Source organism: Leptosomus discolor, chromosome 10 (assembly GCF_034619465.1).
Source record: "Leptosomus discolor isolate bLepDis1 chromosome 10, bLepDis1.hap2, whole genome shotgun sequence".
Taxonomy (NCBI): domain Eukaryota; kingdom Metazoa; phylum Chordata; class Aves; order Leptosomiformes; family Leptosomidae; genus Leptosomus; species Leptosomus discolor.
The window spans coordinates 11,420,455-11,542,350 of NC_141400.1; the positions used below are offsets into that span (position 1 = coordinate 11,420,455).

The 121,896-nt window shown below is 43.9% G+C and overlaps 4 protein-coding genes across 9 annotated transcripts; 2 read left to right on the forward strand and 2 right to left on the reverse strand.

The window, feature by feature from the left end:
* Window positions 1-49,939: 49,939 nt before the first annotated feature.
* DRD1 (dopamine receptor D1) lies at window positions 49,940-51,295 on the reverse strand. Its single transcript, XM_009953620.2, has one exon. The coding sequence runs from the start codon at window positions 51,293-51,295 to the stop codon at window positions 49,940-49,942; it is 1,356 nt and encodes a 451-aa protein (XP_009951922.1).
* Window positions 51,296-66,564: 15,269 nt separating this feature from the next.
* On the forward strand, window positions 66,565-95,544 carry SFXN1 (sideroflexin 1). 3 transcript variants are annotated; one of them, XM_086470722.1, is made up of 11 exons: window positions 66,565-66,590; window positions 79,875-80,049; window positions 80,688-80,858; window positions 83,562-83,660; window positions 84,712-84,787; window positions 85,896-85,981; window positions 87,248-87,375; window positions 87,919-87,968; window positions 93,151-93,200; window positions 93,837-93,884; window positions 95,328-95,544. In XM_086470722.1, exons 2-11 carry the CDS (start codon window positions 79,886-79,888, stop codon window positions 95,422-95,424), a joined length of 969 nt encoding a protein of 322 aa, XP_086326848.1. In that variant the 5' UTR covers window positions 66,565-66,590; window positions 79,875-79,885; the 3' UTR covers window positions 95,425-95,544. The 3 variants fall into 3 exon arrangements, with proteins under 3 accessions (XP_086326848.1, XP_086326850.1, XP_086326849.1); XM_086470723.1 differs by lacking the exon at window positions 66,565-66,590 and adding an exon at window positions 69,258-69,289; XM_086470724.1 differs by lacking the exons at window positions 93,151-93,200; window positions 93,837-93,884; window positions 95,328-95,544 and adding an exon at window positions 89,597-89,670.
* A 236-nt stretch (window positions 95,545-95,780) lies between these two features.
* Window positions 95,781-104,266, reverse strand: KIF20A (kinesin family member 20A). Its single transcript, XM_009956235.2, has 18 exons — window positions 104,108-104,266; window positions 103,550-103,639; window positions 103,310-103,429; window positions 102,732-102,870; window positions 102,452-102,639; window positions 102,220-102,364; window positions 101,312-101,512; window positions 100,949-101,060; window positions 100,778-100,849; window positions 100,043-100,186; window positions 99,796-99,961; window positions 99,377-99,541; window positions 98,562-98,701; window positions 98,363-98,465; window positions 97,490-97,697; window positions 97,008-97,099; window positions 96,578-96,715; window positions 95,781-96,053 (listed from the first exon to the last, which is right to left on the reverse strand). Exons 1-18 carry the CDS (start codon window positions 104,264-104,266, stop codon window positions 95,781-95,783), a joined length of 2,655 nt encoding a protein of 884 aa, XP_009954537.1.
* Window positions 104,267-105,792: 1,526 nt separating this feature from the next.
* Window positions 105,793-121,582, forward strand: BRD8 (bromodomain containing 8). Of its 4 annotated transcripts, XM_086470730.1 has the most exons (22): window positions 105,793-105,812; window positions 106,064-106,160; window positions 106,632-106,701; window positions 107,715-107,764; window positions 108,881-109,003; window positions 109,148-109,228; window positions 109,674-109,738; window positions 110,333-110,469; window positions 110,908-111,123; window positions 112,400-112,544; window positions 113,736-113,945; window positions 114,356-114,636; window positions 115,145-115,600; window positions 115,940-116,033; window positions 116,244-116,290; window positions 116,659-116,873; window positions 117,146-117,238; window positions 117,442-117,510; window positions 118,221-118,398; window positions 119,039-119,143; window positions 119,987-120,031; window positions 121,177-121,582. In XM_086470730.1, exons 1-22 carry the CDS (start codon window positions 105,794-105,796, stop codon window positions 121,234-121,236), a joined length of 2,856 nt encoding a protein of 951 aa, XP_086326856.1. In that variant the 5' UTR covers window position 105,793; the 3' UTR covers window positions 121,237-121,582. The 4 variants fall into 4 exon arrangements, with proteins under 4 accessions (XP_086326856.1, XP_086326857.1, XP_086326858.1 ...); XM_086470731.1 differs by lacking the exon at window positions 119,987-120,031; XM_086470732.1 differs by lacking the exon at window positions 113,736-113,945.
* Window positions 121,583-121,896: the final 314 nt, after the last annotated feature.

The following is a 121,896-nucleotide window of genomic DNA, read 5'->3' on the forward strand; positions in this document are numbered from 1 at the left end:
ATCATGAGGACATTGTGCAGCAGGAGCCACAACAGTATTGTTCTGCAGCTATGCAAAAGTTGATCATGCTCATGTCTTTGAGTACTGTGGATGTCCCAGTCTCCACACCTCAAGAAAGTAGTTGTGGAGGCAGAGAAGAGAAAAAGGGCAGCTAAAATGATCAAGGGGAAGAAGTTTTTTTATAAGATACTAAATAAAATGTCTTCACTTTGGAGAGAAGGAGGCTGAGGCAGACAAAATTCATGAAGAGGGTGAATAAGGTGAATACAGAGCTTCAGTACTAAATAAAAGTCATTACACAGCCATGAACAAGTGGAACTGGCTGCGGCAGGCATTTGTGGACACTAATAGAATTAGCAGGATGACAAAAGGATAAGACAAATTCCTGCACAGCAGGTGTCTGAATGGATACTTGGAGGACTAGGCAGGGACATGGCCCCAGACATCCTAAATACAGCAGCCGGGAGTGCCAGGGATACAGGGGGAATGGACTGGAGGATGTGACCATTTTTCTGTGTTCTTCCTAAATAGCAGCTCCTGCTCTCTCTGATGGATAGAGAATACTGGGCTATTAGTTTCATCCAGTAGGACATTTCCTACACTTTCTTACACTATTGCTCATATTTGGAAATGGGACATTAAGAACAATATAGACACCAAAAATTTAAAATCATTAAGTGACTGGCTGCATTTTCCAGTTCTTCAGACAAGTAATGGTACCAGAAGGAAACTGCTTCAGTTAATGATTTGTTTATTCTTTGATCACTTATGTACATCTGGCCAGTATTGTGACAACTTTCAGTTCTATATTTCAGTTTCCATCTTATTCTTGATTGATTTATTCATCCTTGCCAGTATATAAAGAATGGATTTGCAAAGCTGCTCATTTTTTCCGGTTTGTCAGGTGTCAGTCCAGCACTAACAGTCTGATTCAAAGCACAGTGCAGTCAATTGGCATTAGACCCTAATTAATACTTAGCAGAGAAGCTGAAAATATGAATTGCTGCTCTCAGCTTCTCTGTTCCACCCTAGAAACACCATTAAGAGCAACACTTTGAAAAAAGACTTTGCTTCCAAACTCCTTGCTCTGATCTTTTCCAGTATGATTTTTTGTTGATTAATCTGAACAAAAACTCACAGTCTTACCAGCAAACTGGTGCCTCTGACTACACCTGGAGTCCAGTGCTCAGAGTGCAAAGTCAGGGACTATAAACAGGTTTTAGGTAAGCAGCTACCTGCTTATCCACAAAACCACATCAGGAGACAGTGCCTTCCACGGGGTAAAACACTGGTGATGAACAGCTGCCAAGTCACTCTTCCCACTGCCTCTGAGTCAAGATGGGCATTGGGGATGCAGCTGGCTGATAAACCAGAGCCCCACATGTATGGCCAGGCAGCTGATCTCCTGGCCGTGTGGCCAGCTGCTTTTAGCCCACAGTGCAGTCCTTTCAGAAGCTCAGCAGGAGGCCTTTGGCACCATCTCACCTAGAAGAAATAGTCCAGCTCTCTTGCAGAAGGCCAGCAAGATGCAGGAATTGCTGTCTGCCTGCAGTGCTGTGCGAGCAGGAGCCCGTCACTCAGCTGGTCAGTGGGATCTCACTCCTTTGCAAAGCTCCCAGCTCACCCTGGGTTCAGAGCCCTACCACCAGTTAACCACCCGTTTTAAGTACTGTTTGATTGTAATATTTTTCTAATTTCACCTTTTCTTTGCATTAGTGCATGTACTCTCTGTAGTGGCTTACCTGAAAGCAGTGCAAACATTCCGTCTCGAGCAACAGCAAGTTTCTAGGGCTATACATGAAGAACGTGGGCACCGGTTTTGGTTGGCATGAATGAACAACAGCATTTTAGATTGTATTTTCACATTAAGATTCATCAAGGCTTGAGTCAAAGATCTCTTTCTCCAGCCCTTTTATGCTGATTTTTGATGCATCACAGACCTCACAATTTCTTCAGAGCTGTTCTCTGTCCATTGACCCTTCAGTGTGGCTTTCTCTAAGCAAGAAAAACCTGTGTATTTTTCCAGGGATTTGTGTAGGTTTTAATGGATTTTCTAAACAGTCAAAAGTCGTCGCTCCAGGAATGTGATTCGCCATTAATTTCTACCAAGATTCCTACAGCTGTATATTTACTACTGGTTATGAGCTGTTATAATGGAGTTATACCTCAAGCTCAGCTCTGGCAAAATTGCCTCAAGCACAGTGTTTGCAGTCTAATTTTCTGGGATAAGAATGGGAGAACCATTGTATTTTCTATCCCATAGGAGATGAGAGCCTGATGGTCCTGAGGCTTCATGTCTGAGAGCCCAGAGAGCAGATGAGAAATGCTGTCACCTCTGCATTGTCACAGTTCCTTTTGAAAAACAAAGGCAAGACCAAAGCCCCAGTACACCCAGAAGAAATACATGTACCCATTATGTGCCCAGAATGCCATTTCTCCTGTAACACGAAATCCAGTTTGAGAGCTTTCTGATAACTGCTCAAGCCATTTTCCCAGCCTTACCCTACCTTGTGCTGTCCTAGTGTCAGCAGAATGGTATGAAAGAACTTTGATTTTTCTTTGTGGGCTGTTGGAGTTTGATAGTAGGTCACTGAATTTGTGTTACAAGACACTCACATTTGTCACACATTTGTTGTTGTACAGTCACAGGCACTGTTCAGCAACTCCTTTCTACTTCTTGGCTTCCAGACAGCAAAAGTCTACCACCTGAAAGAAGAAAGGTCCTAAAAGTAAGTCCTCATTAGAGGTGAGGACAGTATGGACTGTGACACACAACCAAGCAGTTCTGACTCCACCCATGCATCAAATTCATTGGTGTATTTGAAGAGTAGCTGAAATGAATCATTGATATTTCTGCTTCTCACAGACTTCTGTCATGTTTTTTCCCATGTTTTAAAAAAATGATGTGGCAGATGTAGCCTGTCTGAGATTTGATGGCTTTTGAATGTAAATGTATTCACAAATCTACAGACAGGATTGCACTGAAGAGCTGCCTCAGGAAACTGTCCTCTTAGTCTGTAATGAATCTACTTCCAGTAATCCTCAGATTGTTTTGAATTAATACTCTATAAATGATGCTGTTTCAAGGTAAATGACAAGCCATCTTCCTGGCAAGGCAAACTAGAGGGCTGTGATGTGCAGATGAGTTCCCATCACACTCCAGAGAGGAACGATCAGACAACCAGTGGTAATTCAGCAGCCTCCAAGCTTGGGACAGATTACTGACAGGTCTACTGCAAAGTCACTGTCATGAGCTTTGCCTGACCGTAAGATCAGTTGTAAATGCCAGTACAGAAATAGCCTGAAAGATAACTTTGACACACAAAGAAAGAAAACTGGTTTTTGGAATTCCCGTGTTCACCAGCCAGACCGTCCTTGCTTTCTCACTTTCTCTTGCTTGTCCATTCTTTGTTTCTGACTCCATAAGGTTCTTGTGAAGGAACGTGTCCAATATCAAACTGGAAGTACTTTCTAAGAAACACACTCTTTAACTCCATGGTGCAGTTCCCCCTATCCACTGCACAAAGCCTCCTGTCTGTCATTTCAGTTCCTGGGCAAAATACAGTGGAGTGTATGGAGCTGTACAATGCAAGAGCCCAAACTCCCACCATTTGCAAAAGCTCTTGGAAATAGGACATTCAGATGGGTGCAAAATCTGGCTAAACCTTGCACTGCAAAATAAACTGTGACTCAAAAAAAATTCAGCTAAATCCAGAAAGATGAAATTGATTCTTGCTCTGGGATTTATTACCAGGCTACATGCTGCTATATGCAATGAATTCTTTGGAAAGGCAGGAGTCAGCAGCAAGATACTCCATGATCTATCCCATTCGCCATATATGTTTTTTCCCATTTCATATTTCTATCATTCTTGTAATGTGCATCTGCACAGCAAGGCCCCTCTCTTTCCAGATGGCATCTTGCCTTCTTCACTCTGGCTTCCATCTGGAAGAATTGCTTTGCATCTGCCCCCAAAACTACAGCCAGCTCTGCTCCAGTTATCGGTCAGTAACACGAAGCAGTGAGATAGTTCATGCTCTTTTAGGTGAAGATCTTTGCTATCATCTCCCCGCTTTCAAAAGGATTAGCTTTCAAACCAAAAGCTCTGCTGTCTCCTTTCAACAGAGCTGCTTGGAGCACACCACTGGCCTCACTTTGCTGATATTCATGGACCAGATCTAGATGGAACCAAGGCAAGAAAAAGATATTAAATGGATCTGTGACATTAAGGATTGGACTACTGGTTTTTAGTTCCAGACATCTGAAGCTAAATCCTGACAGAGTTATGGTGGAAACAATGGACAATATTGAAAAGTGCTTCTACACCAAAGACTTCCTCTCACCTAAGCTTGAAAGGAGAGTGTTTAATCAAAACTAGTCATATAGTCAGAGGAGAGAGACAGAAAATTCATCTGACTCATCTTATCTTAGGGTGGGGTGCATCACTGACAGTCATGCTAAAGTAGCTGTCAAGCCTGGCTAAAATCAGATTATATGAATCCCAGCCCAAGATAGATCTTGGTCACAATTCAAAGTAGGCTGAAGAAGTTAAAAACTGATTTTCTAGACCTGAGAGTCCTTCTGTGACAGTGCTGGAGATGACAGATGTCATCAAGATGTGTTCACACCAAGTATCCATTTTAGCTGAAGTATTACAATAGTTTCAAATGCTAGTGCTCAACTATTTGTTAATGAGTTGCAGAGAAGATATCTTCCATGGGACATATGAAAATGACTGTGTTAACCTTATCCTTGGAATACCACAGGGAAAAGTCTCTCTTTGCAGTCATTTGTAGCCATCTCCTTAAAGCTGCCCTCCCACTCTTCTGACATGGATGATGGCATATCTAGAAATCTTCTTGCTGACATGTGTGGGCCTGCTGTCTGCTAAACACACTGGTTGTGTTCAGTGTAAGGATAAACTTTGACTAATTAAGGCTTATAAACTATCAGCCACAGATGGTACCAGTTTTAAGGTCTCCTTGCATGACTCTGCGTATGGCTAGGAGAGCAGGAGCCAAACAGCACCAGTAAACTTTCATTAGCAATTATCCAGGACCTAAAGCAGGTATTTTGAAAAGGTTGGGGTTTATTCACATTTTCTGAAGACCCCATGAATTTAAAAGCATGCATCTCCTGTAACTTTTGGGGTTTTGGCATTTCTTTCCTGTGTGTTTGTCACTTCTGAATAATCCCATAGCAAAACTATATTAACACACAGGTTGGAAGTTAAATTTAGCCAGGCTATTCCCCTTTGATTTTGACCTAATTGTGTGCAAATACAGATAGTAAATGACTCCCATTGATGTTCAATTCTGGGTAAGTGTTTATCTTCTGCTTATTATTTGAAAAGTCTCTCTGTGTTCTTTATTTTTGTTTTCACAAATGGAAAAATATTATTTAATGTAGTCCTCAGGGCTTATCTCAGTGGGAGCTTCTAGTGTTCACCTTCCAGTATTATGGTTTTGAGTTGACATACAGGCAGATGTTCAAGGCTAGGTTAGATGAGGCCTTGAGCAACCTAGTCTAGTTGAGAGGTGCCCCTGCCCATGGGGAGATTGGATTAGATGATCTCTTGGGTCCCTTCCAACCTAAGCCATTCTATGATTTTATGATTAAGTTAATAAAGTGAAGGCAGTCTGGTTTGCAGTGTGACCATGGCACAAAAAGTTTATGGCACACCTCACCCAGCAGAATCACTTAATCTTTCTGCACAGCCTTTTCCCCTGGCATAAAATGGAAGGACCATACCTTCCACAGGCAGGACAGAGAGGCTCAGTTTAAGTGAAGAAGAAATATATGTATATGAAATGAGACCAAAAAGTGAGATCACAAGTAATAGCTTTAGCAAATGGAAACCTTCAGGGTCAGAAGTAACCTTTTTTCCCTCTGCAGTGGACTATTATCACTGTCCTGCAGTCTATGTAGTCTATTTGATCACGTACTAAGTATTTTACAATCAAAAGGCTAACAAACAAAATAGTGAAATAGAAAAGAATGACAAAGTAAGGAATGTTCTTTGTCCTTTCCTCAAAAGTTCATCCCAATGCATTCAATGCAGTTGCGGCTGCTAACATTCGTATTATGCTGGACTTTTATCTGGATACCGATGTCACCAGCGAAACCTTTCCAACAGATTACAGACATTATTTCTTAGCTCTCAATTTATTTGTGAAGCTATTTTTGGTATCAGCATCTTACCTGACGATGCACTTTATTCTTTCTGCAAGATGCAAGTTGCCTTTAGCACTTATGAAAAATATTTGTACTGGATTAACCCTCAGGAACCAAAAAATGAGAAACTGGGCCAAATTCTGCTAGGCTGCAAATGCACATGCACAGCAAAAACACTGATTGTTTAAAAAATGGCCAGGGAAGACTCTTGCAAACTCGCCTTAACAAAATCTGTAAAGGGAAATTGCAAAATATGCATCTGTCCGTAGTCCCGTATTTATACTCATCCACTCTTTAACACAGTGATGCCTCAGTGATATCTGTGTATTGGATTCCTGCCTCTGGTAGAGATAAAGCATGGAACTGAGATATAGATAGGACTTATCTCCTCCAGGCAGCTGGAGTGGAATAAAAAAGCTTTTTCAGTTCTGTGCATGTCTGTACAGAAAATAGCCATATTTGAAATGACAGCGTGATTGTATTTTAATGGGACAAATTCAGGATTAACCAGCACTGAACAGGTGTCAACCCCAAAGTGCACCATGGTTGTCACAGCCTCTAAGCATTAATGTGAACTGAGCATTTTTTCTATTGCTGCAAGAATCTGGTCCATCAAAGCTGTCAGTCCTGAGCAAACTTTACCCAATAAAACCAATGCTGTTACTCAGCAGCTGAGTTATCCACACTTGTGGGCAAGGGTAAATTTAGGAACACACCAAAAGGACTGTGTCCACATATTAGCACAATGCAACATGTCCTATGCTACAGCTCATACAAGAAGGAAATGTCTGTGCAACTCTGCAGATGCCCTCCTCCACCACCTGACACCAGCAAGGTGTTCAGAGCCTTGCCCTAAACCAAAGACAAAAGGCATGCCTAAAAACTCAGCCCTCTATTTTTCAGACAGCCTCTGGTACAACTTGGCAGCATGCAGGAAAGCCACATAGCGCTGTCTCTGTAGTGCACAGCCACCTGCTGTAGCTCAGCACCACTGAGCACAGAACTGTACTCAAGCCCTTTGCACAGTAAATGTGGTACGGGAACACTTGCAAGAGTCCCCCATGGAGAAGTGAGGACCTAAAGGGTAGCTGTTGTGGTTGGCCAGATGGTGTGAGGAGACCATTTAAAGAGATGAATGGAAAAAACACCCATAAGATGCGAGGCTCATAATGTCACTTCACTCGACTTCTTTTCAATGATTCAATGTACTGAAAACATGTCTGCCTTCAACTTTAGGGAATTTTATCATCTGTATGTTTTTTTCATCTGAAATGAATAAAATATAACATCTCTATTAATAACTGAACAACTTCAGCTTGTCTTTTTCAAAAACTTTTAGAGCATCAGTAATAGGGTAATAGCAGTGGCTGGTAATAGGCCTGCTCCACCCACTCCTCCTAAATAATGGAGTAGTGTTTCCAGTACAGCCTTTGAAAGCTGGATTTGCCAACAGAGATTGTTTATCATCACGTGCTATGGTTAGGATAGTGCAGCTTTGCATTTTCCTCTGCAGTTCCAGTCCTGAAGCCCAGCGGTAGGGAAGCTGCTGTATTAGCTGTTCTAACTGTGCCAGGGAAATGGTTGTGACAGTGGTCACTGCAAGTAGTGCAGCAATCGGATGTAACCGGACATGAAGGAACGCTTGAAGCGTGTCACAGCTTATTTTTAACTCGCTACCCTGCCCTACTTATTCATTATTTTTGAAGCAAAGTACTTTTAATTCCATGTGAATAAATGAACACAACAAAGCATGAGGCACAGCGTGTCCCTGAGTGCAGCTTGAGACCGACAGGCACAGCCTCTGCAGAGGGGGATGCTCTACGCATGTGGAAACAGGGGCTCCCAGAGCCCCCAGAGAAAGGCTGCCTGAGCCAATGGAGCGTATTCACTGAAAGCAAGAAATGGGGCTGGACATCAAGAACCCACATAGTACTTTTGAAGGGATATAAAGAAGCTGAAGAGTTTACAGGCAGCGGTAAATGACGGGTCAAATTTCTGTTGATCCAGAAATCAGTACAGTGATGACTGTATTGAACAACATAACACAAAAATAGATCTAGGCCCAAAATGGCAGGGAAATAAAGGTGTAGGAATGAGAAGTGATAGAACCAAAGGAATAACATGGATTATCTGAATAACAGGGTGAATTCTGGAAATGCTACCACCAAGCATAGCGTTCCTCAAGCAGAGATAACCAAAAGCAGAACTATGCAAAAGACAGCAATATCCAGATTACGCTCCAGAAAGGAGCCTTCCAGTCTCAGTATGCTCCTCATCACAATGTTATTTGCTTAATGAGAGATTAGTGGTTCCCAGCAGCCAGAATTTCCCATTGCTTTATCTCTGAGTGAAGCACATGCATGTTTGAAAACGGTTGCTCAGTTGTCCCTAGGCTCAAATCCTCACTGCAGGGAGGCTTCAGGGCAGATCTGCTTTTCCAATTCTGGACTGGTGTTTCCCCATCCACATTACAGCTTTTCTATTAGGATTAGATGTATAGTACCTTGATGCACTGCATGACACTTGGTATCTGTAACTGGTGAGCTGGAGGGACCTTGTTTCCATTACAGAAACAAAACATATCAGGAACCTAAAAATTTATTCAATTACAAATTATACACACTTTTCTTTAACTTTACTAAAATTGTCGATTCTTTCTTACATTGGATTGCTTTTTTCAACTGCAAATCATTCATTTCATCATGTCATTCCATCACAGAGACCCCTCAGACCTCGTGGCGTGCTGAATCCTTCACTACTGAAATCCCATACAGGTTTGGTGGTTCCAACATCACCAAATCCAAAATTATAAGTTTATAAATATGACTTTGCATTATTAGAGGGCAGAACTAGCATATATTTCTGAAACGATAGGTCTTCTTCCTCTTCCTGTTATTTATTGTATTTAATATAGATATTAAAGTATTCTAAAAATATTTAAATACTTATTCAAAGAGAAACAAAGAGTACAATCCAATTCGTCAAGTAAACAGTTGTTCTGGAGGTGTTTTTAGCACACAGTAGTCTGGCCATACACATGCTTTTTAAATTGATCTCTGCTCTGTTTCCACTTTGATTATTTAGGCAGAGAAGCTTTCCTGGATTTTCCTTTCCATGTTTTAAATTTTCGCTGCATGAACTAAATTTACTGTGCCTTCACCAGTTCATTGAATCTGTGCAGATTCATACATATACTGATAAATGAATTGAGTTCATTCATCCCATATATATTCTCTGACCTCTCAGGTCTTTAATTAAAGCATTTCCTTCCAGCCTGCATGTACAATACAAATAAATATTTTTATGCTCGGGTCTAGCGAGCCATTCCTTTCTTATTAAAATGGCAAAGCTATTGGCTCAACCAGGCGGTGAACAAGCTTAGGGAACTGGAAAAGACCTATAACAAGGGAGCAAAAAAGGAAGGCACGTTAGCAGAACATCAAATCTACTCAATCATTAAATAGTTGTTAGCAGCTCGCGGGTGAAAGGTCCACCAAGGTCAGGAGCGGTGCAACATCTCCCACAGTTTGGCTCACCAGCCCACTGAAATTCAAACTGCTGTTGGAAAAGTGTTGATTAAACCTCTCCAATAAAAGCTGAGCACAAAGAGGGTTCACGCACATCCAGTGTGGGACTGTTCGACACCAGCCAGTGCTCAAGCTCCCCGGACCAACCAGTGAGGATATGAGCACCTCTTCTCCGTGCCAGGTCCCGCCTGGTGCACAAGCCCCTCCACCATTAGGGCACTGGGTGCTCCCTCTGTGCCATGTTAAGCTTTCAGTCCAGTTCAGGGTCAGCTGGCAGCAAGGCAGTGACATTTCCACCTCTGATATGGTTATGACCGTGCCCTCAGTCTCAGCTGCTTGAGATCATACTTTATAGCGATGCACATTCTCTGTCACAACAACATGAAGAAGAACAGAAATGTACAGGAAGGTGATTTAATATCCTGAAATCCAGCACTCTGCCTCAGTGACAGCCCTGGTCAGGGATATATCAATCACAGGAATTAGCTGCTACTCATCAGGCTGAGGGGGCTGATTTACTTCATGTCACTACAACCATGAAAGGCCACCAAGGCTGTGAGGAAAGAAGAGGAAAAGGAAGGAAAACTATGACTGGCATGTTTTCAGCTTGAATGAGATTGCTTTAGCAGAATACCTTAGTGCCCGCACATCACACAGTCACTGCACAGAGCAATTCAAGGGCATAGTGTTACCACTTTTGGAAAGTTTTGCGCTCTCCAGTATAAACTCAATATAAACTTCAATATTTATAGAAAGGGAATGGCCCATAAGGCAGGTTACTGGTGTGTGAAAGTTTGCTACCTAATGCAAGTCTACTTTAAATTCAATATGGATGGAGATTGAGGGAGGGATTGACTTAAAAAAAAATCCTGCTGACTTCCTTGAATTCAAGCTTTTTAATACATTCTAAAACTACCCAAATCAAAAAGTTTGAAACTGAGATGAATTTACAGAAGGTTTAGGAAAAAAAAACAGCTAATATGCCAAATAAAACAAATAATATTTCAGTTAATTTCCCTTTTTTTAGAAAATATATCCTTTATGTTGAAAATACAGCCATCTTTGTAAGTGAAAAATATATGTAAAATTAGAAAAGAGAGAACAAAATGAAAGGTAAAAGTAATGCCAAACCAAAAAAGTCAGTTTGCCAGCTTCTAGTATGGTTATTCAGATTATTCACATGGAGAGTCTGAAATGTCTCATTTGATTCTTCCACTAATCATCCACAAAAGAGGGATTTACTGATGAAAACCACTGAGTTTCATCTAGTACACTGTAATCCAGTCCTTCCTAGATGTCTTAGTCCTGATTTACACCCCACCGCAACGAAGACCAACACAGAAGATCTGCAGAATAAATCAACCAAGATCAGGCCATTGTTAAAAACTATGCCACTAACCTCAAGCCACAAAAGAAGCAGAAACCTTAAAATGAATTATCTTGGACTCATAGCTGCCATGCTTCATTTAGGGTCTTGGTGAAGATACACACGAGAAGACAGAGTCAGCGAAGCCACTAGCAGAGAAGACCACCATCAGTTCCACAGATTATTTTTTTGTTGTCTTGTATTCAAACTCATTTGCTCTGTTCCCAACCTCTGTCCAAGAAAAAGTAGTAATTCCAACCTGCACATCTTCTTCATTCCCACTCCCTTCAGGAATCTCAATGCAGTTACTACAGTCTAGAAAGCCAGAGCACCGGGATACAAACTTTACTGCCAATGCTTCAAGTCCAAGATCCCTCCAAGGCTAATCTTGTTACAAGTCCTCCAAACCTGAAGTTTACCCGCTCACCTAGAACAGCCATCAGTGGGTATGCCAGCAACTACCATTAGGCTTAAACCCAAATGTTTGTCTAGTCTCCTCCTTACCAACATCGCATTTTTGCAGGTCCCACTCCTACAGTATGACATCTAATCACTTCCTGCAGTGTCTTTGCCTCTCAACTTCAAGGCTAATTCAGAATATCAGTGGTTTGGACCATTTTTTCTCCAGATGAGCCCCAGCTCAACTAAGCTTCTAAAATGGAAGAGGTGTCAGGATCTGAACATGTTGTACTGTGAACTTCTTTCCCTTCTTCATCCAGCAAATCAGCTGAAGTTTGTTCAGCCCTTGTGGTTGCTACCTTCAAATCACAAAACAAATAATTTATTTGTAGTGAATCTATCCCTAATTTTGAGATCTCCCACTGAAGTATATCTGTCTGATAAAATACCAGTCTAAATAAATATCATAAATTTTTAAAATCTCAAAATATCTGGGCACAAACACTTCTTCTAGTGATTCTCTAACAAACCTCTCTAATAAACATTCTCAAAACATCTATGCTACGTAAAAATGGTTCTACCTACTCTGTTAAAACAACCCAGGTTTCTGGGAACACTCAGCATGTGCAAACTCCGCAACTGGTTGGAGAATGTTTAAAACAGTTTTGATAAAACATGATTAAAGGCCGTTTTCACATGAATTCTGTAGTGGGAACATGTGCTTTCCATGAAAATGCTCATTTAATAGAAACAGAAAAAAACGAAAGACTTTTCAATTAAAAAAAAAAAAAAAAAAAAAAAAACAGAATTGTAGTGAGCAACTCGTAAATGTACATTTCCTAGGCATGAAAATCAGATCTGTGCATGGTTTCTAGGAGGGGGATGAGCTTTTCCTGAAGATCAGAAGTGCTGTATTCATAATTACTGATAAACTGACTGATTAATTAAGTACTAGAGAGACATATTAATTCATCTAGTGCCTGATCCAATTCTCATTTAGAACTCCCATTAGTAACATTAATGTGAATTGCAATAGGTATCTCATCCATTTCAGTCTCTCCACCCATTATGCTTTAGGGAGAGCTGATTGAATGCTGCAAAGAGAGTGAGTGCATCTTGGCAAATACTAATTTGCACTTTGAAATGAATTTACTGTGACTGTTCTAGTTTGCCAGCTGGAACACCCATCAGAGCAGGGAATTTTAAGCAGAGATTGGACATCATTCAACAGAAGTAAAATTAGGATGGTATGATATTCCCCAGGAAAGCTTTTCTGCATATTTATAAATCCATTCAAATAAGAAAAAGATACTATAATGCTATAATGTACAATAAAAGGAGGCAAGTTTTGCCACTTGATACCATACATCAGTTAAGAATTACGAACTCCTTGTAGCGTGTCACAAACCAAGCACTATTCACAGAAATCATCTGATTAATGTAGGCAAAGAATAAAAACCCACAGATCTGGGGTGATCTTCTGGCTGGCAATTTGCAGCCAGAAAAAGACAAAATTCACCTTTATGTCAAAGCCTCCTTAGATAACCTGAAAAGCCCAGAGGAGACCCCCAGTATTCAGCATAAGGTAGAAAACAAGCTGCACATCAGTTGTCATGTTGGAGAAAGGTGGAGCAATCTCTGAATCAATTCGCCAGCCCCATTTTCACCCTGTAACAGCCTCAAAGCTGACCTATCATGTCAAAATTCCTGTATCTTCTCTGTGAACCCAGGCTCACTGAAAAAGCGGGAATAAACTTCTAAGAGAAAATTCCTTCTGTGTTCAACGGTTGGAGAACAGGAGGAAAAATTCCAAAACATCATGACATATCAGTTGATACCTGTCAACTGAAACATCTATGGGACTTTCCCATGACAAAGCAATTCACATGTCAGTCTGCACACTCTTCTTGCTTAGCTCACTGTTCCCTGGTTTATCTCATCCTAAAACACAAGGGCTAGTCTACTCCATGTCTTTGTTTCACTCTTCTGAGCATGTGTAAGTAGTTTCACCTCCTCAGCATTATTTAACAATTGCAATGTATGAATGAGATCCCCAGTAGACTGGAAGTAAAATTAATCCTATTTCAATATTTCTCTAAGCCAGGACCAAAAATTAAGCATCCTTAGGGGCACTGTATTCTTAACTCGGTTTCCCAGTGAGCGTAGGCAAAGTGTGTGTGTGCGCACAGCGGGGTATCCTTAAGGATAAAAGAAAATCTTTCAGAGATGATAAAAGGATGGATTTTCATCTCCATTTTTGGAAACTTGGAAAATAGGCTTCTGAGAGAGACCTCTAATAAGTCTGGCAACTCTTTGCTGCTCTGCCTGCAGGCACACACAGTACTACTGCCTGGCTCTCCCTTACTCTACAGAGGCTTTTCACTTCAATTTTTTTTAACCAAAAATATGTGAATCAAATGCTAAGCGTGGCTGAGGTCTCTTGCATCCCCTCTAAGGCATCCCTGTGGGAACAGCAGTTTTGCTGCAGCAATGCCATGACTGGCAGCCGTGGGGGGGCAGGCAGGGAGAGGACTTTACAGCATCTGAACTGCTACATGGACAGATGAAAAAGGGACATCAATTAGTTTTCATCTTCATGTCCTGCAGTGCCCCATTCCTCTTCTCTTAAAACACAGTGAAATAAACATTTTGAAAGAGTATTTCAGCAAATCTTGCAGCTCAGTCCTCAGCTGGGTGGCGTAACCCAGTGTGCTGAGGGCCAGGACCAGTAATTAACTGATCAGTTGGCAAACATTGGGAAATGAGAGAGCTGCCTGTTACAAGGATGATGCTCACTCTGGAGATCAGAAAGTAAAAGTGCTCAGACAACAAACACAGCTCAACTTATTGACATACGAACAACGGGCAAAGCTTAAAAAAATGACAATATAAAACCAAATCCATGGTATTTAAAGACTCAGAACACTGCACTTTTAAATGCTTTTTATACAGAGAAGCTAGCTAGCAAATAGCTTAATGTTTCTTTTAAAGTCTTCTATTTTCTGCTTCTCAAATTTTGGACACCTCCAGACTCACGAGAACAAAAATGGAATTTACATGAAAATTAAAAAGCATTTTACATGTTCGATTCATGTCACTTTTTAGAAGTTACTTTCATGAGGGTGGAGGATTTTAGATTGATAGCTCTGGAGAGTGGCATCTCTATTTCTAGACAAGGAGCAGGGGAAAAACAGGACAGGAGCAGGGCAGGTGCCTGCCCAGATGCCCTCTTGTTTCCTCCCTTTGCTGCCTCCTGTCTGTCTTGCCCGTGTCTCTCAGGGAGCAGCAGATGTTCGCTCTCCTGCTGTCCCTGCAGAGATGCCCACAGAAGAGGCGATGACCACTGCCAGCCACGGGCCAAGCTGGGGCAGACGCCGTCATCCTGCGTGTTTGGGTGCTCGTAGCCCAGGGGTGATCAACCAACATGCAGTCAACAATATGAAGAGACTGAGAAATGTAATAGAGAAGCTTGGGATTATTTTTCAAGCATAATGCCCATCAAAACAGTCTGGGTTGGGCTGTTTCGAGGCTTGAGGCAGAAAGGTGCAGGTTAATACAATGTAATGCAGAGGACTGGAGAGTGAGGATGCAAGAGCGGGACAAGTAATGATAAAGGAATTAGCATGGGGCAGGAGGGGTGTTTAGCACAGAGTGACAAGTTGATTATGAATTCACCTGAAGCCAGGGATCAAGGGGAAATGTTCACGTAAGACTAAAAAAGTTTTCCAAGCCTGAACCAGCACAGCCTACACAGACCAATGATTTCATTTCTACAGCCACATTTTTGGGAAGAAAACTCTGCGTGCTTGCAAGACCGTCAACAGTTGATTCAATTGTCAGCTCTGTTTGAATATCTTAATGTCTGATTTTGGAGAGGCTCTTGCTTTATTTTTAAACTCTTCTTACATTTTCAATAACATCTCAAATATAGACAAAGCTGTCCTTGCTTTTTATTTACAAATTGAAGCAAGGTAATAAACTTAAAAGGTCTGGGGCAGTGGCTAACATAAATTGGTTAAAGACCAAACAATGGTCATTAGATCAGACATTACTCATGCAAGAGATCTGAAGGATAGTGAAAAGAACTTAATGATGATGTTGATAAAAACGCTGAAACTGGAAACTGTACCCAAGACCTGGAGCCTGCTTTTGAAGGGCGGACCTTGATTACAGGAATTTTTAACTGATGAGTTTGACTTAGTTTACAAGAAAATTGATTGAAAATATAAAAAAATATAACATAATAAAACTACTAGAAGATCACGATGAGTTACAAAAGAAACAGAATAGCTATTTATAAGAGAACACTGCTTGTTCAATCCAGTAATGTTACCTGGTTAATGAATGAAAGGAAAAAATAGGTGATACAGTCCATCTAGGGTTTCCTTGAGGAAGGTCCATCCAAAAACACTATTAATAAAACAAAGTATTTCTAGATGCAAGGTGATAGTGTCGTCATGGTTGAAAACTGTTGAAGAACCCAGTTCAAAAACCACTGAAGCAAAAGAAGTTACCTCAGCAAACCTGGAATCTTCTCTGAAGATTTGAAAGGGAGGCTTTTAAAGCTGTGCTGACTCTACCACTTGGTGAGTAAGAAGTGTAATGTTAGTGTGAAAACTGAAGCCAAAGAGGGGAACAGGAAAGAGAAAGCGAATGAGTCAGAACAGTGATTGCGGGGGCGTATCAATATTTATAGCAAAAATCCCCAGGCTTCAACTGACTCTAGTGGCACAAAATAGATTTATTTTTTTTTAACACCAATGAGGAAATCTGTTAGACAACAATGAGGACCTGTTGATTCAAACCTTGTGCTCTACAGAGCTACACCAAGCTCTGCAGATTATTTCCTGATAACTCTGCTATTGCCTTTCTATTCCAAAATAGAAGTGTTTCCTAACAGCTTTCTTAAAGGGCAAATCACTTTGCTTTTTCAGCCTACGATGACTGCTTGTACTGTTTTTTGCCTAATCTGCTATCCTGCACTTAAGGGAAAAGAAATAATGAGATTAGCTAGATTAATATATCATTTGTTTTCCAGATCCCAGTAGTTCTTTCAGTTTCATAGCTGAAACAATCAGCTTGATGAATCTGTTGCTAAGCAATTGAAGCCATAAAAGTTTGAATCTTGAATTATTATCTTTTATTGCCTGAAAATATGATGCAAGCGAATGGCTCAAAATGTGAGCTGATATGTTCACCTCCCAAGGGCTTCTCCCAGTCAAATTTCACCATGATCCATGTGGCATAAGAGTAAACTCATTTTTACAAGAGCCAAATTTTCTCCATGTTAAGCTATCCCTTTCAAAATAACATTTGCCAAAGAGCCTTTTGAGGGCATGGAAGCAACTTTGAATTATGAAATGTATAAATGTATCATCGAGCATGTTAAACACTTATAACAGCACTTAGCTTTCGGGGAGGCCTTTTAAAGAGTGGAGCAAACAGCACTTAATGGAACAGACAGCTTCTCACGTCCAACCATTATCTTGTCCCACAAGTGAATGTCTTTTACTTACAACAGCTAATGATATAGTATGCTCTGGTTGCATTCAGAGTTCTGCTTTGTTTCCCAAATACTTATAATTCTGTTTATTACCCACAGACATTTAATCACCCCTGGCTTAACTTTCAAAGCACATCATCATCACTCGTTCACTTAATCGCTTGCTTCAGACTGGGTTTTCAGCAGGAAATTGTCCTCGGGCAGTGTAAGTTTGGATAGCTGCTGATGGAAGCCAGCTTGGGAATTATTGATTGCTGATATTTTCATACTGTGCATATTTTTATTTCAGGTTGGTAGGGATGTGGGATTTTGTGCTGTCTCACGTGGTCTGAAAAGATTTATACCAATAAATAGCATTAACAGCACTCCATATCATATTTCTGCTTTGTTCTAGCTTCTTAGTGGCTTTTAAAATGTAAGTCTTAATTGTAAAGATACTTCTGGAAAATAAAATCAGAGTGGATTTTGGTTTCCTTTTAATGCTTTCAGTGATTTCAGATAGGTATATAAGAATCTTTAATGTCACATATGAAAAATACACAGCATGAGATACACAGTTCTTTGTTCTTGCACGATCTTGTAATTTTATAGAATAATTGTTCAGGGGAAGATATACCTACAGTATAAGGTATAGAATGTATCCTGGAAAATATTCATGGCAACCTTTGAGTTTTTAAAATGGGGTGAACCTAAGTGTACAGATACCCTGGGACAGCTGCAGGAAGCTGATATTTCTTTTTAAGTGAAACCATGCTGGAAAAGGCTGAGAATTTGGCCTTGCATGAATTCACATTCTCAGGCTTTTGTAGATATATCAGACCAAAAGAACATTAAAAACTGTCCCATTGATCAATTATGAATGTCATGCGCAGTAATGGTAGTTTTTTAGGGCTTTCAAGGAAGTAATCTGATGCAAATGAAACTTCTCTACTCGCTACATTTTCCGTCTGTTCATCAACAGATAGGGACACCGAACTCCTCTTCCTATATAAGTCTTCTCTTTTAAAGTTAGGACAAAAAAGCAATATGACATCCTCTTCTTCCTCCTTTCTGTCCCTTCACTGGCAATGCATGAGGACCCCCAGACCCTTTGGAATGGCAAAAGATGATATTAACACAGGTTCAGAAGTTAGTCTCTTCTCACCCATAGATCAAGGGAATTTATGTGTACTGCTCATGTGCAAAATGTAAAGAATTGAGCAACTCATAAAATACCCTGGCTGGGAGAGCGGTATTTCCTTCCAGCCCTATGCTGGGCACATCCATGTGTGAAGGCCAAGATAAGCATCTCTAGCAGAACGTTTCAGAGAGCTATTGCTTCCCTTCACCTTCTGACAAGGCTCCTCTCTGGCTCCCTGACAGGCTTTAGCCCTTCCACCCTGACCCACATGATGCGCAGTGGTACCTGCATGGGACTACACATGCTGCTGGCAGTCCCTCCCACTCCTATCCACCCGTCAGGAGAGGGAAATGTGCTGATGTGGCTTGTGGGTATTAGAACTGGCTCTGGTCCTTGTTGAATTGACCGAAAGTACAGTGAGAGTCACCCAAATGCAGATACAATTAAATATTTTCAAAGAAATTGACTGTTCAGTGTGAGAGTATTGCTGGGCTGAATCCAGCTGCTCAGATGCATCAATTGATAGCAATGCTGCCTGCCAGAACGACGAGGCACCGCTCTAATTACCATCACTGTGTAGGTATAGGCTGCCCACCTACTCACTGCAATACTTTTCTCAACAGGACCCTACGTTTTTTAAAAAAAGGTTAAAATTGAGGCTTTTCTGTGGAGGCTTTCTCATACGTTCCTATAATAATAGTATACATAATACATGTGCCCTGTTGCTTCATTTTCTTTCCTTTTGATAAGGTAGATTTACTAAAATCTGAAATTTAAATATTTATACTGTAGGCTTTTTGATTAGCATATTTTGAAGTTAATCATAATAGGGCTTAGCTCACTTAGTAGATGTGTCAGTAAAGTGAATAATTAATTCAGTGACAGGGATGAAAAAGAAATAATTTGAAATTGTGAAAAGGATAATGCCTGTTACATGGGGACAGACTTGCAGAAGGGTAATGGGAGACTGCTCCTGCTCCCTTTTTAATTAAGAAACAGTTTTTTAGAGAATGCACTTTTTAAATATTAAATATCTTAATCTAAACTTTAAAACTTCCACTAAATTAGTTTTCAAAGCTTCCCTAACTTTAATGGTTTGAATATATGGTACAAAGCTGATCACCAAAAGTATTTAAAGACTGGTTTGAAAGTTTATGAATGGACACACTTGTTAGGATTTCGAATACCAGCCTGCTGCAAGTCCAAAACAGAAGATAAATAGAATTGTTCTGTTATCCTCTATACATATACATTTTATATATATATATATATGATCCTGATCTTGTGGAGATCTTGTTTGTTTATTCTTTGCAGCCACAAAGGTCAGAGGATTATCAGGAAGACAAAACTGATATATTCGCATGACTGAAAGTACTGAGCTTTGAAAGAAATGCCTGGCGTCATGTAACTTGTCACAGAATGATGAGAACAAGCAAAACAGAAGTCAACTAAACAGCAGAGAGGGATTTATTTTGTCTCTTATTTGACAACTATTACATATGCCATTTTGACTCAGCTAGTCAGCCCAGACAAAGAGCATCTTTAGAGCACCATCTACCCAGTCTCTTGGAGAGGTCAGCTTTCGATGAGGGGACTGCTGCTTGGTATTGCCTCTTCTTTGCCATCAACCATTTCATTGATTATTTTTTTTCCTAGCCCTGCCACCCCAGAGGCAGTTCATATATTCAAATAATTTTTTTACACAGCAGCTGTGACATAAGACCCTCACGATGGTGAGTCAGTTCTGCTCTTCCTCTCCCACAGTGCTGTGTGCCAGAAAAAGTCTGAGCACACCTGTCCTGGTACAGACAAATAAACCTTTAGAGTTTGGTTTCTTAGTGAAGTGTCTTTTTTATTAAAAATATTGAAGTAGTTCTTGTTTTTCCTCAACTTACTGCTTCATTTATTTGCGGTCCAAATGAAGTTTGAAATTCTGCTAGCACAAATCCAAAGTCCTTTATGCTTCTTAGATGGGGTTACAACCAAAATGCAAATACTTTCCAAATTACCTCAAAACTTACTGATGTTCTTTAGCGAAAATTACATGTGTGAACTTGGAAGGTGAAACTAATGAACTTATGATTAATTGCCTAATCCATCAGATGAAGACCATGTTGTGCAAGATTCGCCACTCAGCATTACAGCAAGTCAAAGAAAAAATCCATTTACGTCAACTGAAACCATTCACAAGCATGAAAGGCAAATTCAGTGACTTGGTTTGGCTAAGGAAGCCAGAGACAGAAATTTCAAAACAGAAAAAAAAAAAATGGTTCTGACATTTTTCTAATGAAAAGCCTGAGGGTTTTTTTCTGTGAAAAACATTGCAATTAGATATTAACTTGAATGTACTTTTGAAGGAAGATCTCATCCCTAAATGAAACAGATTCGTTAATGCATTGTTAAAGGGTCAAATGGGATGTGATTTTTCAATCCAAACCTAATTTTTCTGTGTTTTTTCTTCCGTCCAAATCATATTTGTAATGTAATGAATGAATTTAGCCAGGCTGATGAGCTGGCACAGTGACAAGCTCCATTCAGAAAGCGAGTTCATTTCTTTCAGCAAGTTCAGGATCAGGAGCACACTGTAGGCCAGATCCTGCCAATGTTATGCTTATACAGAAACAGATTTTTGCATTGGTGTGATGACTTGGTCTTTTTAGGCTGTGATTTATCCCAAAATCATTCTAGCAGTGTGACCCATGGTTGACTTTCACCAGATCCATTGTTTGTTATCACCCTTCTTGCAGAACTTGCTTTTTTGCCAGCTGGTGGCCCACACATCATTCCCTCACCTATTTCACAAGCCAAGCAGCTTAGATCTATGCTGGACCCTGGACACACTGCAGCCCCTCTGCACTCCTTCTCAGCATTTCACCTGGGCTTCAAGTCCGTTGAGAAATCCTGGAGAAATGTAAAAATCCTTAAATACTTCCCAAACAGAATTTGCAGGCAGGAATGGAGGCAGTGTTGCCCTGCTGTGTTTTGTGAAGCTCTTCATTGCAAAACTACAACTGATGTTCCCAATAAGGAGAAAATAAAATGATCCTGTATTTTTAAGAGAGATGCAAATCATTAATCTATAAACCCTTCGTTCTGTAACAATACTCAGAGCATAGCTTGGATCTACTTAGGAGACCAAGGTGATGAGATGATTACATTCTTGTGAAGTTTAATGGAATTTGAGCACCTAATTCCCTGAGGCTTCTTTAACAACTGCATTCAAAGTCATTTCCCAAAGAGATGAAGATCTTTTTAAAGCAGTTTCTCTAGTGTATGCTTGATATCTTTCTTCTTTCCTTTTGTTGTGGTGGTTGTTATAAATATTCAGTGATTTTTATGAGCCTCAGCAGACCAAAAATGATCTTCAAAGAACTTGCTTATGTGTATTCACATATTTAAAAAATCCTAAGAGTTTCTTTAAAAGAAATATTATCTGAATTTCTGCATGTCTGTAGCTAGTGAAAAGAAATGTTTTACAGCAAATAGTATTTTCACTGAGGAACAAAGGAGCAGAAGAAAGGATGAGGAGATTAGAATTGATATATGTTCAAAGAAATCCTATTATGGAGCTCTGGAGAAATACTTGTCTATCCCAACACAAAATGTCATTAAACTACATTTGTTCAAGGGTTGGTTTTGCAAGATGATGAGAGAACTAAGACTCCACTGAGATAAACCAGAGACTTGTTGTTCTCTATCCTATCTATTATATGTTGTCAGTGAAGGGCAAGGGCAAGCAGAACTGTTAAAATAACCCTGAAATGTTGTGGTTTGTACTCAGACCTCCAAAGGTGAATTACCTGATGGGCATTTCAGTTAATGCATTTCCAGCCTGCTGAAGGCAGTAGAAACAAAAGCTCTTCCAAAAATGGCAGATGTCAAATGGAACAATTCCAGGACAAAGTCAGAAGAGTAGGAGATAAAATCAAAGTGTAGGTCTAGCTATAATAAAAAAAATATAAGATTATCCTCTCTGTGTCTTTGTGTGTGCTTATCAGAACTGCCGCTAAACAAAACCTGGATTAGCGTGATGCACGCTCTGCCCGTGCCCATCACCAGCAGAAGCCAACATGAGGGTCCCAAACACAGAGACACTCCCCATTAAAGGGTTACCAGCAGCAACAGCCTTTAAAGACCCCTCAAGCGACAGCTCCAATGTATTCTGGTATCTTTTTTGTAACCTCCTTTATCTCGCAGGCTGGTTTGTGCAAAGACGAATATTTCTCTCCTGAAGCACAAGAATCCTAGCATATATTTCAAGCTAAAAGGTATAATTTCACTGTGGGTTTTCAACCTGTCATTTGCACAACTGTTGCGAAATACATGCAAGAAGTAACTTCAGCAGTATATGGTGTGCACATTTCAAATTTGAAACACAGGAGTTAATAACAAAGCTGTCAGGAGTCCTCAAACTCTTTGGGCTGAAAAATCACTTATTTAGCTCAGCTAGAGCTGAGCTAGATTCAGTGACTACTATGTGGAGCTTGATGGGCTGTATTAGAGAGGAAGTCCGCTAGATGCTGAGTAGCTTTCAATTTACTCAATTTTGCTTCATGGTAGACAAAAAAAAATGGAACATGCCACTTGAGCAGTATCCACAGGGTAATCAATCACTGCGGGAGAAGATTGAAAACAATCTGGCCTCCCACAGTAGGTTCAAAGCCACCAGCACCGTTCATGGCACATGTTTTATGCATCTGTTATTCCATCGTGGGAAGCCATTCAACAGATGGTTTCATTTTCACTTACATTAGGTATATAAAGTTGTGAGCTTGTTTGTAACAAGTGATAATCAAGTTTGAGCTATAAAAAAGCCCTGTATTTATGCCACCCAAATTTTCATTACAAGTTTGCTACTACTTTAATGAGATGTAAGGTTTCAAATACTCAAGGACCCATGCTGGTAGGGACACAGAAGGATCCACCCTCCAAGCCGAGATCAAGGCACTGCTCCTCCTCCAGCTTCTTCTGCTTTAGCTCTGATGACAGTAAAAGCAGGCTGGGATGCTCGGAGTTTTTCCTGGTCTGAAATTTTGAGTTCTTCCAGAAGCTTACAATTTTCAGAGCTCAGTTATTCACCAGGGTCAGTTAGACAGTTTAAGAGGTGTAGCGACTGGAAGTGAGGGCCATTACACCTGAGTGTAAGTGGACAAAGTGTTCAGCATGTCTTAATTATGTTTATTTATTGTTTGAAAAAATTATTTTCAAGAAGAAATTAAAAATGTATCCACTAGGTATTCAAGAAGGAGGTGGTATAAACACTAAAATATCGTCATTATGAACAATTTGGATTGCATTTCATTCGGTTTGTATTGTAGTTCATTCTGGATTCATAAGATCACATTAATACTTTTTCATGTCATACTTGGCTATTGAAGCAGTGGAAAGAAATATAATGAGACCAATGTAAAAATGGAGAACTGCAAACAACTCTCACAAGACCTGAAGCACAATTCTTGAACAAAAAATGTTTACAAAACACACTTTTCATATTTTTTTTTTATTTCCACACAGCCCCCCCCCCCCCCCCCCCCCAAAAAAAAAAAAAAGGTTTGAATTCCAGATTGGAACAAAAACACACCACAAAATTTCAGCACTTCTTGCCTTCAAGACATTTCAGGTTGTAAGGGGCCCTGTCTCCACAGTAAAGATTACCCATGCTCCTTCTCTGTCCCTTTATTATCTGAGGCATGTTCCAGTGTTATTTGAGGTGTGCTTCGGTCCTTAATTCCTTCTCAAGGAGAGATATAAGTAGATTGACATCAGAAAATAATTGTGGAATCTAAACAGATGAATGAGCTTTGCAGATAATGCTAATGGGGTTTTCTTCTTTCATAATGAGACACGAGATCCTTGTTTTTAAGCTGGCAATACCACAGATGCAGCAGGGCAAGTTCTCACACACCTCCCCAGGAACTCCACCTCCGTCTTCCTATTTAGGTGATAAAATAGCGCAGCCTCCATGACCTGCCCAGTGGCTCCCCTTCTCACCTGGGCTGCCAGCCAGGTGGGAAGCTGTGCCCTCGGTTTCCTTCCACATTCAGATGTGGCCACTGAGGACAGAAATGAAACCACTGATCTACTGAAATGGCCGTTAATCAGAGATTTAAACAGAAAGGGCTTTCAGACAACATCTACTTGTGTTTAATGTCAATTTATGACTAAGGCAGTGGCTTAGTAAAACTGATGGCTAGGTCATAGGCAATGAAATGCACAAAGTTGGAACAGCTTTTCCAAAATTCTAATTATAATTGATAACGAAAACTGAATATTCTTGATATTCCTATAAGCCCCAAATTCCTTTGGAACTCTTGTCAAAATTCTTGCTCTCAATGACTGTTGCTTAAGTGAATGTTTCATGAAATTATTCCCATGCCAGCAGCTTCCCACCTTCCACAGTCCCTTTGTTCATGTAGCAGAACACACGGAGAAGTTTCTGATCCACTGCTCACTGATCAGGCATGGCTTTGAGCCTTTCCATCATGTTCCCTTCTTCCCAAAATAAAGAACCCATATATGAATTCCAGGAAAAGAGTTCTAACTATGATGAAACCGTTATTTTATGTTAACATTTTAAGCAAGTAAATGATTTGCACATAATAGACAAGATGACAGAACTGAGCTGAAGCAGTTTCTGAATGCAGATGTTTCAAAAGCAAATGTAAAATAGACTCAGAGTGGATTTGTGTTGGCTTTGGGGAAAAAAGTGAAACATTTCTGACAGCGATGGTATCAGTATTTTTCTTCATTGTTTTCTCTTTTTCTTTTCTTGCCATTAGCAAGTTTCACCCAAGGTAAAAATGATTTCCATTGCTTGAGGAAACAGACAGATAGGTACTAGTGAAAAACTGTGAAAGATGAGCAGATATAGGTACATGGCATTAACAGGGACCTCCCGAGTCATTAAGCCCAGTTGCTGCTCCAGGCACAAGAGTCGTGCAGTCACTTCCATGACCCAATGGAGCTGCTGAGATGTGCTCAGGGCCCTCATGTGCACCTCTCCCACCCACACTACACCTCAGGAGGAGATGAGCTGCCCCAGAGCCACAGCGTCCCAAGGGTGAGACCTTGTAATCTCCCGCTGAAGTTCATCCGTGACCTCTGTATATCAGCTTGTTTGTGAGCTGCCCTTTCCAAGAGAACTGCTTTCCCCTCTCCAGGGTATATATTCCCTAATGTGTTCATAGACATTTATCCCACCTTCCCTCAGGACTCATGTTGGGAGTGGAAGCATACCTGGCTTTCGGCAGGTTTTCTCTGCTCTCCTGACCATCCTGGTAGACCTTCTCTGCACCTCTCTCAGTTGGCCTTCCAGCCCCTCACATCATTTCATCTGACAGTCATCACTGGTCAAGAATTCTCTCTTTTGGGCAAAGCTCCTTGATTGCTTGGGTTTGGGGGGTTTTTTGGCAACATTGCCCGAAATGTTCAATTCTGCTGGAAAAATGTTGGTGTTCTTCTGCGACACTTCCTGGGCTGCTTGCCTGGAAGGCTCTTCTCAATCTCACACTCTGCCCGCAGGGAAGGAAGGGAGCTGTCAAGCCCTGAGGAGGGAGAGGAGCTGGCAGTGGGACCAGGGAGGGTGGAGGAAGGCTGCAGCGGAGTGCGAGGGAGGAGGAGGAGGGCCTGCCATCAGCCCCCAGCAGCCAGCCTGGTGGACGCCTGCCAGCCTAATCGGGAGCAAAGGCCTTCATTAAAATCTTCTAAGCTCTCAGCTGGCATGTCAAAGGAAAAGAAATAGAAGAAGAAACCTATTTTGGTTCCTTCAAAACAGCCAGAAACTCACTCAGTACTGCTGATGCAGAAGAAGGTAGCATCTTTATCTGGAGCAATTTTCTATGAGACTTCTTTTCCCTGTCTCCAACCAAAACTCATTTCACAATGCCCTTTGCCTGTCTCACTTTTCACAGCTCTCAACTTCCCCGTTTGTCCTTTATATTATAATCTTTCTCTCTCTTGCCTGCTGGCAAAGCACAGGTTATTTGTATTCCTCCCAAAGGTGCAAAGCATAGACAATAGCAGTCCAAAGCGTCATTTCTCCTGCCTTGTTAGCTTCTCTAACAGCAGTTCAAGCAGCTCTAGGGGAACAGCATCCAGACCCTGTAGTCTGGCCAGTGATGTTACCTGAGTGTATCCTCCTGATTTCTTGCTCACAGACACACTGTAAGCGCCTTCTGCTAGCTCAGGCAGCGCTTCCGTATCACTGACAGCACATTTCTGTGCTGCTGGATCACCCAGCCATGTAACGCGCTTTGGATGAGATAGGGACATCCGAATGCTTCGGACAAGGTGTTAAGTTTCCCAAAGCCCAGAAAAGCACATTTTCCCAGTTTTGTAGCTGTGTACTTTCTCTGCATCTCTCTTTCCTTTCTCCTTCACAGGGCCAGATTTTAAGAACAGCATTTTTGATTTACATTTTTTTCTTGCCAAGAACATTGTCACCAGGACAAGGGCTGGAGATTTCCTTCTTCCTGGCTATGAACTGACTAACATGTTTCAGGACCAACGCATTTCTAACCTGTGCTTTCTCACAGATTTCTGTAGCTATCTCTTCCAGCCATATGTGCAGAGGAAAAAGTTGCACTTAAGAGGAACTACACATTTGGAAAACAACTATTATTATTATTCCCCCCTTCTTGCCCCAGGGTTTGAGGGTTTCATTCATTGCTGTGCTGGCTGGACCCAGAGTGTGGATGGCAGAGCCCAGGAGGGGACAGAGCAGCCTGCTCTGCAAGGGACAGGCAAGCAGGACCGAGGGTGACAGCTAGGGATGCAGCCCCCCAGTACTTGGGCAAGACCTGAGTGGGTCCAGTGGCCACAGCCAGGGTCAGCCACAGTCCAGATTCCCTGGCAAGTGCATAACGATGGGGCGACTGCAAATCAAGCCATAAGGTCAAGGCACAGGTTTGGGCATAACACCCCAGCAGCACAGCCCAGGCCAGGACCGAGGGGCTGAGCCGAAATGCAGCTCTGTGGCCAACAGGCACAGGGTGCATGGATGGGGGCCCAGGTGAGGCTGTCCAGGGCTCCAGAGCCTGTTGGCAGCCTCATGGCCCTGGCTGGAAGGAGCTGCAGAGCAGCATGGTACTTCGCTTGTCCTGCAACCCACAGCACGTAGACTGTGCTGTCGAGCCTCACCACGAGCACTTACACCTGCCCCAGCCAGCTGGTTCTTTTACAGCAGAAACATTTCATTCTTGAAACATTTTTGGCTGCACTTTGCCTTAAAAATAAAATGTACAAAATCAATCTGTGTTGCAATATTGAAATCTGACAGCATCACTCCGCACAGGGCAGCTTGGTTGTTAACACAGCACTTACAGCAACTATACTACCTTTCTCGAAGCAGTGCCATAACCAACGATACAAGGTGAGTTTGCTCCTTAATTCATGTGGGTCACAAAGTAGGCAAGTTTCTGCAAAGAAATGGGTGCCCTCAATGTCTTTGCAAATACATCTTCTGGGGAGCTGCAGGTAGTGAGTATGAGATCCCCTCTGTGAGCTAATGTCAGGCAGGGGATGTAGAGCAAGGGAGTAATGTTTCTGGGCAAGGAAATCATTAACACACTTTCAGTGCCACAGTGGTGTAAATCAGAGGTGAATCAACCTTACAATATAATTCAAAGATGACCAGGCATGGCAGGCTAATAACAGGAAAGTGGCAATTTGCAAATATCTGGGCAGTTCTTGTGTGGCCCGATGCCTGGGGATTTGGCCCACCAGTCATTCATAGTAATGGCAATCTCATGGCTCTGTCACAAGTGTGCTGTTGGGGAACACAGCCAAATACTCATCAGACAGAAAATGTTCATGAGATGGCATCTTTCTTCATGATGACTCCTCTGTTACTCAACTGTTACTTCCCTGCAAACCACCCATCCTAACAAGTCTGTTGACATATTACTCCATGCTTTCATTTGTGTGTTAACTTACTCAGGAGAACTTTCTGAGAAGTGACATCCTGAAAGACTTGACGGGAAGAGGTAGGGAACTACAGGCAAAAGAGTACATGTCATTTTACTTAGTGGAAAAAATAAAATGCATCAAAGCAAGTTCATGAAAGTTATTAGGATGCAGCTTAGCTTTAATTTGTATGTGTAAGATTGCAGGACTCATTTCTACCCTGTCACTTCAGTTACATCGTTGCCATCGTTGGCATCACTCATTACTGGCAGCTTTGAATATTTGATTACAACCTCACACATACATGCACACCTGCCAACAGGCTCTGGTATCTTTGTACTATCACAGCTTACGCAAGATCCTGCTGGATCTGTCATGGATCCTAGACCTCTAAAGAACTTTCATGTAGCTGCAGTTTAGGAAGAGTAAAATGTCTGTCGTTAGCTCGCTGCTTAAATCAGTGGCAATCATGTACTTCATCTTAGTGGCAGGCTGTGTTAGGTTTCTTTGTATGAGCAAAACAGAAAAGGAGAGATCTGGCTCTTACAGTAAAGATGGCTCTCTTAGTAAAGATCCAACAATTAGTACAGAGGATTTCTCCCATTCTGCTGAATTGCTGTATGAGCAGTTAACTGCCTTCTACCCAAATTCTTCTTCAAAGGTGATAGATGCAGGATATTTTCTCCCTTCTGGCCCAAAGCTTTGCATTGAATGATATACATCGTAAGAAGACTGTTATTTCAGCCCAGGAGGGGCTGCAGGGAACTGGTGGATAAAATGATACATTTTTAGACAGTTCCTTAGAGTACTGTGCTGAAAAGGACAATAAAAACATACGTTACAATGAAATTTGTCCTCGGGATGTTCTGAGAAAAAACGTGTTTTGCATATGTGGTTGTTCAGTTAAAGTGGACAAAATTGCAGTCGATACATTCAGGAATCACTGCAACTGAATTTTTTTAGAAATGAATTAGCCCTGACAGGGCTGTATCCTGTCCAGATTTTAATGACTATGCCACTAAAAGCCCTGCTCTTTTTCTGAGATGAGTCCTCTTCAACAAACACTTTAATCAGCCTTGGAATATAACCCAAGAAGTGATGGGGATGTGGCTGGATGCTGTTCTGGGTCCTCACTGAACTGAGCAGTCAAACACACGGCTCCAGTCGCTCTGTGGGTTTGCTAACAGGATTAAAGCAAAGCCTGGGCATTAATTTAATGGAAGATGCCTGTGCGTGGGAGAGGTCAGGGATGCGTGCACGCTGAGCAGAGCTGCCGCAGAGGTCCCAGAGTTCAACAGCGGCTCTTCAAGCCCTGGAGAGGGAATGATCCTCTGTGACAGCTACCTCTGACAACGGGAATTTCCAGGGAAAATGGGGGGAAAATGTCATGACAAACTGCCCCCGTTAGCATGCTGAGCACAGCAGTAGAGCTCCCTTGTGGTAAAGGAAAACACAGACGTTTTAAGTCTCCGTTGCAGAGAAGGTGGGGCGGGAGCTGTGTCTGTGCACAGCGGAGGAAGAGGAGCCAATGAAGAACAGAGCTTTGGGGATAGAAAAGCAAAGGTGATCTTTGCAAGCTCTGCAGACCCTCCTTCCTCCGGCAGATAAACCTTAATACATTTGGGCAACATAAGCAAACGAGCTGAATGTGGGAAATGCTGTTATTCAGGAAAGGACTGAAAGAAACCCCCACTAACAAGCCTTCAGGTTACTTCTAAAATAGCCCACTTTTTATATGTGATGTATTAATAACCTAGATATTATGTAAAGTGATAAACCCCACTTTAATCTTATGCTACTCTGAAGCTGCAAAATTCTCTTTCTTTTGCTTTTCTGTTTCAGCTCTTTCCCTTTATTCTTAAATATATGTTAAACTTATGAAGGTTTTACTTTTGCTTTGAATTTGCACTCTGGGCAAATAGCCGCACTGACACATGAACGGGTTAGAAAATGTCCTGTGAAAACATTGCTTGGAAAATACCACCTTCCAACTGAAAATCTCACAAAACCAGCCCCGCTCTGAATTTTCAGGGATATTAAAAAATGCTCAGATTTCAGTTATTTTGCATTTTGCTGCATGCTTTCCATATGCTTGCCATGAGTACTTAAAAAAACAATCCTGAGCCTTTTGAATGAGTTAACGCTCTTTCTTCTTTTTGTGAAAGAGCTTAATTTTATAAGACAAAAGGTTTTATAATTCTCTCTTCTATTTCAGGAGAATATTCACACCAAATAAGAATTCGTGCTTTTATAACCAAACCGTTTATCTTTACATTTTCTGTGGGAGGAGAACTTCTTCATCCAGACTCAGAGCCTGGAGTCTCATAAAAATTTTCAAAGAGGTAGGGGCAGCATATGTAGGAAATGATGCTTTTTATGTTTGCTTTGCATGTATAAGAGGAAGAACATTGCTGAGGCCACCCTTAGCCCAGCCAGCTGTGTTTAATACATCCTTATTAGAGAGGACCTTGGCAGAAGGAAGGAGCAGATGTGGAAGGAGCAGAAAATGCCTCAACTCCTACAGCACCAGGGGTTTGGGGTCAAAGCGCAAAAGAGAGCATCTGTCGCCATCGATAGGTGCCACATCTGCCTCCCAGCCCAGGGATCACCTAGTTCAAAACCCACCTCTATCCAGCCCCAACTCACGAGCATAGCTTTGCCTGGTGGCTTTTAGTATTTGAAAAAAATAGCAGGAGTTATGTAATGCGCCGTATTCTCTTTGAACCACTTAAAAAGAGAGAAAGGATAAAAAATGAAAAGGAAACCTTCACTCTAAAAGGGCTTTGATGCGGGAAAAATTTTGGAAGAGGTTAGGCTTAAAGCACTTGCTTCATGTTAACAAATATTCTCTGTGGTTCAGCATTAACATGGCTGTGATTCAGCTGTGATTCTACTTCAACCTAATGCCTCTGGAGAAGGAGAAGAGCAAGTTGCTGCCTTCGGAGGTGAGGCTGGACCTCCCCTTGCTGCAGACTGGTGAGCGCAGAGCCTGCCAGGGCTTCCTTGGGCCACCAGCACTGAGCCCCAGGAGCAAATTTTAGACTGCGACAGAGGTTTTCATTTCACTTGTAGTCCTTGCAGAGCTCTCTCCACCCAGCCTCATAGTTTGGCCAAGGAGAGAGCAGCAACATTCCCTGCTGCACCCCGGGGCACTGTGTATTAATGACTTCGTCCCCTTCAAATAGCAGGGGACGCTTCTATACCTTCTCAGGGGGCTGTGAGTCTGATTCCTTTAGCCTGAAACTCTCCTTTTAACCCTGTCCCCGTGCACACAGAGACGTGTTCAGCCTGCTGGGAGGTGAAGGTGGCGAGGGCCGAAAATGTCTCCCATCATGTCACCTAATATCCAGTCCCTCCTGCCAGGATCACAGGCTCGTGACTTCCCCACGCACAAAACTCCCCAAATCCTGCAGCAAAGCAGTTGCAGGGGCACACCACTCAGCTCTCTGCACTTGTGTGGGTCTCCAACCTTTTATTTTCCTGAAGTATCCTCCTCTGTTACAGTCATTCCTAAACAATGTATATAATAGTTCCCGCACTCCAATCACCAGTCCACCCCCAGCCTCCTTTGTGTAGCACCAGGCAGGGTGCGAGGTCCTAGTTTGCAAAGCAGCAGTTGCACATTGCCGAGGTGCTGATGGAGGTTTCCGACTTGTGCCTCGCTGATCTTGCTGTAAATTTCCAGAGCCAAATGGGAAAGAGCCACAAAGTAAATCCGCTCTAAAGTCAACACCAGAAGATCGAGAGCGAAGCACGCATGGATCAACTAATAAGGCAATGCAAGAATGCTTTTTTTTATTTACAAAATAGGCTAAATGACACTGCAATAGGGCCAGAGCAACAACAGTTACATCTGGATGAGGATCTTATCTCAGCCTTCCTAATGAGAGCACGGTTGGGGCTGGAGCAGTTAGAAATCTGCCCTCAGACACCTCTCCATAGCTCCCCTTGGCAAGCAGCCCTGGGCTGAGATCTCCCAGAGCTCCACACGGCTGCCCAGCTCGCACACTGGCTGCTTTTCTCCTGCTGCAAATTTTCCAGTTCTTCTCTGGAATGAACATCATCAAATGTCTATTTGCCTGACTCATTCCTGCCTGGGGAGGATGACGGAAAATCTGAGCTCACTTTCTACCTCTCGGGCTTGTGACTGAGTTCCTGTGACTCACACATTACAGTCTCGGTTGCCTTTGGGCTGAGGCCATTTTCTAGTTTTCCTCCACAATACTGTAAAAATACACTGTCTGTGACCCTTTTTTGAAAATTTAGGGTTTTTTTTTGTCTTCATCCACTTCTCTCTTTCTGCTGAATGCCTTCACTGTATGTTGTTATTGCATCTCAAGCGTACAGCCTGAGCCCCACCATATGTCTACATACATGAGAGGATACCTCTCATGTATTATTCAACCTTTCCTCTTTTACTCTGCTTTCCAGGGCAAGGTGGACTTCACTGCAAACACCAGATTGTTGCAAAGACAAATTACTGCCTTCGTTGAGTATATTTTCCAGCAGACATCCTATTTAGCTTTTGAAGCTCTTGGTCCTGTCTGAAAACAGTCGTCCATCAGACATGCCTGCCTCACCAACTGAGGAAAAGGCTTCAGAAGAGAGTATCTTGGACATAAATCAAGCCCGTGGCCCTACCTGAGCTCCTCATCTCCTGGCAGGCTGTGTTAAATACATCTCAGAACAGAGATCCTGGACTATCCCATGATGAAATATTCCCTTCTGTGGTTATCTGAGCATTCAGCCAATGCCTTACTCAACCCCCAGGATGGATTGCAGTGTGCATGAAGGGCAGAAGCACATTACAGAAAATAGGATGCTAAATTTGAAATTTGTTTTATTGCTTGTGCTCAAACCACAAGCTGGTCACCTTTTCTTTAGATATTTACCATAGTCTACATATGCTATGACAAGATTTATAATCCAAATCTGAAAACAGCCATTTCTTTAACAAATGAACAAACAACAAGCAACAGAGAATTTGCTTTTCTTCATGTTTTTAAAGCCCCTAAAGAGTTATCTATTGCTTTCTGAATAACAGGTAATAAATATAGTAAGGTGAAAGATAATTCAGACTAAATTCAGAGGTGCACACAACATCTTGATAGGCAAGTTTAGGAAACTTGGGCATGCAGAAGTATAACAAGAAACTGAAAATACAGACTGAAATTCTGAATACAGTGCTGCCCATGCAACCTTTTTGCAGTAGCTGAGAACAGCCCTTCACACTACCTCCTCCCTAGTGCAGAGAGAGGTGATGCTCTGTGCTGGAGGCAAGACAACAGGCGCAGACAGGCATTAGACAACTGCTTGTGCACCTGCAGGATGAAACCCTGCCTCTGACATTCACTGTTCTCTTCCTGATGGTCTGATATTCCTCCCCAGCATCCCCTGGGTTGGGGTAGAAGCAGGAGAGTAGCGGGGGAGAACTGGAGCTGCAGCAGCTCTTGCACAGAGGTAGCAGAGCCAGTCTCCAAGGTCCAAGCTGGCACCTCCTCCTCATTCACACACACATGCAGTAGCAATGCTGTTAAAAGGATAAAAGACAATAAATCAGAGATGGATAATACAATATGGAAGGGAAGATAATGCTGTCTGCATGGGTGGTTGGGCAATGGAGCGAGCTCTTGGCAGATCTTCCCTTTTTTAGGAAAATAAGTGGAGAGTGACAAGAGATGTGGTAGCAAGCTAATATTCATGGGCCTCATCAAATGATTCAATTTTGCAATTTCTCAATATTCACACCCATATTTAAATATACTTCATTCCAAAGGGTTTCAACATGAGGTGCTAGTTGTAAGTGCAGTGCTATTAAAACCAGTGGAGCTGTGACAATTTATATGTAATTCACCGTGACTCTACAAAACACTGGTGAAAAATGGGCATGCAGTATGCACCAATAAATTCTTTTGGAACAAGTATTTCAAGGGGGTACTTGCTTCTCATGTTCATTTCTTCCTTCACTGGAGCCTGACATTAAAGTGAAATTATTTCCTCTCATTTAGAGAGCGATATATCTGAACACAGTAAAATGCACATCAGCTTTATTATTATCTCACAGAGAAAACAGTTGATAACTGACAGCAGAATAAAGAGGGATAAAACAATGACATTATTAGTGTCTGCTTCACAGACGGGGTGGTACTATATAACTGCGAGTCCATTACAGGGGATTTCTCAGATGCTAAGAAGGTTAAATGGCTGAATGACTTATCCAAAAGTGATTGCTTTTCTGATCCCAGGTCCCTTGTATTATGGCAACATTATCTTATTACTTTCAAAATCACTCATGTGGCTTTTTTTAATTATGATTTGACTCTTCTGTGAGGTACAATGCTGACCATCTGGAGCCTGTCAGCTCTACCCAAGGTATAAAGCTCCGTGCACCAGCACAGGCAGGACAGCAAGGACAAGGCTGCCTGCTGGTGTAGGGGCCAGGGAGAGGTCAAAGGCTTTGTGCTTCACGCACGTGACCCAGAAGCAGGATCTTCCGTAGCTGTCATAGCCTTGCTCAGCTGCCCACAGGTCAGGATGGGACTTGGCTGTTCACTCCAGCTGATGGGAAAGGCTTTTCTTAATGAAGCACAAGGCCACCCATACATAGATGAACACATCCCATTGCTCCCTGCAGGAAACAGCCAGGGCTCTGCTTGCTCTGGCTGATAGGGAATATCCCTGTTCCGTGGAAGGGAGGTGGACGAGTGGTTGGCCCATAGCAGGAAGAAATAGTGAAAATGAGAGTGAAGGAATGTGTCCCAGAGGAATATGAAGGATGTTTTTTTTTTCCTTTCCCTCCTTTTCTTTCTCTCCCTTTGAGTCTGCAGCTTTTCCATCAGCCTAGTTGGTTTCTTTCTCTTTGTCCAAGCTTTCCATAAGCTTTATGGGGAAATAAGCAGACCAACACCAGCCATTAGTCCAGGCAGAGAGGAGCTGGTTGCTGCAGTTATTAGCAGTGGGCCAGGAGAGCAGGCTTAGAGCCCAGCAGGAAGGGATACCTCTTGGGTGTCTAAAGAAAATATTATGTATGGGGCGTGAGGTCACCCTGCAACGTGTGGCAGTGGAGTAGATTTTTCAGACTTTCTCTCATCTCTCTAGAAAGCTTCAAACACTGGAGAAATTGATCAAGAAGAAAGTGAGGACATCAGTAAAATAAAAGAAATGCTTTTAGGAGCTAGAGACAAAAGCACTGAGGTGTCCAGAAAAATGAAAACTGTAGCTTGATCCATTTCTGGATTCTTTCAGACAAACTCAAATCCTCAACCTAAGCAATTCCTATCCTTCTTCCTTCATATCAGCTCCATCAAAAGACCTGGATACTTGAAATGGAAATGAATCACGTAAAGGAACTCTGGATTTGTCCTTCAGTTCTGGTAATTAAAATCTTCCTTTGATTCTGTAAGTATCCGCAAGATGACACACTCATTGCCTGAGCATTGGCAGTAAAACCAAATTGTGGAGCTGCCATGTTTTTGCTGCCTCTCAATTCCTGGGATGAGAGAATTGTAAGGGATTCTGCTTCTTTGGGCTCAGATAAATATCAGCAATTTAGTTGCTTTCCTTAAACGTGGGTTTGGAAAGTCGATGGGAGCATTAGGGTCACTTAAGTGTTTTTTTCAGTCAGCTAAGAAAAAAAAACAACTATGATGCCTATAGGCATAAAAAATTAATTTAAACAATTCTCCCTGCTCTCTGCACTCATTTTAATACTTCAAAAGGCCACATCCAATTGGAATACAGAGCCAAAATGCAGCTTGCTTTTATTTCAGACCACTTTGTACAGTCTTTATCATCAAAACTCCTGTTCAGAGAGACTGCCAACATATAGAGGAAATTTTTATTTTTTTAATATTGCAGATTATTTTAAATGTGCAACATTTTGCAAGAAAATGCAATCCTGCTTCAAAGCAGGCATATGCGATGCCTGAAGCCAGACTACAGTAAGTCTCTGCTTGGTGGGACTGGAACACGAGTTGGATATGTTGTTAGTATGAAGCAAAAGTGGTGTGAATTCCAGCAATGCAGGCTGACAGCCTCGTGGGGCCTGTTTCCTCCCGAGCTTCTGCCCAAGGAATCCTTCTGGAGTTAGGTTTGGGCATCACAGGTGAAAGCAGCCTCTCACCAGCACTGATCTTTGCTGCCAGCAGCGTGTTATGAGTGGGATACAACTCCTTTTTGTCAGATTCAACAAATCCCTTGTGCCTTTCATCCATCTTTTGCCTCAATGCAAAGGGAAGATCCAGCTGTTCGTTTTCCTTTTTATTTTTGTTGCTTAAGTCCTCTCAAGCTGTGTCACCTTTAATAGGAAAGACTTCTGCTGGTTTCGTTTCCTGGATGGCAATGCTGGAATCACCCTGCACACACAACTGTCAATTAAACACAGGCATGGAAGCAAGCGACTAGCAATAGCTTCCCTTTCTGACACTCTGGCGTACCCTTTCATTAAAGACAAAAACATGCAAATGAAACCTCTCCCTCTTAGTTATTTTTTGATAAAAAATCCTTAACATTGGAGGGAAAACCCAGCTTTGCAGCCAACACAGTGGGGCTGGGAGTGGAGAGTTCTGGGTTCCCAGCTCCCATCATCACCGCTGTTCCCCACTTGCCTGTAGCTTTTATGTACCATTCACTAATAGGTCCCTTGTCTAGCTGGAGAGCCTTCTCTGGGCAAGAAACATTCTCAGCCCTGTTCTTCCACCTTTTCTAGTAACAACTGAAAAATCAGCTAATTTCTGTTAAACTACTCATGCAATAAGGTGATGCTGCTGCAAGAATAGCAATTTCATCTCTCATGTTTAAACTGAAATGTCTCAGGTGGGCAGGTGCAGACCTCCATGGGAGCATCAAAATGGGGTTTTGAAGGCACAGGATGGACACTGCTTCTCTTCTCACCTGCGGTACCACCATAGTCAAGGCAGGGAATATCCTCCTCTGCCTCTCTAGACCTTAAGTCGTGCTCAAAAGCTCAGTGGAGGTGAGCCCAGTTCCAGGTGGAAGGAGCACACTTGGTGGGGATGCATTCATCAGAGGTGCTCAACACACTGCCGAGCACTTAAACTGAGGTGGTTCCAGAGACAGCTAGATTGCTGAAGTTCAGGCGTATTTTTCCCTAATGTGATAGCAAAATCCAACAGAAGGCACTGTCAGCAGCAGCCACCTGCAGAGCTGTCTGCCCTCACTCTGAAGCACAGCAATCTTTGAGCTTCTCCTCACAATAGTCGTAAATTTTTGTGTGGGAAACGCAACTTTCCTTTTCTCCTGTTCTCTTTCGCTGCATTGACTTCACTGTTGTGACTGACTCTTTCAAAGTTTGTGGATTTGCCTGAGGCATATATCTAGCATAGAAAAATCTCTACCCAAATGGCTGAGGCTCAGCAAAGAGATAAGCAACTGAAAAAAGGGTCTTCTGAGGGAAACATCAGACAGTCTTAAAGTGGTCTGGAATTTTATCCGAATCGCATTGTGCTAATCAGTGGCGGAACTGTGTGTGCAGAACTTTGTGATCTCATGTATGCCAGGAGAAATGTAATGCAAATCCCAGGGAATAAATTATGTTACTGTGGATTTATTCAGCTGCAGTAGATCAGCCTTTGTCCCTGAGTGACTCCAGCATTTCTTCCTTGTGTGTACAGTCTCTTCCCTGCTAATGCATCCTCACGGGAGGGAACGTTTCTTCCGCTGAGCAGGAAACAGGGAAAGAAACCAATTGCATTTTGCTTGATGGGAGAATTTCAAGTGTACAATTGCTCTAAGACAGGGCCTCCTGTCTCGAATGCAGATATGTAACCATGCCCCCACATGGAAAAAAGCGATAAAATCAGATCGTGAAGCTCTGAAACAGAAACTCCTCAAAGCTCAAGAGGATTCCTCCCTCTGCATTTCTCTCCCAAAAACATCTTTCACGTTAATCCAGAAAGAGATCAGTTGTCCAGTTTCTTGTAGGCACATACCCCGCTTTCTGCATGCTTTAGGATGCATCAGAAATTAAGTAGCTGCTCATCTGGCACTGTCTCTTTCCCTAAACTTGCTGATTAGAAAGTGCTCCCAGGCAGAGCGGGGATTGCCTGAGCATGGTTTCTAATCTTGTTCCAAATGACACAGATAGTCAAGTTAACCAGATGCACTCCACACAGATCCCACACAGCAGAGCTGCTCCCAACCCTTGCTGTGAGACAGGAGCGAGGGAATAGCTTTAGCGTGCTATGTCGTGACAGTGGCACAGCCAGATCTGGCTCCATGGCTGCATGTGGCTGAGGAGAACAACAGGCACCATGAAGTGAACACTTTATCACTTAGATTCTGCTTAACTCATTGTTTTCCCAGAAACATCATCATTTTATGTGACTGTATTTCAGGTGACTCATTAATCCCATGCAACGACTCGCCTTTCCAGGTGTTGACCAGGGAGCTTTTGCAATCAATCAGAAAATCTCTGGGGTTGGAAACCTCACCAGGGTCACTTGGTGAGAAGCTGCAACCCGGGCTGAGTGAGAAGCAGCAGGCTGCGTCAACAGCTGGCAGCTAGGAGCTAAAATCACCACCAAGGTTTTGCTCTCCTTTCTCATGCAAGCACCCCAATACCTTTGATCCCAGCTCCCAGTTCACATGGAGAAAGCAAAGATAAGTGCAGAAAGATGTCCAAGAATCAAATATGTTTGTTTACGTCTCACAGCAAGTTCTGCATTGGTGGGGAGGATGTTTGGGAGTTTTTGGGGGGTGGTTTTCAGTATTAAATCTATTCTGCCCAGCTCAGAATTTAGATTCATGAAGCCTGCACGTTTAGTCACAAATCTTTTCTACAATTAGGAAGCAGTTCACTGCACGACCAGGACGAAAGAAAAAAAAATTATTCTAAATGTTTCTCAACTTTAGCTGAAGGTTGGTCCTCATGTCTAGACACACAAATTTTCCTGCAGTGGTAAACATTGGTTCTGATTAGAAAATTGTTCTTGTTCCAATTCTAGCCTCACAAGACAGAAGAAGAGAGATCTGCTTGGCAGCTGAGATCTGAGAAAGGTCAGAGGCCAGCCAGTTAAAAGTAGTATTTTTCAGTTTTAACGAAAAAGTATTATTTGTTGTATTTTGTTGTATTTTTCTCTGTCCTCCTTGGAAGCAAATGTTGTTTTACTGCAGGGCTCTGACTGCGGTTATGCATCACATGGGAGTCCAATGGTAGAGAACAGCACTTATAGCATTAAAAATGCATTCTCCACATATCAAACCAAAAAAGCGTGCCTCTTGGCAGCATTGGTGGCCTAATTTTGGATGCAGAATGAATAAAATCAAGGCTCCCATTGAAAATCCAACATTGGCTCCTGCTGTAGCTCCTGAGCTGCAGACAGGGAGATAACACAGGGAGGCAATTTGGGCAGCCTTTGGGGAGCCGGGGCTGTGGGTGCCCCTCTGTCAGCCGTGCAGAAGGCACCATGCTTAGGCAGTGCGTGCTGAGCATCCCAAGGGCTCCATGTCCAGTTGCAGTGAGTCTGTGGGACTGGACCAGTAAGATTTCTCTCCTGAAATCACCACATTTTTCTAAAGCAAAACCACCGTGGCCAGCCCAGGCTGTCTCTGCCCTCAGAGAAGCACTCGCTGGCCCGGGCAGTCCCGTTGATGTCGGCAGCAGCAGTCACAGCAGTGATTTCTGGCCAATGATGGAAAGCTGCCCCTTGAGCTCCACTGACGGGAGGCACCACGGGACCACAGAGCAGTTGCTTTGGTAGCACCCACACTGTCAGTCATCACGTACCAGCTGCGTGGGCGGGTATGTCTCCATCTACTCGAAATGAAGCATTCAGGATTAGCTGACCCTGCACCCAGAAATTGCTCATTGAGAGACTGTTACAGGTGATTCTTTTTTTTTTACAGAAGAAGCTGATTGCAGAAAGGAACAGAGCAAGCAGAAGTCGTTTGGGATGCTAGCATGGAGCACAATGTGACGGCTGTAATGAAAACAAATCGGGGAGCATTACAACAATGCCCTCGTAGCAAACCTAACGGCAGTGTCCCCCAAACCCACAGGCCAGGACTGCTGTGATAACAGCAGCGATGGCTCCTCCAAGATTGACAAATGATAATGACGCGAAAGCAGCACTAAAACCTCCCTGTGCGTGTTCCTCCCATCTCAGCTTCCCGCTGAGACAGATGTGATAGATTGGAACAAGCTGGAATTAAAGTCTGAAATGGCATTACACCCTGAACCCGCGGTAACAAATGGCAACTGTGTCCTCCCTGACATCCCAAGTAAAAGATCATACATTCATCACAGGATGCTGGCTTATTTAAGTATATCTTACCACTGTGAATATCCCCAGATCAGTCTGTAGTGAGTAGGACTGTGTACCACGAGGCCTATTAATTCATATATTTTTCTTGTACAGTTTTTCCATGCACGTACACACAAGCAACAACCCATGCTGTGGCTGTGCATCACTGCCCGCTGTGGCTCACATGTGCGCGAGAGATAACTTCAAGACTGAGAAACCACTCTGCAGCATTACATGTCATTCTATTTTCCTTAAGGAATGAAAATACAAGGGGCATTTTGATTAACTGTTGAAGCAATTACAGTCTGTTCAGTGCACTTGAGTTATGGATACAACTAAACATCTACTCGCTGCTATCAAAAGAAGCAACATTACAAGACGATGCCGAATTTCCCAGTTCCAGTCAGTCGAGTGAGGTGGGGGAAAACCCAAAAATACACTCCAAATAGGGGAGTCTTTCACAATTATTGAGACATTCAGCCCAAGAAATCCTCTCTTCAGAGGCCAGAAATAGCTGCTTAGAAAGGATGGTCCTCGTCTCCTCAGCTCACTCTCTCCAGGTTTGTCTAGGGCATTCCTGGGGCATGGTTCCTGGAGCACCTGGGGCAGACCTTAACGAGCGAAATGGTGCCTTCATTATCTACAGGTGCTAACAGTTTTAAAATATTACATAATACACATAAGAAAGTAGCATTCAGGAATGATTTTCTGTCAGCCATGAGCAAGGGAAAGCAGTAAAATAAAATAAAATAAGATAGCACAGAAGCCCTTCCATTTTAAGGAAAAGCGTGTTTTCTCCTCAGCCATCCCACCCCACACATCCCTCTGCAACTGTTTGGCTGCACTACAAACCCCAGAGGCTTTTGCTGGTGACTCTTTCCTACATTTAATTTTGAGCGCAGCCAGTAAATGGGGGTGGAGAGGAATCACCAGTCATTTTGAAAAAGAAAGTGACTGAAATATCGAACGCTCCACTGATTGCAGCCCGTGGCATGTAAAGTGTTTCTTTTATTGTGTTGGTTTCGGAGTGGAAGTGCACGCGTACTGCAGACCGGACAGCAGCACCGTCACTGGGTGAGACCCCGGTCCGACTCTTTGCTCACGCCGTGTCAGGTCAGCACAGTTTCAGTGCAGTTGCCCAGGTTTACATCCACATCAAGGGGGTGGGAATCCAGCCCTTCGCTGATGGGGTTTTTTACCAGGTTTCAGGATTAGTAACTATACTTTATATTCTATTTGCTTTTATCATGAAGCTGGGTCTTTACTTAAACTACATGTAGGAGATATGTTTGTTTGTGCATTAGAGCTGAGTAAATACTGCAAAATAAAAGCAATCACTGAGAATACTTTTTGATCTGGGAAGGGCACATGCTTGGCAGTACTTGAGGAGCACTATTTCAGGGGTGAAGTATACTGTCACTGCCAAAAGGGTATGAGCTCGGTGATTTTTTTAGCCTTTTCTTGGAATTGTCTCAATCAATACACTGCCTAGAGCTCTCCCCACCCCACTTCAGAACGTGGATTGTTCACCTCAGGGCTGTGTGTGAGGAGGTACCGACAGACGAGCTGCCCGGGACACTGTGTCCGTGCACGTGTGTGCAGGGGATGTCAAAAGGATCAGAGTCAAGCTTAGACTGTGGCTGTTTTACACCAGGAGTGGCTGAGTTACAGACAGGATCTTGTGCTGTTATAGTGAAAAACTCTTCACTGGACCAGTTCAGATCACTTTGCTACAATTTACTTTATCCTGGTAAGTAAAGGAAGAAAAGGCAGAAGGGAGGAACACGCATAAAAGGCAGGGGAGGGGGAAGAAGGAATTTGCTCCTGCTGAAAGGCAGCAAAATGGGCACAGAGGGCAGGAATTCATGTGCTGTGGCCTCAATGCAAAAATGCCACTTAGAGGGGTAAAACTCCCTCTAAGTCCTGGCCAGGACTCCATCCTCACGTGGTCTGTCGAGGCTCCCAACAAATGGCCAATTAATGACATTTATTATGATGGAAGTTACCTTCATATAGTTTGGGGGTTTTTTTAATATAATCAATATTGCACAATGAGGGGGACTAAATAGCACAAGTGGAGTTACTAAATGTCCAAATGTGACTGCTTACACTGTTTGCTAGGAAATGCTTTTACTAGTGCTACATGCTGTCGCAAAGCTACCTCTCGCTATATTTTATCCTCTCAAGCAAGAAAGAAATATGACTGGAAGTTTCTGCATTAAACTGTTCTCATCAGAACTTGTTCTGTTATTTTGAACAATGTTATTCGTGAACAAAATGCATTGAAAATATTCTACTTTATAAGGATTGTAATGATATTAATTAAAATGTTTCTGAAATGTTAACTATTATTATGTTAAAATCTTTCTCACTTAGAAAATACTGGTGTTCTTCAAGCTGTAAGCCTTGCTTTTGAGAAAATCAATTCAAACTGTTTGCAAATAAAACAGGAAAAAGGTGATAATGGATTAGTTTTAGGACATACAAAATAGACACCAACTTGAAAAGTTAAATTTGTGCTCAAAACTGATTTCTTACTGTTGAAAAGCAGCCCTTTCCAGGGGGCTCCTTCCACTGTTGTCCCACATCCCAGCAGACCTGGTGAGATCCAGGGTTTCAGCAGGCGTCAGCAGGACGGAGGAGCTGCTGGAGCAGAGTCTGCTCAGCTGAGAACACAAATCAATATCAAAGAAGAGCAAAGAGAATGAAATTGGATGGTACCATTTACAACTTTGAAATCATTATGGAAATGGTTACAAAAGCCTTAGAAAACTAGACAGTGAAAAAGTACATAGCAGCATCATTAAGTCTTTTTTATTATTATTTAAAACACCTTTTACTGAGCAATTTCGAAGTGTCTGTTTTTACAGTTTTCCAAACATTTCGTCTCTGGGGCACGCGTGCGCTCCCAAACAGGCAGAGCCCAACCAGCTCTAGCCAACGGCGCCTCCCGACCCGCTGCCTGCGGCGCAGCCCTGCAGCCCCAGCCCCAGGTCACGTGTGAAGGGCTGCTGGCATTAAAGATCTATCCGTCCTGACTGGTTTGTCCTTCTAATGCAGGCAGTACAGGCCTGGTTCGTCTTCTGAGGTCTGCTTCTGTAGCAAAGAAATATATTAACACAAGTTCCCCTTTCCTCACATCACATGGAGCATTTTTTTTTCCATCACTGTCTGAATCTGCTCCCTCAGAACAACGTATGTTTTGTGTGCGTATGTCTGTGTGTGTGGAAGTCAAATCATCGGTATACACACAGAATGGCATTGAAAAGATTACCGAAAGTAATACCATCAGAAACTCCTTTATTAACAAAGAAAGAAAAAAACAAACTGAGGAAAATGTCTGAGTGTCTGAATCCGTAATTCTCTCAGTCTGAAATTAAGTGAAACTTTACAGAAGTGGCTTAGTTCAATGAAATGTTTGACTTCTCTACTCACATCACTGGAAGGAGAATCTGGGAAGCAAATATTTCTCTCATTCTGTGTCTTTCAAGATTTTGAAATGTTTCATTGTGTTAGAAAAATGTGAAATCAATAGGAATTTAATGATCTGAAAATCAAGGGATGGAAGCAGGAAAAGTTTTGAACTATCGAATTGTTTAATGCAAGTCATATTAAACTATTTCATTTTAATTTTAATATTTAACTTATTTGTCAGTACTTTCAAACCAGACATCTGATCTGAGTTTTAAAAATCTAACACTGAGAACTGAAAAGATAAGTAAATTAAAAATAAAGAACTTAATTCTGAAAATGTCAAAGCATCCTCTCATGATATATTCAAACAACACTTTTTCTGTTTTGTTTTTTTTGTTGTTGTTTGAAATATTCCACGAACAGTTTTAGTTCTGTCAGGTGAGAGCTATACAAACAGAAAAAAATCCAGCTGATTTCAAGGGGAGCTACTGACATAGCAAATGGAGGAGATGGGAGAAAAACAAAGGTATGAGTTATTTGGAGCAAAGCCAAGTGTAAGTTAGCTGTACAAATCCCTTACCACAGACATTATTACTTCTTTTTCACTTCTTTTTGAGTCAAATCACAGCCTGAAGCCAGATCTGCTCCTCAGCTGAGCATCTCCCGGCAGCACGGGGTGCTCTCAGGCCGGGCTGAGATCAGCTGGCATCGGGGCGGTGAGGCTGCGCCCAGGCTGGCCCCAAAGCCACATTCCCATGGGGATGCAGGGACCGGGAGGTGGTTTGGTCCTTGGGTCTGGCTAGGGCAGGGCTGGACCCCAGCTCTTCCTTCATCCATCTCCCCTGGCTGCCCGGGATCACCACGGGGGAGCTGGGGCACAGGGTTCCTCAGTGCCGCCATCCCCAGCGCTGCTCCACTGCAGCCAGCCCTGGAGCGCCTTTGCCGCTTGCTCTTTTATGCCTCTTTTACACCAAGTCATCCGTCTTACCACATCCACAGGCTGGTCATGAGCGAGGCCCAGGGTATTGCTTTGATCCCCGTGTTGCCTTCCTGGGTGAAACCACCCCCATCCAGAGGGACAGAAACTAAAGCAGTGCTGTTGATGCCAATCATGTTGTTTCGGTGCGCAGCCTGGAGCCCGGGTCTGTGGTGGCTGCTCCGCGTGACTGGCAGCAGGCTTTGCACTGCCTTGCCAGCACCATCCATCACCACTGCCCGTGTGGGCGTGGAGGAAACCCCTTCACCAAAGAACCGAAGGGAACATCCCTCCTGGAAAGGGGGAGGAACAGCCTGGCATGACCAAAAAGGAAACACAATTGAGATGATAGAAAAGCAACAGCCAGCAGCACAGCAGGGCCAGCAGCCCTCTCCTGTATCATTGTTCATTTTTTTTTTGCTAGAAATAGAATAAAAACAGACATGACAGAAAGTTGCCAGTTCTTTCTGACCATGACTGTAAAGACAACCAACATGAAAATACGCATCATATACTCAATACGCACATTCGGCCTCAAAACTACATTTGTAAAAACGTGCTTTCAGTGGTGCTCTGGAAAGAGCTGTGCCTGGCTGAGGAGGGCAGCAGGGGCTCTGCAGATACCTCTGGGAAGGCTGGTGTTCACAAGTGCATCCCTGACTTTGAGATCTGGGGTAGGGAAGGAGCACCACCATGCCCACACAGCAGCCACCCACAGGGCTCGGGGAGGCAGCCGGACAGTTCCAGACCCACTCGCAAAAGGGGGATCAACACCGACCTGATCCAAGGTTCGTGGTGGGAGCTCGATGCTCTGCTCAGCCCATCTCTACTGCAAGAGAGCCGTGCGAGAACATTTTACATTATGTGTTTCAATGTTTTAGAAGTTAAGAAACAGATACAACAGTTTTCCTTATTCTTTAAGTTACATTCATTGTGTGGCCACATAAGTGGTATCGCTAGGAACATATTCTATTATCGTTATATCAAAAAAAGAAAATATTTACCGGAATAATTTATCTCTCAAGTTACTAATCAAAGTAGTTTTTTGAGATTTCAATCAGATTTGTGTGCTTCTGAAAACCATTGATTTCTAAAAATCTGGGACTGGCTCCTAATAATTGTGTTATTAAAACTGTACATCAGCAAAGGCGTTTACTCTATTGTCCTCTGTCTTCTGTACACTTTGTTAAGTTAGAAACCCAAATCAGCATAAAATGCTTGCTAAGGGAAGGGAACAATTTATTCAGATTTAATCTAGTGATTATGGTTCATTCATTGCAAAGAGCTCCTTCATCAAGGGCATCAGGTGAATTATTAACCTTTTCCATCCACAAACAGAAAAATACCTTCAGTCATGAGGAAGCAATACCAAAAAAAAGGTTACACGGGTTATTTGTGGGCGCATCGGAAAGGCACACAGCAAGGCTCACTCTGCAGCGGTAAATACTGCGGGGGGGGGGGGGGGGGGCAAGGGAGGCAGAAAAGTGCCTGATGCCCCGTGGGGCTGACACCCTGGCGTCCTGGCACTTCTGCCTCTGCCTCTGCACCACAACACATGGGGAGAAAAACGTTCCTGGGGAAGCATTTCACTGAAGTGGCTGTTACCTCAAACATAACGTTACTGCAGATTAGCTTCTGCTGCTCTCATCGTCCAGAACAGCGGAGAGACTGCTGCTGCCTGCTAGCACAGAGCAGTAAGCACTCCTCACAGGTTACCTGCAGGGTTACTACGGCCAAACCTCACCAGTTAACTCCCTGCGATTGGCATGGTTCTGGCGTGTCTCCAGCCCCTGGGGTGCACCCTGACATTGGTGTGACCAGTAGTTTCAGCAGACCACTGGTTTTGAGCAGGTGGGGAGCGGGGGTAGAACAGGTACTACAGCTTCTGAGCAATTAATTCAGCACATAAATAGAGTAGCAGTTAGCAGGTACATGCTGCTGTCCCTTCTAGTCACCCCTGACACTGGTCCCCAGGCTCTGCAACAGGTAAGAGAGGCGTTTCTGGGTGCAGGCTGTGGGAAGGGGACTCACGGCTGTGCTGGAGGGCAGGAGATTAATCTGGACTTTCTCCCAAGCAAAGGATTACTGGGGCAAATGAAGCCAGACAGGGTGACAAAATGGCTTTGGCAGCGGTGGGAGGAAAGGCAGAGTTAGAGAAACTCGCGTTGGGAAGGCTGGAAAATCAGGGGGTAAATGGCGTACGTCAGTAAATGAGGATCAAGGCAAATTCGTGGTATTCTAAAATATATGAAAGGGAAAGGAGTCAGAATTAGTTTAAATAGAATGAGTGGTGAAACAATTAAATAAAGTCATCAAAGTCTCTCCCCTGCACTGCCTTTAGCAGGATGCCTGTCACACCAAAGGGAAGCACACAGCACCAATAGCAGGTAGCACTTTTCCACCAACCTCCACAGAGCCCCTCTGAAACTCAGGTCTGTCTGCAAGGAGGGAGGTCCTGGGACGGCTCCTTGTCACACTAGAGCAACCATTTGTTTCAGAATACAAATAATCCCCATATAAACTAGTACAAAACCAGTATCTTGCTTTACATGGTCTCCTTAAATCGTATTTTGTATTTCACTATTCTATCAGACTGCTGGGAGTTTTGAGAATAAAAGGCAGGTGTATCTGGCTAAGCAACCTCAGAACTTCATCTTTGGCCTCTGTACTTTTTAAGAAGTAAAATATTCCTCAAAGGAACAAAAAAAACAATCGAGCATCAGCACTATGCAAGGAAATTTTACCCACGAGTCCCTGCCTGCCGTCAGACCTGCTGCATGCACTGGCCAAGGGAGGTTAGCACTGAAGGAGGGGGAGCTGGGCATCACCGCAGCTCCTGCACCAGCTCAGACCCCAGCTGCTGAATGGGTCCTGCTGGTAATGCTTGAGGCAGAAGTGACCACATTTGATTGTTTCTTTCTTCTTTGCAAAATTAATCTGCTGACAGAGGCAAAAACAAAGTAGAGGGCTGCCATGAACAGAGGGACAGCCACTGCTGTACCTCAGCTGCACCCACCATCGCCTCACTTCTGACATGATTCATTTTGTTCCAAAAAACAGACACTAGCAGTGAGGCTGTATCAAGCTTTGAAAAGTACTGCATAGCTGGAGGGGTGGGGAGGGAGAAGAAAAAAGGCAACAGTAAAAGCATGCTATAAACCCAGTTCACTACTCTGTTATACCAAGGCAAAGAAATCATTGAAATAAGAGTCACCAGTAGGTCGAGCTTTACAGATTTTAACTAGTCACGCTAAAGCAGAGTGTGGTTGTTTCCAAACTGCTTTTACTGCTTTCAAATCCTAGTTTAGAGCAAGGGCTCAGAGGTCTCTCAGTAGAGAGGACTTTCTCCTGCTTCTAATAAAAATTCTGATCTGCCTCACGGCTGCGATCCCAAATAAGGGCAAATGGAAAAAGAGGAACAGTCCTCACCTTCAACACGATCAATACAACTGCCAAAACCAGCATTAGTTAATAAATGCAATGTAGATTGTTTTATTTGACCTTCTGTTCACAAAATAATTTTATTATATGTATGAAAGCAGCATACAGGCAATAAAATTATGAAAACATTCACAATACATAAATACACAGACCTGATGCAGGATGTATATAGTTCATTAGACTTTAAATGTTTTTTCCTCTCAGTTCTCTTTTCCTGACAACACATTTTTTTATATATATGTTATGAAAAAGTTGCTCCGAAGGGTATTTTCTGCCATTCAGAAAACAAATAGCTTCCTTTGAACACTGCTGAATACTAACACCCAATGTGCCTGTTGCTAACGTTCACTGATTGCTTTTGGCATTACAAAGGGAAAGCAGCAGGGAAGGACAATGGAAAAGTAGCAGGTTTTTTGAATTAAACATTGGCAACTTTTTTGGAGCTCACAAGACATTTTTGAGGTGGAGGCTGCAGTTCCATCCATATTTAGAAATGTCTTAATCCAAAATGGTTATGAGGCACTATTCCGTATCGAATGGACTATTGACATGGTAATTACTAAAATGTAATGTCCTCCCAGTTTCCAAAGTAAAGCACTAGGTACCTCACTTTTTAATTCTGACCGTGATACAGTAGCAGACAGACAGCATGACCCTGGTGGTACTGCAATAATACAGATGATAATGAGATTTTGGCATATTTACTACCATTATAATCAATTGTGTTTGTTCAGAAAAGATATCCAAGACTTGAAATAAGAAAAGTCTGAGAAAGCTGTTTATCTTACATAAATACAAAACATTATATACTAAGAATTGTTACTTAAGAAGCTTTTCTTCTCAAATTGGATTCTTCTTAAGGTTGTAGTCATATTTAAGTTATTTACAGATCCACAAACTTGACATTCTAGCAAAGTCTTTGTAACATGAAACTTTTTAAAAATAAATAGCAGCAATTTCTTTTATTTTTATAAGGGAAGAGAATTCACAACTCAGTCAACGCTGGTCCTATCTTTTGAAAGAAATCCCACTTTAAAATAAAAAAAGCCCACAAGTAAACAAACTCCACGCAGCATCGGTTTTGTTGATTCCTTCATTTCTTGCTGAGCTTCTTAACATTCCTTCATTTCCCTCACTGGCTCTCCAGACTATCAGAGCTTATAATAAAGTGCTGACTGATTGACTGGTCAAAATGCAGTTATGACACTCCAAAAATATCCCATTATTTAGACATCTTAAATAACATAAATAAAGCTAGATCTGTTATAACATATGAAAAATATCAATTTAAAACAATAAATAAATAAAACCAGTATCAACATATTATTTCCCAAAGCTTTAAAAATAACCATTCTCATTATAAGGCTCAATTATTTGTCAGAAATAATTTTAAGAAGGCATCTACCTACCTTTACAATCCCCCAGTCTTTAATTAGGACCTGTTAACACCCACTATCACAAGACACAGCAATCTTTTAACTTTGAGTAAACATTAATCTTTAAATACTTAACATTTATCTTTTGCCTCATTTTAACCTAGAAATTGGTTTCTCTGTGTAGAGAAGAAGCAGTATTTTGCCACTGCACTGTATCTAAATTTGTGTATTTTCCTCAGTGTGAAGAGTACAGTTTAATATCCTTTTTTTTAACCAATTTTCAGTATCTTTTTCTGTTTATTGTTCAAAATGTTAAATTTGCTTTGAATTCCAGGAAAATTAATTCTGGGCTTGGTGTAAACATGTATTTCTCCCTAGCGCTTAGTTTCTTACCAAAAAATCTTGTATAACTTTTTTTTTTTTTTTAAGATTATTACAATATACACTTTTTAGGTCTTGCTGGGTAAACCTTACTGTTCAGGTTTTATGCTGCCCATTTTGTGTAATGGGATTGATCTTTTCCAAAGAAACATCAGCTTCATAATCCAAGATACCTGACAGTGCTGGAGACATTTTCTCCAAGGTCTTAGACAGTTCACCCTCTTCTTCCTTTTTGAGGGGTTCTTCTTCTGGACAGATAATTGCATGTGGAATCAGATAAACCAGATTAGACTCTTTGGGGCTGGACCCTTTGGGCTCATGTTGGCTTGAGAAAACCACTGCTCCATTATTGTTAATACTAACAGTCTCTATAGCATTGCCGGACATAGGGCAGAGCCGGTAGCATCCTAGCAGGGTCGAAAATGCCTTGCGGAAATCAGCATTGAAGGCATAAATGATGGGGTTGAGGGAAGAATTAGCCCATCCAAACCAAACAAAAACGTCAAAGGTGGTGGAATTAATGCAGAAAGCTTCTGCTCCCTTGGATGGTTGGGTAGGCTCGCAGAAGGGAATCATGCAGTTCAATACAAAAAATGGCAACCAGCAGCACACAAACACCCCCATGATCACCGACAAAGTCTTTAAAACCTTCGTTTCCCTCTTGAAGGACATTTTGAAGTTGCTCTCTGGTTGCTGGCAGTCCATACTGCTTCTGTTGCCACTCGTGTTCTGGCAGTTCTTGGCATGCACTGCTGCTCTCTCCAAAGCTGAGATGCGTCGTATTTGCTTCTGAGCAATCCGGTATATCCTCGTGTAAGTTACTATCATGATGGCCACAGGTATATAGAAGCTAATTAGAGAAGAGGAGATGGCATACATCCTGTTTAGGCTAGAATCACAGTTGTCCATGTTTATACCTTGTAAGCTGGCATTTAGGTCCAAAAAGCTTGTGGTTGTAGCCTTGTGCCAGTTCAGCTGCACAGGAATGAAGGAGATCAACACGGACAAAGTCCACGCCACGCTGATCATGATGAAGGCTGCCTTGGGGGTCATTTTCCTCTCATACCTAAATGGGCTGGAGATGGCCCAGTATCTGTCCACACTAATGACACAGAGGTTTAAGATGGAGGCTGTTGAGCACATAATATCAAAGGCCACCCAGATGTTGCAAAATGAACCAAAAGGCCAGAAACCAGCAATCTCAGCCACAGCTTTCCAAGGCATGACCAAAACTGCCACTAAGAGATCTGACACGGCCAAGGAGATGACAAAGAAGTTGGTCACCTTGGACCTGAGGTGGCGAAACCTAATGACAGCTGCACAGACCAGCGTGTTTCCCAGCAGCGTGGAGAGGATCAGCAGTGAAAGGAAGCAGCCCGTGAGGATCCGAAAGGAAGAGTCCCTTTCCACCAGCAACCCTTCCCCGTCCATAGTGGTGTCGTTCCGAGTCATAGTTTCTCCTGAGGGAAAATCATATCAGATTTTTCGTGACGACATCAGCTCCCTTCCTTGCAGAGATCAGAGACATCAGACGTCCATTAATTACTCATCACCAAACAGACCAAAGGTCCTTTCTTACGGTCCCTTCACCCCTGGATGTATTTCACCCACTTTGAATTACCCTGAGCAGCACTGAAAGCTTTATGAGCAGGAACTGAAAATGCACAAATAGAGTCCACCCTACAGATTGTTTTTTTAAGCAATCCCTTCAGAAACACACTGCACCACCCCAGCATGAAATAACCTAATTCAGACAGCTCACCTGCAAATGTTCTGCTGCTGTCCTCTGCAAATATACCCCACAGACAGGAAAGCAATCACTTTTCCATGCTTGCATGTATTCCCACTTAAATAGACTATTGATCGAGTGTTTCCAGCGTCCATTGCACTAGCCCTTCATATTTACTGAAGCATACTATACGAGGCGCCTTTTCTCTAGTTTCCTAAATGTCTCACCAGTGAAACACTCCTCCTCGATACACTCTTGTTACAAAATGCATCAGTTCTCTGTTCCTAGGCAGCGTCAGAAAGCAAATCTTCACTTTGTTTCAAACTGTTTTACACTTCCAAGACAAAGAAAATAAACATACAGTAGCTGTGTTTTAAAGGTTTTCAGTTAGAAGTAGCTCAGGATATTTAGTTTTATTTAAATGATAAATGCTGGCTCCTACCTTTCACCTCTGATTCTCTGTTTGCTCTGGGATGCAGGGCCATCTCTCCTCCTCTTTTAGTTTTGGAATTGCATAGCAAATCTTATGTACAAAACCAACACAGAAACACTGCATTGCATCAGGGGTGTGTGTGTGTTTTGTTCCCTGAAAGTGGAAATTGGCAGGGGAGAAGTAAAAACGGGAGCCGGCAGAGTTTGACCATCAGGAGTTACTTTTCAAGGGAACAGCAGGTCTCTGCTGTCGGACGGTGCGTGACGGACCCCACCGGCGTGTGCCCAGCTACCTCCATCCCACGGTCCCTGCGGATCACTCTGCAAACTTTGCTGGCTGGATCAGTCCCAGTCGCACTTTGTACATCCCGTCGAAGCAGCAGCACATCAGGGCGACACATCCCAGGCAAAAGGCACGGTATTCCCAACGCTGGCGAGAGCTGAGCACCAGTTCTTCTGTCGTTCACTGGAAGAAGAAAAGAAGGGCGAGAGGAGGAGAAGGGCCTGAGTGACCTCCCCTCAGCCACGCCGGCGGTGCCCACAGTGGGTTCCTCTTCCAGCGGGGACAAGTCGCTTTAACACTCTGCTGCCAGGTTATAGCTCTCCGTAACTACCCCAGGAATAATCCCACCTCCTGGCTCAGCGGGGCTGCGCTTCAGGGATCGGGTCCAGCTTTTACCATGCTTTTTCCCTCTCAGAAAAGCGCAGGCGGAGGCGGCTCCTCACGCCCTCCCGCAGCCTGCCCCCGGCCGCGCATCTCCGGTGCCGGGGCGTCCCGGCGGCGACGGCTTTCTTCTGCCCGGGCAAGGCTCGGCAGCATCCCCCTCCGGGAAAGGTCTGGCTGCCCGGCGTCTCCTTCCTAAAGGATCAAGACAAGGGAAAGACAGGCATGGAGGCACGCAGCGGGCAACAAGCAACCCCCCTTCTCCTCCTCCTCTAGCATCTTCGCTCGGGCGCAGCTTCTTCTGGGCAGCTTTTCCGCGGTTTTCCTGCCTTCCTGGGGAATAACGTCCCGGGCAGGCAGGCAGCTGGGGCGAGAGGCAAAGCCGGGCTCCCGGAGCGGCCGGCCTGGGGTTCAGCGCAAACGGGATCGCTCTGCCCCGTCCGGAGCTCCGCCGAGCCCCGGGCGCTGCGGGACGCCTCGGCGCTGCCAGCCCGCTGGTTCGGATGAATCGATGCGGAAAGTAGGTACCGGCACCGAACTTCGGGCTGGGCGATGCTCGGGAGGCGGGCTGCAGGCCGCGGCACCGGGGGCTTCCCCGACCCCCCGGGGGCGCGCTCGGGAAGGGGCGGACGGGGGCGGACGGGGGCGGGGGGACGGGCCGGGACTCCCTCCCGGTACAAGGGGGAAGGGGCGGCAGGCGCGGCGGCTGTACTCACCGTCGGGGCGGGCCGGGGCTGGCGGCGGGCTGCAGCCGGGGCAGTCTCCGCTCCGCTCCGCTCCGCGCCGCCTCCCCCTCACCCCCGCCGCTGCCGGCGCAGCCGCGGCCGCCGGGCTCCCTCTCCTGGGCGGCCGCCGCCCCGCGCCCCGCCGCGCCGCCCCGCGGAGCCGACCGCCAGCCCCGCCGGGGCTCACGGTAGCCCCGAGGGGCCGGGCTGCGCCGGGATGCTCCGTGTAACGCCCCCCTCCCGCCCCCGGACCCGGACCTGCCGCCAGCCCGGGGTGCGGAACACAGGCGAAGGACATCGTTACCCCTGCGGGGAGCGAACGGGGGACACTCAAAGCCCGGGCTGGCGGGGCCGTGTGGCTGCCCGAGGACCCGCATCCCGGTTAACGCGGCGAGGGGACAGCAGAGGAACGGCCAACCGGCTCCGGCTCTCGGAGCCGCCGGAGCGGAGCGGGCAGCCCCGCCGGCAGGTGCAGCTGGCTTCGTGCCTGCAGGCGAAACCCAGCGCGATGAGCTGCCGTCCTGGCGCCCAAAATCTGCCCCGCTCTTCAAACCGTGTTTTCTCTTCGGCAAAAATCCTTCCGGTTCGGTAGTAAACACCAAAACCACAGCGGTTACGTCCCATATCCCTTCTTTCTCCAAGAGTTTTTTTCTTTCTTACCTTAGCCACAACAGACAACGCAACAGGAATGTGCTGGTTTGCAAGTTGCTACCTTTGTATGGGAATCTTACTCAAAAAAAAAAAAAAAATCAGAAAACGAAGATAAAAGACATCACAGGGAGGTTAAAAACGTCCTAGAAGAACAAATAAGCTCACTAAGTTGTCAAAATAAATTTCTTGGGGTTCAGCATTAGTGAAGTTGCATTTGTGCCATGTGTAATTTTTCATAATGTCAGTTAAAGCAGATACACTGTTAAGTTAACCTTGACTAGCTAACTAAAATACTTGTTTTCCTTTCCCTCTCTTTCTTTTTTTTTTTCTTTATAATTGCATCTCAGCAAGTTCTCATTCCCCCCTTCTTATTATCCTGTCCTTTAATCATCGTTCATCCCCAGAGGAGGGTGAAAATAGACAAGAAAATGAATCCTGTGCTGTTTGGTAACAGAGATCTCTAATGAAACTCACTGTGAGTTTTCCTTTTTCAAGATTTTTTTTTTTTCTCCTGTTCTTCTTAAAGCACAACACAGGTGAGCTTTACTGCATGATACTTTCTTCTGAAAATGTAGCACACTCCTGGTTTTCAGTAGAAACCCTAGGCTGAGGGGAACATTGCCTGCATAAGAAGTCACTGAGCACATTTGATTTTATTTGTAACAACTTCCAGAGGCTCCCCCGAAATGGCTTTACACCACAGCCATCCTGGATTATTCCAGGAGAAACCACATCTCCAGAGTACACAAAGAGCACAATTTTCGGGGCATACTGGAGGGAAACGCTGAGGTACACATTGCAGAGAAGAGAGCAGTCTGCTTGCCCTCAATCATCTGCTTGTCAGCTCATCGAGCAAACTCTTCTTTTCAGTCCATTTTTGCTAGGGAGTAGCCTTTCCTGTGGAAGAGGCTGAATTCACTGTTGGAAGACCCTAATGCTGCTCATATGGGTGAGGGTTTAAAACTTTCATTTGAATCTGACGTTAAAAAAGCCTTTTAGCATCCTACTCACAGCAGCCCATAAGAATCTCACAGTCCTTATTTGTTTGGCAATTCAACTACCTGTTTCGGAAGTCCAAGCCTCTCTCCTGTCTCATCACTAAATTTGGGTGGTCGGTTCAGGGATTAACATGAGGTCTGGCTCAGCCGAGACCGTACTAGTAGAGCAAGGCCCCTCCAACAGCCACGCAGGTTTCAAACACCAGCATTTCATGCAGGGCACCCTGGAGTACTCATTTGTCACTTCAGCTAATTTGTAAGCTTTTAAAACTTCCTTGACTTAATAGTCGTACCCAGGTGAGGAACGGAAGTGAAATCCATTAAATCCCTATTATTATTTAGGTAAATTTAGTGGTAGGATTAGGCAACCGATTGACATGACTCCGGGAGACAGTTACACAAAGTATAGGGTGAATTTTCCTTTTGCTGCTCTCCAGATAACCTCCCTCCAGCCAGCGCAGAAAGGATCAGCTCTCATCCAGGTCAGAACTTGCCTAAACCTGTCAGCAACAGGACAATGGTGCAGGTGTTTCCTGGCGATTCAGAAACAAGCACAGAGCTTGTTTAATTCTCCCTGGGTACCCACATAAAACATCTGCTTAATTTTATTTAATGCTTTTCAATCAGTACTGACTGATGCTGGAATCAAAGCAATGCCCAGCAAAGGAAAGCTTTTGTGTCTCTGTTACCACCCTGCGAGGTACCTGCTCCTCCCAGGTTGGGGAAAGTCCTATTTGGTCCATGCGAAGATTTAAAAATATAAATAATGAGTAGCACCTTGATCCAAATGATCTTTATCCAAACAATAATTAGCTACTAGAAGACCAAGTCAGAGTTGAACAAAGTCCAGATCTTTCATTCAGAGATAAACAAGCTTTAACCTACAAAATAGTGCACATACTAGAGCTGGAGAAAGGCAGCTTAATTTACAAAATAATATTACAGTACGTGGATACAAATTGTACTCACGTCACTCTCAAAATGACTTTTTGTGTCTGCATGCATGAGATTTATTAAACATGAAACCAACGGAGGCACGTTAGCAGAAATAATGCCTAAAAGAGCTGTCAGGTTTCTAAATAACTGGTTATACTAATAAGCCAAGATAACTTTAGCCTCAGTGTAACCTTCTTGGAAAAAATCAACGGTTCCTGGAAATCGAACAACAGCTACGAACTCTCTTAAAGATCAGTGAAGCACACTGCTTAAATTGATATTATCATGTTGGGCATTCCACAGGGAAATCTGCGGTAGTGAGTACAAAGCACAGAGCAAAGAGTAGCAGCAGAAAAAACTATTACTTTGCTGCTAAAAAAAACCCCCAATCTCCAAGGATCTCAAGCTCGTTCTTGAATGATGAAGATGCACCAGCAGGGAGAAAGGATCAGTGAGAGAAATGATTTCTGGTCCCCAAACACTGACAACAAGAGGCCTAAATATTCAGTATTGAGTGCGGGTGCTTTTTTTTTTTTTGACTGTACATTATAGGCATGTCCATCTGCATCTGGACCTCAGTGCCTGGAGGATTCAGTAGGACTGATCCCAAAAAGCACATTAGTGCCTTTGTGAATGTTGACTTTTGAATTATTCTCAATGGCAACCAGTACACAAACCATCCCTGGGTATCAAGTCACTGGTGAAGTACGTGCAGAAGTCTGGACACTGACAGGGAAAAGGAAAATGAAAAAAAGCCCAAACAGAAACACTATGTGTGAAAGTCTGAATTTAAATGACTCATTTGAGGCAGCTAATTCAGGCAGCAGCAGAGCTGGACACAAAGGGTAATGCAAGGAGGGTACAAATGGGAAGGATCTGTTGGGCAGTGCTACTGGTTCCCGGGATGTGGAGCTCATGCAGTGGTTGTGGGATCCTCACAAGGCAGGAGCAGGCTCTGCCGCTCCTCTGGCATCTCCCCTCCCTGGTACATTGATGCTCGACTGTCGGAGCACAGCCCCAGTCCCAGCCAGGAGAGCCCACCTCCACTGCCGGGCCACACTGGATTCGGAAGCCTGCAGAAAGGATTTCTGCTCTGCAGCGGATCAGGCAGCAGACTCCCAAAAAGCAGCCTCGTATCTGCAGACCTCTGCACACACAAGCTTTAGGAGTGGTGGAAAACCATAGTCTGGTTGGTTGTAAAGGGAAAGGAGCAGAGTTCCTCTCCCATCCCCGCTCCTGCTGAGAGCCCGTCAGGCTCTGTTCCCCTTTCCTTCCCTCGCCAGTAATCCCTCTCTACATTTGCAGCGCAAACCCAGTGCAAAGCCAGTTGGTTTCAGCTGTAACCCTCCAGATCTTACAACAAAATGTCTCTTTTTGGAGAGAAGTGGAAGGCAGGAAAGAAAGAAAAATGCCAAACCTGTGGCCAGGGATCCAAGCAGATGCTGTCATCTAAACAGTCCCCAGCCTCCTGCCGCGCAGGAGCCATGGGTAATTTAAGCTCAGTGCGGTGCTGCCAATAACCGTGTTATTTCATCAGCAGAGCTAATGGCAGTGACTTCTTACGGGGTTTTTCCTGTTCCACCCACTCACTCCCACAGGACCAGAGAAAGAAAAGTTTTCCACGGTGAACACTTGGAGTGACCCTCCCTCTCTCAGCTCGACCTGCTCTGTTGAACCAAAGGCCATCACTGGATCTTAAATCACCCTGGAAATAGCTCAAGCAGGGAAGCCTAAAATTTCCCCCCTTCTCTTCCTGGGATTTCCATCTGCCACAGATACGGGGTAGGAGAGGGATTACTGCCCTGCCAACACTTCCCTCCAGAGTGGGTAGAAAGCCAAACTGCAGAGGATGAGGAGAATAAATTATAGCTAAGAGGACAGCTCTAAGGAAAGAAAAACGCTTCCTCCAACTGCCTCGTCCCTGCAGCACAGCAGAACAGTGCCAGGAAATCCACAGGAAACCAGCAAGACACCTTCTTTAAAACCTAACCAACAAATACAAAATATCTCAAAATTTCCGATCATTTCACTGAAAAATGGAGACATTCAATGTACTGCTAAATTTTATATTCTAATCCATGTGTATAAAATCTCTACAGAGCTGATTGCTGAGGACCTACTATATGAAATAGCACATAACTAGTAAGTCAACACAAAATACAGACTGGGCCATTGTCTCCCAATTTATGCTTTATTTGCATATGCATAATTTTTTTAATACTATATAGCTTGCATTTTTCCTTTCACTCCACACTGGACGGACATTTTAGGCCCTCAGAAAAATTGAATATATGAAGCAAAAGAAAAGTCATGGAAAAATGACATAATTTTTAATGTTAAGGATGGCTTTGACATATTAATTAGTACCTCAGAAACAAAATAAAGCCAGTGATACAGAATGATTCATTAGAATGAAATTAATCTGAGAAATAATTAATTCTGAGTGGATGGATAAAAAAGATACAAATAGATATAGTAGCAGCAGAACTCTTCACAGATGAGTGCGACAGCAAGTTCTAGCAACAGTGGATGAGACTGCAGATAATACAATTTTCTTAGCAGATGGCTTGGTAGGAGGCACTCTCCCCTGCTAAACTGGTGTTACAGATTTACTCCTGAACTGCGTGCCAGCATAAAGTGGATCCTTCCCCATATTCCAGCCCAGCCGCTGATTGGTGGATGGAGAAGAACTGCTTAACTTCTACCAGAAGATTTTTGTGGTTTTCCAGTTCAAGACGTGTGACAATGAAGAGTGTTCTTGGTACCTGTGGGAGCCCATTGCCTCTAAAGGTTAGTGGAGCAAGTAAGCAACAGTTTGCTCTACAGTTGCTTATTAAGTCCACATTATTGCACATCCAGTTTGGTCAGGCTTCACAGCCCTTCCATCAGCAGGCTACAAACCCTTGAACTAAAGATAATTAAACTAACACTTACCAAACAAATAGAAGCTGATATAGCACAGAGCATCACTTCTTGCTCATAGTGAAGACCGACAGAAGCATTTTGCACCTGTGCCGCAGGGAGCCGCAGGAGCCGGCAGCTCTGCCAGGGATGCCCAGCCAGGGCTCTCTGCAAGGGGGCAGCCCCACAGTGCCCACACAGGAGCACAGTGGGTCCAGCTGCAGTAGACAGGGTCAGCCAGCAGTCCAGCAACGACCAGAGCACTCCAAATGTCCCAGTCCTGGAGCTCTGCTGTCTCAGGCAGCATTTTCTCCTCTGCAGCTCCCTGGACAGCCCCGCTACTGTTGCGACGTTGCGGCTGTACCAACCCAGGGTCTCACCTTCAGGTGCTGGGATTAAATTCTTGGAGGCAAGATGCTGGTTGTCAAAGTCCTTACCAAATTACACAGTCTGGGCTTGGTGGCAGTCAGAAATGTTCCACCAAGTTAAACAAAACACTAAAATGATATTCCAAACAAGAATCCACACCAAGGTCTAAACTTTGGGCTGCTTCACTCCTCTTGCCATAACTTTCATTCAAACTTTTGAAAAACACAGTGATCTGACTGGATTACCTCAAACTATGATATAATCCAAAATCCACTTTCACCTTAGCTCATCTGGATCTGTTTTCCTGTTCCAGCCTCCACGCCTGTCCCACCACGTCAGGCAGGACTGTTTAATCCCAGCAACATAGGCAACGTCTCCCTCTTTGCAGCCTCCCTCAATGCCCTTGGCTTTTCCCTGCCCTGTGTTGCAAAGAGTTCTTGCTGTGACAGTTTCTTACAGACAGTACTTTCCCAGGCTGGAAATGTTCCCTGAGTTTCATCATCCATTTGTCAAAATCTGTCTCAAGGTCAGGGGCCTTCCAAGTCAGCAAGTTCCCCCTACTCCCTTCCAGCAAAGCTTAGCTGCCCAGGGCTGGGCTTAGTGCAGTTAAGGCTCAGCTCCACCAACACAAGCATTCAGTGTCTCTTCTTCAGTCCATCAAGCCGGTCCTCTCCATTTAGGAGAGGTTAAAATTAGGGATGTCTTCTAGCTACAAGTTACATTTCAGAAAAGGCTGTGGGACCTGATCCTGCCTAATTTCTTGTTTCAGAGTTTTTCCCCACTCTTTACAGTGGTTGATTTTCCCCTGTGCTTTTTTTCAGTGTTATTTTCTAAGAGCTTCCCCCAGGTCTTTAGGAACTACAGGATGCGCAGCCCGACCAGGATTTTTCCATTGCTTTCTTTCATTTTTCTACATCTTCTTAGGAATTTCACATGCCTTTCTATAATTTTCCTAATGATCGCTGGTAATTTTCCTAGTGAACTCTCTCCAGCTTTCTAGGAGTTTCCACCCAGCTTTCAGGAAATTTCATATTGCTTTCTAGGAAATCTTCCCATTGCTTTTCAAGTATTTCTTTCACCTTACTAGGAATTTACTCTTGCTTTCTAGAAATTTCCAGCTGCTTTCGAGAAATCCTTAACACTCTTCTAGAAATTTCCCTGATGCTTTCTAGTAATTGTGTACTATTTACAGGAATCCCCCTCTGCTTTCCAGGAGTTCCCTTCTGCTCTTTAGAAATTTCCCACAGCTTTCTAGGAACTGTGCATTTCTCTCTAGGATTCCTCCATTGCTCTATAGCAACTCCTCCTCACTTCATAAGAAATTCCCTCCAGCTTTCTAGGAATTTGTAGCCAACTTTCTCAGAATTCACATTTTGCTTTCCTGGAGTCCCCCCACAGCTTTCTAGGAATTCAGTTCTGCTTTCTAAGAATTCTCCATAATTTTCCAGACATTCCCTGTAGCTTTCTAGGATTTTCCCATGGTTTTCTAGATATTTTCTGTACCTTTCAAGGAATGTCCTGCTGCTATGAGTCTCTTGCTGCTCTCTAGGCATTTCTATCATCTTTCCAGGTATATTTATCATGCTGTGGCATGGTGTCAAGTGCTGTTCCATGCTGTTTGTGCTGTTGCATGCTATCTCATGTTGTGGCATGTTGTACGCTATTCTGAGTTGTCCTGTGGTGTCTTGTTCTGTCATATGTTGTGCTGCCACGTCTCGTTCTCACCTGTTTGCTCGCATTGCTGCATATATTCCCGTGTTGTTGTGGCATGCTCTTGTATGTCGTCTTCCGCTTCTGCATGCTGCCAGAGGTTATCAAGTGCCCTCCTATGTTGCTGCAGAAATAAACATTTGAGAGTGTGTATTTTTAATTGCTATTTTCAAAAGCCATCGGAGAGACTCAGGAGGTGAAAGTATTAGGAGTCAGCAATATCTGGTCCCTAGAGGATGATGAAAAAAGTTTGTCAGGCCTGGTTGTGTTGTGTTAAGGATGAGAACGTGACCTTTGCCTGTCAGAGCCCTCCCAGGGACTTTCACTGAAACAGTTTCGCAAAGCTGCAAATACAGGTAGTTTATTAAGGTGACAGACATAACAAGTACAGACTTGCCATTGATAAATACACTTACTGCAAGAGCGCTTTTACCCCTACAGTAATGCTGGCCAAGTTCTCCCGGTTCTCTTCACCAGGGGTGAAGGCACAATTCTTACCAAGAAGGCTTCCCTATCTTCGGTGGATGAAGAGGAGCACAGCCCATCGACCGTCTCTTCTAGATCTTCAGTCCCTTTCTCCCCGTTTTTACCCCTTATTCTCCCCTTTTTATTCTCTCATTCCTTGTTTCCCCTCCCACGGGTTACGTATAGCATGATTTAGGTGGAGAGTTGAGTAACACAGTCATATATGTATAGCATGATCTCTGTAATTCTCATGAACATAAGCAGGGGTGTTAACTGTAATATTAATTTTCTAGGTAGTTAAACAAAGGTTTCACTCTGGGCATCGTAGCCTTCAAAGTTTTGTGCTGAAACTGTTTTTCTGCTTGGTTCCTCGCTCTTTAGCTGAAACAGCCATCTTGCCGCCGCAAGGCTCCCTCCTTCAGCTCTTCTCTCCCCTCGCAAGGTCTGCAGAAGGGAGCAGCAGATACCAGCATTCTTAACCTGTTGCTGTTTTGCCAGATGAGCGAGTTGCTCAGCTTTTGTCCTTGCTCTGACCAGGGCATGACAAACATGTTGCTTTACTTTGCTTAAGTTCAGCCTTACAAGTCTGGCATTTCACCACAGGCTGAAGCAGTTGTGAGATCCTGTGGTTGTTCCCTGTGCCCTATGGGATGGTGCTGTACCTCCTCTTGCCCCTAAAATACATCCATAGCTGCATATTGACATCCCAGATCAGTCTGCCTAGTCAAATGTCTTGTTGCCAACAGCAGCTGGCACAGATGCTTCAGGACATGAACAATCCCAATGGAGACATTTATAAAATAGCCACATTATAGAGGAAATGGCTTCCTAATCCCCTTGAAAGGTTGGTTTATCCCTTTAAATGTAGCTTTATGTCCTTCTCAATGCAGATTGGCTTTTCATGTTCATTCTCTTCCAGTCTTATCTGATATAATTATGCATCTAGATAAATAGGAAAATTGGGTATGCATCAATTTAGCTTGGCACAGCATAGCATGAGTAACCTAAACTTGGGTTCAAATCCTGCAGATGGAGCCAAAATCTTTAACTGATTTTGTAATCCTCTATCAGCTTATATAATGGTTTCGTTACAATTTATATTGCCAAAAAGTGTAGTGTTACCTGCACAAACCTGAAAGTCTGACCAACTTTCCCTAGATAATAGTTTATTCATTATCAGCTGAGACTGGGAACACAGGATGGTTTTTTTATATACTGACGTGGACTCACAGAAATCCCTAGCTCATTTACAGAAACAATCTTTGAACTTATGGCCACTCCTCAGACTGTACTGACATCCCTCCCAGTCTGGGGTTTGGATTTCCTACATAAAAATAATGTACAGTAAGTCAGCAGACCATAGGAAATGCTGTATATACATGGCTCACCTCGACCACTATTCTGGTCCTGATAGTAAAATCCAGCAGAAAGCCTTCAGGGCACCTCCCATCGAGTGCTAACGAATAGTTCCCAGAACTGCTGCTGGTTTCTTCTGGCAAACCCTGGTAACAGCCAGCTTAGTGCCAAGGCCAGCTCCTAACACCATCTTCCAGAGCCAGCAGCTGAATACGCCCCAGTTCCTTGCACTGCACCTTCAGGGCCGTCACCACAAGTCATTTCCCAGCTGCTCTACAACTACTTTTTTCATGGAGGAGAAAAGTGTTGACATATCCCACGCTTGCCTTTACTCTGGTTGACTGCACTGTTTGTGAGCCAGGGTTGCAGAAAACCTGGTCCTGCAGTGCCACTTACTGGATATTTATGTTAATAAAAGCAGCGTGCAGCAGCTCTTGGCTTTCTCAATTGATTCCCAGTGCCAATTTGAAATGGTAAAAAAATTTTCAAGGCATTAATGTCCAATGTAAATATTATGAATACAAGAAAGCTTGAAGAAAGCAAATACAGTAAAGCTCATTTCTTAGATGAGGCAGAAATTGTAGAGGAATAGAATTCCTCCTTTTCTGGTCAGCGTAGGGAAGAATTTGCCCTGTAACAGTCCGGGAATTCTTCCAGGTGGAAACAAGCAGATGATTCAATTCATCCCTAGTTCAACAAATTCAAAGAACTGAATGTACATCTGGAGGTTTGCAGGAGTCTTCTCAATGTATTCCTTGGGAAATAAGGCAACTGAAAGGAATGCTTCAACAGGAGGTGAGGTAGGGCTTATTCGATTAACCCAGTCATAGTCTCTAGGCACATGCTTTCTGTATGTACCATTAGTACTTGCACTTAATTTAACCAGCAAGGTACTACACTTTGCATGAACCTGAAAGAAAACACATGCTTGGGCTTACAGATGGAGCATTAACCATGCTACACGGATTGATCTCATGGGACTGTCTGTGTAGGAGTCTTTGGGGGTGACCAGGACTTTTGAAGAACAAATCTGCAATATTCAGCTGCAGATCAGTCTGCTCAAAACCACATTCAAGGGTCTGTCCTTCCTGATCCTCCAAGGCAGAGAGCTGGCTGGAGACCACGGCAGCCCCTCCAGCTCACCCGCCTGACCTTCCTGCTCATGGAAAGCGCCAACAGGATTGGTACACCAGGTCTCGTCTTAGAATGGAAGCAGGATCAGGCCAAAACACACATCTGGATCTGGGAGCTGGCACATCCTCCTGGATTCTGCATTTTTTAATACAACATTTTAGCATGAAAATTAGTGCAGATGAAGAAAAACATGTAGCCAAAGGTTAGACATTCCTTGTGACTACCCATATTCACCCAATTGCCTTCTAGTTTTGTGGCTCATGAGCAATTGTTGGTTATTCAGAGACATGTCAGGACTTTTCACGATTCATGGCAAAAAAACCCAGAATTTTTTCTCAGCAACAGGAGAAATTACTAGTCTAGTGAAAGAGAAGTTATGTACCTGTTCAAAACCATCTGCACTGAGTATAGAGCAAATATTAACTTGATAAATGAATGTAGCTTTTCCATGTAGCGACTCAGAGAAAGAATTTAGGTATTAATATATTTACAGTAAAGAGTCTGCAAGTGTCTATTAGGATGTGCAGAAAAGACCATGTGTGGTTTTAAAACAGATTAACAAAGTAGTATTTTTGGCATATGAGAAAATTTTTAGAGGCAGAAGACATCAGTCCTCAGCATGTAAACCATATACCACAGTACCAGTTATACCCATGGACAACTGGTTTATTTCTGTGCACGACATCCAGCTGTCTCCATTTTCTGAATGAGATGTCTTTCCTGCTCAGTCATTGCAATGTTTTTAGCAAAGAGTATTAGGGACGGATACCATCAAAGATGTATTCAGTGTTGGATCTGTCAGTGGTCACAGAGACTGGGGATCTGCCTGACAAGATTAAAAAGAATCGAAGACACTAGCAGTAAAGTACATAAATTGTGAATAAATTTTGTTGTGCAAGAAAAATGCAGTGCAAGGGTATCAGTGCCAGTTTTTACTCTTTCTTGATGGAATCTCACCTGCTATATTTGCACCTGTCATATATATAACTGTAAGACCTTAGTTGTGGACCCATGGGGGAAACAGATAGGTGGACATCTCAGATTTGATGTGCCTGTGTCAGAATGAAAGTTGAATCTTAACTTTTCACCGAAAATTGCAAACTGAGTAGGCTAGTTAAAAGCTGAAAACAAACTCCAGCCTACACAAATATATTTTTATGGAAAAAAAAATCAATTTTTTCACAGAAGTTGAGTTTTAACAGCAAAGATTTCACCAGTAAGTGCATCTCCATAAACATTTAATACCGGGGCAGAGTTCTGGTTTTTTACTATAAACCCATTTAGCATCCTGCAATGAGCAGTGACACGGAGGTCAGAGCTTGCCAGCCCCATATTCAAAGTGTTTAAAGCAGGATTGCTCTGCACACACAGCTGCCGCCCCTTCAGGGATGAGGTCGGTGGGCAGAGCAGTGTTATTACAAAGGGAATTTTAACACAAGACCTTAGAGGAGCTGGGCTGGGTCATAGCCAGTAGTCGCAATTGGCCTCTGTGTGTTGGTATGTTGTTCTGCTCCACAAAAGAGGTGAACTAGCACTGTTTGCAGGCTGTAAATGGGACGCAGTACCCTGTATCTGAGCACCTTTTCCCCCATTCCCAGAAGACTCAGCATTAGTTATGGGATAAGACCAGCTCATGTGTTGCGGACTTGTAACACTGTCAGGCTCGAGCGTTAATGTGCCAATTCTTGAAATGTGTGTTAAGAATCTAGTTTGTGCGTCTATCACCATGTTCATTGGGAAGCTGGGCTGGGAAAGAATAGCAACAGTGTAATAGAGTATCCCTACTCTTTTTACTAAATCTCAAATGCTTGCGAATCTAATCTCAAACAGAGAAGGTATTGGATGCTGTAAAGATAAAATGTGGATTGACCGTATTTACTAAAAGGAAAGAAATGCACTGAAGTCCATTTCCAATGAAATCAAGGACCCATGTTTATGTGACATTTTTAAGGCACCCTACACAAGGAAGTTCTCATCAGCTGGCATGGATTTCATAGGAATGCCTTGCTTTATTATTTTTTCTTCTTTGTTAGGATTAGGACTTAAGAGCAAATTATTTTTCTAAGGGTTATTTCACTGTGGTTTCCTACATTTCCCCGCTGCTGGTTGTTTCCTGCAAGGCGTATTAAAGCGGGAGCGGTGAAGGTGAGGCAGCAGCCAGCAGAAACCCGCCTTTGCTGACCCAGCCGCCTTCGGGCCGCCCGCCCGGCGCGGCTCTCGCTGCTGGCGGATGATCCGTCTCTCCAGGAATTCCTCCGGCAGCTTTTCTTCCATTACCGACAACAGCGACGGCACGGCCTGCGCTGTCCCCGCAGCGTTACGGGCGCCCGGCGGAGGCACGGCCGCTCCCGTAGGCGCGGGAGGAGCCGCCCTGCCCCGGCAGCCCGAGCCGCTGGGGGCCGCCGCATCATCCCGGGCGTCTTCGGGACTCCAGGGGAGCGGACGGAGGGAGGGAAGGAGAGGTCGAGCGGGCGACCCCGGCCCAGCCCCAGCGGCACCGCCGCCCCCGGGCTGGCCTCCAGCCCGGCCCGGCCCGGCCCTGCCCCGCCGGGGCGGAGCGAAGCGGAGCGGGGCGGCCCGACCGCCTCCCTCGGCCTCCGGCCCGCGGCGCCGAGCGAGGCTCTTCCGGGCAGCGGGGCGAGGGGCGGCGCGGGGCCGGCAGCGCGCGGCGGCCGCGGTGAGTACCGGAGCCGGGACCGGGCAGCGGCGTCCCCGCCGTTCGGGGTCCCCGTGGGGCTGGGCTGCGGGCTGCGGAGACAGCGCTGGTGTCACCCCGAGTGCCGTAGCGGTGTCCCCTGCAGGGGCCCAGCCCCGCGTGTCACCCCCGTCCCCTCCACAGGGACCCCGCCCTGGGTGGCACCCCCGTCCCCTCCACAGGGACCCAGCCCTGGGTGGAACCCCCGTCCCCTCCACGGGGACCCAGCCCCATCTGCCATCCCCGTCCCCTCAACAGGGACCCAGCCCTGGGTGTCACCCCCGTCCCCTCCACAGGGACCCAGCCCTATCTGCCATCCCGGTCTCCTCCACACGGACCCAGCCCTGCGTGTCACCTCCGTCCCCTCCACAAGGACACAGACCCATCTGTCACCTCTGTTACCCCTGCAGAGGCCCAGACCTGCTTATCACCCCTGTCCTCTCCATGGGGTCCCAGCTCTGTGTGCACCCCACCGCCTCCATAGGGATCCAGACCCACTTGTCACCCCGGTCTTCTCCACAGGGTCCCATCCCCCTGTGTCACCTCCATCCCCTCTGTAGGGGTCCAGACCCATGTGTCACCTCACCCCCTCCATAGGGCACAGACCCACGTCACCCCTGTCCCCTCTGCAGGGTCCCAGCCCCATGTGTCACCCCATCCCCTCTGTGGGAGCAGAGCCGGTGTCCCAGTGGGTCACCCCTCGCCTTGGGAGGTGCTGCCTGGACGCTCACAGTGCCAGACAGCTGGCTGGGGGCTGCCGCAGCCCTCCCACCCGCCTCCTCCCTGCACACATAACAGCTCCCCGCTTCCCCACCCGCTCCCAAAATCTCCCCCAGACCATGAGTTGTCCCCTGAGCGTGGGCTGTGTGTCACAGGGAGGTGCGTGGCAGCGGCACAGATCCCAGGCCTGCGGGAAACAAGCCTCCCTGCTGGGGGATTGTCCTTTCCAGGGGAGGAATACACCAAATACCTTGGAGGTCAGACACCTGGTAGCCAGAAGCAGGGATTTTAATTTTGAGTATTGCGGGGTTTTTTAGCTTATTGAATTATAAATAATTTATTGTGATTATAATGGGTATTGGTAGAGTGGGGCAGGGGTGAAGACTGGCTTTGTGCAATTAAAAAAATCACCTGTATGGATCCTATCAGAAAAAGATACATGAAACAGTGACAAACTATAGAAAAGGGCCGTGAACATGCCTGGGTAGAGCCAGACAATCCTACTTCAGTTTACCAGGGAGGTTAAAAAGTAAGGAGCGGAGACAAGCCCACGGCAATCAGAACTTAAATAAAGTAGGAGCTTGCACTAACCCTTTTTAGCAAAGAAGCTTTATTTTTTCTTAATGGAGAGATAAAGTGACACGTCTCTGCGATATTCCTCATGCGATGGGAGGAGAGGTGGCAAATCAAAAGCCGACACTGCTGAGCTGGCTGCGGCAACCTCTGACATCTGGAGGTAGCTTTAATGCAGAATGATGAAGTCTGTCAAGTTACACGCCAAAGATGGCTGCTGTTTTGAGGAGAGAGCCCCAGCAGCAGGCTTTATCAATTTAACACAGACTGCTGCTTTTGTTGCTAGGCTACAAGCGGGACGTACATTTATAAGCAAAAAAAAAAAAAAGTATCTTGTAGTGTTGCCATGATTTGCCTTCTCCAGCGTTCAATTTGTTTTTATAGTTGCAGTAGGAAAAAAATCATAGTGCAGACAAAGATCTTTTTCACTGTGATTTAAATAGATATTTACTGGTGGAAGCTACTTCGGAGTGGGAAAACTTGGCAAGTGGCTTTGTTAACATTTGGTGTAAGGGCATTGCATCATACTTCTCCCAGTCATCAGCTGTGCAGCTTCTTTCGAACTGTGGTAGCAAACGTAGTGCAAATAGAGGAATACCATTGCTTAATGACCCTGATCAGTCTGACATGTGCTCTTTTGCCATCGCGCAAAAATGCTTTCTTCCCCTAAAAATCTATTAGTGCCTCTCATTTGAACTAATTATACTGCCATGATTGACATCCCTAGAGAACGCATTGTGTTCTTTTCTTTGCCAGAGCAATTAAAATTTGGGTAGTATCTGGGTTTGCCTTTCTGCTGTTGCTTTGCCAATGTGTTGTAGTTTTAAAGTAGAATAGGTCACCTTTGCCTAATCAGAGGGTAGTTAATTTCCTGTCTTTTCTCCTAAGCCAGCATAACAGCTGTTGTGGTGGGCATTGCTCGAGGAAAAGAAAAATCTGATTTTGTTCAGGCAAAGGAGCCCCAAAAAGGACCAATGCGTTATTTGAGGAATAAAGAGGCCTAACAGGATCCCTAAGTATTTCTCTATCAAAGCAGCATGGGAAACGCTTCAAAAGAACTCAGCTCTGCAAAAACAAACAAGCAGCCATGGGTGCTTTGGTTTATAAACATGTAGGAAGAAGAGAAGCTGCTGTTCTCCCCATTTTGTAGCAGCAGGTACTTTTCTCAACCTCAAGGTGTTCCAGCTTACATCTCATTTCCCAGAACAGGGCACTGACAGCTTGACATCAGGCTGTGAGTGGACTGCTTTGAAGAATGGAGATCTAGGGCCCTGTGTGTTTCAAATCTTTTTTTCTCTCCCAGTGAATCAGCACCTGAAGCATTTTCAGCAGCACCTGGCTGTAACTTTTGAACTATTCCTCTTCTTTAGGATTCTGGTAAGAAAGAGGTACTGCTGTTACCTTCTATTTTTACTGGGCTTTCAGGGAAAAGCCTCACTCTTATTTTTCAAAAAAGGAACTCTTAGTTGCCTCTAAAGAGATTTAGTGAGTCATGATCTGACCTGAGCACCTCTACATCACCTGAAGTTAGAGGGTCTAAGTCCTGGCAAAGGACACTGTGCAAGTTACATCTTTCTTTCAGCATTTGTGTTGGCTGGGTTACTCACTTGCCCTCCTGTATGCAGGCTGGTTTGAATTCTCTTGTAAGCTAGAGGACCCAGCATGTCCCATGCTTCATAACAGAGCGTTGCAGGTTGCAGTTTGGGAGTTGGGCACCAAGAAGTGAGATGTTGCAATGTTCATTATCACAGTTATGTCTGCACTGCTTTTCGGTGTAGACTTCTCTTTAGACCTCTCCCTCCCCCAGCTCAGTTTTTGCTGACTTTCTGAAATTGCATGCAAGAGAGGTGAAAGGCCGCTCTCATTAATAGAGTCCACTTCTGTAGGGGAGGGTGCAGGAGGCTATAATCTGGACTCCAGCCCCCATAAAAGCAAAAAGCAACAGAAAATTCTATAGAGAGAAGCAGTACCCCGTCTGGTACCCAGTCTAAGGATGTTTGCCAAAGGATCCTCACTCAAGAGAATTCAGGCATTTGTACCTGTTGAGGAAAGCCCACTTCTGGGGTAGTTCTCAGACGAGTTTCTCTCATAAATATGCTCTCTGATAATATTGGCATCCTGGCATCCTAAGCTGTCTGCATCTCTCGAGCAGTGGGCGTTTTGCCATTAGGGATGCCTCTTGACACAGAGCAGTGACTGTAGCTTCAAAAAAGTCTGTTTAGATCAGACGTGGATAATTGAGTTCACAGTTATACCATAAAGAAATTTCTTTTTCTGTTGCTTTATTCCAAATTTTAGCTTAGATACTGGAAAAATTAATGAGATAGCTGAAGAAGTTTCTTAATTGTGGAGTGGATTTTTTCAAGACTTGGGTTAAAATACAAGGTGTCAGTAACACAAGAAAATATAAATGGTTCCAAGGAATGTAGCAAAGCTGCTTTTCATCATTCGTGCACTGCTGCATCAGTTGAAGTTGCCCAGAATTTCCCAGATCATGTGCCCATCTGGATTATTCAGTCGTGCAACGGGGTTTAAAATAAATGATCAAATGTCTGGGTTGTTCAAAATTGAGTGGTATGTTACTGTCTGAAATAAATTAAATAGTCATTGCTACTCTTTTGGCTATTGCTTTGGTTTGAACAGTGGTTATATGACCTTCAATATGATTTTTAAAATGTGAACTTTGAAAAGGAACAGCAAAGAGTTGAACTCCTGACAACTCCTGAATCTGCGTTTTGTAGAATTGCTGCAACTGCTGTTGTTAACCGTTAAACAAGGTTTAAAGTCTTCCGCTATTGCTGATTCTGTGGTAGCCTTTGTACTAAAACTGTTGATCAGACTTTGTGCTGTGGTTTATGTAATTATTTTTTAAGAGAAGCCACTCTCACTTATTCTTAAGCCCTCTTTTTCCCTCCAGTTAACGTTAGTATTAAACATTAGAACATGAACTGGAAGATGATTCCATCTGATCAGAGAGGGCAAGAATTTGGATGTGCTTGGTACTGGAGCTTCTAGCTCAGTTCAGCGTTGCGTTCTGATTGAAAGTACAAGATGAACAAGATAGTGAAAGAATTATTGATTTAAAATAAAGATTTTTGTGGAAGGTTATTAAAAATATGGAGCTGAGAGTTTCTCTTCAGGTAAACAAAGACCATCATTTCAGCCGTCAGTGAGTTCTACTGTGCTTTTTAGTTTGTTTTTATTTTCTGATTACTAGAGCTGGGAGAGCGTTGGGGAGAGAGGTGGGGAGGCAGCAGCAGGGGGGTTTGGAGAGAGAGTAGTAGAGGAGAGGCTGGCAGTGAAATTTGCTTTAAGGCACTTGGGAAGTGCAGCTTCACACAGTGGTGTCCTCTCTGTGGTCTGCCATCCGTATCACCACATCTAATTGCCTCCGGTCTACAGAACCATGTCTTCGGCTCAACTTTTGGTGCCAAGTACATGGCAAGCCGTGGCCATTTCTTTAGCTTGACAGTCATATGTTTATGAAAAACTTTATGAACACACGATTGCCGTTATGATTCTGAAAATATGCCTTGGTAGGTAGCTGCAGTGTGAAACGTGGATAATCAAACCTCTGTGTCAGTGCTGGGGAGCTAAACAGCGCAAAAAGTGTTCCTGGTCACGGGAACGCGGTCCTCGTATTGTGAACTTGCTGGAGCACAGCGTGGAGCGGTTTTGCCCAGGACAGCTGATGCTCACGCAGACAATCCGGCAGCACAAGGGAGGATTTAGCCGACGTTCTCTATGGCCGGTTTGGATACAGCCGCCCTAGTTTGGAAGCTGAAAGAGTTTAGTAGTATGAATGTGCCAGAGAGCATAGCCCGTTCTTTATTACTGGTTTAATTTGCTCGTGTGGACTCTTACCATCTTTGGGGTTTGCAGGTGCAAGTGGTTCTATTAAATACCTTTCTAATTGATCAGTTGTTTGAAACACCAGAAATAACTATTATTTCCTTCCTTACTGCATATTTCCCATGATAGATGTTAATTGTTTGACTGTGTTATGATGTCGTCTTTTATTCTTTCCAGTGCTGCTGATCCTCCCATGTGAATGTGACCTCAAAGTGACATTTCAGTATGGATTATTACAGTAACTTACATGTTTGTAACATTAATGTTGTTTCCCAAATCCTCTGTTAGTGGAGTTGTTTGAGGAAGAGAGTTGTTTCAAGATCAGATTGGGTAATTTGCTGCTTACCTTTCCACCTTAAAATTGAAGGTACTGTTGATTTAAAGTTTTGTCCCATTTCACAGGTGGTCTCCACGCTGTTGGTACTTACTGAATAGCAACAGGTGTGGGAACAATAAATTCAAGTGTTTATATACAGGCAGTTAAGTGTTAGGTGGTTGCTGAAGTTTGCCTTCATTACTTGGCTGTAACAAAGCAAACATTTTTTTATCTTTGTTCTAGAGGATTTCTGCATTTACTTTCCAGTCCCTTTGCAAACTTTCTACTTATCTCAGGGTTCAGACTATTTTAATTTGATTTAACCCAGATGTCCTTTGTTTTTTCTTTACACAATTCTATTATGAATGTGTGGATAATGAGAATTTAAATCTTGGGCACACTTAATATGTATGGAGAATTATATCACTGAAGATAGTGGAGTTACACCCTTGACAAAGCATTGTAGTTAAAATAATAATTAAATCTTAAGTAGTTTTATTACAGTGCTTTTGTTATTGAGTATTTGAATGGATTATGCAAACAGCAGCACCCCTTTAAAATTATATCTGAAAATTAAGGTGACAGCTAGGTAAAATACTGTTGCAACAACTTAAATTGAGGGTGTTGTACCTATTTCTTGCAGTTTTACAGTCTCACTGTTTAAATAAGAAAATTACATTTTAAAAAAGCCATACAGTTTATGATGATGACTGCATGGCTGTTGGATAATATATTGATGAAACCATTTTTGTGCACAGTCGCCATTTTTACTTTATAGATGGACATTTTGTTTTATAAGAGGATCCCTTTGAAATACAAAGGCATTTTATTGGCTTATGTTCTTGCTTTATGGGATTTATTTCCCTTTTCAGCATTTACTAATAGGGGCTGATAAGTCATGAGTAGCATCATACAGTCTCTTTAATACAAGAGGTGGGGCTTTTATACTAAAAATATTTTCCTGGAAAACTTGTAAGTCTTGCAAGACAGAAATTAATTGGTTCTCTTAGACAGGCACCATTGTAACAGCTCTATGACTCAGAGTCCCAAGACTGGCAAACTCAGCAACGTTTTTTACTGCACTGCAAGTTTTATGTGTCTCCAAATTATATTATTCCAGTGTCTGAAGTTTTTCCACTCCCTTGTACGCATGACATGTTCCTTCTCTGTGGGCATTGGTGGTCTGTCCCTGCCCACAGTCCTAATGATTTTTTTATTTTAGACTTACTTAGAACAGCATTGTTCCTACATATATTCTTGAAGTGCAAGTCGATTATGTCAGTCGCATCCTTTAGAAGAAAACGTTTTTGTTTACTTGAATTGGTGCCACATGAATTTTTAATCCTTTTTTGCATGAGTTCTAATCCTTTGCAGGGTGGACACCTGTCCCGTCCCCCACCATCCTATGCAGGATTGGAGGCTATATATTATCCTTTATCTTTATTAAGATTAGTAATATTAAAGTCAGTGTTTTCTGTTGCTATTTTTCTAAACACAGTGGTTTCAAGCACGATCTTTTGTTGCAGCACATGCCAAGAGTCCTCCATTAATGTATGTTTTCCGTTTTCCTGCTAGGTTGCTTTTAGCTGCTGCAGCACTAACCCTTTTTTGGTAGATTTACAGGGAGAAAGAGAAACCAAAGCATGCGCTGACATGCTGCTGCTAGCTTAGTCTGGCTAGCATGGGTAACAGCAGGGCGAAAGGAATGGAAACATTTACCTTGTGCTGGCAACCAGAGTGGTTGTATGTTGTCTTTGGGATGCTTTTACTCTGCTAGCGTGCATTACAGCCACCTCTCTTACCCCTACCACTTTGATCATGTTAGCTCTTTCTACCATCATACCTTTGTTTTGCTGTGTAGCACAAGGACTGGGAGTTTTTCCAGTTTACAAGAAGTTAGGTCTCTCTTGCACCCATTTTCTTGGTCTGTAATGTAGACTTTTAATCTCTTGACTCTGGCAAGCCAACATGTTTAAAATGATCCATGCTTTATGATTCTTGTTCATTGTCTTCCCTGTAGATTTAAGGCTAGGCTTCAAGATTAGTATTACGCCAGGCCTCTCCCACATCTGCAGATCCTGAACTTGAGCAAAATGGTAACCCAAGGTGGTCACTGGTTAGTCTGTTGTAGGAGCATGGGAGTGCAGACCTTTCATGCTCCCAGACCTTCTACTGTGCCAGTTCAACATACTCGTCCACAAGACTGAGCTGGGCTCTCTTTTCTTTATGCTGCATTAGTTTTCTGCTAAGGTAGTAAGTTATATCAGCAGACCTGGTTCAAGAAGCATCAGAGCAGACACAGAGTAGATTAAGTGGGGAGGGGATAAGGATGGGATGTGAAACTGGTAAGTCTTCTATTTTCTGTAGATCCATCTTTGCCATAGTAGGCTATGGAGTGAGGCGATCCTGAATTAAACCATGAACCATCTGCAGTGAAGGCAGATCCTTATTGTTTAGATTTCATATTACTAGAGGACTTGTTTTTGTGGACAGAGGTGTCATAAGTATATAAAAACAATTCACAGACCACCCAGTAGTATATATGCTAATCAGAGTGAAAGGAAAGAAAAGAGTTTGTATTTATAGACTGCTTTATTAAGCACTCATTAGACAGCTTTAAACAGATTAACATAAGCTATCCTAAGCAGTTTTTAATCTTTCTTAATGAAACTGATAATATAATTCTAAAAATATTTAAACTTGGACTCTCATACAAACAATATGCCAATAGGGAGGCATTCATAGAACAACTTACCGGCCCTGATGTACAGGGGTTTGGTGGGGTTTTTTTTAGTGGAAAAGAATTTTTGAGTAAATGAGTTCACTCTGCTTTCACAGGGTACTGCTTTGCAAAACCAGCAGGTACCATTTTAGACCAGAAGAGAGTCTGTTTTTTCACAGTGTATCACTGTTCACAAGAAGGTGTCTTTAATGGTGCGATACTAAGACAGTGAAAAGAAACGCAAGGAGCATCTCCTATTTAGACGCTCTGCATGAGAACTCTGTTCTCCAAATCTGTCCTGAGTCTTTTTTCATTTCCATGATCTGTGTTCGTTCTGCAACATGCCTGGTGAGAAACGTATCACATGAAAATAATCCTACTAATCCACAGGTGTCTCCGCATTGTGGTGTTTTGAAACTTTTTCATAACTGGAAGTACTTATAGCAAACTGGAATATGGAACAGAAAGACAAGAATATTCAACTGGAAGCAAGGGATGAATTCTCTGCTTCTTACCCAGCGCCTTTCCATCTCTCATCGTTACTTTTGTGAAATAATAACTTGTGTCTTGCCGTATCAGCAATACTTAGGACACAGGTCAGGAGGTCTAGCTGTCATTTGTGACTTGACCTGTGGTCTTAAGCCAAGTTATGTTATTCGTCTCTTTTACCTCTGTGTGGGGAGAAGGCAGCTCCTTAACAGTACTGAAAAGCTGGTGACATCCCTAAATGTCTTTGGAGTAAGCTGCAAAAAGACGTGGTGTTCGATTTTACTGGTCTAATGTCGGTTGTTTGTAATTCTGATACAAATGCCTTCACGTTTCAAGATTAGCTTAGTAAATGATCTGTTGCTATGGCACCTTATTTTCTTGAGGTTTGTAAGATTTATTGTTTCACTGTAGGGAAATCCTATCTCAGCATATAGTAAAGACCTTAATAAAAGGTGCCGTACAATAATGAACTTAACAGTGAGGGAAATGGGAGTGGGAGGAGGGGGGAAAAGATTAGTTTGCCTTACTGTACCACATTTATTAGGCTTCTAGTACCCTGGGAAGCTTTAGGACCTTCCCTAACTTGATGGTGAAACTAAGATCTGAGGGTAGTTGAATCACAACTATATTTACTGTAAGTTGGAGCAGCATTGCTGATGCTTCTTATATACATGCTTTATGGTTACTTATTTGAGTTAATGTCTCCAAATTTTAATACATGAACAGACCTTTAGAATCATACGTTTTTTTTGAGGTCTCTTGTACCAAAGAAGAACTGAAGGCCACTAGGGAAAAATGACATAGTGAAAGAGCAAGAATGTATATTCAGTAGGTCAGATCTAATAATATTAAATAAATTTAACAACGTTCAATTTAATCATTGAAACACATATTTGGCAGCTGTTGCTGTGCAGTAGTGGATCATCTCCTTAACAGGTAAAACACTATAAAGCAAATAGCTTTTAAATATTCATAATGTTCACCATATACAATCAGCATATTCTTCTGTTGCACCTCACAGTACCATTTTAATGTACTAAACTAAAATTATGCAATAACTTACTGCAGCAAATAGCTCATATTCCATGTAATATACACCTGATGGGAAAGAAGACACTGTGCTATAGGCATCTTCATTGTACCAGGAGTTCAGAGCTGCTGGTTGGGGTCGGTGCCAAGTGAACAGAGCTATTAACTCTTGAGGAAGGGGTAGATCCAGCTCCGTGTGCTCAGTTCTCAGTAAGCTCAGTGCTGCTCATAAGAAGGTCTTAATTTTTTTTAGTAGAAACTGGCTTTATTTCATCATTTGTTCTGGTTTCACTTACTGATACAGAAAGAGCACTGCATTGGATGGAGAGAGGTATGGAAAAGCCTGGCCTTGTGATTTCAGATGGTCACTTGTTTTTAACCATCCCATTTTCTGGGGATACTTCAGTATATTTTCCTTTATCAAAGCATTCAAAATTATTTATGCTTTTGTCGAGTAGCTGGGGGGTGTTAATTATTGCAATAAAAGCTGTGAGAGCTTGTACTGATTTGGGAGTTTTTGCAACAACCTTGCACAAGATGACTTAGAGTAGAAACTGGGAATTTTAAGCTTGTCTGAGAAGGATTAATCGAGCATTTAAGCTCTTAATACAGTTTATCAGGAAAAAGCAAAAGCAATTCTACTGGTGTCCTGCGTGCAGCCTGTGCTGTCAGTTCATGATTATCCAGAATTTGGCAATATCTGTAGAAATACAGCTTGGTTTTACACAGTTGCTCTCTACACTGCAAAGGCAAACAGCTCTGCTTTGCCAGTACAGCTCTGAGTTTCTCCTGGTATCAGGAAAATTTAGAGAGCAGGACACAGAAATATCTGTGTAATTATAATTTTTGTGTTAATATTTTTTAACCACATTGATTTAGCTTGTGTAAAATTCAATAATAATATCCGTTCTATGGAATTGAAGATTATTTGTTCAAGGAAGAGCTTGAAGCTGATGGAAAGCAGAGATCTTTCTTATTTAATGCTTTTGTTTTTTCACTATTCTATCATAAATAATACAAGCTAAACATAAAAATAATACATAAACATCCTAAATGCTTTGGATTGTTTTTTTCATTTGATAAAAACAAACCTTTTGGGTTTTTAATAGAAACTGATTATTCTACTTAAAGAAATGTTAATTACCAGTAAATGTACAAAAGGAAGGATGTTTTTATTGAGTGGCACCAAATTAGGATTTTCTAATGGATTTTTAACAAACTTATTTAATAATACTAGCTGAGATATGACATTTTCATCATTCAGCTGTTAATCAAGCTGTGATTATGAAGGACAATCCTTCATTATTATTTATTTAGTCCATTCTGGGTTCTCACAGTTTGGTGTATTAGCGATAGGTTAGTTGGCTTTCTTCGTTACAACATGTGGGACTTTGCCTCAGACGTTTGGCAGTGCTGAGTAGAATGTACTTGCCAAATCCTCTTCAAACATCGCTTATCTTCATATATAATGCAGTTATTCTGTGTTTTTACAACCTTATCTTTACAATCACGTCTGGTGTTCCATGCCATCATGCTTATGCATACACAGTTTCTGTGGACTTCATGAACACCTGTAACACTGGGAAGAGTTTGAGCAGTCTGAGTGTCATTGGCAGTACCTCCTGGCAGATGATATGTCAGAAAATCAAATATATCCCGTAGTGTTTGTACGGTACAGCATAAAATAGTATGTGGTCACTGCGTTTTCATCGTCATTAAATCACAGTAATAATACCCACAGAAGTCCTCAATGAGAGTCATGCATGTGCTCTTAAATAAGCATGAATGCTAAGTCTGGGCAAATGCAGGGAAGGCAGTCTTTTCCCTGAATAATTCCCACCCTAAGAGCAATTCTGACTGATAAGTTGTTCAAGGCAGAGTACATTTTACAGTCCTCATCTGCTTAAAAAGTTGATTTCATGGTTCCTGTGAGAGATGTTCCAAAGATGTATAATCTCCTTCTCATACAACTATGAGTTGATTTAGCTGACTCTCAAGAACGGACTTTTGGGGGGGGGGGGGGGGGGGGGGGGGGGGCGGGGAGTGGCGCTAGAAATGCTGCTCCATAGTGTCTTCTAAATATTTATTAGTTTCCTCCTCCTTCCTGTTGCTTAAAGCTGCTGATTTAGGGCTGGTTATGATAGATGGGGAGACTTAAGCCTTTATTTCTGTAGTTTTCTTTTCCAAACGCTTCCAAGTTTTTTTTCACTTGAGGTAGAGGAGAACAATCATAATTACATTTGAGAGATGGAAAATAGCTTCTTCAGATTTCGTGAACAGTCTCTCCTTTTTTCCCCATAAAGTTCACTTTTTTTTTTTATGATGGAGACACTTTACATGGGGAGTTACTTTCAGTTCGTGATTATTTTTTTTCTGTTCTACATCATGTAAGTTTCATCAAATGGACCAAAATGTCTCAGACAACTTCATGGTGGTCTCGAGTTAAGAAGAAAATACTTTTCAGCGGCAGCTTACACTATATGGATCAGTCGTCCTCATAATTATGATGTTTTTCCTGTTGAAACAGATAAAATGCTATGTGATATCTTCTATATTTTTATAGATCAAATTTACTTCAGCCGTTTGAATTACAAGCATTATTTGGAGGATGGCTTTTTTTTTTAACTGTCTATTGAATAAGTTGCAGAAATTTCTCTCAAGAAAGTTAAAGTTCATATAGTTTGTGCTATGCAGGACTGTCCTCCTTTCATTAGATGCTGAAGTAAACTTAGTCATCCTGAAGTAATTTTTAATTTTCTAGGCTTTAAGCCCCGTAAATGCACAACCGTGTTAGGTCAGTGCCCTTCACTGTAGTTCTTTAACCATCTTTGAAGTATCATTAGGAGATCTGGTCATGTGTTCATAATGTGGCAAATTGTTACATTATATAATCTTCGTTTTGTTAAAACATGGATTTAGAGAAACATTTATTAAAAGAAATTGTTGGGTTTCTAGTTTTTGTTTCGTTTTGCTATGCCAGAGAAGTTGACTGGATTTTATTAAGTAGTTCTTCTGTCACTGCACTTTATAGCAGCTCTTCAGGCATCACTTGAAATATTTAATTTCTCCTTCCCTTCAAGATACTATTTTCAGCAAACACTGATTCATCATCAAGATAAAGCACACTTCTGATTAGTATATTGTTATTTAGTACAGCTATTTATTAAGAAATTTCTGTTCTTCCTTTGCATCTGCCTCATCCTCAGATATTTATACATGTATGTGATGTACCTCTACCTCATAATCAGATACTCAGACCCTTACAAAGATGTAATATATAAATGTCTTGGGGGGGAAAAGCAAAGAAACATTTCTGTAGACATTTAACCAAGTTCTTGGGTTTTTACTTCTATCAATACCAACCTCATTAAAACCCATGATGATATCTGACATCATCTGCTTTCTGGATATATACTTGCCCCTTCAAACCTCAGTTCTGCAGATTGTTTGGTGTTTGTTCTCTGGGTTTTTACTCTAAGCATAATCACTTTTCATCTTAGAGGTTATAGATATATTATGAAATAAGCAGAATTCTGAATTGCAACTTTTCATGTTTTCTTCACAGAGTTTTTGAAGATGTCAGCAGATATACCGTTAAATATTAATATCAAGGAGCCCCGATGGGATCAAAGCACTTTTGTTGGACGAGCCAGTCACTTCTTTACTGTAACAGACCCCCGAAACATTTTGTTATCTGATGCCCAGCTGGAAAATGCAAGAAAAATTGTGCATGATTACAGGTATGGCATTGGTCACTTTTACTGCTGGCCCAAAAAAGTCCATATCAATGATAAATATGTGGTTATGTATTTAAAAGGAAATATTTAAAACACTGTATTCATTGCACCACGCTGTTCTTATTTCAGAGCTTGAGATGCCTTTTTTTTTTAAACAAATTTCTAATGAATGGGGAAATCATGTTCTCTGAGAACCCCTATTAAGTATTCTGAAATACAGAAGTGTCTAATTCTGAAAGTAGTTAAGATGACAACAGAGTTTAAAACTTCCTCTTATGTGTTATGTTGTTTGGAGCAAGTAGTTTCTTAAATACTTGTCAAGTCAGTTTTCAAAGTTTCACGCTCATGGCTCCAGAGATTTTAGCCTTATGTTTTAGCCCTAAAGACTGGAGCAGGTTTGAGTAAATAGAAATTTGGTGCTGGTTGTGCCGACTCAGCCAACATAACCACAGTTGGGAGTTTTGATTCTTTCTATTTCACCAGTCCATTTGAAAGCTGAAGACCTACAAGCTAACTATGAGGCTAGATTAATTTAGTAGGAACATCCAAAAATCCTCTGATGCCACATTTGTCAGTGGAGGTTGCAGCATTTTATAACAGTTGTGCTTTTTTTCTTGTTTTGTTTTTTAACTTGTCCCAAGACAAGGTATCGTGGCACCTGGCTTGACAGAAGATGACTTGTGGAGAGCAAAATACATCTATGATTCAGCCTTTCACCCGGACACTGGTGAAAAGATGGTCTTGATTGGCCGGATGTCAGCTCAGGTACCCATGAACATGACTATCACAGGTTGTATGATGACCTTTTATAGGTAAGTGATGGCAATATAACACATAAAACATTTGCTTACAAATTAGATGAGTGAAAATCAATGTTTTTGTCAAAAGAGCATTTTAGAAGTTTTAGAATAAATATTTTAAAATGTAAAATTTTGCTTCCTTTTCTCTTCTCTCTCTCCATTCCCTCACACTGACTAATGGTTTCCTCTAGAAGTAGTTGTTAGCTAAGCCCTTAGCCCCTCTCCTTCACCATCCCACTTTTCCTCAAACTGGGAAAGCTGAATGTTCCCAAATCCCATCCATGTAGGAGAGTGGTGTGGAGAACAAAGAGGAGGAGATAATCGGGAATTTCTAACCTTAGAGACCTGGCATGTAGGATGTTCTGTCTGCCAAGTGAGTACTCAAATGTGCTTCGGCCCATCAGTCATCGAGTTTCTCCAGCTCCTGTTTGATACTTCCCGTTGCTCAGTAGTTCTTGAACCACCAGTACAGTGAAGTCCACAGCAGAAGCCAGTATCATCTGTTAGTAGACTCCACATCAGAAATATTTTCGTGACACAATGCTTTGTTAGCAGGAACTGGGGGGAGGTTCAGAGGAAATAACAATAGCGGGTTTGATGCTGAGATTTTGCAAATTCTTCACTCGCACTCCAGAAAGGCACAGCTATTTTGAATGGTGCAAATAGGTGTGTGTGTTTGAAACAGTTGAGAATATGAATAAAACCGTCCATACAGCTGCCCATTCACAAGCACTGCTTCCTGGTAACTGCTTATTCTTTTATGCATGTTCTGTTATTACCTGTAGTACTTGCAGCAGCTGTCTACCTTTTCTTTGCATTACGGTAGTCACTCAGATTCAAAACTAGGTGATTTATTAGCCTGTAAGACATTGGTTTACTTGGAGCAAACTCTCAGCCGTGCATTGTGTAGAAGTCCTTGGATGATGCAACCTAGCCTCCCTCTTACTGCACATCACTGTGTTCTGGTTATTGCTGGCCACTGAAAGAAGCAAATTCCTCGTTAACACCCATGAGGGCTCTTGGGCGTGCAGTAAGGCAATGTAAGTCACACCTAAACTTTATAGCAGGCCTAACATCCTCTACACACCAGTAGCAATGAAACAGGAGATGAGTCAGGAAAATTGTTGCACACACACAGGAAGAGAGGAGGAAGAACAGCAATAGTGAGGGGAAAAATCCAGCTAGTTTGTCACTGTTACTTTGGCATTTCATTCAGATACTGGAAACAAGAGGGAATAAGAATACACTTTAAAATCTCCTGAGTCTTTCAACTTTTTGCCAATTTAAAGAAATAACCTGTCTTCCCATTTCAGAACCAAAGCCTCATGACAGACACACACCTTCTACTCTAGCGTCTCCTTTTTGCTTTCCTGCCTGTTACAGAATAATTTGTACAACTGCTGCTTCTTCTTTAGCACTCTTAATTTCCATTTCAGCCCTCCAATAAGAACCACATTCCTGTTACTGCTACTGTCTGTGTTATTAAGTATTTTAAATTAAGTGTAAGCTTTAAAGTCCGGTGAAAAGTTATTTTAATGATTAGGAAATAGTTTTCAGTAGCAACTGTTATATTTGGTGGCCTGGTTCCCCTGACTGAAATTCTGGTGGAGCAGAATCTTCAGCGGTGTCTCCACTGGGGGCAGTATTTGTGGTCTGAGTACACAAAGAAACACTTCTCCCTGATACACTCTCCTAGCCTCCAACTATTTGTGGATCAGGAACTTCCTGATCCAGAGGTAGGGTTTTATTTAAGGGCCTTTAGTGGATTTCTTTTTCGTAAGTTTGTCCCATTGTTTAGGTATACTGCTAGTTTGAGAGCAAAAGCATTCATCCCTCCACAAGACAGCCCCATACGTTGTGAAACAAATTGACTGTCAGTTTTGTTATTTATCAGCATAACCATTTGTAGAATGTTTCTATCTGCAGTTTAACAGGGACATTATCTTGTTAAATGAGGACTCTGCAACTTGCACAGAATGTATTTTTTTCACTGCCTCCGCCCCGTGCTCACAAGTTAGCAGGCTTTTTTCCTAAGGCATCTGCATACTGGCATAGACATAATTTATGAGGATTCCTTGGAGCTCTTCTTTTTTTTTTTTTTTTTTTTTGATGGCTGTTCATCTGTTTCATGCTGTACTGAACCAGAATAATTTCTGTGCTGAACCTGTACTTCATAAACGTGAAGCTATTTTCATGAAAATAATTTTTCATTTTGGAGTTAAGTGTCTTTTAATCTGGTTCTACATGTGACTGAATGATTTAATGTCACGGGGGTTTATTAAAACAATGGCGGCATATTAGCTTTTTGGAGACTGAGAGGATAAACCCTGTCTCCCTAAATCCACCTCTCAGTTAGTTATGGAGCTTCCAAAGACAACTAGCAGACTGTAAAGGAATAATAACCCTGGAAAAGTATTCTAGAAATTAGGATGTTTCATATTTCTCTGGGTGTTTTTTATAGAGAGATTTCCTATAACGCTTTTGTTGCTACAACAAACCTTTGTCCCAAATGAACCTTGCTGTTTAATTACAACGCTTTTAGATTCTGATCATAGAAGTAGTAGTATTTTCGTTATCAGGACTGTATTGTTTCATTCAGATAAACAAGAACCTTTGCATGATTACTGCTTGCACTGGCTTTTCTTGATTTGCTGTCATTTTTCTGTGCTGTTAATTCAACTGTATTTTTAAAATTTAATTGTTTTTCTTTTCAAGAACGACACCGGCAGTGGTTTTCTGGCAGTGGATTAACCAGTCCTTCAATGCTATAGTAAATTACACAAACAGGAGCGGTGACGCCCCAATTACTGTCAGGTCAGAACTGAACCACATAATTCTGATGTGTTTATAAGTTGCTCTCTGATGGACTGGAACGTGGTTGGGCTTTAAAGTTGAAGGTGACAGAGGGATAAGTTTTTTTCATCAGTGCTTATTATTGATTTGATATGCACAGATGGGAAGTCTGAGACTGATGGAGGCAAGAACTCCATTTCTGCCATTAGAGATAAGCCTAAGCATCTTGATCATCAGCACTTAACAGCACAGAATTTAATAGGAGTCTGTGTTGCATTGCTCAGTCAACAATTTGAAAGTGCCTCATCAGTTTGGTGTAGTATCAGGATATTTCTTAGTTGATATTTTGTGTGGACCTTCAGGTGTGTCTCTGCCATCTTCTCAGTGCCCTGCAGCGTAACACACACTACACTGTGTGCTTATTTACCAAAAGAGGACCCTGCGAGGAACTGGTCTGCACAGTACTTGTTTCTACTTGAAGGCAAAGAGAGAGACTAAATAGATGCAGAAAGCTAGAAATCATGAGTAGGAGGACTGGAAATGCAGTGCTTGACTTTCTGGTTTTGAGGTTGACTTGCTTATAGATGTCCAGGAGAAAGCAGTGGATTCAAGGATATATAGACACCTCCTAGCTGGGAAGTATGTAGTGTATGTTTTAGGGCAGATTGGGTTGGATTTGGGTGTTTGCAGCATATCTGGTCTGCATGTATGGGGTTTTGGTACAGGTGATTTTAATTGCTGTTGTAGACATGGCCTAGGAGATTAAATATGGAACTAGATCCTTCAAGGTGTTCATTCAGACACACAGAACACACTGAACAGACAGCCACGCAGAATCAGCAGGACCTGATTCAATGTTCAGGTGTTGCTTGCATGTGATTTTTACTGCTAGTGAAAGAAAAATGTTTAATTTAGTGTCCCATTTGAACCTTCCATACATATCTTACAGCAGTATCACAGAAAGGTCTTAACTCTTGGAGAAGCGTAACTACATGTGTAAAATGTAATTATTTTTAAAAGTGACATGAATGTAGTTGTTGTGCATGTGCAAACGTTTTTATTTTTGTTTTAGCCAGCTGGGAACAGCATATGTTTCTGCTACCACAGGTGCTGTTGCAACAGCTTTAGGACTTAACGCACTAACAAAGGTATTGCTGTTATTTTTTTTTTTCCATTCTTAACTAGACTTTGGTGTTCTGTGAGATGCTAATGGCTCATTTCTCCTCCTGTGTGTCTGTGTCATGTTGTGCACAGCTCCCAGTATGGAGTTGTAGTGGCCTTTGGCAGCTCCCTTCTTGAGATCCCAACCTTATTTTTGCCCCATGTAGGTGGTTTTATATGTATTTAGGTGGTTTTATACGTATTTCAAATAGCCTGTTCTCCTTATATGTGTATCAAGCAGCCTTGTGTTTTGTTAATGCAGACTGTATCTAATAACGTGCCTTTTTGCAGTTTCTTTTTTACATGGCAAAATATCTAATAGGATTTGAAAGTTAATTAGGGTGGATATGTAATTACAACAACGTGGGCTCATTATCCCATAAACTGTATAGGTGTGTTTTTAAGGTGCAGTATCACTTCTGCAAACATGGACGCCTATTCTAGTCTGGCTGAAGAACTTGTAAAGAGATGCCACTCTTAAATGCAGAAAGCTCAAATTCTTTAAACAAGTGCACAACACGATCAAGAAAAAAAGGTCCTTTAAAAAAAAAATGAAACCAGCAAAAATGTAGTTTGTACCCCTCTGCTTATGCTTTAATGTACTGGGAGTGGTATAGTATTGACAAGTTATTTGAGAGACTATTCTAAGCAGAGTAATTCTAATTAAACAGGACATTGACTAGATGAACAGCCTTCATGGTCAGTGCCTTAGATGCAAAGCAGCTGGTATGGCTATTGCTGGCTGTGACCTTGCCAGCAGAGACAGTAAAGTTAAGGTCTGTTTAGTGTTGCTGTTGGGCTGACAGGCAGTCTCAGAAGCTGACACTTCTCTGCAGTAATGCTGATAAGTTAAGATTGGTTTTGCCAGTCTCCTGCAACTGCTCACTCTGAGAGAAGTATTTATCACTTATGTCTTGTTTATTGTTTTACCTCTGCCCCACCAGTGAGTTTTCACTGAGTTTTAATTTAAAGGAAATAAGTCTGGTCTATCATTAGCACATGAAGCATTCTAATATGACCTTCAGGAAAGAAAATAGTTATGTAATTCTTTTCCTTTTTTTTAATCTTTTTTTTTCCCCTCACTGTGTTTTACAGCATGTCTCACCCCTTATAGGACGATTTGTTCCTTTTGCTGCTGTTGCTGCTGCTAACTGCATTAATATTCCGCTAATGAGACAAAGGTAGGAAAAAGAACAAAGATCACTCCTTCTAGAAGAAAGGATGTTACTGAGTTTTTAGATCAGCAAGTTACTAAATAAAGCACATTATATATCTTTAGCTTGTTTGAGAACCTCATGTTTGCAAAAACCTCATGTTTTGAAAAAAACCTTGTTTTGACTGATTGATTGTGACAGGTATAAAACAGAACATCCTCATTCTCTTCAGATAAATATCCATAAGAGTCCTTCAGTCTTAGATCTCAGAAACCAAGTACTGGTCCTTCAAAACTTGGTCACATGCACCCTTTAATACAAACTGTACTTTGGAAAAATACCGTAATTTCAAAAATGATGTTTCAAATCCCACATGCAGAAGTTAGTCATAGAAGTCAGGCTCTGCAGTTCTGTTTAATCATCTGGGATTAAAAAATACACAGTTTCTCAGAACCAAAATTTCATATGTATTCTGATTTGACTAGAACTAAGTATAGAAGTGGGGAAAAAACAAATGAAAAGCACCCTTTTATAAACATGAGGTTCTGGGCAGAAAAGGGAATATTTAAAGTTTGTATTTACAATGAAATTCAATCCATGGTAGTATTTTATCTCTTAGAAAAGATGAGGAGAAGAATAAAGGCAGTTCTCAGAGTATCTGCCCTTCCGTCTGCTTCTCACTCCCATAGACGTTCTCCCCAGTATGTGAATTTAACACCTAACCCTACACTTGAGCAAAAGATCTAATGGAGAATAATACAGTTACAGAAATGTAGTTTGTTTTGTGCATCCTTTTATACTTTCAAATATGTTCTTAGTGGTTGGGAAGAAAACTCATACTAGAATGCCAGAGGGGATTTTTCACAGACTTCTGTTTTAGTTCAGTGAAACTAATCTTCCCATATTCCCTGTGTTGTCTGTTGGAAAGGACAGACTACTTCCAGAGCAGTCCAGAAAATTCCACTTTTCCAAATTCCTTTTTGAAGGAACCTCTCCCTTCTGTGAACAACAGAAATAACACATCTTCTTTCTTCTCCACTTGGAATGCACATGACCAGGCTCAAGGGGCAGACTGCTGATGCAAATATTAAAAGTTGTTTACTTTTCAGCATATTTTTCCCCAGATCTTTCTCTGCCTTTTGAAATTGTTGTGCCAGTGTTACAAACAGGCTAAAATAAAATAAAACCTGTAATTCTTATCATTGACAATTTTAAGGACACAAAGGTAAGGTGACAAAAAAGGTGACTAAATACGTGTCAGTCACTGCTTTATTTGTACCCCTTGTTCAACAGAGAACTCAAGTTTGGAATCCCTGTCACAGATGAGAATGGAAACAGACTGGGTGAATCAACAAAAGCAGCTCAGCAGGCAATTACCCAGGTGGTTATATCAAGGATTCTTATGGCTGCTCCTGGCATGGGTAAGAGTAACTGCAGTCATGTGCAGCTCCTGATTATCAGTACCTAATGAGAGAGCGCTTAAATTCTATATCAGTGGTTTTTCTCAGAGGCTAAATTATCTTACAGTTACGCAGGCAGTATTTACATTTCCGTTAAGAAGCTCCACAGAGAAATGTCCATTTCTTACTGTGAAAACATCCAGTGTGTAACACTGAATTGCAGCAGAAAAGCTCCTGGGATGCTGTTGCAGAAAAGATACAGATAAAAAAGGAATGGTAGCAAATTCCACTTCAGTGGAACTGATTTAGTGAAAAGTAGGTGCTTTGATCAGTGCCAAGTTACTGAGCTCAGGTTTAGTTACGTATGAAATTAGAAGTTTCATTTGTTGGGAGAATTTACCTCTGTAAATAGCAGTCCGGTATCTTGAATTGGCAATGTGAACTGCAAGCTCAGATAGATAGTGACAAAAATTGTATTATGGTATTAGGTCGTCTTAACAGAAAGTGAAAACAAAGTGCCTTTTTCTCCAAGGTCAATGCTTTTTTTTTTCCCCTTGTTCGCAGCGATTCCTCCCTTCATAATGAATACATTGGAAAAGAGAGCATTTTTGAAGGTTAGTCTTAAGATAAGCTGTGTATATATTTCATATCCTAAGTTAATATTTTCATGAATTTAAAATACTTTCTGAGTCTTCATATTTGCCTCCCAAACACTCAGGGAGGACATCACTATAGAGCTTGCTTTACAGCTGTTGCTTTCTTTCTGCCTTAGAGCAGAAAACAGAGATAGCTTGGTTCTTTTTATCACAGTGTAAAATAACATTAAGAAAAATATTTTTTTTGTGTTATTTTTATAATTGTTCTTAAAATGCAGAGTTCCTCCTAGTAAATAAACCTTCCTGGTATTGAGATTTGCAATACAGTTTATTAGAAAAATATCGAAAATTTTAATAAACCTTTTTTCTCAAGATAACAATAAGGAGGCTTTGCTTAGCTGTTGTGATAGCAATTTGGCTTTGGAAACAACAATGATGGTAAAAATCTCTTTTGAAAATGATCCTTTAAAATTTACTGGACGAGCATGTGAAGGTAGGCATAGAATGGCCATGCTTCATCAAAGATTACCTATTTCCTATATTCTGTTTATGCTAATATAGCGTAAGGTTGAACACCTGATGTTAGTAAATATATAACGTAAATCAACATTATGCACTGTGTGTGCATGAGAGGGTAAAGAACAATAACAAAATTAATTCTAGGATTGTCTAACACAAGAGAAATAATACTCAGATGAGGAACTCCGTAGCTCTTTACCAGTAAAGGGGGTTTCATCTTCACCAGCTGATATCACGGATTTACTTACTACGTAGCCACAGGCAAAGTCTCTGTGTGTGAAAGCCACCCAGCAGGCTGGGAACAATAGCCTGAGAGAATCTGGCTCCTTCCTGTTGGAAGAAGTTACAGAAAGAAAGTGTGGGCTGTCTCCAGACCTTCCCTTGCAAAAGTGGTTTGGGTGGGGACTGGGAGGACAAGCAGGGGAAGTTGCCTGGTTTTGGTTGTCTAAGATAAAGCTTTCTAAAATACTTCAATTATATTTTTTATTATTTCTGCCCTTCATTTTTCTCGTGCAGTTAGATTACGCAGGCACATACACCATTTGAAAGTGCTTCTGTAAATATAAATGGGGTGTTGGGAAGAAGTCCTAATTCGTGTTCCAATTTTAAAAACTTTTTTTCTCCTGAAGTGCTTTGCTTCCCCCCCCCTTGTTAACAGAAGACACTGTTGCTCAGAATGTAAAATCAGGAAATGTGGTGTTTTGAGTTTTAGAGTGAAAGTCAGTAAAAGTGCTGCTTATATCTCCTGAAAGAAGTGAGACTGCAGTGCATCCAAATACACTCTTCATCTGCAGCATAAAGAGCCCTATACTGGTTTGGCCAACTCTTAATTGCTGATTTCTTCTGACTCATGCCCTGTTTGCAGAGTAGTTTTAAGCAGCGTGTGATAAAGTTATGTTCTTTAGAATGTGTTACCTGGAATGTTAAACCTTGTTTTAAAAAAAAACCATAAATACTCGTAAATTTAGAGCAAAGATTATGACATGAGAGAAATGTCACAAATGCTGTCAACTCAACTGCAAGTACATGACATTGTGAAGAAGTTGCAGCAATCCTGAGGGTCTGGAGACAAGTGTCTGTTGTTTTTGTGTGGTATAATCAATATAAGGGTGTTGTGAATTTTTCAGATCAGCAAAAATGAGCGATTTCTTCAGTGACTACTCAGTGGTCTTTGGTACCATCATGACCGTTTATGCTCACCTGTTGCTCCCCCTCAGCCTCAAAGACTGTGAGTTCAGGTGAAACACTGCTCTGCAGGTAGTCAGTGGTAACACTTGGTAGAGATTAGTATTAAAACCATTAAGGAATGAGCTGCGTGTTTAACAAGCAGCTTCTGCATGTCCTCTTGAGGTTTCAGAAGCACCATCCCATTTGCAGTACTCCAATACCATCCACACAGTGCTTTACTAACTCGTTATTCTTAGCCTTTGCTTTGCACACCATCACGTAATTCTTGTATGCTTGCCAAAGCCTATTAAGCAACACACAAGGCCAGAAAATAAGCAAATGGTTGTGAAATAATAAAGAAAATAGAACGATGTTCTGCAGTAATAAAGAAATGCTTCTGGAATGTTTGTGTTAGCGACAGCAGGTTATCGTCCTCTGATAGTTCAGAGATGTAGGTTGTGTAGCGCTATTCATCTCCCATATTCCGACATTGTTTTGCACAAGGACGTTTTGATGGTAACATTAGTATGAATTAACAATATTCCCCAAAGTTATTGCTAGAAAATGACTCAAGAATGTTTTTAGAACACAAGCATGTACTGCTTCAAAATGAATCTGATTATTCCTTGACTTGAAAAAAAATTGCTTATAGGTATTTGCTGTTGCTGTAGGTTTCAGCAGTGGCTTTGGCTGCCTTTTGTGCAATTATGCAGTGTAGTAGTTCTAGATGAGGCTGTATGATGTCTCTGTTCATTATCCTTACTGGCCTACACTTGACTAGCTCTGCGCAGAACCAAGTTATTTTATCTGCTGCAGCAGGAGGATCTATAAACAACCTCGCTCTGAGGCACAGTGTTTATAGATTTATTTTAGTTACAGGTAACCTTTCTCCTAAGGAAAGAAATTGGTTTTTTCCATAGAAACTTCTGAAAATTCTAGTCAACACTGAAGTTTTAGTTTACATTACTACTTTTACAGCTTCAGCTACTGTTTCTCTCCCGTTCTGCATACTGTATTAACATTCAGGTTGTTTCCAGAAATTTCCTCATATATCCTTAAAACAAACTCCTTGGGGTCTCTTAGTCTGCAGCTGAAATACGTATTCAAAACTGTTACAAAACTAGAACAAAGTGCCTTTTTTTTTTTTAAAGCATCGTTCTTGAGTGTCTTATGCCTTGGAGTCCTCCATGCATTCCTAATTTTACTGTCATTTCATGTATTCGTTTTTTTTTTTTTAAACGGGCATAGCTAGCCTGGGAAAGCTGACAGATTTTGAAATCCAACAATGAAAGGAAGCAGTTAGAAAAAAAGCTGATTCTCCTTATGGCTTTTGTTTGCTTAATTATCATTTCTCATTTTTCTGTGTTTGCACTAACAACTAAAGATGCCATAAAGACATCTGGAAGTTAATTTCATCAGGAACCGCCTTCTTCCGGAGTTAAGTAATAGTTCTCCAACACGGTTAATTCTTCTGCTGTCTTGTACTACTCCATTTTATCTCTTTGTAGGGTTGTACAGCCTGCATTTGAGTTTTGCTTTATTGTTTTACATTGTTCCTTGGGCAATTCCAATTCTTAATATTGACCTCCCGGTGTTAAGAGTTTTACCTCACCATCTTTCTTGCTTAGTGCAGCCTGGTAACAGTCTTGAAAAATAAAGGCTGTAACTCAGATCCAGTACCTTGGCAAAAAATGTTCCACCACATGAAATAGATGTTGTTTATATTGTCTGTACTAGTAGACACCTCTCTCTCTCAGATTAACGACCAACTCTGAAGCCATCTATTATTCTAATGACGCCCTTCAAGTTTTTTCAGTTATAAAATCATATTTGGGGCTTCTCTGTTATCTATCTCAGGTCCCATGCTCACACCACAATGTGTAGCATTCTCCCTTAATTCTTCCTACAGACTGAAGTAATTTGCAGTAGTTTGTCTGTGTTCCCAAATACATGTAATAATTACCAGTGCCAGAGTCCTACATACCTTTCCACTGTCAGTCACACCATTGTTTGTCATAAATTCACTCAAAATGCTTTACATTTTACACATTGGGAGAGTTCATCTCAGCTGGGAGCCAAATGAAGATGTGTTCAGCGGAATGCCAGAACAGCAGAGCACTGTGTATTCACTCTATCTTTCTTGCTATTGCTCTCTTTCCCATTTGTTATCTCTTCTTGCAGGTTATTGCTGAATTGCAGTTCTCCCTGCACTCATTTCTGGATTACAGATTGACTCCAAGGGAGGGAAAAAAAAAAAAAAGCAGCAAGCAGCAGCAATCTTCTACATCATTTCTTCTCCCTCAGGCTCTGGAGAAAGTTTAATCTGCACAGGCTTGTTTTCTATGCCTCTTACGCTGCTGTGACCTTCCTTAGCACCAAGCTTTGTCCTGCTGAGCTTTCTAAGTATTTTCTATTTCTGCTCTCAGATAGTGCCCATCGCTTGTTCACCAGTTTCCCCTCCAACTTCTACATCTTGAGAAATGCTTCTTGCGGAAAAAAAAACATCATCATTGTTGAAAACATAATCCACTGTAACATAAGGTTTTTAACTCATTAGATGCTTTGTTTTAAAATCAGCTTCCTGTAATCATAGCAGTTGTGCATGTCCTACTTACTGGAGACATTGATTTTATTGTAGAAACAGACTGTTGTAGCAGTGTCATTTAAATTAATCCGGTTTTATTTCATCAGTAATTAGTTTCAACTAAAATCCTAACATGGGGGGGAGTGGATTCCTAAATCTTTTAAAGGCCTACAAGAAAACTGTCATATTTCTTGGCATATGTTCAAGTTCTACAAAAGTTAGTGATGAAGAATATGCTAAAAATGCACCATATGTTATGCATTGCTTTCTCAGCTCTTTTCCTCAATACTTCTACCTTTTTTTCCGTTAATAAAAGGAACTGGTATGTACCAGACTGTGCTGCAGGGCAACTTCCTACACAAAGCAAATCATAAGACAGGAGAAAGGGCCAAGACAGGCAGACTTACATTTTCCTTGACACCTCCCTTATTTATGGTTGGTGGCTGCAGTTGCTCAAAGTAAATCTCCAGTTGCAAGTTAAAACCAAAAGAGGAGCTGTAACCAGACCCAGCTCTTCTTAGGGATGCCTGGGCAAAATTCACAGTGCCCTTAGGAGCTATGGCAGCACCTTGCATCTGCAGCACTGCTCCAGGCTTTGGCTGTGGTGCTAGCTACTGTGGGCTTGTGGGACTCAAAGAAGTGGCCCACAGACTCAGATCATAAGTCAGTCAACCACTATTGTAGTTTCTAAGGGACACATAGTCAGAATAACCGTAGACATTGATATCACTGGGGATTTTCTTGTTACTTTACAAAGGGAGTGGGCTCTCAAATTGGACCTCAGCTTTAAGGTGTGCTGATGTTTTGCCTTCATCGTGTCCAAGAGTCTTCAAAGTGCAATCTGTCTCTTATACCACAAGAATTTCAGGGAAGTGGGAAGGGGGGCAGAAAAAGATACTGTACTCACTGTGTGCGGTTTATTTTTAACAGAGATTTCCTTGGATGAGTGCTCCCATTCAAGTGGGGTTAGTCGGATTCTGGTAAGTGATTTCTTTGGGTTGGGTCTACTTGTTTTAAGAGACACTTGTATGTTTTTTTTGGAAGAAGCAGCAATATTTGCACTTTGTTGAAAAAAGTTGAGAGAGGTAATGAGGCTACAGCAGTTACTTCACTTCCGTATCTGTTACTGATAATACCATATTAAAAAAAAAAGCCATTAGTAATGAAGAAGCTGCCAAGAAAAGCAGAGGGAGGGGGAAAGAAAGGGAATGGCAAAAAAAGGCATGTAGCAGCTTGATTAGAAGAGATGCTTTGGCTGCTGCCTCCATAAACAATAACTGGAATCCAATCCTGTAGGTTAATAAATTCTTGAAACATTTGATTAATGGAAATTTTCTTTTGCTATTGTCTAGCATTTTACGTTATGCACACCAATGCAAAACACTGAAAGGACATCAAATGATAATTTTATACACAATTGTAAGCATAGTATTGATGCATTTAGTGCTACATAGTAGGTATATTATTTCATATGGTATAATGCAGTGAGAAACAAAGGTTACATAGCACTTCATAGAACTCTACCTCACTGTATACAAAAAAAAGCTTTCTGCCTAAGGGTTTTGAATTCTCTTTTAGCACCCTAAATATTGTAAACAAATTTTTGTCTCCTTTAGTCTCGTGTTTGCAACACCCCTGTGTTGTGCACTGTTTCCTCAAAAAAGGTACGTATTCCTGTTACATTATTCTTAATGTTGCACTCCAGACACATACAAGGTACTGCAAAAAGACAGAAACAAGTGGTCGTTGCCTGCTAGAGCATACAGTCTTAATGCCCATATAACAAGTGGGATAAACATGAGAATAATTCAGAAAAGTAATAACTGTGTTACTCATCAGTAATATATAATAGCTGAATTTGGCTTATTTGTTTACAAACAGCTACATAGGGATAGTGAACAAGAGGTTTGGGTGAGTAGTTCAACCAAGCTATTTCAAGCTGAGAAGTTTGAGCTTAATGATTCAGAGTTAAGAATCACTAGAATGGTTCCTAGAAAAGGATAATGTGGTCCAAACAGTATATTCATGTCCAGTAAGGTTATGGCTTCATTAAATACAGTCTGAGCCCCTTTTGTTTTCAGCTGGAAACTCCTCTGGTTATACAGAGCAGCACTTGACTATATGTGCTTATTTGTAATTTAATTAATATTTTTCCAGAAATAATTTTTCATCAATACACAAATAACTCGGTACTGAAAACTGTCTTGGAAACAATATTCCTTATAGCTGAAATCATAATGAAACCTGGATGGGTTACCTACAAATTAAGCTCAATTAAGTTAGCTCAATTTGCAGTATGCAGTATGAACAGGGTCTTAAATTCAGCTAAGCTGTTCCTCTCATATTATTTATTAGTGGTTGTCTAAACTGGACAAGCTGCCACATGTAGCTTAAACAATGCAAGCTGGAGCTGAATCCATTAAAACATTGAGCAACTAAAGTAGCTTTTGACTTCCAGAAAACAGTAGCTAGTTCTCATCCACTGCAATTGTTTGAGGACAACAAAGCAGCCTAAAATCATCTGGTTCCCTGCCTGGCATGAAAGAGAGAACTGTGGTGAGTAGGTGTCACTAGGCTACCTGGAGATGACTTGACAAACTAGCATAACAAGTGTGGCACAGTTCTTGATTTTAACCAGGGCTCTCCGTTTCTTAGGAAGCTTACACCTTAAACTGTATTTAAGAAATTGCAGCCGTTTAAATGACCTCGCAGCTTCATTCACTTTACTGTGAGAGGACTCTCATAAAAATAAACCTTTTATTCAACTGAATAAAATCAGGTAGTAAGTTAAATAGACAAATACGTTATATTTAATAAAGACAACTTTAGGAAGGTAAGTTTCTATTGCCAGCAACCACCTCAAGCAATTAAGTAGATTCCTACCCTCAAGGTAGTAGCAGCAGCCATTTTTTGACTCTATAGACTTACTGCCTTTTAAGCAGGAATTCATTTGCCCCTGGTCTGTGAGCATGACTTCTTCACAGGAAGTTAAAAAAAGATCTGAAAACTCTTTTCACGATCCAGAAGTGTAACCAGATGCATCGTCCATCTTATTTTACATTCAAGTGCCTATTATATATAATCATTTTACTGTTTCTTTTGCTTAGTTCTATGTCTGTAACACGCTTGGAGCCAGAATTGCAAGCCAAGATCCAAGAGAACAGCCCTGAACTAGAACGTGTGTATTTTAATAAAGGATTATAATTCAAGGAAGGGAAAATATCTTTCAAGAAGGATCTTGTGAACTTATTTTTGAATTATGTGCCAGCAGAGTTGAAGATGAGAACTCACTTTTAACTTGTCCTTTTGTTAAACAACTTTGATCATCTGCATTATTTTATACTTACAGACTTTCCTCGTTGTAGTGTTTAAATTACAAAAGGTCATTTTGTCCACTTTGGTATTGATTAAAAGTTTAACCATACATATCAAAAAAAATGTTTACATAAGCTCTCAAGCAGCTACAATAACAATAAACAAGCACACAAAGTAAAATAGATGCTATGATATCGGATTGCCACCTGTTCCAGTAATAGCAGGGCAGGGGTCTCTGTGAAAAGTCATAGAGCAACTGAACGAAGTTGCCACCCTCTGCCAGCAGCAGGCCGGGGAGCTGAACGAGACAGGAGGTTGTGCAGGAAGGGCTTTTTACCAGGAGGCTGATTAGGTTGTAGGTTTTCCCTGTTGGCACAGAACCGTTTCTTTAAGGTAGATGTCGGAGCAGCCTGGAGCTTCTGCACGGTGTGGTACTGTTCAGCAATACAAGTGGCTTTCTTCCGCAGGTCTAGTTTTACCAGCATCATGTTGTTCTGCAGTTCTGCCAGTGTTTGGTCCTGAGAAAGGGAAGGCAATATATGTAAAGATACAACTAGTTGCTTAACTCCCTGGTTACTATGAACTGAAGAGGATAAACTGCCTTTGCCAAAATTCACTAACTGGCACGCCAAATAAGGCCAGGCATAAGAGCTGCTACTGTCAACAGTGTAGGAATTCAACAGAACAGGAGCAGCAAGGTTAGGAAAAAGCCGAGTCCATCCTGCTGCAAACATGCTGCCATAGTAACTGTGACAGATTGAAGTGGATAAGGAAATGAGAACTCTGAATTCTCCTACTTGAAGTGCAGGCTGTCAGTTAACTAACAGGAACAATTTGGGTCTCCTTTGGAGAGTTAAATATGCAGGCTGACTCAGCCATTGAAAAAGTTAGCAATATAAGTCCCTTAATGTAACAGGCAGTATGGGACTAAAGAGCAAGTCATTTTTATTTGCAGTTGGCAAGAACCTAGGTTATTCTGCTGACTATGGCAAAGTGCAGACTAAATCCCCCTGTGCAACCCACAACAAAACAGACACATTACCTGTCTAGCCAGAATGTCATCACATGTGCTGAGGGCTTCTCGAAGTTTCCCTGCACTGGTACTGTGGCAGCACGCCCTCTCTGCGGACTGAAGAGACTCTCCCAGTTTTTGTAACTCTGAACGCAGCAATCTGACATTCTACAGGAGAAAGAGATTTAATACACCGGCTCGTTTTGACACAGCTCTGCAAACAAAGCCATTCCAGGGTAATTCAGACATGCAGAACTGCGTGAGGATCCCACGGAGTGAGGTACACTGGGATCACAGATAACACAACCTTCCACATCTCTAGGAAGGGTTTGCTTTCAACAGACCTCTTCCAACTTCAACCATTTGTTTAAAAACCTGGAAACCACAGTTCCAAACACTGTTTAAACTGGCAACCACCTTGCCCCACGAGTGTTCCTTTCTGTAACAGAGATAGAGTTACCTTCTGTCCTTCCTCAAGCTTCCTGTCTACATCCACAGTAATAGGTTTGGCAGAGGGAGGTGGCTCCAATAATTTCTGGTACTTGCACAACTCTAGGAACAGATAAAAAGTGAGCAACAGTACATTCGTAAGCTTTCAGTTTTTCTGAAGTCAGGACTTCCCTCAAGACAAGCTGCCACGGGCAAGCTGAGAAAAAGCTTTGAGTTTGTGCAGATATGCACAAGCATTCCAGGCTTCTCCCTTTCAGTTATGCAAATGGACTTTAGAATTTGGACAGGAAGATGATCCTGCCCTGAAGTCCATTTTCATGTGAAAATGAAGTGAAACCCCATCCATCCAACACATTATTCCGCTCATGTACAACTCAGAATAGTGGTTTCAGGATGTCTAAATCAAATGTATTCTACCGAAAGGAGTATCTCTAACCCTCTGCAAGGATTGCTCAGGCATAGTTCAGAGCCAGTGCAGCATCACTGCCTTACCTGCTGTTGTGGCATTTAACTCCCTTTGACATTGCTCCAGTTTGGCTTTAGTCTCTGCCAGCTCCTGTTGCAGAGCACATGAGCTAGCCACTCGCTTTGATCGACGCAAGCCTTGCTCCGAGTCCTTTTGCTTAGTATCCAGACTCTCCAATTTTTGTTTTGCTTCCTGCAGAGCAGCTTGGAGCTCCTCAATCTTCTCATCACGCTCCTTAGAAAGCAAGTTTGTTCAAATACTCAACAAGAATTTCTTAACACAGCTTTTCTGAAACTTCCAATGTCTGTCTTCTGGGAGACTCTCAATCACATACTTCACACATTGGACCCAATCTTTAATGTCCTTTAAGTGAAAACAGTGAACCCGTTTCCTGGGAGCCTAAACCACTTTTTTACAGCCTCTAAAGATAAGGGATTTTGAGAGTTGGCATCTTCAGAGATGTTTGCAATAAGTCCCAGAGGCCACTCAAATGCCATAGCATGAAAAATACAGACAGGCTCATACCCGTCATCACAACTAAGAGTGAGAAGAGAAATTCACAGAACTTGCGTGAGTTTGAAGAGGGCAAAGCCAGCCACTAGAGAAAAGAGTAAGGGGGGGAAGAGAATCATGATGAACAAATAGAGTAATCAGAATGATTGCCCATGAGCTTCCAGATTAAGGCCTGAAAATCAGAAAGCCTCGTGAACTACATAAAGCAGTAGACAAGACATGAAAATTGTGGCTCAAGCTGTCAAGTACTATCACAAAAAAATCCCACAAAAAGCAAAATCTTTCCTTTCAGTTTGCATAAGTCACCTTCCTGGACTCAAGTACCCCCAAGTCCCCTCCCAACGCGCTGCTGCTTTCCTGATGTCATTTCATTGCCCTGAACAAACCTGGATCTCCTCCTGGTAATAGTCAGTCAGTGACTCCTTCAGGTTATTCAGTTTATCCTCGTACAGTTCCTCCAGCAGCTCCTTCTGAGCATCCACATGTTGGCTAGAAAGAGAACAAACAACTACCTGTCAGGGTCTGGCAGTTCTTGGTACTGTAGCTCACCCTGAACAAAGGGACGGAGATCAGCATAAGCTGTACCTGCACCACTGCTCCTTCTGTTGCATGTGCTCGAGCATCTCATTGCAGATCTCCTCACGGAGACGCATTTCTAGTTGCAGCTTCCCCTGCCGCTCTTGCACCAGCAGTTCTCGTGCAGCTTCCACTACACGCAACAAGTCCTGCAAGGAGGACAGAACCTCCATGGCCCACACTGCATGCCAGAATCGACCTAGAATAAACTAGGTGATCCCCTATCTGTAGGCTGGGGCGATCAAGGTTTAAGATTCTTTTAGTCACTTGGAAAGAGAAGTTGCCAGGTTTGCTCTTAATTCCTCTCCCATGAGACAGCTTAAACAACCCTGCACTCCACATGGAGCTATGTCCAGAGCAGCTTCCCCTACTGGACTGCACCTGCCTTTGCTGCCTTGACACATTACAGCTCAAGTCTCTGTAGGCAAAATGACTTCCATCTTGATCTTCCAGCTATTCCAGCTGCCCACTTTGAGTATCGAGGAAGTTTGATTATTCTTCCTCAGTTTAGCCCTCTGTTTTACATCTTTTCTGATCTCTAGACTTTACTTGCAGAGTAGGGATTATAGGTCTGCACCCAAGTTCTTACTGTCCCTATTCCACAGATGACAAAGTGATTCCAAGTCAAGCATGTGCTTCAGATTTAGGCCAACTGTGGAATGTTTTCGTCATGGATTCCCAGTTTCCTGGGTCCTGTATCCCTCTGAGGTTCTCTGTCATCTCTTGATATAGTGCCAAGCTTCAGCCCCACCTCCGAGGCCAAAGCTAACAGTTATGTTCTTGCCCCTCTACCCATAAAGGCTGTAAAACAAATCACAACCCACCTCCTTCTCATACATGGAGACGTCTGTTTCATCCTCACTGTCTTCTGATTCACTGTCTTCGTCCTTTGCCACTGTCTCTGGACCCTGGCTGGTTCGCCTGTTGTGCTTTTTGATGATTGATTGTATAGATGGAAGTCCCAGCTTTGTGGGAGGCACCTGAACAAGCTGAAAGTGGAAAACCCATCATTACTAGTCCACAAAGCCTAGCATGTGCATAGTCTTTAAACACAGCGCTTCTCTGCAACCTGTCAACCCTTTCAGTTTAGCAGAATCTGGAAATACCGTAAAGGTAATAATCCAGTGGAGAAGCATAGGGAAGACGTGCAAGCATTCCCGCTGCCTTGTGATGGAAAGGGGCCCGTTCCCACAGAAGCAGGATGTGTCCTGACCATGCCATGAACCTGGTGTGTGCTACTTACCTGGCTGGCAATGGCTGAGAACTTGGCTACATGCAGAGTTTCATCGTATGTGGACGCGCACTGGTTGATATTGACAATCATGCAGGAGCGCCCACGCCCAGTGAAGAAGCCCTGGAACACGCGGGTGAGCTTGCTGTCCCGGAAGGGAACCACAGTCTGCTTCAGTCTATGGGGAGACACAAGAGTGAGCCCATGGGAAAGCACAACAGCCTCCCCACACCCTCCCTCTGGAGTTCTGGGTACTGACTTGGACTGCTGGTTCTGGCGGAGGGCAGCAATGCAGCGGCCCAGTGTGTGGAGGGAGGTGTTGATGTTGTTTGCTTCCTTCATTCGGTCCCCACTTTTCTGGTCTTTGCAGCGCTCTGACCCCGCAAGGTCACACAGGGATAACCTGAAGAAAACACAGGCTATACTCACACAACCGACTAGGTTTGTCCTGTTCTATCCAGGTTTACAATTCAGACACCCTGAAATCACCTACCCTGCTCACCTTCCCAGCTTCCCCATAAGGGCATGAAAGCTCTTTTGGGGTGTATGGGCTATTGCTGGGCAGAAGGGCCCACCCTAGGTGTAGGGGTTACACAAGGTAACACCAACACGAGCTTTGCAGTGTCAGGTTCAAAGATCCTTTGCCAGTCCTCAGCTCAGCCACTTCCCAGGTACCAAGACAGCCCGTTTCCAGATAACTACATGCCTGGAACAGGAATCAGCAGCACTCAAATCAGCCTGCTGCAAGGGCAACATTACTCATGTTTACCTTTGCTCAAAAAGCCTGAGAACTACCTCAAGTTGTACTTTGCAATAGTCCTCACAAACTCCTCAGTCAGTTCCAAGACCTAAGAGTGGGAACATTTACTCCTTCCAAGTACTTTCAACAGGTCCTTCCTCAAGATACTTCCCATACCCCAGATCCACAACAAGAGAGACAGGAAAGTTGAGTCCACAGAGAACACCCAAAAATCCTCAAGACCATGAAACTTACTCGCTGATTTTTGGAACAATTTCACTGCCTCCTCTTCGCAAGTGCAAAATCCGAATGGAGAAGACACTGTGACTGTAAAGAAACATGCAGATATTTTAAAAAGGAAATGCAACCTTTAAAAGCCTCTCAGAATTGTATTTCTGCCTAAACATCGCCCCTCCCGCTTCAAACCTGCGACTGGAGTTCTGGTTCATGTGGGTGCTGGCAAAACTCTGGTTTTTACGACCCAGTTTCAGGAGCTTCCAGGCCTCATCAGCATCCCGGACGTTGATCCAGTTCAGATCTGGAAAAGCAGGCATGTATTAGACACAGGAGTTAGGAGAGCAGCAGAAAACTTAATTATCTCAGCCCCAACTTCACCATTGCATTTCCTTGACATGAACAAACTTAGCATTCCCCTAATCCAGACTTCAGAGACCTCCCAGGGGCCATAGAGGACATTGTGCTCCCCGATACATCACTGCTAAGCCACCCACCCACTCAGTCCTCAAGCACCCCTAGCAGGTCACTAAAATACCCTTCAGGTAGGGCTACCTTTCACATAGGGGTTGCCAGTCTGGTCTTCACAGAGCCGCAGCGTCTGCCTCTTGCGGTTCTGGCCAGGTAAAGCTGGTTCTAACAAGTCATAGATTAATTCATTGTAAATCTCGAAGAAGGAGACCCAGATGGAGAACTGCATATCTCCTGCGTTGGTGAGTGAAATGCAATCCAAGTCAGCCCAGCGAGGGCCCAGTTCTGGGGGGCAAAAGAGGAGAAAAATCACAACTGCAGTTTTTCACAGGCTCAATCTGAACAGTTTAGCTCTAGGGTATGATATCTTTCTTCAGCAGGAACACTACCCCAGACTCAAATTCTATATACCTCCTCCCATTTGGACCTACTCCAATGCCTGTCCCCAGTGAGACAGCAAGTTTCCTTTAACAGTATCTGCCTTTCTGTGTAAATACTTTTTATATACTTGATCTTAACTGCAGAAGTATAGAATATTTCAAACATGAACTCTTCCAGTGTAAGTGACATTTTAGTCCTTGTTAGCACAATCATTCCATGCTTTTGGATACCTAATCAGCTAGTAGTTCCTAGGTCTGAAAGTCTGGGCACAAGTGCTCAGTGCAACATGTCACTTTAGCACCCTGCTTTACAGCTATCCTCCTCCCATGGCGTTCAGCTGCTCAATAACTATATCACTTGCATGAAGTAAGTGGGCATGAAATAACTTCTCATTTCATAAGGCTTGGTTATTATGCAGAGGTGAATTCTTTGTACATTGGCAACACATACAAAGTTCTTCAGCCCCAACATCTTATCTTTCAAAGAGAAAATTTTGAGACTATAGCACCTTTGCTCCCTTACCCACAACACCACGTCCAAATAGCCGTCACCCTTTCCTCCCCCGTCCTCCAACAAGCAGCAGGTAGTACACAACAGGCTTCCAGACATACCTTCTGTCTGGCTGACGTCCGAATGATTGGTGAGTTGGCTAGATGAAGAGAGGCCAGCAACTCCACTGTCAAAACTGCCACTGGTGGTGGCCTGGAGCTGAGATTCAGCACTGTGACTCTTCTTCAGTGGCGTTAACAGCTCTTCCTGGAAGGAAACAAAGAACATGAGCATGTCTGTAGTATGACACCATCCTTTTCCTATTGTTATTAAACTTGGGAGCCACATGCTTACCTCCCACAGACCCCCCTGCAGCATGCTCTGCTTCTTGGTCTCTTCGTGCCGCACCTGCCTGCTGTCCAGGCAGATCACCTCATTGGAGAGGAAAGGCTTCAGATCCATACCTTCGTACAGCCGGTCCCCCACGCTGTTGAAGATGACCGCTAAGGAGCGAGGCAGAATCCCCCCATCTTTGTTGCTGCCTGAAGCAAAAACGACAGCAGCAAGCTGAGGATTCACGTGTAGAAGCAGACAACTCCCTTAACAGGCTCCCAACATCTAGTGCTTTCCTTACCCTGAATGGTGTGAGTCTTCCCGGAATTGGTGATGCCATAGGTGTAAACCAGCCAGTTCTGCCCATTCAGTACATCCTTTACCACCTGCTTCATTGTCTCATCAAAGAACGATTTCTGCCCCACATCTGGTCCAAAGATCTGCAAACAAGACCCATGAAAAATGGCCTCATGTAGGCCTTTCCTGTCTTTTGAATGCTGATGGTGGTTCAAGGGATATTACATAGTCCTTGGTTCCCTCCACTGGCCCCACATCAAGAGCAAGAGACCCACCAGTAATTCCAGTCGAAGCCCCCTACAAAAAGCAAGCTGTTCACTTGTTTAACGCAGTAACACCTGATATCACTCAACCCTCTAGTGTGTTTAGAACCTCATGAACAAAACAAGAGTTTGGCATTTGCTGCCCAAAAAGTTGTCAGGATGAGAAAAAGAACAGAACTAAGGAAACAGCAACAGAAACAACCTTAGAGAGGATTGTACGAGACTACATAGTTCATACAGTGCATTGAAGCCAGCTTTTCAAGCTGTAAGGCTGGTTTAAGCTCAAGAAACTTCCAGATAGATTGTCTCAGTTACCTACCTGGGTGAAAGAGAATCTGTGCGCTGCTTGTCCCACTCCACGTTCTGTGCTTCGCATGGTGAAGGAGTCCTTAGGGGCTTTTAGAAGAAGTGTCTCCAAGTTCTCAATGCAGACACAGCCCTAAAGAACACATAACACCCCGTCATGGCTTACAAGAGGCCACAGACAGCTAAGCATAATGGCACCTCCCAACAGGCACACAGACAACCAGCTCAGAGGCTGCTTCATTCAGTGTCTTACCTGGTCTTCCCCTTTTTCCACTTCTGTAGATTTCAGAGGTCGAACTCTCAGGTACACCTTCAATTTTCCATTATTGTCTTCAGCTACAGCCTGCAAAAAATCAGCCCAGGCTAAACATGGTAGCCAGAGAGGCCGTACACAGCCACCTGTCAGAACACTAACAGGCATCACAGCATGGAACACGCACGTGGCTACCTCAGCTAGTGCTCAGTAGCTAATGGGTGCTTCTCTGGTCCCAAAATCCCCAGCAATACCAGAAGCTTTCTTAGACACTCCCAGGCACACCAGCATTTCTTTTGTTTAGTGAATCAGACCAAACAACCCCAAGACCTGACACCAAAACCAGCCCCCAGACGAAGTAGCATTGTGTTAAGAGGCACTTAGTGGCTGTGCCCTTCACAGTACACTGCTCATAACAGGAACGGCTCCCCCCAGTGCAATATTTTGGGTTAGCTCTTCTGAAGAGCCTCTTTCAGCCCTCACAACGCCTTAGTACAGAGACACAGCAGCCACAAGCCAAAACACTGCCTGTTTGTGACAGAAGAGCTCCAGCCTCACCTGCCGGGAGCACTCCAGATTTGGAGAGATGGCAGAGAACTCTGACAGCAGGTCCTTGCGCACATCGGCCCCAAACCCCGTTGCTGTGGATTCAAGAACAGGGGAGGCTGCCACATCGTCATCCGAGAAGAGCCCTGGGGAGGCAAGTGCTTGCGCCATGGCGTCTGACAGCTCCTGGAGGAAAAGGGGCACAGCGGGGTTACAGCGGCCTGCTGCCAAGCCAAGCAGTGCTCCCCAGCGCGTAGACCCCGCCGCGCGCAGTCTGCCATCGCTCCCCACAGAGGGGCTGCCACCCGCAACCCTCCCCTCCCCACACACAGGACACCGCTGCAGACGCGCACGCCCGCTGCCGCCCGGGACCCCAGACAGACCCCGGCACACACGGACCGCTACAGCGGGCCCCTCCGCGCGCAGAGACCACCACATAGGAGACCCACACACACTCCCCCACCACACGGGACCCAACAGATACCACACATCCACAGACCCCCCCCACACGCGCACACACACACCCCCCCCACGCGCACACGCACCCCCCCCCACGCGCACACGCACCCCCCCCCACGCGCACACGCACCCCCCCCCCGCGCACACGCACCCCCCCCCCACGCGCACACGCACCCCCCCCCCCACGCGCACACGCACCCCCCCCCCACGCGCACGCACCCCCCCCCCACACACGCACCCCCCCCCCACACACGCACCCCCCCCCCACACACGCACCCCCCCCCCACACACGCACCCCCCCCACACACGCACCCCCCCCACACACGCACCCCCCCCACACACGCACCCCCCCCACACACGCACCCCCCCCACACGCACCCCCGCCCACGCACACGCACCCCAGCCCACGCACACGCACCCCCCCCACACGCACACGCACGCACCCCCCCCCACACGCACACGCACGCACCCCCCCACACACGCACCCCCCCACACACGCGCACCCCCACACACGCGCACCCCCACACACGCGCACCCCCACACACGCGCACCCCCACACACGCGCACCCCCACACACGCGCACCCCCACACACGCGCACCCCCACACACGCGCACCCCCACACACGCGCACCCCCACACACACGCACCCCCACACACACGCACCCCCACACACACGCACCCCCACACACACACGCACCCTCACACACACACGCACCCTCACACACACACGCACCCTCACACACACGCACCCCCACCCACACACGCACCCCCACCCACACACGCACCCCCCCACACACACACGCACCCCCCCACACACACACGCACCCCCCCCCACACACACGCACCCCCCCACACACACGCACACCCACCCCCCCCACACACACCCCCAACATGCACCCCGAGACCACCACGCGGGGGCCGCCCGCACACGGAACCGCCGCCGCTCCCCGCCAGCCCCGCTGCCCTCACGCCGGCGGACGAGACCGGACCGGACCGGAGGCCCCGCACTGACCGCTCCGCCACCGCCTCGCGCCCACCTGGCCTCCGCGCGGCGCCTACTGTTGGGGTTTCAAACCTCGCCGCCCGCTCGCTCGGCCAATGGGGGCCCGCGTCCGCGCGGCCACCAATCAGCGCCCGCCGTGGGGCAGAAGGGGCGGGGCCCTAGCCCTCGGGCATGCGCTCCTCCCGGCAGGCTTTGCGCGCGGCTCCGCCCTCCTTCCCTGGGGTCGGGCGGGGAAGATGGCGGCGGGGACGGGCAGTGAGTGCGGGGCCTGTCGGGAGGGGCGGCGGAGAGGGAATGGTGGCCCGTGGCAGCGGAGCTGGGGCGGGAAGGGGGTAGAGGAAAGGCCCGAGGGGAACCGAGCCGTTGCGAAGGGAGGAGGCGGGGCAAACGGTGGCGCCAGGCCGACGTCCCGAGGGAGGGGCGGAGCTACGGCGGGCGTGGTGCGGCGCGGCGCGGCGGGGCGGGCAGGCGGGGCGGTCCGTGCAGTCCCACCCCTCTCCCCGCAGAGCACAAGCTGCTGAGCGCCGGCCCCACGGAGCCCTGGTCCATCCGCGAGAAGCTCTGCCTGGCCTCGTCCGTCATGCGGAGCGGGGACCAGAACTGGTGAGGGGGGGTGGGGGCGGGCACGGGGGGCCTGGGGCGCGGCGGCGGGTTAATGGGGACAAAGAGTGACGTTATCCCGATGTGCGTTGGGAGAGATGAGTGGTGGTCGAGGAGGATGTTTGATAACGGGCTCTTGCGCGTTGCTTCTGCACTTGCAGCTCTGGTTTGCTGCCCTTTTTCCCCTCACCGAAGTAAAAGTTTCTGTAAAAATGTCAGTGGTGTTATCAGAAGGTAGAAACTTGCTTTTCACTGTAAAGGGGGGAAGCTGTCGTTTGCTCGGGAGTAGGTAAATATTGATGAGTCCAAGGGCTGTGCTTCAGTCACTCCCAAACGTAACAACTCCTTGGCAAGTTCGTTGTGTCTATGGAGGCTGTTCAATGAGGAGCGTCAAGACAGGTCAGCAGCTTTTCTCTGCGTGTTGGTAGGGGAAGAAAGTTAAGTTAACGGTGCCTCGCCATTTCTGTCCTGCAGGGTCTCAGTCAGCAGAGCTATCAAACCTTTTGCAGAGCCAGGACGCCCACCTGACTGGTTTTCTCAGAAGGTAAGATACTGGCATTTGAATCTTGGTAAAAATGGGTTCTGCATGGGATATGTAAGACAGCTGCCTAAGAAAATGTATTTCTTGTTTTTAAAAAAGCTGGCAAAATTAGTTTAAAAAGTAGAGTTTGTATAAATCAGATTTTTTTTTTTTTCTGTTTCTGGAATTAAATTTGATTACAGTACAGTTGGATAAGGTTAAGGAAAAAACTGGGATGATCGGAGACGTGATACAGCTTCCTTGTAAGGGATGGCTAAGTAAGAGAGAACCCTTCTACATAAAAAAGAGATGAGTTACAGGAGATACGACAGATGTCTGTATAGTCAGAAGCGGCCTGAAGTTGAGGATGAATGAGGATTACTTGTCAGTGCTTCGTCCCATGCAAGATTTAGGGGCTAGTAAGTAAGACTAACAGGAGGCAGGTTCAAAGCAAACCAAACGAGATTCTTCTTCACCAGGCAGGCGGTTAAGCTGTGGAATTCCTGGCCCCAGGAATTTGTGGATGCCGTGTATTTTGGTGTGTCCTGCCGTTTGGACAAGCACCTGGGATTTTTGCTGTATAAGGAACAGAAAGAGATTACGAGAATCAAGGGAGGAGAAGTTTGGGGTTTTATGCTGCTCACTGTTTCTGTTAAGCTTTGAAAATGGCCTTGATATAACATTGTTTTGTCTTCTCCATTGAAATATTTTTTTCACGTTCACAGGTGGAAACACTCCGCTGCAGTTTTCCTAAGCTTGCTTGCTTTGACTTCTAAGTTGGTAGTTGGCAGCATCTGTTCTTTAGCTTTGTTTTGGAGATCAGCCTGGGCAGTGCTGGAGTAAAGGAGTGACTATGCCCCCTTACTTTGCAGCACACTAAATTACAGCCATGGGGGAAGCTCTGGAGAAGACCGTCAGATATGTCATAAAGTGTCAGACCTCTGAAGAAGTAGGAGCAAGTGCCCCGTAGGCTTTGTTGATAGGTGATGCTGAATCTGACTCTTTGGTGTCTTCTGACTTTCTTTGTTTCTTCTTAGCACTGTGCCTCTCAGTATTCAGAGCTCTTGGAGACTACAGAGACCCCTAAGTGAGTACCCAATCTGACGCAAGCAAAGTTTGCAGCAATTTGGGGTGGACTTGTTGGTTCTTACAGCAAATGGCTTGGTAGTGCTCCTCCCAAAAGGAGTGTACAGGAATGAGGAAATTCCATGGTGATAGCTGGCGTGGGTGGACAGTGGGATCAGGGTGTGGCAGGTGGGGGAGATAGCAAGCCCAATGTATTTCTTAGAACATGCTTCCCATATCTCCTCCTTATCTTGTCTCCTTTCTTTCCTAGGACTGAGGTATTTCAGTGTTAAATGGTTCTAAAACTGCTCACCATGTACTTGTTAGGGTCTCCCATGTGCCCCTGCTGTTGTTCCAGCACATGGCAGTGTAACTGGGGCCTTTTTGCTGCGGCTCCATTCCTAAGAGTTGCAATGTGCATTTGGGGACTTAATGTAGCAAAAAGAAACATTTTTTTAGCTGGAATAAAACACTGCGTATTTGTCTTATTGATCAAAAGCTTATCATTCAGCATAGGGGTAGAAAAGACAGCAAGAGTGAGAGATTTTGTATTTGTCTCTATTTTGCAGTTGTTTCTTACAGTTTTCTTATCAATGCTATTACTGCAGCTTTGTGGTCACAGATACTTTTCACTCCTAAGTCCAGCCATTTTGTCTTGAGACTTCACATAAATTAAATTAAAGGCAAGATGTTTAAAAATAGTATTTGTTGGTGATAGTGCTGAATTATCTTCAGCACTGGAGTTGCAAAGACAAAGGACTTAGTAGAGTTATTGAGGGGAAAAAAAAAAAGCTGTTTCTTTGTGGGTAGCAGGAATCTTCTCTAAAGTTGAACAATTGATTTTTTTGGGGATTTTTTTTTTCAGGTTGAGAATTTGCAGTGGGTTTGCGTGTTTGATCTGTTCCTGTAGTCTTTAACACTGGATGCATTTAAGAATTAGATAAACTTTTCGGAAGAGATTGTTTAAACTTTGTGCTGTCCAGTATCATTTGAGAGAAATTGGAAGAGGAGGCTGATTTTTTTTTTTTTTTTTTTTTGTGCGCGTTTGTGTCAGGAATGATAGACAGCAGCCAGTTATGAAAGAACTGGGGTTTTCTGTTTCATGTCTGAACTGTTTTGTTTTTCTCTTACTCTATAGGAGAAAACGTGGTGAGAAGGGAGAAGTTGTGGAAACTGTGGAAGATGTTATTGTGCGGAAACTGACTGCAGAACGAGTTGAGGAGTTGAAGAAAATTATTAAAGAAACACAGGAGAAATACAGGTATGTGGCAGAGGTGTTAAGCTGTGGTGCACCCGAGAGCACTGTCGTGAAAAAGTGGCCTAAATGGGATGGTGCTTCCGGTGAAAATGCCACTTGGGGCTTAATGTTCAGTGATAAGTAAGTAAGAAGATCTTCTGATTACAGGCAACTCAAGAAGGATGCAGAACTCATCCAGGCTGGACACATGGATAACAGACTGGAGGAGCTGTGCAATGAGATCATGATGTGGGTTATTTAGTTATTTCCGTGTTACGGTTTCTTCTGAGGTTGTAGTTGCTGACGCGGTGTGTTTGTCAGACATCTCTTGCTCCGCGTACCTTGGGTTAGGAGAAACGGGGCAGCTGGGCAGATGCTTTGGCCTCTGAGGGTGGATTTAGTGTAGACTGGGGGGCACCAGCTTGTGTGGAACATCTTGTGGAGTTTCTCAGTGAAGAGCTCGGATTTGGCTTGCGACATCCTGCTTGCCTCCTCCGTTTTGATAATCAGCTGGATGTTAAATTTCCTGCCAAGTGTGTTGTTCTCTGACTGCTTCCCTCAGAGGGTTTGAGCCTCAGCCCACAGGGGCAGGTCATTGTTGTCTGGAGATAATGGGGTGGGGGTCAGTAGGCTGCAGGAGAAACTAAGAGGAGGGGGGATGCTGTGTGACAGTAGGTTTTGGTTCTGTATACAGAAAGAAAAAAATGGAGGAGGAGGAGGCAGAAGTCAAGAGGAAGGCTACAGATGCTGCTTATCAGGGTAAGCTGGAAATGAGCTTCCTTACTCCTCCTCAGAGAGAAATGCGTATTTGGGAAATATTTAAGTCTTGTTAAGACCTATTCAGGAGGAATTTCGTGACCTTAGGAGTTGGAAAGAAAGGTTGTATTCTCTTTCCAGCAGTGTATTTGTACCAGGGCAAAATGCAGAGACTTCTGAGAAGGAAACATTCTGTAGAAAAGGTATATCTAAGAGGAAGCAGGATTAGCAAGGAGCTCTCTGTTAGAACGTCAGGCTCTTCACCCCCTTTAGTTTTCCATATAGTTTTACTATTGTCTGAAGACAGAGAGAGATCTGTTCTGAATGTTTAATTCACTTATAATTCTTGGGGCAATTCGGTGAACTAACCTACCAGTGGTGGGAGGTGGTGAATACCCAACTGCTACAGAAATCTGAAATTGAAGTGCGCTACCCAGTGCTGGTATTATTTGTGATCTGAGCCTGGTGTGACGCAAGAAACTCCTACAATATAAATTGTTTTCTGACGGTTCTTTAGGATAAGGTCAGAGCTAGCTCTTGGGGACTGTCCAAGATGGAGTCATGGGATCTCACTTTTTTTCTTCTGTTTTCTTCCAGCTCGTCAGGCCATTAAGAATCCGCCACGACGATTAACAGGTGTGATGGTTCGCTCCCCTGCAGGCTCGACCTCCCCAGGGGGAGACTATGCTCTGGGAGACCTGTCTCAGCCCGCTGTGGACGAGGCCAGTCCAGGGGTAAGGATGCTTCCTTCCTGTGGTAAGAGGGAAGGACCAGCTTGGGACATGGGGCTCTGCATCCATCATGGGACAGGAGCCTGGGGAGAAGCCCTTGCCTTGTTTTGCAGACGTTTCGCTGTGGTAGTGCTGTAGTGTGGTTGATGCACAGTGCTGCTGGAGATACATGTCCACTTCCCTGTCTGTGATGATCAGGTGCCTGGATCAAAGGCTGTGTAGGGGCGTCAGTGGGCTGGCCAGGCAGTCTTCTGTGTGTGCCTGGGAGATGGCACTGCAGGGCAGGGAAAGGGTGGAAGCATATGCCTGGAGTAGGTGTAGCGAGTGAATGGAGTAGGTGTCTGTGGTGTGCTGGATCAATGCTCTTGGGGGAAGGAGCAAGTGGGGCTAGTCCGTGTGGTGGAGCGTGGCTTTGAACAGTGTGGTTTTTCTCTTTCTCAGGTCACTCCAGGGACATTGCCCAGCACCCCAGTTGCCTCCTTCATTGGAATCCCTGACACCCCTCCAGGCTCTGCTCCCCTGGATGCCCCCATGACCCCAATCACTGATGATTCACCCCAGAAAAAGATGCTAGGACAAAAAGCAACTCCGCCTCCTTCCCCTCTGCTCTCAGAGCTGCTGAAGAAGGGCAGTCTCCTGCCCACAAGCCCCAGGCTGGTATGGAGCTCTCTGCTCGTATATGCAAGCACACAAACAATTTGCTCCAGACTCTCCCAATGACAAAGGGGGAGCTGCAAAGGCTTTTTAAGCACAGTTTCTGTGAGAGTCCCAACAGAAGTGATATCTGAGAGATACAATTACCCCAGTGAGCCACAGAGGTGGGACCCTTTCCCAGCAGTACTGCAGGTGCAGGACTGTAGGGCTCATTCAGCACGTAGGACTGGCGCTCTCCCCTCAGTCGTAACGAGTTGGAGTTGCAGGCTTTGCTAGAGGAAGTCCTTCTCCCCGGGGGAGGGAGCATGTTAGCATCATCCCAGTCAGCCTCTGTGGAGGTGTTCTTGATTTCTACTTTGGGCTCACACTTATTCTTTACATCTTGGCGGGAAGTTGAGTTTCAGTATGTATAATGGGGCTTAGCGTAGGAGTGGGGAGTCCTGTAATGGGGTTTATGACTGATACCGAAGTGCTTCGGTTTTCTCCTAACTGTAAACAGTTAAAAGTACTGCGATGACAACCCACTTCTGGTGCTGGTGACTCTTGAGTCTTCAGAGGGCAACCATTGCTGACACTGTTCAGAGCCCAGTCTGAAAATAACAGCCATTTATTTATAACCCCCCTGTGGCACAGGATTCCCTGTGTTAGTGCTTGTGTGATAGAATAGGTTTATTGCTGTTGATTTTCTTTGTTTAATAGTCAGATTTGGGGTCTTTTCTATTTCATAGCTTGGGTGAATGTTCTGTGGGTTCTGTGTTTGCAGGGTACAATGTGACATAGGGTGGAGCAAGGAAAGGTAATGGCAGTGGAAGACTGGGTTTTCTTTGTATCAACAGGACTGGTTTGCATCTGCTTCAAGATCCGTTATAGGTTTACTCTGTGACACTGATAGAGTTACTTACCAGCATGGTGCTTCAGTTTCCCTCAACTCAAAATAAGGGATAGTTCCATGCCATCTCAGGGGGCAGAGAGACTAGTATCTGTAAGGATCGTGAGGTCCTTGAACAGAGGAACTAAGGTAGAGCAAGTGATGTATTTGGCCTAACTTCGAAGGAAGGTGGCACTGCAGCCGTACTACAGCTGAAGAACAACAACTAGTTTCAGACTGTCACGTTGTGCACTTGCGTAAGGGGCCTCAGGCAGGCACTAGACTGACAAAAAGCACAGAAGAGATGCTGAGACAGCAAGTGATGGACATATGAATGGAGGTGCATATCTGGCAGAGAATCGTTCATGTGATGGTATTGCCAGGAGCTTCAGTTGTGTCCTCCTTTGGCAGGTTGGTGAAAATGAAATGGCAGTGGCTTCTGGTCACATGAACAGCTCAGGAGTCCTGCTGGAGGTAGGAAGCGTCCTTCCAGTGCTGCACAGTGGGGAAATGCAGTCGGCACCTGGTGCTGTCCCTGCATCTCCTGCTGCTTCAGGTAACTCGGGCCTCTCCCTGTACAGTTCTCTCTTCAGATGTGCCTTCAGACTGTTCTGTGAGTTCTCTTTGGAGAGAGATGAAGGACATCTAGCCTGGCTGGTTTTGCAGATTCTTTAAGTTGTATTCCTATTTCTGTACCCCCATCCCTCTCACCCCTACTTTTTTTTTTTTTGAGAAGATCCTAATCCGTACAGAAGAACGGGTGCCTTGATCTAAAATGACTGAAACAATTAGAATTGATTCAGTCCTGGTCCATGCAGTCTAGTTTTCTGTTTTGGCACTGGCTAATACCAGGTATTTTAGTGTAGAAAGAAAGGGTTAGTTGATGGGGAGTTGGGGAAAAAAACTAGTCTAGTATCCGATGCCCAGTGTGTCAAACTGCAGCTCCCTGTGAATCTGGAGAACTCGTGTGTCTTACCCCTGCTTTAGCTTTTAGAGGTCTGTTAAGGATTAGACCACAGTGGACTGTGAGCTCTAGACTAAGTGCCACAGGGTGGGACGTGAGAGGGACTGTGCAAGAGTCTTTGCATTGGGCCTTTTCAGAACAACCTGCCTGTGGTGAAGTTTCTTCTCAGCTCATGTTAACCGGTGGTTTAATCGCATTGTCTGCAACTAAGGATTTATGCCATTCGTTCAGAGATAATTCAGTGTGAGTAATCTCACTTTCCTTAGCCATGTCAGTTCTTTGAGACCTGTTAATTTGGTCCAGACAGTTCAGAAATTTCAGACTGGAAGTGACAGCTGAGATGAGTCGCAACCTTTCATACAAGAGGAATTATCCAGGAAAGATCTGCAACTAGATCCCCTCTGCTCCCTTCCAGCTCCTGTGATGACTGTTTGTCTTGGCTTCCCTTGTGTGGCTTTCTCAGCACTGTTTTTCAGATTTCCCCTAATTGTATTGGGCTGAACCTTTGGAAGGGCATCTCTCTGCATGTGTGGCTTAGCCTGTCTAGCCCTTACATTGCACACAGTGTCCCTTGGTCTGTATGATTCTGTCTCAGACTGCACAGACAAAGGAGTCGTGCATTTTTGGTGCAGGTTCTCCGTATAGCTTTTTGGACCGTTTATAGGTACCTCTCGGTGTCATTTCCCAGAAGCCACCAGCCAGTGAAGAGCCCAGTGGTGGCTTTGTGGATTTCAGCGATGGCTGCTTCTTGCTCATGTGCTTTTCCCTTCTACTCTCTGTTAGGTGCTCCTACGCTTTCCCGGCTTTTAGAAGCTGGTCCTGCACAGTTCACCTCACCTCTTGCTTCCTTCTCCGCTGTTGCCAGCGAACCTCCAGCTAAGCTCCTGCCACCCCCCGTAGAGCCTGTGTCCCAGGCAACCATTGTCATGATGCCCACGCTGTCAGCACCATCCGTTGTGCCACCAGCTGCAGCTCCAGAAAGCGTAGCCACAGGTGCGTTCCTGAACTACGCACTCAGAGGTCGTGCACTGCTGGAAAGCAGAACTTCCCTTGGGATCAGCACCCAGCGAGCTCTCAGCTGGCTTTTTGTCACCTCGGGCTCGCCATCCTTGCTGAAAGGGTGGTTACAGCTGGGTTCTGGAGTAAACAGATGGTTTTAAACAAGATTTGCTGGGCAGGGGTGGGGGTGCTAATGGTATGTTGGCTGGATTGTGGTTCATGGGCTGGAATCTCTGCTGTGGGAAAGCAAACCCGTATTTGTCTTTTATTTTTCTAAGCCGTGCTGTCGTGGGTGGACCTGGGATACTTGCGGTTGGTGCTTGGTCTTATCCACTGCAGTATCTGTTTATGTGAGCTTGACTTCTCCAGGTTGGTCTCTGATTGTCGCTCTCATCTTTGTGCAGTGAGCCAGCCAGAAGCCTGTGTTTCCATGGAGGCAGTGCCCGATTCCCATACCGTGACGGTGTCCATGGACAGCAGTGAAATATCCATGATCATCGATTCCTTCAAGAAAGAGTGCCTGAGTTCTGGGGCTGGCAGCGCTGCAGGGTCTTCCAAAGATCACTGCATGGATGGGAAAGAAGACCTGGACTTGGCTGAGAAAATGGATATTGCAGTGTCCTATACGGGGGAAGAGCTGGACTTCGATACTGTTGGAAATATTATAGCCATCATTGAGGACAAGGTAAACAGGCAAAGCAGAGTGCCGGTGCCTTTCGCTCCACATCCAGTTAGGTTAATCTCAACTGATCACTGTTCATGAATGTAGTTAGTTTAAACAAGCAAGAAATAACTGTTCCAAAATGCACGTTCTCACCATTGCTGTCCAGATCAGTAGGAAGTGACACTGTGACGCCACTGCTGCTAGTCTGCCATGTTTAGCCTGGTGCTTCTCTGCAGAGTGCGGAAGGAAATCTCTTTCTTCCTCATGTTGGGTAGGGTTTGGGTCACGTCTCTGGCAGACCAGTGAGCGCTGCTTCCAGCGTACTTTCCAGGAGTGCTGTATTTCTGAAAGTGAAGCCCCATGGGAGATTCTGCAGGGAGTGATATGAGTCTGCCTGCACATGGCAGCTTTGTAAACGCAGTACACCAGGTTTTCCACAACTGTCTCGTTACCAAGTAACATGAACTTTATTTTAATCCCTCTTTTTGACCTTGGCCTGCACTGCTGTGTGTTTGTTTTGGCAATAAAGGTGGACGACCACCCTGAAGTCCTGGATGCAGCAGTTGTTGAAGCTGCTCTGTCATCTTTCTGTGAAGATACCGATGACCCTCAGACCCTACCTGGCCCGTGGGAACACTCAATTCGTCAGGAGCACGAGAAACAGGCCCAGATACCACAAGTGTCTGTGACTGTGAAGCAGGAGAGACTGGAGTGTGAGGAGCCAGAGGCAAAGGGGATTCGAGACCTAATGGGCATTGGCGAGCTGGCATCAGAAATAAAGACAGAACCTGCAGAGCAGGAGCAGAATCAGCTGGGCCCTGAGGAAACCATAGCAGCAACTGCAAGAGTGACAGAAACACCAGAGCTTGGAAGTCAAGAGATAGAAGAGGATCAAAGGGCAGCTGTAGCAGCAGGAGAGACTTCTGAAATCGAGATAGAATCGGCCCAGGGAGAAGACACGGTGCACAATACAGTGAAGACAGAGGTATGTGAGCAGAGGCTGGCTGGAACTGGTGTGGGGGAAGAAAGGAGCAGTTGTGGCAGGTAGGAGAGAAGTTTAGAGGAAGGATGATTGCTGGGTTGAAAGTGACCCTTCCATGAATGTGACTGACTGTTTTCTTGGGAGTCATGCTGCTGATCTGTTCGATCTGCAGAGAAGCTCTCTGCTTTAGGCAGTACCTTTGTGTATCTCCCCCCGCCCACCATTGGGAAGGTGCTCAGTGAACTTCATTGCCTTGAGTTAGGTTAGGGTGAGATGTGCCCACACCTTCACTGAAGTAAGCTGACACAAACATCTAGATTTGTGCATTTCTCTTCCCTCCAGACCCCACCTGATGATGATTCATCCCCTCCACAAGTCCCAAATGTGAGTGAAGACTCCTCACAGGCTGATGTTCAGCACAAATTTGAGCTGTCAGGTAACTTAATTCAGCTAGGAAATCTTTTACATGCAAAATTATTAGCTGGATAGTTGTCAGTGATCTGGTTCAGGTTTGTTGGGGAGGAGGGAGAAAAGATACGTGTAGGAACAGCAGTAATTACTGCAGGACAGTAGGCATTGGTGCAGGAGCTTTTGTAGGAAAGACTGCTTTGGAGAATCAACCTTTCTGCTTCTCTTTCTTTTACAGAGTCAATGAAGGAGGAGGCCCAAGCGCTGTTTAGGAGTCAGATGAAGGTAATTCTCCATTGGTTGTAGTCATCTTGAGTTCATTAGTAACACCTCACTGCCGCTGCTTCCTAGCTCCCACCTGCTGCAAACCAAAGCATGCATTCAGCTTTCTGCACCGAGAAGTGGGCAGTCTGTAGCTGGAGCTAAAGGGGAGGTTGCTTCAGGCACTATAAAGCTCTGTGTGTGTGTGTGTGTATAAGTGCCTGTGGGGGGAGGCAGGGCAGGATAGAGCGACTAGGATTATGTGAAAGTGCCTGTACAGTTGACAGCAGCGTAGCAAGAAAATCACTTTGCTTGCTGAACCCTAGTTGCTTTGGAGGCTCTGAGTTGCTGCTGAAGCTGGCTGTTGCAGACTCATGAACTCTGTGTTTCAGGATGGGCAGGGGGAAGAGGATGATGAGGATGGTGCCAGTGAGGCTGCCAGTCTGGAGGAACCCAAAGAAGAAGATCAGGGTGAGGGATACCTGTCGGAGATGGATAATGAACCTCCCGTGAGCGAGAGCGATGATGGCTTCAGCGTCCATAACGCGCCTTTGCAGTCTCACACGCTAGCCGACTCCATCCCCAGCAGCCCAGCCTCCTCGCAGTTGTGAGTATCAGCGAAGCTCTCGGGCACACGGGTGCAAATCGAACACTGTTTTGTGGAGCAAGCGTAGGATTCTCATTTCTGTTTTGCTGAGTGGGTCTGTAGGGGGAACTTGTTGATGATTTGTCTGGTTCTCCTTGCTCACAAGTCCCTTTTTTTCTTTCTGTCTTTGGCATGGATTAGCGTAGGCATGTCAAAGGCAAAATAAACCGTAAGGTTTCTGCTCCAAGGCAGTATGCAGGCTCCTGAAGGAAGTCCTGTTCTTTTCTTCCCAGCTCAGTGTGCAGTGAGGACCAGGAAGCAATACAGGCCCAGAAGATCTGGAAGAAAGCCATCATGCTAGTTTGGAGAGCAGCAGCTAATCACAGGTGAGTTTGATGTCTTGAGAACTGGCAGAAAGAAGTGACTAATCCTAGACAATTCTCCCTTCTCCCGTCTCAGAGGCTCATCTGCCTTGCTACCAGAGATGATGAATCATATTGTTACTAGTAGCAGACAAATAAACATGAGAGCATGGAACAAATATTTACCAGCAAGGACTGGGCACTGAGTGGACTCCTTCTCTCTGCAGGTACGCCAATGTCTTCCTGCAGCCTGTAACTGACGATATAGCACCAGGCTACCACAGTATTGTGCAAAGGTGAGTCTCAGCAGTCTTCTGTCATTAGAACCCTGTATATTTGCATGTCTGTACAGGGATTTCTGGCAGGAATGATACAGTTTTTGGCTGCCATGCAGACTGCAAAACTTGGGAAATTACGTTTTTCTGGCATGATTCAGTCAGAGACAGATTTCCTCAAGGGTCATCTTCAGTAACAGATACATGTCTTTATGCAGCCCTGTCTTTGAATGAAGTACCCAGACTTACACAGAACATTTTTTATCAGTAAGGGGATATGTGACTGATTATCCAAGGGTAGGATTTAATCTTTGAAAATCCAAAAACCTGTCGTCTTTAATCAGCATTTTTTTACTGTCCCAGATAGTGGACTCTTCTGCAAGAATTACCAGAATCCCCTGCTAGCCCCCAAAATCTCTCCTAAACAGTTCAGCGGCTGCAGCTCTAGCTCTTTATGTCTCCTTCAGTGATGCCTGGAGAAGACGAATGCCTCTCCCGAGGCCTCTGTCATGCCGTTCTTACCGTTCATGGTGACTGCTGTACAGCTTGTATCTTCTGACCTGAGGCCTTAGTACCCAGGAACACTGCCTGTGGGGGAGAGAACCTATTTGGCTAAATGAAATAGATGGTCTAACTAGACATGTTACAGACCCAGGGCTGTTTGTCAAAGAGTAGGGAAAGTTTTAAATATTTCTGTTGCTATTTTGACATTTGTTGCATTTCTTTCGTAGGCCAATGGATTTATCTACCATCAAAAAGAACATCGAGAATGGGCTGATACGAACCACAGCTGAGTTCCAGCGTGACATTATGCTGATGTTTCAAAATGCAGTGATGTATAACAGCTCTGACCATGACGTGTACCACATGGCTGTGGAGATGCAGCGAGATGTCCTCGAGCAGATCCAGGTAAAGTACTGAGCTGACGCCAGTGCAGGACAGAGCATCTGCCTTGACCCATAGGTATGGGAAAGACTTCTGGGTGTAAGACCACAATGGCACTCACAGTGCCTTTGAATGAAGTAGTCCCATCTTTCCCTGCATCTCTCTTGTGCTACCTTGGGTGTTTGTGGTGAACTAGAGTGTGGAGAAGTTAAAATGTTTTTTAGGTTCAACCCGGAACAATTTCAAATCTAATTGCTTTCAGGGAAATGCTTAGGCCAGCAGGAACCGGGGCGTGGTTCAGGAACAGAAACAAGCAACAAGGATGGTGAATGACAGGGGACGCGATTGCTTCTTTTCATGCTGTGCTGGTTTATGCTGGTATAAAATGTACATGAAACTGCCCTGTGAATACATGCCATTTACAATTTCCTGTGAAGTAGAATGTCCCAGCTGGCAGGGCTGACAGAGTTTGAACTGGGGTTTTGTAGTTCCTCAGGACTTGTGGCTTCTGAGGTAGATGGGGGAACTTACTCTGAGCAGCAGACAAGGAACTGAAACTGCCTCTGACCCAATCATTCCCATCCTGTGGTTTGTGATGGTGAACTGACACGCACTAACTGAGCTTGTTTTGCCTGAAAATCTTAAGAGTGTGGTTTTCTTGCAGCAATTTCTGGCCACACAACTGATCATGCAAACATCGGAGTCAGGGATCAGCGCAAAGAGCCTGCGTGGGCGAGACTCCACTCGCAAGCAAGATGCTTCGGAGAAGGTGAGAGTGCTGCACCCTGTGGAAGGGCACTTTTGAAGAATCCCAAGATACTGCATGAAGTTCCCATACCAAAGAGGCAGAGTGTTTTTGGAGATCGCAATGGCTCCAGCATCTTCCTGTGAACAAATTTTTCTTTAAATGTGTCCGTTGATTAGATTTCAGCTCTGGAGCTGAACATCATCCCAGAGGCAGGTCTCATACGAGTTTTTTCTGTAATACCAAAACTTCGATTCCCTGTTTTTTAAAAACAGGTGATGAAAACTGTAGGGACATGAACAGACTATTGGAAGCAGTGTGATGTGGCAGGAAGGTGAAGGTGCAGAGCATTGGAAGACTGGCCTCTGCAGTGTCCTTCGCTTCCTAGTCAGATTTTTAGAACGAGAGAGTCACTCTAGCCTGGTTTGCTCTGTAAAACACACCAGAGAACCTTTGACTTCCGCCTTGATCTAAATTAATAGCAATGTAGGTTTGTTGGGGCTTTTTTCTTTTGTCAAGACACATCCAGACTTAAGTGAACTCAGGTGCTCTCAGCTGGTGCACACAAGATTGTGACAGCAAGGACTGCCTGCCTAGTGCTAGTGGCAACTGCACAGTGCAGAAATCGTTTGGTAGACCAGGCCTTGCCATGGCTGAGGAGGGAATGTCCCTTTCCTAGCATTCTGGCTCTCGCAGTATCCCTCTTTTGTCCGTTTTTGTGTTCCTGCTGCATAAGACTGATGCCATGCGGGAAGGGGAGTGGGGCACATGTTTCTCTATGCTCGTGTGTGGGCTCAGTGCTTCTATGTGGTGTGTGTGTTTCTGTATCTGATATCTGATAAGTCCTTCTGTTTGGCCTTTTAACAGGACAGTGTCCCAATGGGCTCTCCTGCCTTCCTTCTCTCTCTCTTTGTAAGTATTGAAAGGCTCCAGCAGGTACTGCAGTACTGCTGGCAGTGTGCTCTGCTCCTTGTCTGGGTGATCACTGCACTGTCACGGCATCCTTAGCGTTGCAGCATGTGTGTTTAACTTAGGGGCTGTACAACCATGATCTCATTAGAGAAGAAACATCTCAGTCCCTTATTCTCAGCGTGGGTGAGTGGGAGGGGCTTCAGTCTTTTCTTCTGGTTCCAAGTGTTCTCGTTTTGTCATCTGCCTGTGCTTTTTTCCACAACTTCTCTCCTGCTTTCTTTCCATGTAAGTGGGAAGACAGACCAACTGCTGCAGTACTGTAGTTCCTACATCTCTCATGCTTATACCACTGCCCCTTCCACACGTTCGAGGCAGTACAAAAGGTCTTGGGAAAGTGAGGAGTCAGCTGTGTACTCCTTTGTCATTCATGGTCCAGAAAGCAAATAAGATACTCTGCAGAAATATCTTGCTCTGTGCCTGTGGTGATCTGGAAGTGTTTGGAAAAATACTCCCCTCTGGGAAACCCCGAGTCTCTTGAGTTGCGGGCAGGAGAGAGGGGAGGAAGATGGAGAGTCGTTTTTTTCTCTCGCATATATCTAAAGACAGAGGAGTACTCCAGGAGAGTCAGCATGTCAGCCAGAGGGAGAGGGCAGCGGATCAAAGGAAGCTCTCAGCTCGCCTTCTGCTCATGGAAAGGAGCTGTGCGGAGAAACTAGGGAGCTAGTGCCAGGGTCACTCAACTGGAGGAGCACTTCCCGTAGGGATCAGCAGCTGATAAGGTAGGTTAGTCAGCAGTTTCCTCTTCCCACCTTAACAGCCAAGCTAGAATCTGCCGCTTAGGAGAAAGCCTGCACTGTACAGGCTCCAGAAGCTTCTGTCTGGGCGAGAGCCTTGTTGCCTCTCTCTGCCCTGGCTGCCAGCAGTGCACAGAGATGCTGCAAATCCCAGCACCTGTGCTGTGTCCAGGGTGAATTCTAGGTAGGTCTGCAGGCAGGCCTCCCCTTCTTAGGTCAGGTGCCCTTTCTCCTGTTTGGAAGGCATGAAAAGTTGTTGCCAGATGCACAATTCCTTACCTCCTCGAGTACTGGAGGAAGTGTTTCGTGTTTAGAGTTGCCTAACTCTCTCTCTGTTTGCCTTGTGACCAGGATGGAGGCACCAGAGGGCGTCGCTGTGCCATCGAGGCAGACATGAAGATGAAGAAATGATGCTGCAGGCAGATGGAAAATGCCATCCCGAGCTGGAGTGTGAGCAAGATGCTGTTAACAGCTATTGCAGGAGGAAGAAGAGCTGCAGGTCCATTTCTGGGACCTGGTCCACCTTCTTCGCTTGCCCCTCTGGAAAGCAGTGTCTCGTCAGAATGTGTAACCCAAAGAAACTTCCCCAGAGGGGAAGACTAGCCCCCCTGCCCGTTTTAGGGCAGTCATCTTGGGCTTCATCAGTGTTCTGGTGTTAGCTAGCAACTGGTGGCTCGTATGTACTGTAATGTGAAGTGTACAGATTTTTACTAGTGATGTGTAAATGTGTATGTATATTAAAGTCTGGGAACAAATACGGGGTGTGTTGTGCAGTGTACTGAGCACCACAGCTCTGCAGTGAGGAACCCAGGTATGCACGCTTGTACAAAACCAGTCTTGAATAGCTGCAAATAGAACTCCTCCAGCTACCCGTGTAGCACACAAGCATGGCGGAGCTTTGACATTAGAGACAATCCATTAATCGTGGGAACGTTGCATAGTACATGGAGGGGAAGATTCCTTGCTTAAGTGTGTGAGGATGTGGCAGTGTTGTGATGAAACAGAAAACTGAGATGTTAAATACTACAGTCGTCTTAGAGCTTTCCTTAAGAGATCAATGTGTTGAAATGT

Coding starts and splice junctions, on each gene's coding strand:
- DRD1 (XM_009953620.2), bottom strand. CDS start 51,295: ATGACTCGGAACGACACCACTATGGACGGGGAAGGGTTGCTGGTGGAA.
- SFXN1 (XM_086470722.1), top strand. CDS start 79,886: ATGTCAGCAGATATACCGTTAAATATTAATATCAAGGAGCCCCGATGG. Junction 80,859..83,561: donor TGTATGATGACCTTTTATAG/GTAAGTGATGGC, acceptor TTTCTTTTCAAG/AACGACACCGGCAGTGGTTT. Junction 84,788..85,895: donor GACTTAACGCACTAACAAAG/GTATTGCTGTTA, acceptor TGTGTTTTACAG/CATGTCTCACCCCTTATAGG.
- KIF20A (XM_009956235.2), bottom strand. CDS start 104,266: ATGGCGCAAGCACTTGCCTCCCCAGGGCTCTTCTCGGATGACGATGTG. Junction 102,365..102,451: donor TGCAGGGGGGTCTGTGGGAG/GTAAGCATGTGG, acceptor GTTTCCTTCCAG/GAAGAGCTGTTAACGCCACT. Junction 98,702..99,376: donor TCTCCATGTATGAGAAGGAG/GTGGGTTGTGAT, acceptor TCCTCCTTGCAG/GACTTGTTGCGTGTAGTGGA.
- BRD8 (XM_086470730.1), top strand. Junction 107,765..108,880: donor GAGACTACAGAGACCCCTAA/GTGAGTACCCAA, acceptor CTTACTCTATAG/GAGAAAACGTGGTGAGAAGG. Junction 116,874..117,145: donor AGCCCAGCCTCCTCGCAGTT/GTGAGTATCAGC, acceptor TTTTCTTCCCAG/CTCAGTGTGCAGTGAGGACC.